This window comes from Paroedura picta, chromosome 6 (assembly GCF_049243985.1).
Source record: "Paroedura picta isolate Pp20150507F chromosome 6, Ppicta_v3.0, whole genome shotgun sequence".
Lineage (NCBI taxonomy): Eukaryota > Metazoa > Chordata > Lepidosauria > Squamata > Gekkonidae > Paroedura > Paroedura picta.
Genome location: NC_135374.1, coordinates 36,258,077 through 36,402,255, shown reverse-complemented (window position 1 = coordinate 36,402,255; position 144,179 = coordinate 36,258,077). Strand labels below are relative to the sequence as shown.

The window sequence follows — 144,179 nt, the reverse complement described above, 5'->3', positions numbered from 1 at the left end:
CCAATACCAGCCTCCCACTCTGTGACTTACGGGGAATTTGATCCATCTCAGAGGGAAAGCTTGCAGCCATCCTTTTGAAATAGGAGGTTTGTCTAAATTGCAGGCACTGGAAGGTAAATGCCACCCCCTCCCCTCCCCGGGTTTGCAATAATGTCCATAAAAAAAGAAAATGAAAGCCAGCTAGCCAGCAGCTTCTCAGAGAAGAGGCAAATCCAGAGGGAAACAAATTCCAGAGGGAAACAAAGAGAAACAATACATCTTGGGAGGAAAGTTTCGTAACCGGAAGCATTTGAATGGACTCCCTTACCAATTGGAGGCTTGGCAGCTTTTAGTTCGGGGAAATGCAAACAGCTGCACGTTTTAGGAATGCGATTTTTAATTTATCCAGGGTTAAAAGCACTCCAGGAAATCGAGAAGAAAAGGTAGGGTCACTCCAGATCAATCATGTCCGTTGCAGAGGGAGTATTTAAATCGTCCCAATTCAAAATGGAAATCGCATTCTGTGTAGACGGCAGGGACTGAATCGGCCTGGAATTGCAATAAAAGCTCCGTGCAGCTTACACCAATCTTGCCTTAAAGGAGAAGCCCCTAATTTCTCTCAACTTCTGTCGGTCCTGGATTTTTTCTTCCTTCTCTGCCTTTTTCGATCCTCTTCCCCCCCCCCACTCCAAGAAAAGCTGCTTATTACAGAAAGTGTCTTTAAAATGTTTTTCATTAATGTCTGGACCAACATTTTCCTTTCAGTGGAAATTTGCATAAGTGTAACTCATTATTGTTTTAAGCAAAGACAAGCTTAGAGATCTATTAGCGGCCAGCAGATAACAGATGGAGTGTCATGAGGTTTATCTGTCTCCAAGTGTTTGTACTAGAACTTAATTTCTTCTGTTGCTTATTCCTGACGTTGGGGAAAGTGGTCTTTTTATGCATCTTAAAAAAAAAAACCTAATATGTATAATAAAATGAATCTTACTTTGAATCCTTGGAAGATAAATTTAGATGGAATTATTTAATGTAATTATACCAGTTTGCTGGATAAGGTTGCGTACAGCCCAATGCTGCTGTGAAGCCAGAGCCAAATTTGCAAGGGACATATTGCAACCAGAAGAACTTCCAAGGCTTGTCTCCCAGCTCAGACCACAAATTCAGCCCCTTGTTAAATATAAAGGCCTAGTCAGCTTTGCACTGATTAGTTGATGCACACAAGCTCAAGGTCCATGGAACAACTAATGCTCTTAAAAACCTTTCAGTCAGAACAGAAATTTCACTTCTACTTTGTGTTAGAAAATGTGGTCACTAAGGAGAACATCTGCTACACTCCAAACTTCCATGGAAGAGTAAAAGAAAAGCAGGAAGAGGCACCCAAATCAATGCCAATTATTGATTCTTTCTCCTGGCTCCCCTGGACTTTGGCAACCCAGCTGGCTGCACATGGCAGAAGCATCAAATCTAGCTCTTGAGATTAGAGTCTGCCACTCTTTAACCACTACACCATACTGAATCTTGAGTGGGAAGCAGGGGGAGGAGGATGTCAAAACGATGATGTATGCTTTTACCATGTGGCCAACACCCTTGAAAGCCACAATCCAGGCTTGCCAGTGCTTTCCTGGGTGCACTGTTCTCTGCCTCTAGTGAATTAAAAAAGACAGGTGACATCTCAATTCAGCTACAGTTACTGGCATGGAAGCAATTTTCCCCAGATTTAACTGAATTTGCATTTAAACCTGTTTCCACATTTTAGAGTGTATTTCATTTTAAAAATAGAATAAATGTATTATTGCAGCTTCAGTCTTTTTTGCTGTATTAGAAGATCATAGCTACTTTTCTGGAATGTATTCCTGTTTCTTGAGGTTTTAATTTGTTGAGGAGTTCTAGCCAGGTGCCATGTCATCACTGGTATAAAGATGAAGTATGAAACAAGGCTAGCTTGGAACAGCTTCCACTTGATCCCCAGCCATTTCTTCAAAGCAATGGAACAATTTTATAACAGTAATCTGTTAGGTTGAATATGTTAGTCAATCCAGAGTTATGATGTACTAAAAATGGTTTTGTCATGTCACTCAAATAACCGAATTGGTGGTAGTAAAACCATCTATGATCTAAAAGATTGAGGAATGCTGGTAGAAAACAAATCACCAGATAAACTTGATTGATATTATTATTGACTTAATTATTTCATGACCATTAAGTGAATCTGAATTAGAACATATCTCAATGCATTAAACTGGTTTCATAGTTATTACCTCTTCTGAAGGAATCCTGGAAACTATAGCTGTTGAGGCTAGGTGTCTGAGCATTTCATCTTGGAGCAATAAAATCAGAGTCCAGTAGCATCTTTAAGACCATCAAAGATTTATTCAAGGTGTGAGCTTTCAAGTGCAAGCACTCTTCCTCAGACTTAAATAAACCTGAACCTGGGACACCTGAGTAGAAATTACTTTTCAGTCATGAAACTCATTGGGTGAACTTGGACCAGACTAAATTGGCAGTTTCAATTGACCAGACTAAATTGGCAGTTTCAATTGATTTTCCCTCCCTGCTTCAGTTCCTCATCATGTCCTCCTATTGCCCATTGGGCTTAAGTGAAATGGCAGTGGCAGAAATGTTCTTTTGTCCTACAGGAAAATTTTAGCCTGTCTCTATTACAGCTATCTCACAATATTGTTGTGAGAATAAAGAAGAGAAGGGAAGAATAGAGAAAGCTTTCTCATGTGTACCTGAAATTTGGGGTGGTTGATCCCTTAGTTGCACTGATCTCTGAACACTAAGTGTTAAAAGTCCAACATTAAGGAGCACAGTTTATAAAATGATGGATTTCCTGAATCTAACACTGCTACTTGCTCAACTCTTCCATTCCCAGTTGTAAACAGTAGTTACCATCCAATGCCATCCCAAGAAGACAAATAGTGCCGTGAGATTCGGAGACTTACTGGTAGAATCTTCTGTTGATTTATTCAAGTCTTTTTCGGGTTTGTTTTTTTTATTGCACTTCTTAAATCTTCTTAGGAGACACCTTCAATCCTTTGTTGCAACCAAAATAGCAAGCAGGCAGTATGAATGAACCACACAAATAGGTTCTGATTAACAGCATGCCAGAATGAGGAATATTGAAACACTCGCCTTCAAAAACATATTTTTCTACCCAATAGAAAGCATATTTTACAAGCTAAAAGCTGTACAAACGGTACATATGTCAGTATGATAACCAACCCAGATACCAAATGCTACGCTTTAGAAACCATCAACATTCTGTATATGCTGCAGTATTTTAGATGAAGTATCCAAGAAAGAAAACTGGTATTGTGGCAGACAAATGGCATCAGCCCCAACTTCATTCTTCAGCTCAGACTAAATCCACTATAACTGAACTAGGATTCAGCAATAATGAGGAGGAAGGGGCCAGCATAGCTGGATGAGAGGCAGCAGAAGCCAACAAACAAGAGGAGGAGGTACAAGCATGCCAAGACTTACAGCCAAGAGTTTGCACAAAGTCACCTTTACCCTCCCAGCTTTGGTCTAGTGATGAAAGCCAGCTGCTTGTTTCCAGCCCTCCTACATAACCTGTACCATTACACAGGTGAAGCCACGGGCTTAGAACTGAGCTACAGGCTGAAAGGAGAAACTCACCTCATGGCTAGCTACTTGCTGATAGCAATGCTGAGTTATTGCAGGCTTAAGCCTCAACAGCTGCCGGGTCCCTCCGCTGGGGCGGAATGCCCCACTGCTTCCCACATACGTGCGGGGGAGGGAATCCCCTGGCATATGCAGACTACACTGGCGTACCGCAGGCGTAGGCACAATGCTGGGCCTGGAAATCCCGGTGCACTACCCAATGGCCCCCACTGCACAATGGTGGGGAGCTGCATGCTGCTCTCCCACCAAGGTGGGGGTGGGGGAATGCCCTGGCCAGCTCTGCAGCTTCACAACGCTGACGGGGCATGTGGTGTCTATACAGGGGCACTGTAGCTTGGGGAAGAAGCCAGGTCCAAAGGCCCGGCTCTTCCAATTATGCACAGCACTGGCCCGATCTAGCCCCTGATGGCACCTGTAGCATCTCAGGGGACACAGAAGACTCCGTATTCCCTTACCGTGGGCTAGGGATGGTCAATGTCCAGGATGGTGGTGATATCAAGTATAATCGGGGATTAGCCCTGCACCCCTGTTGCCACCAGCCCGGGCATTCTGCCCCATGCATAACGCCCATGCAGTGAGGGATAACCATAAGCCTTGATCAACCTGCCTGCCTCTGTGTCCAGACAGCAGTAGCCAGTAGATTTTGAGCTGAGTTGGGGATCTGAATGCAAAACAGGGAGTGCACTAGCTCCTCTTAAACCGCTTCCGCAAGAGGGATTTGGCTGGCCTCACCGCCTGTTTGTGTGTGGAGCTAATTCCTGCTTTCTCATGGAATCAGACATGGTCTGGGATGGTCCCAGAGCTGCCCACAACTCAAACATTTATCCGCCGCAAGGGAACTCAGATTTAAAAAAAAATTATTTTTGCTTGCTGCTGCAGGCTAAAATGGGGCATGTGTCAAGCCTGGATAATCTGGAAGTGAAAAATCTAGACCGTTGGCTGTCAGAGCATTGTCCCCCCCCCCCCACACACACACACACACTAAGTGTCACTTCCATCCTTAAATTTGCTCACAACCTCCCACAACTTTCTTTTTTAAAGGCAGAAATCAAGTGACAATGCAATTTCAGGATAATCCCCAGTCTTCTTTCCCCATGACCTTAGGCTGCACAATGCCAGCCTCAGTGCCATGAGCCTCCATTCGCCAACCTGAGGCACAGCTATGGGTTGGTGAAGGAAGGTCCATGGTGCTGGGTTCTGTGCTGTGCAACCTCAGATCAACAATGAGTGGCACCAGGGCTGGCTCACCTGCGCAGCATTCACAAACTGTGCAGTCTCAGGTCAGTGAAGGAAGGTGTGTGGTGCTGGGGTCCAAGCTATGTAACCTCAGGTCAGTGAGGAGGCATGTGGCTCCAGGGCGGCTTCACTTTCTCAACCCCCCTCACTCAGAAGAGCTCAGTTCTCCCTTTGCTTGTACCAAGCCAGAAACCGGAGTCAGATTTTGTGGCTTTGAAAAGGTCAGGCTCTTCACTCCCATAAAATGGTGGCCATTAGAATTCTGTCATAGCCTTTGCTTTGCGGAGGAAAGGGGACTGGGGGAATTCCATTATCCTGTGAATGTGTTGTAATACAATTCCAACCTTTAAAAAAGCTAGATTGATTTCAGCCTTGGCAGAGGGAGGGGTGCTCAAATGCAACAAAATGCCACTGGCAGCTGATTGGTGGCTTTTACCACGTGACAATGATTGATGAATAAAACAAATGGGAAGTTTTTACTTCATGCCCCTCGGCTCTCTTGGGTGAACTCTACTCCTGGGGAGGGGGGAGGGGGAGGGGAGAGTGGGGCAAGGGCTTCTCATGAGAGAGTGGAAAGAAGCAGGGCAACTAGGCTTCCACCTCTATCCAGGGGCCAGTGCAGCATAACGTCCTCCATGCAGTAATGGTCCCAGTAACAGCAAGCATATCCAAAAGATGTAGGAGAAAGGAATGATCCATTTAGCCTCATTTATTTATTTTTAAATGATATATATATTTTAATTATAGTTTAATTTCTTTCCTGCCACCCTTGATGACCGGCTCGTGTCAGCTAACAAATTACAAAGTATACCTACATTAAAACCTCACCCTTTTGCCCTCATAAGGGCCACCAATGCAGCTAAGAATTAAAAGATACATAACAAAAACTGCTAGAAAACAAGAAATTCATAATTAAAATAATTAATGCCAGTTTGGTGTAGTGGTTAGGAGTGTGGACTTCTAATCTGGCATGACAGGTTTGATTCTGCACTCCCCCACATGCAGCTAGCTGGGTGACCCTGGGCTTGCCACGGCACTGATAAAACTATTCTGACCGAGCAGTGATATCAGGGCTCTCTCAGCCTCACCCACCCCACAGGGTGTCTGTTGTGGGAAGAGGAATGCAAAGGCCTCTTTGAGCCTCCTTCGGGTAGGGAAAAGTGGCATATAAGAACCAACTCTTCTTCTTCTTCTTCTAAATCTCACTCTAAAATTCTTTTATTTACTTAAAACTGCCAACTGACATATCCCCATCTCGCTTAACTGTTAGAAGAAGGCAATACAACTATGATATTGACTTTGGAAGAGTCTTTTATGATAACAACAAGAATCGCCTTCAAAACATTATTTAATAACATAAAAATGCAAAAGCATATAACTTGTTGGCTCCTTTTTTCTCCCGATGATGGAGGTGACAGACTTTCCAGCTTTCATGCCATGCACAAGCAGTTTTGTCATAATCTGCCTTATTAGAGATTTCTGTAGAAACAGAAAACAATTACAAAATCCATGTAAGTGTAGTACGCATTATGTAACTGACTGATGCAGTAAGAAAAAGGATACTGTGCTTAAGAAGTATGTGATGACAAAAGATATAAGACTTCAGTTATAGAAACTGTTCCATTAAAAGGCATTTGAACTAACATTCATCTAAGACTAAAACTTCCAAACTTTAAAATAGATGTGGGATGATAAAGCATATCAAACATCTTTGTAGGTTTCACTGTTTCTGTATATATTTCTAAAATGCAGTGATGAAACTCATTCATTTAACTAATCCTGGAATTGTATACAGAATGATTTACCGGAGACACTGCTTTTAAAGACTCAGCCACAACACACTTGATGGAATGACTTTGCAGTCTCAACAAGAACATTTCCCCCCTCTGTTTGCAATCAAAGGTACATATTTGATTTGCCAAACAATATACAGTGTTCATGTTTATTACATGAAGTAGGAAGATTTATGCAGTGATATGATAAAGGAACATTGTTGGGTTTTTTTGTTTGCATCAGTCCCAAGACGATTAGAGCAGGCTGTCAAAAAAATAAAAATGACTTGGTCTTGTCATCTGAGAATCTTAATTGCCTTGGAAATTAAGCAGGAAGGCTTTTTCAGAGGACCTTGATCACTATTATTGCATTGAAGCTGAGAGAAGCAGGATGAACTTTTCCAAGCCATTTAGCACCAGAGTGAGACCTCATCTATATACTCCTATTAAAGCACATCACTTGTAATGTCTAGATAAGTGTACAAGTATACAAGCACGTGAATTCTAGGGTAGTCAGCCACCAGGTAATTACAATTGATCTTTAGACTACAGAGATCATTTTCCACTGGAGAGAATGGTTGCTTTGGAGAACAGGCTGTATGACATGATGCCTCTTTAAGTCCTTCCTCTCCCCTTGGCTCCACATCCACATCTCCAGAGCTGGCAATCCTGAATCACTGCTGCAAATTCTACTACAATATTAACTAATACACTAATCAGGACTGCTTCCACACAGATGTTCTGCTCCACTTTGACCTTGTTAACATAGTTGTGATATTGGGGAACATCCACATGATGGCCTCTTTCACCTTGCTTCTCCCAGTTTGTTACCTTTCCTGTACCTGGTTTAGTACACTGTTTTGAGAAAGACAGCAACAAAACACTTTTGAATGATGTATGGATGGGAAGGTGCATATTTTCGGCTGCAGTCCACATTGTCAGCATATTTCTTGTCTCAGTACCCCATGAGTGCCACCCTCTCCCAAACACACACACAACCAAAATATTTTTTTTGTAAAGTGACATGTCACTATAGCATCAGTGTGCACGCTTGTTCATTAAAATACTAATAATTATAATTAAAATACTAGAGTGATGCATTAATTGGTTTTTTAGAAGCCTGACAGTGGTATGGGGGTAAATGGCTTGCACAGGAGGCTGAGTAAAATAAAATATAGGGGAAGCAACTGTGTTGGTGCTCCCTTTCCAAACCAAATGCAGCAATTAAAGGAACATGAAAACGTAGTGCCATGTGAAAACCGATGCTTTCCGTCACAATTACTTCAACAAAAAATTGCATTATATTAATGTTACATAATATGATCCCACCCATCCCCGACTTGCACGGGGTGCTGGATAACCAGAGTTCCTTCAAATGAGAATGTAATAATTGTTTTGTAATTACAAAGGTGGTATAATCAAAAGGTAAAAGGTAAAGGTATCCCCTGTGCAAGCACTGAGTCATATCTGACCCTTGGGGTGACGCCCTCCAGCGTTTTCATGGCAGACTCAATATGGGGTGGTTTGCCAGTGCCTTCCCCAGGCATTACCGTTTAGCCCCCAGCAAGCTGGGTACTCATTTTGCCGACCTCGGAGGGATGGAAGGCTGAGTCAATCTCATGGGCAGAGCTTTCAGACTGCATGTCTGCTGCGCCACAAGAGGCTCTTGGTATAATTAGAGGAGACCAAATATTTCCAGCTCAGGTATTATTCAGTTTTTTTAAATTATTAGTACTGGCCAACTGTCAGCCTACATTATAATAATAATTGCTTGACCAAGATTTTACCAAATTAGTCCATCTGAGCTTTTTTAAATCATATGTTCACATGTGATCATCAGTGTCTTGACCACTTCTGACTGTCTAATCAGTTAGGATGCGTTCTGATTTCAGGAAATCTGTGAAATTATGTTCTCAAAAGTGGTTAAAGACCATCTCTTGAAGATCAAATTGCTAAATAGGCATATAGGTTCAAATAATTGGTTATATTTTTTTTTAAATCAGTGAAGCACAGCAAATTAGTGCTTTAAGGTACTATTTTCAGAAGAAGGTCCAGAAGGTACGAGATCAGACATTTCTCAGGTCCAAGTCCATTGCTCTTGTAGTGTTAACAGTCTTGTTTTTCATGGAATATTCAATAATTCTCAATTTGCCAGTCTTATGTTTTCCAGGTTGTGGCACCAAGAGAGGCTACCTAGGCCAATTGTGCCCCCAAATCCAGGAATGAACCTTGTTGTAATTTATAGCAGTATTGCCAACAGCTCAGCAATCAAAGCAACCTGGTTTAATGTTCATTGGTTCATTGTTATATATTTAGAACCATAATTGATCAGTATATATAGTCAATGAATTGTCCAAAGATATAAGTGCCTGCAGAATTATAGTATGAGATTCGAGGGTGGGGGAGAGAAATTATCTAAATAGCACTCCCCAAAACAAAGGAGTATTTATTGATAACTAAGCCATTTAACTGAGAGCTGAATTTTGACATTATGTCCTTTACTAGGGGCAAAGCCCGTTGTCTCCAAGAATACAACGGGCGCTAGAGCTTAGCAGTGGGAAGAGGAAGGGGAGGAGTTGTCCAGTCTGTAAGGGCATGGGGTTGTCATGTGTGTTGTGTGGGAGGTTGTGGTGGCATGGTGGCAAATGAGGCCATGGGTGTAGAGATATGGGTGTCAAGAACCTGTGGTGTGGAATGTTCATTGATTGTGGGAGAGGACTGACCTTTGGGAATTGTGGCATAGTGGTTACAGATGAGCTTTCCAGAGCCATGTCCTCAGATATGTGAAGGGAAAATCAGACTGGAGACTCTTCTTAGGGGAAGATTACATGGCAACCAATTCCCCCAGTTCTGCGTCATTTCCCTTCTTGTGTGAATTAGACCACATTCACCAAAATGCCCCTCTGCCCTAATACACATAGGGTAGTCACAGTACACAGGTGTCCACCCTGTTCCTTCTGTCTCCCATATTTTCACTGTTGGTAAAATGTTATGTGCCCACATGCTTCTTTCATGGTCACTCCTTAGAAGAACGGATTTTTGTACCCTATTGCTTACTACCCAAAGGAGTCTCAAAGCGGTTTACAAACACCTTTTCCATTTGTCTCTCCACAATAGTCAACCTGTGAGGTATGTAGGGTTGTGAGAGATCTGAGAGAACTGGGAATGGGCCGCAGTGACCCAGCAAGCCTCAGGTGTCTCAAAGCATTTTCCAATCGTCTTCCCCTTCTCTCCCCATAGCAGACTCCCCATGAGGGAGGTGGGGTAGCGAGCCTCACAGGGAAGCTGGCAACCCTAAGAGGAAGACTGTCTGTGCACAGCAGTCCCGACCTTAGTAAGGTTTTTAATACTGTTTTTTTATTTGCTAGGTCAAGGTTATTTGCCAGTTACTATTTCAGTTACGATGTGTATCCAGACATTTACTTGTTCCCTATTTAGTTTCAGGCTGTAAATATTTATTTAGATCTTCCTGCACTTTCCAGACTCACAGGATTGATGTTGGTCTGCCTGTCTGCGCCCCAGAATACAAACAGTTGCTGATAAGGGCTGGCCATAACCCATAGGCCAGGAGGGACACCCTGCACCACTCCCTACCAACTGCAGGCAAAAATGGCTCATTTGAAGGCTGGACTCTGAGGCATTGTACGATTTTGAAGTCCCACCTCCAAACCTCCAGGAATATTTCCAACCCAGGGGTAGCCAACCTACAGGTGTGGCCTGGAGAGCTCCTGAAATTGCAGCTCACCTGCAGAGTATAAAGATCAGCTCCCCAGGCAGAAAGGGCTACTTTGGACAGGGCTGTGGTAGAGAAGAAACATTTAAGGCTTCTCACACAGGTTGTTGTTGAATTGAAAGACTTGAGGCCTACTGCATAGGGTTGTTGTGCAGATGAAACAGGAGACAAAAGAACCAGCTTCCTCTGCAGAATAACGCTGTGCAGTGGCCTCAAATCTGCAGAGAGTTGCAAAGAAGAAAGACGCATGGCTTGGCTGTGTCTAACCCCCAGCCAGAGCTGTATTTTAAGTGAGAAGGGGCTTTTCTGTGGCCTCCCTGTCAAGCAACTGTTTGGCAGAAGGGGAAAGTCCCCCCCCCCTCAGAAGGAAGGCCCTGAGGCTCCCCTGTGTTGCTCTTGGAAAGGCCACCCTCCCCTCAGTCAGGGCCTGTCAGAGGCTCCTTCGCAGCAGGCCTGAAGGGCGGAGGGGGAGCACTTTTCAGCCTCCTGCCAGCTCTGTTAGGGCTCTGAGGCAATTCACAGTTGGACTTGACAGTTAGGACAGCCTTGGGGCGAAAAGGGCTGGTGCAGCCTGTCCAAGCCTCTGTTCTCATCCCGCTTGGCAGCCCTGCTGACCTCCTCTCCCTTTGGTGGTCAGGAGCAGACTGGCAGCCAGACTGTGCTGGGTGAATGGAATGTTGGTCTGTCCTGGTGAGGGGCCAATAGGAAGGCACTTTGCGCGCCTCCCCATTGGCTACTTGGCCCTGGATGGACACTCGGAGGGCCCAATCAGGAGCCGCTTTGTGGCTCCTGATTGGGCCCTCTGAGTTTTTATCCTGGACAGAGCCCGCCCTAACTCCTCCCCAGGTGCCCTTACTCTTTTATTTAATAGGACCCTGTCCTATTTAAAGATTGGCCCCCAAAGCATTACAGGTGGTTACATGGTGGGGGAAAAAACATTTACATGTTTTTATTCTCTTGCCATATGTTTCCAGATTTCTGGCTGAGGGGAATTTTGGATTCATGATAAATACAGTAGCTCTGACAGTAAAAAAGCAAACCAGTCCCCCCCACCCTCCCTGCCAGAGTGGGTTTTATTTCATTTTATTTTGCTTTGTTTTATGTGACTGGTGTGTACATAGCAAAATGAGATTCTGACCTATTAAAACTTCAAAAGTCTTAAGTTGAAAAGAATGGTTAGTATTTTCATTTGGTGAAACAAAAGAAACAGACAACAGTTCCTTGCACAGCTGTGATAGATTAAGTATTCAGTGAAATCTAAACCGTTAGTACAAATAGAACAAATAAATTATTAATGAAAATAGAACAAGGATTGTTTCTCTTTGGTCCTATATTCTACAACTTGTCTTTTCATCACCAATGATCAGCCTTTCTAGTAGTTCTCAATACATGTTCCCCCCCCCCCCTGGGAACTAGGAGGAAATCAGCATTCAGATGAGGGGGACACAAGGAGAGTCCTCACTGGCCACTGGAACCAAAGACCAGATGGTTTTCAGATTAGAATTGCCACCATGGGACTCATTTACTACAATGGCCTGAGGTAGCTGCAAAATAATAAAAGCTCTGCTAGACAACTCTGATGCTATGGAATTGTGAGGATGTTACACTATATTTGATGAGGAGGTAATCTTTTTTTCTTTGAACAGTTGGCCCTGTGCCAGAAGTGGAAGTGGCACTTGAAGTGGCAATTTTGTAGTGGCAAAATTGAATGAATAGGTTATTCTTCATCTTTAAAATGTTTTGCTTGTTTTTATTTATTACTAACTGTTGGTTCTAATTGGAATCACATTTTCAGATGATTGCAGTTCTCTCCCAATGGGTTTCAAGCAGATAAAAACTCTTCCTTGCACAGTGAGAACAGGCAATGAGTTGGTCTTTCTTCTCACACACTCCATTTTTGTTTTAAAATATTCCCCACAAGCTTTCTTTACACTTGAACTGATATCTTTTTCCTTTATAGGGGTTAATAGCAAAGAAGGCATGGCAAACTCTGCCAGCGGATGAAAAAAGCACAGCCTCTATTCTTCTCCCCAACCCATTTGCAGACCCTCTCGACTTCCTTCCTGCAGAGACAAGATTTTCCCTCCATTTTTCTTTCCCTGTCTGACTGAGCCACCCTAGTATTGTGTTTTCTTCCCAAACTTCCTTACCAGCTTTCCCCCCAAGTCTCCTCAGCATTCATCTCCCAAGTCTTTCTCTGCTTTGCTCATGCTAACCAATCAGATTACTTGGAGCAACCTGTCAATACAGAGGTCAGTTTCCCTGGAGAAAATGGATGCTTTGGAGGGTGGACTCTATGGCATTGTACTCCCCTGAGGTCCGTGCCTCCACAGGTTCCATCCCCAAATCTCCAGAGGTTTCCAACTTGGATCTGCAATCCTACCTCCTATTCTCTGACAGTGGGGACCTGGTAACTCTGCCTGCCTTCATGTCAAATTTCAGTGATCTGCCTCACAAGGCTCAACCCTGGAGCTTGGCAAACCCAGTTCTCTGGGATTTCCGTTCCCACCACGGCTGTGACAAAAGCATCCCACCTCTCCAACTCAGTCCAGAATAAGCCATTTTCTGTGCTTGTTCAGTGTCTATGATTCTCTGGAACAGATGTCATCTCTCTGACTGGGCTGTGCCTTGCCAGGCCTTCTCAGAGTTCCATAATGAATGACCCAGATCCCTGAAAAACTACCGGGGCCCCTCCTCTACAATGGGAAACTGGATATTGTCAACCTAAAAAGAACTTTCATTATTTCCAGCAGCAGATTGGTTAAACCAATATATCATGAAAAATACCCTCAATATTTCTCAGCTCCACTATTTAACTCCCAATAAACATCAGAAACATGCTGAATTGAGCAAGAGGCCTTTCTGTTGGACTGCAGTAGATTCCTGAGGCCAGATCTACCAACAGTTGAGATAGCGACCCTAAAAGGTTTAAAGGCAGGATGTACTGTAGATCACCTGGGGTGTGCTTCCTCTCCCTCCCCTCTTCTGCTATTTGCAAGTACTTCAAAAGTTGTAGTTTAATTATGATTTGTAATATTGGAAAAGGCAACATTATCATTTGCATGTATTTGGGGGGTAGTGAGATTTCCCCAAAATTACATGGATTCTTTTTCCTGGAACAACTTCCCAAATAATAGCAATACTTTCAAAATATAATGAACATGATAATCGTGCCTTTTACAACTTTCGAACATGGAATTAAATAGTCAGCTCAAATGTTATCAGGCATACAACTTTACCCTTATGCAGTCTGTTTTGCGTGTATGTGTTTTTTTTTTTCCATCTGGGCTCACTTCCAGTATTGATGGAAAAATGAGGTCAGGGACAGTCTATAGAAGACAAGCCACAGGCAGTTGTTCACCTTTTGCTGAAAAAGCCATCACTGGACCCGTGGGACCTGGTCAGCTACTGCCCGGTTTTGCATCTTGCATTCCTGGAAAGGTAGTTAAAAGGGCTGTGGTGGACCAGCTCCTGGCCTACTTGGAAGAAATTTCAGCCTTCGATCTATACCAGTCTGGCTTACATCCTGGCCATGGGATGAAGACGGTGTTGATCGCCTTGGTGGATGATCTCTGACACCAGTGGATCAGGGTGATTCGGCCATCCTTGTGATGCTCAATCTGTCAGTTGTGTGACATAGTTGACCATGAGTTGTTGGCCTACCGCCTCACCGGGGCCTGAATTCAAGGGACAGCCCTTCAGTGGCTGTGCTCCTTGCTCCAAAGGGTGACAGTGGGAGAGGAAGTATCATGTCCCTTTCATATCCTTTGTGGGGTCCAGCAGTCCTTTCCCCCATGTTGTTTAACATCTTTATGTGCCCTCTGGAACAGCTGGTCCAGAGCTATGAACTGTCACCAATATGCAGATGACACCCAGCTCTATCTCCTCATGGACAGCCACCCAGACTCCTCCGCAGATACATTTGCCAGATGTTTGAAAGCTGTGGCTGGATTAGAGCAGAGTCACCTGAAATTCAACCCCTCCAAGATGGAGGTCCCATGGCTGGGCGGGAAGATGGCAGGACAGGAAGAGCACCTACCTACCTTAGCTGGGGTTCAGCTTAACATCTTGTCCTCAGCAGAAATTTGGGTGTGATTCCAGACTTCTTGCTGTCTATGGAGGCCCAAGTCATTGGGGTAGCTCATACGGCATTTTAGCATCTACACCAGGCTTAGCTACTCCTGCCCCACCTGTCCCCAGACTGCTTGGCCACAGTGATGCATGCAATGGTCACCTCTAGATTGGATATCTATAACTCACTCTATGCTGGCCTGCCCTTTGTCCTTGACCAGAAACTCCAGCTAGTACAGAACACAGCTGCTAGGGTCCTCACTAGGACACTGTGGAGGGCCCATATCCAGCCGGTGCTGAGGCAGCTGCATTGATTGCCAGTTCTGGCCTGGATCAGTTTCAAGGTACTGGTATTGACCTTTAAGGCTATTCATGGCTTGGGCCGAACCTATCTGAGTTACTGCTTGTCTTCTTATGCCCCCCGCAGATCTCTTTGCACTGTGGGCACTAATCTGTTGGTGGTTCCTGGCCCTAAGGAAGCATGCCTGGCAACCAGGGCCAATGTTTTTTTGATCCTTGTCTCAATCTGGTGGAACGAGCTCCTGGGAGAGCTGAGGGCCTTGATGGAGCTATCACAGTTCTGCAGGGACTGCAAAATAGAGCTCTTCCGCCAGGTCCTGGATTGAAGCTAGAGCTAAGTTCAGTGTGGTCCATCCTCAGGCTGGGCATTTACATCTTTGCACACCACACTAGGTTAGTCTGCTCAGGAGGTTAGCAGGTATTTTGGCAGCCAATCTTCAAGGGTTTGTTAGGAGGTTTATTGATTTATGAAGTTTTTATTAATATAAACTGCCACAAGTCTCTGGAGAGTGGGGGGATATAAATCCATAGATAGATAGATAGATAGATAGATAGATAGATAGATAGATAGATAGATAGATAGATAGATAGATAGATAGATAGATAGATAGATAGATAGATAGATAGATAGATAGATAGATAGATAGATAGATAGATAGATAGATAGATAGATAGATAGATAGATAGATAGATAGATAGATAGATAGATAGATAGATAGATAGATAGATAGATAGATAGATAGATAGATAGATAGATAGATAGTTTCTCGTCCCTCACCCACATACTTATTGTGTCTAACTTGGAACTTCAGCCCCCATTTTCAATGTGATTCAGGCAGACACACAGGTCTTCTTCCATCACAGTGACTCTGTTCCTCAGTCTCCACTTTCCTCAGCAGTATTTTTAAACATGTTTTTCTGTTTAGTAATGGATGTTCCTTCCAATAATTCTGGCACCTAAAGAACATACAAGTGGCTTAGCTTCCTCTGCTGAAGTATTTACGGCCTTCGAAAGTGGCAGCCCAGGGAAGAACACTAGGAACAGAATGTTTCTCAGATGGGAAAATTACCAGCCCATTTGTATTGTGGGGTGGTAAAAACAGTGTTGACTGAACTATATTTGCATGGTTCACCTAAACAAAAAATGGCAAGTATCACAGTCCTTAAAATGAGCATTACATTGCTTTCATTTAAGTGTTCGCACTGAGAAAATGAACCCAAAATGCGCATTTTGGAAGTTCATTGTGTTTAGGAGTGTGGAAGCAAGCACAGCAAACAGTACAGTGGAGCTAATTTTGGAAAAATTACTAGCAGAAATAGATAGTAGCATCTCCAGGACAGTTTTTAAGGCAATAAACTGGCTTTTATAGTAGGAGTCACATAATAAAACTTGTCCCAGCTTGTACATTTGCTGTACTTTGTTATTGCCTACAAATCCTTTCTGTCATTATAGCTTCCTGACATGTGTGAAACTCTGCAGCTCTATTCTAAGTATCAGACTGGGCCACTGGGGGTTTCCACAGCAGAGTGGGGATTTGACCTTCAGTATCCCTGAGTCTAATCTAGAACTCAGATAACTATACTACACTCACTTTTGTGAGATGCCTATTGTTGAACAGTAGCAAGCAGCTGGGTCTGGTGAGTCATGCAAGTAACGTGGTTGTCATTTGCCTGCTGGTTGCTGTTGGGTCTGGCAACAATGAATCCTCCCTCAAAGGCCAAAACAGCTGGGGAAAGGCTTTGCCCTCTTCCCACCATTTACATCAAAAGCCAAGGACTGGCAAATCTGATGTGCTTGCCTAGCAATGGCCACCAAAGATGTCTATTTCTTAAAGCTACAGGTATATTTTATCATTTTGATGGTATTTAACCCCCCTCCTGATGACAGTGATGATGACAGTCATATATTTGACTGGTAGATGATGTTCTGCAATTTAAGATCTAGCCAAGAACTTGAGAACTGCAGGTGTATTTTTGCAGAATTCTTGCCATTTCAAGCAACACTGTCCTCTGGAGCTAAGCTGGTATTATCCATTCAATATCCAGAATGTCCAAGTGATTATTGAGGCACTGCTCCAAGAGCTCCAATGACAGTAATAACCTTCTTCTCCAAGAGGTGCTCTAACTCTGTTTCACAGTTATTGCCCTTCAAACATATTTTAAAGCCATAGAAAAGCAAATTTCCTTGAGTAGAGGGTACACTAAATGTTTCTTATTTTGAAAAAAAAATGGAATTCCTTTTTTGTGATAATGGTAAAGGAGAATGGATGACACTTGAGTTCACCTACTTGGTCTTAGTTCCTACTGGAAAAAGGCTGGAGAGGTGGACATGTAGACTTCCAGTGGAAAAGTTTTCCAGAAATGGAGGGTTGGTAGTTGAGCAAGCAACCACTGAGAAAGTTTTTTCTCTAATGGCAATTGCCCTCACCTCACTTATAGTGTGGCAGTAATGTTTATATATCATTTTCTGCAAATTTCCCAAGCATTTTACATGCATTATCTCAATAATCATCACAACAATGTAGCCCAGTATTATTATTCCCATATTAGAGGTTTGGTCACCAATGAATGGTGTATGGTATAAATTATGGAACAGAAATGTGTTAGTCATTTTCTTCCTTCCTTAAATGAAGAGAGCCAGCTTGGTGTAGTGGTTAAGAGTGGTGGTCTCTAATCTGAAGAACTGGGTTTTATTCTCTACTCCTCCATATTCAGCGAGCTGGGTGATGTTGGGCTAGTCACAGCTGGCTGATGAGGGACTTATCTGGAGAAAGAAAAATACCTAGATCTAGCTGTCGGCATCACATAGGAAATGACATCATCATACCAGTACTGTCCAAGCGATGCTGTGGTATTTGGACAAAAACTCTATGGTACAAGCTGGTTTTGCCATGGGGGCTTTGCCATAATATCAAAGCATCACAGTGATGTCACAGCATGATGATGTCACTTCCTATGTGATGCTGACAATAAGGCCTGGGCATTCTCCAGGTAAGTCCCCCCATCCCTTTCCTGTCGCCAGAAGGGACCTGGTAACCCTACTGTGGAGTTTCCTTCTCTTGTGCAATAATGAAGAAAGATATGCCATGTTAAGCTCATCAAACGGAGTATAGTGTCCAGATCATGGGAGGTGATGGTACCGCTTTACTCTGCTCTGGTTCAGCCTCACTTGGAGTACTGTGCTCAGTTTTGGGCACCCTAGTTGAAGAGGGATGTAGACAAACCAGAGCATGTCCAGAGGAGGGCAACAAAGATGGTGAGGGGTTTGGAGACCAAGACAAATGAGGAAAGGTTGGGGGAGCTTCCTCACTGGAACTCCTGGAGGGCCCATATTCAGCCGGTGCTATGCCATCTGCACTGGTTACCAGTCTGCTTCTGGATCAAGTTTAAAATTTTGGGTTTAACCTTTAAGGTTATACGCGGCCTGGGTCCGGCTTATCTGTGGGACTACTTATCTGCTTATGCCCCCCACAGGGCTCTTCGCTCTGTGGGTATAAATTTACTGGTGGTCCCAGGTCCCCGGGACATATGCCTGGCCTTGACCAGGGCCAGGGCTTTTTCAGCCCTGGTCCCAGTCTGGTGGAATGAGATTCTGGAAGAGTTACGGGCCCCACGGGATTTGTCAGCTTTCCACAGGGCCTGTAAGACAGAGGTCTTCTGCCAAGCATATGGTTGAGGCCTGGACAACTCCCAGCGCTGTCAGCTGTAGATCTGTAGCTGAAACCAACTAAGTCCCTCGCTCCCAGATAGAGAGTAATAGACCTTTGCTGGAAGGGGGGAAGGGAGTGGGTTATATATTTATTATCTGCCATCATAATATTGTGTTTTAATTATATTTTTATGGTTTTTTATGGAATTTTATTGTTCTTATGAATTTCTGTAAACCGCCGCAAGACATTTGAGAGCGGCGGTATATAAATATAAAAATAAATACATAAATAAACAAGCAAGCTTCAACCTTCTTCATCCCCAGGTTCCATGAACGATGCATAGGACTTCTTCCCTGTCTTGTAATTGTGTTTTCACTGTAAAAGTACATAATATTGTGACTTGTACAAGCATACTCTTCTAGTTAAGTGACATTCAAACAGGACAATCCTGTAGTATCTTAGAAGATTTAAATCCTTCACACTTACCTTGATGAGCCTATCTGCAGAGGTCCTAGCAATGAACCTTTCAGTTGTAAAAGGCATCTATTTTTACATTTCAAATATTATAAAAAGATGAAACAGGAATTTAGTGTCAAGGCTAATCTGTTATTAGCAACTCCCACTCCACATTAAAGTGGATATATTTCTGGAAAGTTATAATGTCTGTTTATTCTTGCCTTTTTACAAAAGGAGGGAGCTTAGTATTCAGCATTGTGTGTTTACTTTAGACAGTCCAAGGGCGGTTAAGCTTTTGATTACAGCTTTAGGTTCCAGTGAATTGCCTCAGGCAGGACACGTATAAGATGGCAAAGAGCGCCTCTTCAAAAACATTTGGAAATTATTCTGATATATCTTGCTTGACTGGACAGTTTGATTTCAGCTCATTGCCAGTGGCAATTTCTGTTTTGGATCTTGCCTTGTATACTATTTTACTCGTTTGGAAGTCAGGTGCTAGGAAATGAAGAGGTCAAGCTTCCAAAACATACATCTGCCTAGGAATGGAATAATAGAAAATCAAGCAGGGATGCAGAATGAGCCTCAACATCTGTAATTCTTTCTTCTCCATGCAATATTTGAAACCACCACTTTGCATGTGGGAAGTGTGCATTCCATGATGCTCAATCAAAAGGTGCCCTAGGAGTCATCTGGTCCTTACCTTGCTTCACATGGGGCGTAAGAAGTCAGAAAACCAACTTTCCTTACTTCAGTGAAAATCTGTGACTAATGATTTCAATTTCTGCCCTCCAAGACCTCAAGGTCACAGGACGTGTCAGCTGAGCTAATGCACAAACAAAGCAAAGTAGCACAACCTTCACAACATAGAGTCCAGTTTCTAGGTTATACACAGAATCAGCAACTTTGCAACAAGAGCAGGTTCAGGGCAAATCCAAAAGGTCAGATTCTAGATACAGTCTGAAGGGTCAGAATCACGAAACAGCAGCAGTAGCGCTGAGGTCAGGAGTCATTTGACACATTGCTTCCAGAGCCAATCTCACCCTCTCTCTACCCTTTATAGCAGATATGCTCTTCTTGCAGTTGGATTGCATTATGCACACTGTTCCTCACTATCTAGATCCAAGCTCTCTGGGCTGCTAATTGTGCACTCCATCTTCTTTCCAGCATCTAATGATGGTCCCTTTTCATCAACATTACAACCAATGCTTCTGGAGATGGGCGGGCAAGGGGGATGCTGCCTGCTTCTGAGGGGATGAACAACTGAGTTGCTGTTATCAGACTGTGGATCATTACTGGGCAGGGCAGAAGTAGCAGGCTGTCTATAACTGACTGCAAACTGGAACCTCCTTTTCCTGCCTATTCATCTTCTGCAGAGTCTTCTGCCTTTTCAGGATTGACAAAGCCTGGTTGATTCAGAACAGTCACTTTCACCAGTGGACTGGATTACTGGTTGGGGGAAGTTTGGCAATTTAACTACTAGCCAACTTGTTGATTGTTGAATTTTGAAAAGGGGGCTATGGAGTGCAATTTTCAGAAAAGGGAAAGAAGGCATGGTGGGAATGGGGAATACTTTGCATCTATGAGACTGCCTTTTCTGTGGTGTTGAAATGAAGTGATCAAAACTTGTGCAGGATCCATAGCCCCAAACTGGTAAAACTGGCCTTGACCAGGGCCAGGTTTTGACCCTGGCCCCAGCCTGGTGTAACACTGCCTAATGAGATCAGGGACCTGTGGGACTTTAAACAGTTCTGCAGAGCATATAAGCTGGAGTAGTTCTGCCACATATACAGTTGATACTAGGAAATAACATCAAGAAGATCCTGGCCTCCCTGTTTGAAATCCCATCCCGCCACTAGATCACAAGAGTGTTTGCACATTTTAGAAATCATGAATCATGACCCCCAGATGAGTGGCAGAATTCAACCTACTGAGTTGTTGTTGTTAGTTGCGAATTCGTGTTCAACCCATCGTGACTCCACGGACAATGATCCTCCAGGCCTTCCTGTCCTCTACCATTCCCCGGAGTCCATTTAATCTCACACCGATTGCTTCAATGACTCCATCCAGCCACCTCATTCCCTGTTGTCCCCTTCCTCTTTTGCCCTCAATCGCTCCTGGCATTAGGCTCTTCTCCAGGGAGTCCTTCCTTCTCATGAGGTGGCCAAAGTGTTTGAGTTTCATCTTCAGGATCTGGCCTTCTAAAGAGCAGTCAGGGCTGATCTCCTCTAGGACTGATGGGTTTGTTCGCCCTGCAGTCCAAGGGACTCGCAAGAGTCTTCTCCAGCATCTACTGAGTTACAAAGCTATAGTTACATTTCCTGCATATGCATAGAGAGGAGTGCCATGTCTCCTACCTTCACCACTAAGGAGATAGCATGTCCCTTTTAATATTGGTTGCTATGATCTAGCATCTCTCTTTTTTGTTATCTCCCTGCTTATCTCACTATGACCCATGTTCCCCACGCTCTTCTTCACCATTGCTCTGAAACAGCTCCTGTTTCTTGCCTTGAAGCCTCCCTCTCCCCTCTCCCTCTCCTTAAAGCCCCTCTCTAAATTCCCCGCCAACACCACTCCAATTTTCAATGTCTCTTGCATAACTCTCCCTCTTAGAGAGGGTAGTGGTGTAGTGGTTAGGAGTGTGGACTTCTAATCCAGCAAGACAGGTCTTATTCCGCGCTCCCCCACATGCAACTAGCTGTGTGACCTTGGGCTCCCCACAGGACTGATAAAGCTGTTCTGACTGAGCAGCGATATCAGGGATCCCTAAGCCTCACCTACCTCATAGAGTGTCTGTTGTGGGGAGAGGAAAGGGAGGGCAAATGTAAGTCACTTTGAGACTCCTTTGGGTAGACAAAAGTGGCATATAAGAACCAACTCTTTTTCTTCTTCTTCTAGATTCCCCAGGCCTCCTCCCTGCATTATCTTTCATATTGTTTTCTTCTCTCCTTTGGTCATTTCCACCATGTTCTTCAGAGATTCAATATAATTCTACCGTGGACAAGCCATACGTGAGACATAATCAAGCATCTTAATTATAGGACTTGGCAGAGTAAATATTTTTTGATATTTGAAGTAATTATTAGGACTTGGCAGAGTAGATATTTGAAGTATTTTATTCTGGCTTGCCAACTATTTTGTTGACCACAGCTTTTACCATTTCCTTTCTGTATTTAGTTAACATAAGTTAATCTTTTATAGTGGAAATGCCATATAAGTTTAACAATTTGTGTCTACAAAAACTCAGGTCTCAAAGGGTCCAGGGTTTGAAGTGCATGTGTGAATGGCCAACTAGGGTATACTTCTCCCAGGGTAATATGTAGTAACAAATGTTGTTAATCTTTTCAATAGGAAACTAACACACTAGGAGGTCACTAACATACCTAAAACTAAGGTGAAAGGTACTTGTCTCAAGTTACTCAGCAAACTCATGGCTGAATGTGAACTGAAATCCAAAGCAAAGCTCTACCCACTGTCTTATCTATTGATATTGATAATCAGCTTGAGGCAGTTTATAAACACTATAAAATTGTTAACAATTAATAAACTATTAAAATCCTAGCATTAAATACCCAGGGAGATCATAAAGACTGAATAAATGACATTGACTCAAATATTAGGAATGTTATATGGATATCCAAGGCAACATTCAATATGAATAGGTTAAAAATGTAAAGGATATTTTATTGTGCTTCATTTCCTAAAGAACCTTCTTCTCATCATATGAAATTCAGCGAAAGAGTAATAGTAACCTTTAATGCCCATCCATGTTCCTTACTACCCACTTCTCCAAACTGTCAAGAGAGAATAAAATGAGAGCAAAAATTTATGTGCTGACCTTCTAAAACAATCACTTCTAAAACAGAAGTTAAAAGTCTCTCTTTTCACATTTGGGTGGGTATTTAAGTTTGCCCTTGATTTTTATACAAGCTCAACCATCTGTACCAAGGTCTAGATACATTTTCTAGCTTTAAAGCCCATCTGGGGAGATAGGGCAGAAAAAGAAGAGAAATACTATAATAATGCTTTAAAAATCCCTTCTGAATACATGATAGCTCCTGGAGAGAAGCAATTTTTAAAATTTTAAAGCTTCTCTGGGAATTGGGTGGGAAAACAGAATTACTAGATTAAAAAAATCTTATCTGATTAGCAGATTGCTCCCAGGATTATTTTAACAGGAGACTCATATCAAATGTATTCCAATAACCTAGTCTTTTACCATGTTTTGGAAGGTGACCTCTCTAGCATAATATCCAGCTGAAGCCTTCCTCAGACTCTACCACAAAATCTCTAGGATTTTCGCAGCATGGAGCTGGCAACACTAAACAGGCTTGTTCCTAATTAGTAGGGTTGCTAACCTTCAGCTGGTGGCTGGAAATCTTATAGAATCATAGAATCATCATAGAATAATAGAGATGGAAGGGACCTCATCTAGTCCAACCCCCTGCACTATGCAGGACACTCACATCCCAATCGCTCATCTACTGTAACCTGCCACCCCTTTGCCTTCACAGAATCAGACTCTCCGTCAGATGGCTATCCAGCCTCTGTTTAAAAATTTCCAAAGATGGAGAACCCACCACCTCCCGAGGAAGCCTGTACCACTGAGAATCTCCTAAGACTACAACTGATTTCGGGGTGGTAGAGATCAATTCACCTGGAGAAAACAGCCATTTTAGAAGGCTAATGCTATGGCATTATACCTATTGAAGTCCATCCCCTTCCTAAACCCTGCCCTCCTCAGGCGCTACCCCCCAAAAAACAAAAACAAAACCCAGAGCTAGCAACCCTACAAATGAGTCCTCCATCAAAGGCCAAAATAGGACCCTGGAAAGTGCCCTGCCCACACCTTCTGCTTTTTACTGACAAAAGGAACCCTGGAATTCTGTGATTGCATAACAACAGGTTTATAGAGTGCAGGAAGGCCTGTATTGCACATGCAGAGCTCCAGTCACTACAGTTAAGTATCCAAAGATTTGGCCAACTTCATTATTAGTATATAGATACATGTTACACTACTTATTAGTGTATACTACTTATTATCATAGACACCGATGTAAGTATAGAAGCTGAACCTCTGGCAAATGTTCTATTACATTATTATTGTTGATGGTTATAATAACCACTTTCTTCAAACCAGACATCATTATCAGCATGGTAATTAGTGATAACAAGTTGGCAGATTCTGTGGTTTGATTGAGTTCTCTCATGTACACTTGAAACAGCATTTCACGTTTGATTTGTAGCTGTAACTTCATTAGCTCAGTTACTGGTCATTACACTGACAGCTCTGGAAATACAAGGCAGGAAAAGGATGTGCAAGTTTATTGACCTTCTGCTCGTATTGCTTGTTTAGCATTTCTGAAGCTTGGCTCACACCTCTTCTGTGTGAAATACATACATGCTAGATGTGTACATTCAAGCAGATTTCTCACAAAAATGCCACGAGTCTCATAAATTGTTTGTAGATGATAAACAGCAACAGCCAATACCTGTCAGAGGAGGAGTCCCAGGACCATACTAACAAACTAGGGAAAGAGTGAGAGAAGCATCGCTACCAGCTGCAACATTGTGTCGCAGATTTGGTTTTCCCTTTCTGTTTCAGGAAGCCAATGGCTTTTTAGCCAAGAGGAAGTAGTGGGAGGGAGGAACATCTATACCAGCTGTAACATCTCACTCAAAAATTTTCTTTCCCAAAGAAGTCACGGCTTACAATCAAGAAAGAAAAGCCAGGTACAAATACTTAAATAAAATTAATGAACATTTCACAGGAAAACTGAAGGCAGGTGATGAGATGAATGAAAATCAGGTAGGTACATGGATGCTGATAAAATCAGCCTGTATCCAAGCAGTTTGTAGCCAGCTGTTAGCTGTACACTTGTATGATGTTGATCTGGCTGCCTTCTGTTTCCAATGCTGCCATGTAGTGTACCTCTAATAAGGGTGGGGAATTCCCCCATCTTGCAGCTGTATATTTTTACCTACTGCTGCCAAGCTTGACAATGGAAAACACTGCAAAACTTTCAACTGTTTATGAAATGGGAGAGAGACAGAAAGGGGAAGAAAAAATTGTTGAATGATTACATTCAAAGTACCCATGGAATTTAATTTCCGTGAGCATATTGCATAGGTCAAAAAAAAAGAGAAAGATTGTAATGAATAAACACATAATTTGATTGTGTAAATTGAACTATGATTAACTGAAAGTGTTTTATTTAAGCATACAAAATAGCGCAACAACTCAGTGGAAGAAGAAAATTTGCCTCCATTTTTTAAAAAGAAACAAACATAAAAAAAATTCATATGCACCCAAAGAAGAAATATGGATTCCTAAATTGGCCTGTATATTTTCGTGTCTCTGGGTATTTCTACTGTACTTGCTTCCTGTTGCTTTGTTATAAAAGCCTTTCCCCTTCTGTCTCTGCTCCTTTAATGAAAGCAACCAAATAAACAAATGACATTTCATCCTGCTTTCCAGCCTCCCACTGACAACCCTACTTCACTCTGATGTGGGATGCTGTGTTTAGCTGAACTGGCCATCTATGATGTGGTATGTATGCCAGGGTCTCATAACTGTTGTTTCACTGAAATATGTTTCCAACTGCTTAAGAAAAAAAAATCAGTGAGCAAACTGCATTTTAATATACAAAGATGTGCAAATATAAACAAACTCCCCCAAACTACTTTTAAAATGTAATTTATATTTTGCTCAGGATCATCTGTGTAGTTGAGTGTTTAAAAAGAAAAGTTACATTTTTTTGCATCCAGAAGCTAATCTCAAAATTTTATAAAATGAATGGAGGGGTTTGTTCAAATTGACATTGTAATAATATTAGTTTCTGAATTAGCACTGCAAACTCTACTCCTGAGTGCCCGTGAGAACAGCAGGTGGTAGGAGAAGATTTTCATTAGCAAAAACACCCTTTCATCAGGACTTGCAGGGAGGAGGACTACATTTATTGAAATCATTCCCAATTTGACAGTTATTATTATTATTCATTCAATTTGTATGACTGCTGCTCTTGGAAACTGGCTAGAGGCGGTTTACAATATTTCAAATACAAATCAATGCTGCCACCAAATATGTAAAAACATACGGGTGCTAACCTCCCCCCTCCCTGACCTGGGCAGGCCTGCCAAGGCCTGGTGAGGGTGTAGTAGGACACCTTGGGGGTGAGTGCTGGCAGTGGCTTCCTCTCCCCCCACAGGCAGCACTGCTGCGGCCTGGTGAGACTATGGCTGGGGCTGCTTAGGGCAGGGGGAGTGCTGGACTCCCTCCCTCCCCTCTGACCCAGGCAGCCATATTGAAGCCTGGCGAGGCCACAGGCAGGGCTGCTTGGAGTGGGAGGAGTGCGGGCAGGTGTGGCTGCTCAGGGCAGGGGAAGCACTGGCAGGGAGCACTGCCTCCCCCCAACCCAGACAGAACTCCTGAGTTCTGGAGAGGCCATGTCCAAGGCCGCTCAGGGTGGGGAAAACACTGATGGGGGTGGCCTCCCACCCCTAACCAGGGCCCACAGTCCCAGGCCCTCTCCCCTCCCTCCCTCCCATCTCCCACTCACTGCCGGGCTTACTGTGGGCTGACACTTCTTCCACATGGAACAAATTGGAGGGGGATGCTGCCAGGGGCAAGACAGCCTACCTGGTTGGCCATTCATTGGATGGACAGCCAGTCAGGTAGGCGATGAGTCCCAACTCCTCCCACCACCCATCAAATTTTATTTATGTTACAAATAACAGAGGCACCAACATGCATCCTTGTTTCACCCTCATGCATGTTGGACTTTTTTGAGTAAGTGAGCCTGATATGCCTGCCCTGCCTTGGCCAAATGTATCTGTGTACAAACTGTGTTTTAAAAGTAGTAGCTGCTTATCAATATTTTTCTTGGCTAATTTTAGCCAGAAGCGGTTCCTGTCAATGGAATTGAATACAGTGGTCAAATAAACAAATACCATTCATATTAATATAAGCCAACTGATGTAGAGTCTTCTCTTGAAACACACTTCTTAAGTTTTTCACTGACTATTAAGTCACTGAGTACTATTAATCAGCCCTGCCTGCTCTTTAGAAGGCCAGATCCTGAAGATGAAACTCAAATATTTTGGCCACATCATGAGAAGGAAGGACTCCCTGGAGAAGAGCCTAATGCTGGGAGCGATTGAGGGCAAAAGAAGTTGACGACAGAGAATGAGGTGGCAGGATGGAGTCACTGAAGCAGTTGGTGCAAATTTAAATGGACTCCGGGGAATGGTAGAAGACAGGAAGGCCTGGAGGATTATTGTCCATGGGCTCGCGATGGGTTGGACATGACTTCGCACCTAACAACAATTAAGTCTCTAAATGCAGTTTCTAAACACACCAGAGCAGGTATATCTGCACTCTTCAGATCTAATTCGCTGTTTGACTGGTAGGGAAATTCTCCTCTCACTAGAAGATCTATCACCTTTTGTGTGACTCTCTGACCTTGCAACCAGACCTCAAGGCTCTGGAATGCAGCCACTGACCATTTCAACCCTGAAGGGCACCCCTTTATTCCCAACAAAGCTGATTGGATGTCTCCGTTTCTAGGAACAAGCTTGTTCTACAATTCATTGACTCAATTAATTCTCTCTCTAGTAAACACTGATTCAAAGTAATCTTCATGAATGCATCCAAGTGTGTTCAAGGGAAAGTGACAATAATAGCTAAAGAGGGGAATACTTTAAAAGGCCCCTTCCTGCTGACAAGGCTCCTGAAATGCAGAGAGAGCCCTACCTCCCTTTTTATCAGTGGGCTTTTTCCCTAATTGCTCCCAGCTGCCTCAAGCTGACCTTGAGATGCCTTTATATTACATTTGGGGGAGCTCTGTTCTCTCTTTTTCAAAAGATTATGTACAGCAGATGATCCATTACTAATAAAAAACAAATATAGTTGACACGGCATACTTCCACACATAAGCCCATGAAGAAGGCAAGTGGTTATTTACCACTACACCTTTCTTCATGGTGTGAGTGTGTGTATGGATATATGGCCTAACAATGATATTCCATACACCTCTCTTTGGCCCAAATGAGAGTCTTCGCCTAACTTACTAAATTTTCTTGCCAACTTTCCCCCAATACTCTGTCAGTGTAAAACTGTTCTCAGTTGCTGAATCTGAAATTGTCAATACTAGGCTCTTCTCAGTTAGGACTGAAATCAACTTCAATATCTAAATAAGTAAACTCATGGAATTAAAAGTTTTTTTATTAAGAAAATGCAAGCATCTACTTGGAAGGCATAGAACTGGTTCACAAAGCATAGGTTGAACAATATAGGGGCTCTTCCCCCTCCCTTGGGAACTTGAACCAGTTCAAAGGAGTCAAAACATAGAGATAACTATTTGGGCTTCAAGGAATAGGATCTGACAGATCATTTGTAATTATTTCCATCGGGTGTGCATCAGTGAATACTTGATACCTTCTACTTGTTTTTGTTATTTGTATGGGCCTGGTCTAAGATAAAATTACAATTGTTGTTGTTAGATGCGAAGTCGTGTCTGACCCATCGCGACCCCATGGACAATGATCCTCCAGGCCTTCCTGTCCTCTACCATTCCCCATTCCTCAAAATTACAATAGATGCCAATATAGCTGTGCTTCTATGTCAGTTATTTACCCACACATCCAGCTTCTGTGTTTAATTTGGATGAATTGTTTATCTTAAACTTTTCATACTTGATACAGAATTCTCTCTGAAAGATTGACTTTTTGAATTTTATTAAAAATAGCAAGCTAGATTTAGTTGCCGTGGATGGTTTTTTGCTATATACCAATATCCCACAGAGACAGATAATGATGGTTATTGAAGAAACACTGAATAAACAAGAAGATATATCTGCTCACTCCCACTGTGTTTATATGCATGTTGACAAAATTAGCTCTTAAGGAGAATTATTTTCAATTTTCTGAACGTTTTTGAGGCAGATACCAGGTAATGTTCTAGAACATCGCTAAAATTTCCATTGCTTATTTTAAAGAGACATGAGGATTCCAAGATAATAATCCATTTAAAATAAATTGGATATTTGGATGCTAGCTTTTCTACTCTGGCTCTCCCAATTCACTTCCTCACTGTAGCCCCCAGCCTACATGGATTTTATATATGTATGCCCCCCACATAGACTTCTTGATGATTTAAAGAAATTGCTGCTGCTTCCACCAGCAGAAAATGTAGCAGAATCAAAGCCCATATTTATGGTTTCAAAAGACGTGGAAAGCACAGTGGAAAAATTGGGGCTGAAAATCAGTTCTCAGCCTAATGATATAAAATTTGGTACTTGATATATTTTGCATGTTGAAATAAAAAGTGAGAAGCTGAGTATCAGTGTATATAGAAACAATGGGCATCCACTCTTCCAGTTTGGTGTAGTGGTTAGGAATGCTGACTTCTAATCTGGCATGCCGGTTTTGATTCTGCACTCCCCCACATGCAGCCAGCTGGGTGACCTTGGGCTCGTCATGGCACTGATAAAACTGTTCGAGCAGTGATAGGGCTCTCTCAGGCTCACCCACCTCACAGGTTGTCTGTTGTGGGGAGAGGAAAGGGAAGGTGACTGTGGGCTGCTTTGAGCCCCCTTCGGGTAGAGAAAAGCAGCATATAAGAACCAACTCTTCTTCTTCTTCTGGTTCTTCTTCTTCAGTTTTACAATATAACTAACATCAAAAAAGGAATTGCAAACATTAAAGTGTAAAGGAATCACAATCTGGATAATTTATTAAGACAAACTGGTAAAGCAGCATTTTCAGAGTATAAAATACCTTATTAGAACAAGCACTCTGTAATGTAAAAAAGGACAAAATAATTCTCTATTAAAACCTAAAGCAGTATTAATGCATTTAACAAAATAATCCTCTATTACATGATGTAAGGATACCAGAACCCCTTGACCATTAGTGTGTGTGTGCATAAACACTCAGTGGCAGCCCAACACATGGGTCGTGGTGCAGAAAAGGTCTGAGGAAATTAAAATTAGGGTATTACAAGTATAGCAGAATACTTGGCAATTTCTCTAATGGAAGAGTGCTTTCTGTTGGCAGAAGGTTGCTTTTGCAAATGGAAAACCTCCACGGTTAGCTGAAAACAATAATAAGTTCATCTGTAGACTTGGAGAAAAATATCTTGTCTCTTTAATAGCAGTTCAGTGTGGTAAAATAGGCAGATTTTTGTGGCATGGAAGTAAATAACATCACCTGATAAGGAGCACACTCATTAAGGCTCTATTAAAGGGACAAGGTTTATTTTCCCTCCTGGTAGTTACCATTTAGCTGTAATGGCTGTACATTAAGTTGTCTTCTGTGCATTTGGGCCACATTCTCTCTGGCCAACAGAGAGAATTTCTAGCTTCTAAGGGCCATTTCGCACGGCTTCAAAATAGCACAATGGTTGCTAATTGGAAACGCTGCTTATTTGCCATAACCCACGACGTCGTAGACAATCTGCAACAATCCTGAAACCGACCCGCAAAAAGCGCTTCGTTGTAGCGCTTTCAGGGGAATCCAGAAAAGTGGATTCACCCTCCGGATAGCGATACACTCCTGCAACCAATCTGCAACAATAGCGCTAAAGACCTGTGCGTTACCATTGTTGCGGGTTCTTCAAAGTCCCTCCCCCTGGCTCTCTCCTCCAAACTTCCGGCGAAGCGATCGCCATTTTTTTTTCTCCGAGCGAGCGGGGATAAACGCACCAGCGAGCCTCTTTCTGTTTAGAGGCTTCCCTGGCTTCAGTCCTTCACCTTTAGTCACTAAGCACAAACCACATAAAAGCCCGTTTGCTGAAATAAAGTCCCTTTATTTTTTACACATTAATTCAGCCGAAAATCGGGCCCGTGAGGGGGGGAGATTTTTTTTTTTATCACTCGAGGCAGCGTGCCAACGATCATACAATCAAACGACAGCTCACATTAGGCAGCTGGATGGGTCTCTCCGTTGCAACGAATCTACCTAGATTCGTTGCTATGGGTCTGTTTTTTTTTTTTAAACCTTTCTTAAAGGGAAAGGGGCTGTTTGGGAGCATGCTAACGGCTGCCCATTGGCTGCTTGACGGCCAGGGGCGGGATGAGCTCGGCAATAGCGCTTCCTTTCTAGCGATTTCTGCCGAGACCGGAAGCCTGTGGGAAACGCTAAAAAACGCAACTGATTCCACTACAAAGGCAGGTATGCATAACGACGAATTCCACTATTTTAAATGGCGATTTTTCATTCCGCAAACAATTTGCAACAAAGATCCCCGTGCGAAAAGGCCCTAAGAGTTGAGAGGGCATCCCTTCCCTCAGCACATGCCCAGAGTGTTCCCACTGAGGGCAAGGAGTACTATTTCCCCTCACTCCTTCCACACTTATGAGCCCTCCTGTAGTGAAGCCAGACACAGTAAGAGCTTAGTGGGGTGGGAGGGAGGGAATGTGTGCCTGCACAGAACACAACAGATAGCAGTTACAGGCAAGAGCCATCTTTCTTGCCCCAGAGGGACAGACCAGAACGAATAGGATGAAATTAATTCAAAAGAAATTCCATCCGGAAGAAGTTCCTGACAGTTAGAGTGGTTTCTCAGTGGAACAGGCTTCCTTGGGAGGTGTTGGGTTCTCCATCTTTGGAAATTTTTAAACAGAGGCTAGATAGCAATCTGACGGAGAGGCTGATTCTGTGAAGACAAAGGGGTGGCAGGTTACAGTAGAGCGATTGGGATGTGAGTGTCCTGCATAGTGCAGGGGGTTGGACTAGATGACCCATGAGGTCCCTTCCAACTCTATTATTCTATGATTATATGATTCTTTAATCTTTGGGGCCATTCCGCACGAGTTCAAAGTAGCAGAAGGCTTACAAATGGTAAATGCTACTAATTTGCCGTTCCGCATGACGTCGCACACAATCTGCAACAGTCCTGCAACACTAGCGCTGAAATCGCTTCGTTGTAGCGATTTCCGGTGAATCCAGAAAAGTGTATTCACCCGCAGAAAATCGCTACACTCCTGCCAACAACCTGCAACACTTGCGAAAAAGACATGTGCGTTCTCAATGTAGCGGCTGCAACAAAGTCCCTCCCCCTGGCTCTCTCCTCCAAACTTCCGGTGAAGCGATCGCCATTTTTTTTCCTCGGAGTGAGCAGGGAAAGCAACGAAGCCAGCGAGGCTTCTCTGGCTACAGTCCCTCCACAGAAGTGCTTTAAAGCTCCCCTAAGTCCCCAAGCATAACACAGCCCCGTTAGCAAGTTCCCTTTATTTACGGCCGAAAATTGCACCTGTGCGGGGGGGGGGATTTTTTTTCCACTTGGGGGAGCGTGGTAACGTTGACTTGCCAGCTCACACGCCAGCTAGATGGGTCTCTACGTTAGGAAGAATCAAGGCATATTCGTTGCAACATGTGTGTGTGGTTTTTTTAATCTGTGCTTAAAGGGAAAGGGGCTTTTCTGGAGCATGATAACAACCGCCCATTGGCTGTTCATTTGATTGATGGCCACGGGCGGGAACAAGCACAGAAAAAATAGCTTCCTTTCTAGCAATTTTTGCGAGACCGGAAACCTGTGGGGAATGAATGAAATGCTACTGGATTCCACTACAAATGCAGGTATGCAGAACGCCGAGATTCCACTATTTAAAATAGCGTTTCCGCTTTGTGAAACCAATTGGCAACATTGGTCCTTGTGCGGAAAGGCCCTTGGTATTCTCCAGATATTCATTGTGGAGTAAGTCTGAAAAAGAGGAAAGAGCATAGTGAACAGTCCTTAGTTCCAAGAAATTAAGGTGCATAGAGGATTCAAAGGGAGACCCCCACCACCTGCACAGTAAGGCCATCACAATGTGTGCCCCAACCCAGGATAGTGATATTTGTAATGACTGTATACATAGAACAACACTCCAAAGGGGGTTCTCACTAAAAGTTAGCATCCTAAGTCCATTATTTAAGTGACCTGGGTACTAAAAACAAAGTGGATTGTACCGGGACAGAGGAATCAAACTTTCTCATAAACAAATTTTGAAAGGGTCTTAAATGCAATCTGGTAAATGGAAACACTATTGTCATGGAGGCCATGAAACCTAAAAATTTCTGCCTGCTCATTGTAAGCCACTCCAGCTGTCCCTTTCACTTGCCGTTGCTGGCCTTTTAAAAGTAACAGCTGGCCAGCAGATCAATCACGTTACTAGTTTTAATTGGCTGTAAGCCATTTCAGGGACGTGTTATGCTCTTTCCGCCCCCCCAAAAGGAGGGAATTGACAAGGATTGCTGATATGGCTGCATTTTATTGTATTATATTGTATTGTATGTGTAATCTGTTTTTAATTATTTGAATTCTGGTTCTTTTGCATTAATGTTCTTAAGTTGTATTTTATTATATATGTTTTTTAAATCTGTTAGCTACCTTGTTGCCATATGCGAGAACAGAAAGGCAAGTTATATTTTTGTAAATAAATAAATATTCAGGATTGAAAAACTATGTGTGACCATGGCAACATTGAGTTTAATCACAGCATAGCATGATTTCTGAGTGCAGTCAGCAAGTACCACAATCACAGAGAAAGAGAAGATGTAAGGAAACATTGAAATATATAAATTTTAAAAATAAAATTTTAAAGTGTGTATGTGTGTGTTAACACACATGAGATGTGTAATTATGCTATTAGACCAGTTAATTTAACTGAAACTAACTCCCAATTAAGGAATTTGGTACCTATGAACTTAAGGCTAAGTTTTCCCAATTTAGAATGGTTTAAGAAGTTGCTGCTCTGCTTCCATGTTAAATGATCAGAATTTGTGGTACTTTGCCACCCACATACAGAATAACATGGTCTGGTGTTAGTCACCAGCCTTAACGGAGTTCAGTGAACCAGAACTGTAGAGTCACTGCACTGTACTGTATGATTAAGTGGAATATTCTGCTTTGAATTTACAACACATGAATAATTTAAAAAGTGAGGCAAAGGAAGTGAGAAAATGAGAACCACCCTAAATTGCAAGGCTGCTTTACCGATGTTACTGAATGTCTATTCTAGCCAGAGAACAAGTATGTTTAAATCATATATACCCCCATTTTACAAATGTGACATTTTCAGGACGTTTTGTTTCTGAAGGTAGGATAATTTGATCTATTAATAGTTTCAGGAAGTCTTTTGCTCCATGAATAGACATAAGGAAGAAACAGGTTCAAAAATAAGAAAAGAAAGAGCTCAATTTGTCACATACCACGTGATTCTGAGAACACTTTCCTGTGAGTAAATCCTATTGAATAGACCCCTGTAGACTTTTGAGTAGACCTGTTTAGAAATTAAACTGATATTAGAAAATAAGGTGATAAAGCTTTATTGGCTTTAGAAAGACAGCCAGCCCAAACATAATCCATTTTAATGTAAATACTGAGAATATCTGTTACAATTTGAACATAAGAAGAGCACTGAATTATATCCGTGGTCCATCTAATTTAGCATCCTGTCTCACACGCCAGTTCCTCTAGATCAGCGGTCCCCAATCCTCGGGTCGGGGACCGGTACTGGTCCATAGATCAGTTAGTACTGGGCCACGGCTCCTCCTTGTCCTCCTCCCCAGCTGCTGCCTCAGGGGCTGTCCTGCTATTCTTCTGCTGGCTAACCTTTGGTGCTCTCCAGCGGCCGCCATGGCTGTGGCTCCCCCCCAGCAGGTGGCAGGAAGTCAGGGGCGCCAGCGGGGAAAACAAGTTGAACAGGGGCTCAGGAGGCAGTGGCAACGTCCCTCTGCAGAAGACTGCCCCCCCTGCACCTCAGTAAAATTGTCAAGCGCTGACCGGTCCCCAGAGATAAAAAGGTTGGGGACCATTGCTCTAGATGACCAACAACAAAGCATAGAGGCCAAGGTCTTTCCCTGATTTTGCCTTTTGCCTTGGTTGCCTTCCCCAGCACTTTTTCCAGGTCTGCAATATCATTTGTTGAGATATGGGGGCCAGAACTGTGTACAGTATTCCAATGGGACTACATTATATATCTATACAGGGGCATTACAATATTGGTTGTTTTATTCTCAATCCATTTCCTAATAATCCCTAATCCCTAATATAGAAGCCTTTTGAAAGTCCAGGTATAGTATGTCTACCAGATCACCATTGTCTACAGGCTTTATCAGATGGATACATTTATTTGTATATAGCGTTTACAAAATATAAAATACAAATTTACAAACAGTAAAAAAAACTGTGTAAAAATATAAAATTTAAGACCAAAAACCTGAAACAGCATACATAACTACAAAGTGCAAGAGTGTTAAGAGGCTGCCTTAGCGGTTGTAACGTTGGCTCTTATTTTCCTTGCAGCCAAGGCAAATAGAGCGGTGTTATATGTTACTTTATCAACCTGGTCAGATAAAAGATAGATTGTCTTTTCAGCTATGGAGGGAAGGTTAGAACCCCGCAAGATCTCATTGAGGAATTTGGCCCTGGGTTGAGCATAAAGTAAGCAGTCTAAGATGTAGTGGGGTAAATCCTCCAGAGCTTGTGCACCACAAATACAAAAGTGCTGTTTTTTTGGCGTACAGCTATAACGGCATGCTATCCTTCAGTCAGATAATGATACAGGCTTTATCAAAGAACTCCAAAAAGTTGGTGTGGTAGGACTTTTCTTTGCTGAAACCATGCTGGGTTTTGGTCCTAACTCTGCCTAACTAAGCTATCTTTGATTACAGTTTCTACTAATTTGTCTGGTTTACTGGCCTATCATTTCCTGGCTCCCCTCTGGCTCCCCTTTTAAAATTGGTGACATATTTGCTACTTTCCAGACTTGTGGTAGTAGTAGGTTATATATATGGGTTAGTAGATCAACAATTTCAGATATGAGTTCCTTAAGAACTCTTGGGTATAGGCCATCAGGAGCTGGAGGCTTACTGGTTTTAACGTTCCCAGGAGGTCTAGAATTTCATCTCTGATCACCAAAATTTGGTTCAGTTCTTCAGAGTCCCTACCTAAAAATAGGGCTGTGAACACAAAAGTAAAAAAGTAGTTATTGAACTTCTCAGCCATCTCTCCATTTCTTTTTCCCTTTGTCATCCAAAGGCCCTACTCCTTTTCTAGGTGGGTTGCTGGTCCAGATATATAATTGTGATTATATGTTGAGATGAAAAGTTTGCTTCAGTGTTCTGACCATCTTGTTGCTCAATGGATGGTGCTTCAACTGTGAATTTGTCTCCATGTTTACTGGACTCAAAGGATCAGTGGGAATCTCTTCAAAGTGCATAATTGTGTCCTCTCTTGTGAGTGAGGACTGGCCACCTCACCATAATAGAGGCAGCTACAAGCAAGTTCCCTTTGGGTAGTAGTGCAAGGTGGGGCAGTCCCATGAAAACATTCCCACCCCACCTGACAATTTGGTGGAAAAGGTCACTTCACCTAACACATTCACTTCTGCTGTACTGAATTTTGAACTAGGTGGTTAGAAACCAAAATCACTTCTCAATACATTCTACATAATTAGTTGTTAAATATCATTTAATTCAATGGAGTATGTCTTAATTTGTTGGCCCAAATCAGGTCAGTAATGCAGATTATTTGAAGAAGTGCTAGAATTTTAATACATGAGACCTGTGAACTCCTGCCCTCCAATTACTGAGTATGGTATAATAAAATAAGAGTCCAGTAACACCTTTAAGACCAACAAAGATTTATTCAAGGTGTGAGCTTTCGAGTGCAAACACTCTTCCTCAGACTTCCACTTGAAAGCTCACGCCTTGCATAAATCTTTGTTGGTCTTAAAAGGTGCTACTGGACTCTGATTTTATTGTGCTACTTCAGACCAACACGGCTGCCCATTTGAATCTATGTGTATGGTGTAGACTGTTTATTATATTCAGAGGTTTTTACAAAATACTACAAATATAATGAAGTTCCTATTTTATTGGAAGTCTGTTTTCAGAGCTGGGGAGTCTGTTTTCAGAGCAGAGGGAGTCAATACAATTTAAGCCTCTGAATTACTGTGAAACGCTTCTAGTCATCTGGCAATAATGTGCCAATATTTTTACAGTAGACTGAATAACATTCCGCAGAAGGACTTGTTGCTCCACAGAAAGCACTGCTGCCCTTATAAGGCTAGTGGAAGTGCTACGTGAATCTAGGGCTTTTTCTGAAGTCTCAGATTCCCAACTAATGGAAAGCTATCATGTTTCTGAGTGACGTAGTTATACATGTGGTTGGCAGTTCTGTCTGAGAAGGGGGAAAGTCAGGGACCAGATTAGTAACATCAGCAGCGCTTCCTTTTCCTGGAAATACTGAGGGAGGAAAATATGCACATTAACAAGAAAGCATGAGAATATGTACCACATGAGACTGAATTACAGAACATTTTCATTTAGTTGGAAAGGGCAACCCTTATGCAATTCCTTACGTCAAAGCAGTTGTATTTGTTATAATTTCTTTTAAAATCCCCTGGATCATAAGAAAAACAAAAACAGAAAAGAAAGGGTATTAAAACACCAGAAAATAAACAAATCATTATCATGAACAGTAAAGCTAAATCTATTAATAAATAAATCACTTTATTTGGCTGATTATGTCCAAAAACATTATAGATTCCTTTCTTTCCAAATATATAAAATTTTGCCCAGTATTTACTATTTCTATCAATATACCAGAAAATAATGTTTGAACACTAGGACATGTCTCTCATTATGATTTGGTTATGTGTTGAGATGCTGAAAGTGAGGGATATTTAAATTGAGTGCTATTATACTCTTAAGGGGGTATAACAAAGTATATGGAAATACGCAAGCATTTTGAGAATGTCTGAAGTGGCTTTTCACATCAGCACACAGCTGGATAAGAATCCTAGAGTTCTTAGATGGCAAGACAAGCACATGTGACATTTTTAAACATATCATTAAGATTGCAATTATACTAATAAGCAGAATACACATTTGGCTATAGTCCTTCATTTTATAATAAGCTTCCTGAGGTGCCCTTACAGCTGAAGAGTTTACTTATCCCAGTGATTGAAAGAAACTTCCTAGGCCATCCTCTGTAACGAAGCTGTCTTTAGATGAGGACGGCCATTTACCCCTGCCGTGAGGCTGCTGAAAAAGTCATGGACAGTCATGTCATTAATGTCCCGTTCTTGAGCATGACATCTTTGCTTCTCATTTCGAATACATAGGAAGTAAACAGCTGTTTGGCAAAAAGCACAGTTTGTAGCCTTTGTAAATTTCTACCACACTGAATTTTTATTTTTATTTTTATTATTATTATTATTATTATTATTATTATTATTATTATAGATTTTTAAAATATATCATTATTTGTTTATTTGAGGAGTGGGCATCTAGTCAAGTTTTGTTCTAGGTATCAGGCTTCAGAAAGACATCTGCCTGCGACACTGCTACTAAGAGAATACAGAACTGAGTTTCTTGACAATTTGCTGCATGAGAACTGGGTTTGCAGCTTTTTACCCAAACCTTCCCACTGAGGTATGATACCTTGCTATCTAAGTTATAGTGACAGTTCTAATCTTCCCGTATGGCACCTGCAGGCCAAATTAGTTTCATTGTTCAGACATTCCTGTGTCCCTTGAAAGACATGACACCAATTTCAAGTTATACCAAATGCCTGTTGTTACCCACTCTGAGTCAACTTGGAAGGGCAAGTTATAAAGTTGTTGTTGTTGATTTTTGGTCAGACTAGACAGGACAAAAGATGGTGTGGCAGCTTAAAGACAGATCCAGTCTAGATGCATACATGTCCTCCCTTATAAAAAATAAGTAAATGCAAAGGAACAGGGATGATTTCAGATATCCAGTTTGGAAGACTCTGATGTTAGAGCTCCATAAAGGATTGTACAAAATGTCCACTTAAATGTCCACTCAGGTCTCTAATTGGTTTAGCACTTCACTTGTGTAACTCTTTACAGGAGAGCTAAAGATGTGATTGAAAATTCTGTTTCTCTGCAATGTGATGTAGTGCCATTTGATAAAAATAGATTACAGTGGTAGTAGCTTCAACACAACTGTACAAAGTTTACCTATCTATGTTAAGTAGACCTCTAAGTGTCAAAGAATTAAAAGATGTACCCTTCTGCTGCAAGCCTAAGAATAACACCACATTGTAAATGAAACTGAAGCATGTATTTCCTTTGATGATAGATTCCTATGTCTCTTTTTACTTTGCAGCCTTAACAGCCCCAAAGATTCATGCCACATCTGAATCTAAACATATAAATAAGATGGTAAGAGAGTGCTGGGAGGAGTTGGAACTCATCACGTACCAATAAGGTTGGCTGTCCTGGCTGTCCATCCAACAAATGGCCAATCAGAAGTGATGTCCTGCCCATCCCCTTCCAATTTCTTCCATCAGTTCAGTTTATGCAGAACTTGTTTGTAAGTCTCCCAGAAAGGACCACAGCATGGCCATAAAGAATATGCCTTTTCTGGGTTCACTCCCTAGCATGGGAAAGATCTCTGTCACAAAAACTTAGAGTACATGAACACATGAAACTGCATTATACTGAATCAGGCTCTTGATTTATCAATATTGTCTAATCAGACAACAGTTCCCAAGCTCTCAGGCAAAGGTCTTTCACATCACCTTCTGCTGTTGTTACTGTTGCTAGGTGCGAAGTCGTGTCTGACCCAGCGCGACCCCATGGACAATGATCCTCCAGGCCTTCCTGTCCTCTACCATTCCCCGGAGTCTATTTAAGTTTGCACCTACTGCTTCAGTGACTCCATCCAGCCACCTCATTCTCTGTCGTCCTCTTCTTCTTTTGCTATCGATCGCTCCCAGCATTAGGCTCTTCTCCAGGGAGTCCTTCCTTCTCATGAGGTAGCCAAAGTATTTGAGTTTCATCTTCAGGATCTGGCCTTCTAAGGAGCAGGATCTGGCCTTCTAAGGAGCAGTCAGGGCTGATCTCCTCTAGGACTGACCGGTTTGTTCGCCTTGCAGTCCAAGGGACTCGCAAGAATCTTCTCCAGCACCAGAGTTCAAAAGCCTCAATTCTTTGACGCTCGACCTTCCTTATGGTCCAACTTTCGGAGCCATACATTGCAACTGGGAAGACCATAGCCTTGACTAAACGCACTTTTTTTGGCAGGGTGATGTCTCTGCTTTTTAGGATGCTGTCTAGATTTGCCATAGCTTTCCTCCCCAGGAGCAAGCGTCTTTTAATTTCTTTCCTGCAGTCCCCATCTGCAGGAAAATAAAATCTGTCACTATCTCTATTTCTTCCCCATCTATTTGCCAGGAATTGAGAGGGCCGGATGCCATGATTGTTGTTTTCTTGATGTTGAGTTTCAAGCCAACTTTTGCACTCTTCTCCTTCACCCGCATCAACAGGCATATCTGAGGTTGTTGATATTTCTCCCTGCAATCTTGATCCCAATTTGTGACTCCTCTAATCCCGCCTTTCTCATGCTGTGCTCCACATACAAGTTAAATAGGCAAGGCGACAGTATACAGCCTTGCCGAACTATTTTCTCAATTTTGAACCAATCAGTGATTCCATGTTCAGTTCTCACTGTTGGTTCTTGACTTGCATATAAGTTTCTCAAGAGACAAATAAGATGCTCTGGTATTCCCATCTCTTTAAGAACTTGCCACAATTTGTTGTGCTCCACACAATCAAAGGCTTTAGCATAGTCAATGAAGCAGAAGTAGATGTTCTTCTGGAATGCCCTAGCTTCTTCCATGATCCAGCGTATGTTGGCAATTTGATCTCTAGTTCCTCTGCCTCTTCGAAATCCTGCCTGTACTTTTGGACACCTTCTGCTAGATTTTTTAAATTGGAGATACTGGATTCTTCTGGAACCTTCTGCATGGCAAGTGGATCCTCTGCCACTGAGCCACATCCCTTCAAAAAAACAAACACCCTCCAGCCTTTCAGAGTAGACAAGACTCCATTAGAAAGACCATTAGTCAGTTTTATTTCATCTTTAAATGTTCTAACTCTAACCACCACAAGGAAAGTTGCTGTGCTTTCAGTTTTATGTTCTCTATCTTCTCACATTAGATTTAGTTGGATTTCATGCTGACTGTTTATTAGTGGGACAAAGCTTGAGTCCAGTGGCAACTTTAAGATCAATGAAGTTTTATTCAAAATACTAGGGGCAAAGTGCATTGCATTCAGGAATAAAACAGGTGCTAGATTGGTGGGGTGGCATGGAAGAACTCTGCGGATGGCCTCCCCCTCCCCCCAGGACCTGTAAAGGCAGCAGGCAGCTGTTCTCCGGACGGCCTCTCCCTCACCCCAAGACCTGGAAAGGCTGCAGGCAGCTGTTAGGGAGGCATGTCCCCATCTGTGGCTGGATGGCTTGGTTGTCTAAGCTTAAGGTGCCTTTCTAGCAGCCCAAAGGCCCAGAGGCTTGAGGCCCCCAGGCAGGGAACTCACCAGCAGGAGCAGCTCTCACGTGGCAGGGATCTGCAGCCTCTGAGCCTCAGAGGGAAGTGGAAGGAGGAGGAAGTAGTCAGGGTTGGGGGAATGGAAGGTGGCTGGACAGACAGGAAAGCCAAATGGAGGAGTAGAAGGCACTCAGGGGCTGGACAGCTGCCCTGAGTGTGTGAGAAATGCTGAGTGGCACTTAAGCCATGAGACCACACACCTCCTCCAAGCCCTTACCAGAAATATTAAGTGGAACAGATGAGCTTTCATGTGCATGCAGACTCTGTCAGCTTATACCTTGAAAAAAACTTTGTTGGTCTTAAAGGTGCCACTGGACTCAAACTTTTTCGGTCTGGCTACCAGCATGGCTACCGATCTGTTTATTGGTGGGCAATCAACAAAAATATACTGATTGACTTTGTGTGATATTATGGATGACTCTGAGCTCAGCTTTATGGCAAATGAAAAACAAATGTGGTAGCAATGCCAGAGAAGCAACCATCTCTGAAAGCGCTATATTTTTCAGGTTTCATATTTGCAGCTTTTAGAAACAAGCCCCTTGACAGCTGCACAGGCACACTGCCTGTGGTTAAAGCTATCACTTCCTTTGACATTAACAAAACTAATTCAAAGGAAGGAGGGAAATCCCCTGTGGCAAGAACATTGTGGACAACATTTACTGTTAATCATTTAACTTTAACCACTTACCGTTCAATCCTACAAGTGTATGAAATGCAGACACAATTTAATAATAAACATGACTGAAGTGTTGAGATCTTAACACCAGTTCAAATATACTTGCAGGCATTTATTTATTTATCTTTCAATTTATACCCTCTCCTTCCCAGCATGCTGGCTCAAGCAGCTTCCAATATCTAGTTTATTAAAACATATATAATAAATACAAAATTTAAAACTATACAATCTTAAAAGCAGTCATACCAGTTGTTCATTAGGACCATTCAGTTATTTGAATAGAGTTGCCAGCAATCTGGAGGCAAAAAGTCCCGTTCCTTTAGCAGAGGTTTAATTGGGATGTTATTTACCAGGTGCAGTTATTTACCTCAATGCCATGAAAAGCTTCGGCTGTATATTTCCACATATTACGCCCCTATTACAAGGGAAAGAGATTTTTCTTCAGGCTTGTTAGCAATTCTACTCCTCCAAATCTCATTTGTGATTCTCCCCTCCCATTTTAATCTGATGTGCTTTCCTCAAAGTATTATGATAAAGGAGATGATTAAAGCAATATTTCAGATGTTCCCAAATGAACATTCATATTTGCATCATTCAGGAAACACCTTAAAGGCATAATATTTAGATGGCAGATGCATGTCATTTCTGAGAAGTAGCTCTGCTCTTTACATATTTCCCTGGCCTCCCCCATATGTCAGATCTGCTTCAGTTTGCAAGTCTGTAGAAAGTGTCTACTTTTTTGTTCTGTGCATGACAGCTAGCTGCTGCAGACACAAATACATAAAAATTCAGCATGCAAAATGCCAATATTTATCTATTTTATGCTTGGATTTATATGTTATGATGATATTTTTCATATCTTCTTAACCATATTGATCTCAATGTGGCCTATTCACCATTGTCAAAGGCAACATTACATGTGCTCAAACCATTTCAAGGTGAATGGCTACTAGAGATAGGGCCTTCTTTGTCATCTCACCATGGGTGTGAAACACTGAGTTTTCAGGTCTCAATAAAGGCTACCTGTTTATAAAGCCTTTTTTAAAAAAAACTGTGCTGTTTTAATGAGCTCCTCCACTCCACATGATCTTATGTTTTAACATTCCTTTGAGCTCTGAATTGATATTTTGTAAGGTCTCATTTACATTAGATTTTAAGATCATTTTATTTTTGTTTTATTAAGATGTTTTTGGTTTCTTATTTTAATACCACTAAATACTGGTCTAATGCTAATCTTTAAACCGCTCAGAGAGTGGTATAAATAACTGGTTAAGGGCTGAGTGGGCGGAGAGTGGGTGGGCCCAGTCCAGGTGAGGGCCCAATTGGAAGGCGCAAAGTGCCTTCCAATTGAGCCCTCACCAGGACAGAGTTCCAGCCAGGTGTGACAGCGTGATTACAGAGGGAAGCCTTCCCCCCGGGCCCAGATGCACACCCGGGGCCTCAAAAAGGCCCTGCATGTGCTTCTGGGCCTGGTGGGAAGGCCGCGCCACAGCCAAGGGGGCTGGGGGAAAGGCTGCGCCGCTGCTACGGTTGGGTGGGGGCAAGGAGTCCTATCAAACCCTTATCTTTCTCTTTCTTTTGTGCCCTCACTCCTCTCCATGAGCCGACAGTGTAGAGTATAAATTAAAAAAAACAAAAAAAACCATTAAGGTACTGTACAATCTTCTAATAAAACAGAAAAGATACTCTGTCATTTTTAGTTGAGGTCTTGCTTTCATTTCAGGGTTGCCAGATCCCTCACCTAGCCACTGGTGGGGACTTGTGGGGGGATCATGTTTCCACAAACTTACTGTTATTAGTGGAGCTTTGAACAGAAAAAAGGGCTTTCAAAGAAATACAGAACAAATAAAAAGTAATTTTAAAAATGAGTCACTGTGATCCACTGTTAGAACTAAGAGTCCTCCACCCTGTTGGACATTTAAATTATTAGTCATCCAGATCAGATAAGTTCCTTTCTTAGCACTGTGCAGGTCTCTGCAACAAGAGAATATGCTCTCTTACAATGCAAAAAATGGGCAGCTCAGTACGTATTCAGTCACTGAGTACTGTCCATCTTGAAGGAAACTGAAGTTATTATTTGGAAGATGTTTATCAGTACTTAGGGAAAAGAGGGTTATGCCTAAAACATAAAAGACTGCAAGAAGAAAAAATACCCTATATGTCACATCTCTATCCCACTGTTCCTCTTCATGTAGTGATGTACTGGTTAACAGCTGTTCTCACAAAGCAATTTTGTTGGAGCTTTCTCAGCCCCACCTACTTCCCAGGGTGTTTATTTTGGAGAGGGGAAGGGAAGGTGATTGTAAGCCATTTGATACTCCTTCCGGTAGTAAAAAGCAGAGTACAAAAAAACAGCTCTTCTTCTTGTTATACTGCAGAGGTGGAGAAGTCCTCTTTCTAATTGCAATTCAGCTACAGACTCAATAGAAAGTCTTACATAAAACACTATTCTCCCAGTTTTTCTCTCTCATTTACAGTACCACTGGCCTACTTTACAAGGCTGTTGTGTAAGGATTAATGACATTTTACATAAAAACAGGATCACTGTGTAAAAACACTACTTTTGCATAGTACATACAACTCAGATGTATTCCATGTGTTTACACACTGATCCTTTTACTCAAAAGTTACAGTGAAATCAGAATGGTGAACAACCATGGAAACAAAATCACATTCAGGGTATTTTCATGACTAGTTATGTGATATAAAATTATGTCTAAGATTGCAACATCCTTGATTTTGTCGAGCGATATTTTAAAATGTTATTTTTTTAAAACAAGAGAAAAAGGCAGGGTAATGGAGCAGGAATAGAACCTTTTAGGATAGAGGAATTTAAAGGGATTGAACAATTGCATAATGAAATGTATCAAAGGACCACTTTTTTCCTTTTTTAAGAAAATAAACAAAAACCAGTGAAGCCTTATAAGATGTTATGGAGTAGGCGAAATTCTACCTTCCCCTTTTGTCATCTCATATATTGTCTTACTCCCTCTTTTGCTTGTTCCCCCTTTCCCTCTGCTTGTCACCACTTTCTCCCTCAGCTACTGCATGCTTTGATGCCCATTTCCTCCCCTTTCTATTACTTAATCCAGTTCCTGCTTCTGTACCTCTCTTCCTGCCATCCTTCAGGATCCAACTCTCCTTCTCTTCCATCATGGCAAACAGGCAATATCCAAACATAACCTCTTCCCACATCCAAAGCCTGGCTTGCTTGGAAAAATGATGCACCGATTAAGGGGAGAATAACATGTGACACAGTGATCTTTACCTGGCTAGCAAGGAAGCTCAAATTGTAACTAATAGGTTACTGATAAGGAACTAGAAAATAACCAAATTGACTCAAACTTCCTTCCCCCTGAGCCCTGAAATTAATTTTTTAAGTGCACTTCTGCATTGCTATGGGGAAATGCCACAACACCAAAACATTTTTTAAAAATAAACTAACATTTCTGTGTTGCTGCAGGGTCACACCACAACAATGAAACATTCCTCCTTAGATCTTTTTTGGGATTCTCATAATAGTCTCTCTTTATTTTTGGATACATTTTTGATAGGCTGGCCATGGTAACTGAACCCTGATTGTGTGTTCACCGTAACATTAAAAAAACACACAGCTTGGACGCCAAACGAATAGGGAGCGGGCAGCTTCATCACACAACCCCTGCATTTCCCCATTCATATCCCACCGCCAGAAACACACACAGGAATGTGTTTTGGCTGCCCGATCACAAAATTACCGAGCACAATCAGGAGAACATTTTATTTTTATGGAGGGCATGTAGTTTTGCGATCCCTCAGCAATGTGGACTGCACCAAGTGGAGAGAGGAAGGTGGGTGCAAGGGCAGGCAAAATGCTGTCACACATTTCTCCCTCCACACAGGTTTGCCCCTGTTTGCTTCCTGGACTGCAACATGGCAAGTAGTGGCAGATCGTGATTTTGCGATTCCCCTCATCTTAAAGCAAATCTGGGAAAAACTCACACCAGCCAACGTCCTGTGGAAACAGCAATAACCTGCAGGCAACGAGAGGCTGTCTAGGGGCAAATTCCTCATGCAGAATCGGTCACAGGTAGGGATTATAATTTAATTTTGTGATTATCACTCATATGGCACTTTCTGACTTTTGACTATGCCTTTTTCCATAGAACACTCAGTACTGAGTAAGTTAACTTAATGGCACAAAGCCTGCCAAGCTGAAACATTATATGAAGAGTCTGTGCCACTGAAGCAATAAAGAGGAGGGAGAGAGAAGCTGTATTCTGGTAAGTGTGTAGTGGACTACATTTTTCTCCCACAATTCCCCAAACACTGCAGGTGAGGCAATGCAAGAAAGGAAACATCTTTTTATCAGAGGAAGTGGAACAGACACAACTTACTTTTGGTCTGTGAAGTTCCTCTTTATTGAGTTGAAATTTGGCTATACTTTGTAGCTGGTGAAGCATAACTACGTAGCATCCTGGCACCAACTGCTGCTTCTTGTATAGACCATATAAAAGAAAAAACTTGCCAGATAATGTGCATTTCAGGCATGACTTTCTGTAACTTCAAGGCAGTGCGAGATGGCCAAGATAGCTGGTTTGGGAATAGCAAATTTCAGGTACTGTCCAGAATCTAGGCAGGAAAAAAAAAAAGGAACAAACAGGACTCAGGGAGAATAAGGCAAAAAAAAAAATCAAGAATAAGTAAGACAATTCAAGGCATAGCCAAGGAGTGTTAAAAAAAAAACTGGAAAAAAAACCTTCCAATAGGCTCTTCCTGTAGATAAAATTGAAAGGGTACGGAGGAGAGCGACGAAGATGATCTGGGGACAAGGGACCAAGCCCTATGAAGATAGGTTGAGGGACTTGGGAATGTTCAGCCTGGAGAAAAGGAGATTGAGAGGGGACATGATAGCCCTCTTTAAGTATTTGAAAGGTTGTCACTTGGAGGAGGGCAGGATGCTGTTTCTGCTGGCTGCAGAGGAGAGGACACGCAGTAATGGGTTTAAACTTCAAGTACAACGATATAGGCTAGATATCAGGAAAAAGTTTTTCACAGTCAGAGTAGTTCAGCAGTGGAATAGGCTGCCTAAGGAGGTGGTGAGCTCCCCCTCACTGGTAGTCTTCAAGCAAAGGTTGGATACACACTTTTCTTGGATGCTTTAGGATGCTTAGGGCTAATCCTGCGTTGAGCAGGGGGTTGGACTAGATGGCCTGTATGGCCCCTTCCAGCTCTATGATTCTATGATTCTGTGCCCTTTTAAAAAGATTGTCAAAAAAAGAAGGGGCCTATGATGGCCCTATTCACTTCCCTCCCAAACAGAGTTCCCTTCTGTTTCTATTTGCCATCTGTGACTGAGCTGCCCTAGTATTGTGTTTTCTTCTTTGCTGAAAATGTCTGGCTGTCCCGCCCTGCCACAGCATGATATTTTTGGCTGTTGGCTCAGCCAAGAGCCTGTTGACTCAGCTTACAAACCTGAGGGAAGGTTCAGGAGCCCACTTTAGCTTAAATAGCACATAATTCAAAAGTGAAAAATAACATAGAGTGGAAAGATCAGGTGTAATCAGGGGGTGACATTTTTGAAGTAAAACCAGTACAAGCATAGAGCTAGCTCATAAGCTATTCACAGTGACTTAAATCTTTATATTGAAAGGCTTTTTGTCCCAGTGTTTTCCCTAAACACTTCCATTCATTTTCTTTGAGTATTCTCCATCTCTTGGTTTCTAGAAGGCTGGTACACTCCCCATTAGTACACTTGAGTTTTTAAACTGACTCCTAAGGTCTCTAAAGGCAGTTTCTAATCACACCAGACTAGGGATCTCTGTACACTTCAGAGCTATCGCCGTTTGATTCAGCAGGGTATTTTCTTCTGTCTCTCTAGAAGTTCTATCCCCTTCCCTTGGCCGGGAATCTGTCTACTTTTCCAAACTTCGTTGCCAACTTTGCCCCAGTTCTCTGTCGGTGTTAACCAGCACTCAGCGAAGGTTGCAATCAGACTCTCTTCAGTCAAGGCAGAGATCTGACTGACCAATCAGATTGCTCAAAACAACTTGGCACTCAAGGCTCTCTGTTTCTGTGATGAATTAACCCTTTATAAACCCTTACTGTTTCTACAGCATTGCTTAGCATTTTAAAAGTGTAGTCTTACTTGGTTCAGGAGCCAAAATGTCCAGCCCTATGTACTAGGCAGAAGGCAACATTTTCCTTCTACAAAAGAATTCCACTGGAGTGATATGTATGAAGAGTTACAAGAAAACAAAACGTAGATCTTATGGTCCAAGTATATTTCTTCGTATTTTTAAACCAGTATTTACCACCCTTGTTTCTTTGGAAATAAAATGGGGGTGGGGTACACTGAGGAACAACTTTATACTTTATTGTCCTCTAAACCTTCCTGCTGCAGTTCATAGGGAAAGACATTTCAAGAACTGTGAAGTTTCCCTGTATTGATTATTCATAGTACATAATGTCATTCTGCAGTATTAGTAAATGTGCCTGGGGACCTGCATAGAACCCCAGGAATATTATATTGTTCTAATAAACACAACACTTGGAAATTTCTCGTTGACTCATAAATACAGTTGGCATGACAGATGCATTGTTTTTTGTTGGAAAGTTTTGACTGACAGCTAATTTTATCCTCTGGCTTTTTGGGTCTTCCTTAAAGTAGATTGCGCTGTGATAAAGGGGAATATTTCATTTACATATAAAGAAAAAGAGTTTTATGCTCCGCTTTTCACTCCCTGGAGTCTCAAAGTGGCTTACAATTGCCCTCCTCTCCCCACAACAGGCACCCTGTGAGGTAGGTGGAGCTGGGAGAGCCCTGATTTACTGCTCTGTGACAAGGCCAGGGTCACCCAGCTGGCTGCATGTGGAGGAGTGGGGAATCAAACCTGGTTCATCATATTAGAAGCTGCTGCTCTTAACCACTACATCAAACTATATGACAGTTTTTTTCAGTAATGGCCATAACACCATCTCCTTCAGCCCCTCAGGGAATTCTCTTGTTGTGAGAGATTGATTATCTCCTAGAGGGGGGACCAAAGAATGTCAAACAAAACACAAAACTCTTCCTCCACTGGCAGAAAGTGGTAACAAGAGGGAACAGATAAATATCTCTGGGGAGAGAGTTCCAGAACTTTGGTGTTGTGATCAAGAAGGCCATCTCCCAAGTTGCTACTCACCTATTTCAGAAGCAGAGCCTCTGCAGTTGCCTGTAGTGGCTGGGCAGGGAGTGAGAATTTTTTCAGATATCTTGGTCCCAACCATACAGAGCTTTGAAGGTCAAGGCCAGCACCCTTAATTGTGTCCAAAAATAATATTGAGAGTCAGTGTAGTTAAGGCAAGACAGGAGTGATATGGTCACTACTACACATTCCAGTCAACATAATGGCTATATAATACTGTACAACTGAAGTTTTCTAGCACTTCCTAGGGGCAGCAGAAACACATCCTCTACAGACATGTGTATAAGATTCACAGAACTGAGCCTTTCCAACAGGAGTTAACTGTACAATATGCTCCCTGGGGACCTATTTTTATGAGTCTACTTGCTCCTAGGAGGGTCTGCTTATATACTTGAACATAAAACAAGTAAAAAGACACTGTAACTCTCCATTACTCTCATTCAAAGGGAACTAAGCCCTGAAGCAATGTGAATAGAATTTCTCAGGAGCACTTAAAGGGTCATATGGAGAAAAAGAGAAAGAATAATCAATAACAGGGGCAGAGGAAAGCATGTAAAGCATAAGATGAGACCATAAAGGGGAATTGAAATAGCATGTTATAGGGCACTCATAGCTAAGAATAAACAAAATGGCAAGCAACAGGATGCTGTTTGTAAGCACCAAATGCTTCAAGTTAAAACCACTTTCATCTACACAAGAGGTCTCCAGCTTCTGACCTGTGGCAGCCAGCAAGAAGACACAGGGTTTTCTCAGTGGTGGCATCCAATTTGTGGAATTCTTTCCATCATATCTATCTACATCAATATATATGAGATATAGATATGTCAACTAAAGAGAGATTTCACACAAGTGATGAGGATCTTTAGCCACAACCTTGGCAAATCATCTTTGAGTCTAGGAGCAAGCCCAAAGATTTAAGAGCCAGACTCATTCTTCAGCCTTCAGGGTAACCAAATTTTCTAGTTATTACTACCACAAAACCTAATCCTAAACATTTTCACACTTAAAGGGGGGGGGGAAACTTCAGTAAAATTGTAGTATATAAATAAATAAATTGGTTACCCTGGCTGTCATCTTCAGGGGAAAAAAACTAACCTCTAACTCTAGCCTACCTTCTCTGCAATTTCTCATATTAACATGACTGCTTTCAAAAGCTCCATTCAATTGGATATTGTGGCCATTATAGAAAGCAACTGGTTAAGAAGTGGAATAGTATAATGTTTACATAGAAACAAACAAAGAATTTCATGTGCATTTATTTTATGTCACACAACAAAATGTTTTGTGTTGGACCCAGCTTGTTTCTCCCTCTTGCCCCCCTCCCCCCCCCAAAAAAAATCTTGGCTAATTTCTCTCTTTATTATAGTACACTTTGCATACAGCTTTTGCCCATGCAAGTCTCATGATTCCAAGCACAGCCTTTTTTCTGGTCAAATCAGACCCTTTCCTCCCCTCTTTACCAGTAGAAAAACTTGGAAAAACATTTTGTACTTCCTCTGAGAATTGCTGAAAATATAAGCCTAAGGAGTCTCAGAGTGGCTTACAATCAGGGCCATTTCGCACGGCTTCAAAGTAGCAGAATGGTTGCTATTTGGAAACGCTACTAATTTGCCATAACCCACGACGTCGTAGACAATCTGCAACAATCCTGAAACCAATCAGCAAAAAGCGCTTCGTTGTGGCGCTTTCAGGGGAATCCAGAAAAGTGGATTCACCCTCCGGATAGCGATACACTCCTGCAACCAATCTGCAACAGTAGCGCTAAAGACCTGTGCGTTACCATTGTTGCTGGTTCTTCAAAGTCCCTCCCCCTGGCTCTCTCCTCCAAACTTCCGGCGAAGCGATCGCCATTTTTTTTTCTCCGAGCGAGCGGGGATAAACGCACCGGCGAGCCTCTTTCTGTTTAGAGGCTTCCCTGGCTTCAGTCCTTCACCTTTAGTCACTAAGCACAAACCACTGAAAAGCCCGTTTGCTGAAATAAAGTCCCTTTATTTTTTACAAATAAATTCAGCCGAAAATCGGGCCCGTGAGAGGGGGGGGGATTTTTTTTTTATCACTCGAGGCAGCGTGCAAACGATCATACAATCAAACGACAGCTCACATTAGGCAGCTGGATGGGTCTCTCCGTAGCAACGAATCTACCTAGATTCGTTGCTATGGGTCGTTTTTTTTTTTAAAAAACCTTTCTTAAAGGGAAAGGGGCTGTTTGGGAGCATGCTAACGGCTGCCCATTGGCTGCTTGACGGCCAGGGGCGGGACGAGCTTGGCAATAGCGCTTCCTTTCTAGCGATTTCTGCCGAGACCGGAAGCCTGTGGGAAACGCTAAAAAACGCAACTGATTCCACTACAAAGGCAGGTATGCATAACGACGAATTCCACTATTTTAAATGGCGATTTTTCATTCCGCAAACAATTTGCAACAAAGATCCCTGTGCGAAAAGGCCCTCACTTTCCCTTCCTCTCCCCAAAATAGGCACATTGGGAGGCTGAGAAAATTGTGACTGACCCGAGGACACCCAGCAGGCTTCAGGCTGAGTAGCAAGGAACCAAACCTGGCTCTTGAGATTAGAGTCCATAGTCCCATGTGTCTGTCACTCTTAACCACTACAGCACGCTGGCTCTAAGAACATTCCTAGTAACGTGGCAACTTGGAACCTGTCAAGCTTTGCTTGTAGTCTATATAAATATAAACCACAATACATATTTCAATCCTAAAGGTGTTACTCCTTTATGGAACAAAGCTGAGGCTACTGTGCCTCATTTCTTAGCAAAGAATTAGGATGGGGTGTTTTTTTTAAGCAGTAGCTAACCAGTGAATGTGCAGTAAAACAGAATGCTCCCAAAACTGCAACAATTTTCTGCCAAGTTGATTGTAATTCTAGCTGTGAACCTTTAGCCATGTCCCGGGGTCCATAGTTTGGTTTGAAAGCACATAAAACAGGAAATTCTCTGAAGCTGAGCACATTTTCAGTTTGTAAGTGTCAAGATAGAATACTGTATGGGAATACTGATAGAATAATGGCACTCTGATGGAATGCCATGTCATAAAAAAGTGTGAAATGTTTTAGCCTGTGCAATTCCATGGCTCATGTACGGGAGCTCATGGTCACCAAAATTTTCTGGTTTTGTGCCTGTCAAATGATGTTTTTCTTCTTTATATACAGGAAGTTCTATCTTAGTCTTCCTTATGAAAATAGTTCATCATAAAAATCATGGCAATGGTATTCTCAGACTGTCATGGCCCTGTCTCCAGAGGGTGCCTCTGCACCACTGCCTGAGCTCATTCTGCCAGCTCCCTCAGAGGAAGAAGTGGAGGAGCTGGAGCAAAGCAGCAGGGTGCTGCTTAGACCGTTTATGCACTGGGAACTTCACTGCCCCAGCTTCCATGCAAGAACACAAATTGGGGGCAGATGAGGTTCACCGGGCCAAATGCTCCCCCATGTGGGTGCAGGAAGAGGTGGGGCAACCTGCCATGACTAAAACTCCAGCCTGCAGCCCAGCATGAAACCTCCAGTGCATAAACGGTCTTAGAGAGGCAAGTCCCGATAGGGAGCCACAACCAGGTCCCAGCCAGACAAGCACCATGCCCTCTGCACCAGCATTACCTCAGCCTGCAGCAACACCCGTGAACAGCCCAGACTCATCTCCAGAGCGCAGGAGGGAATGCAGGAGGACAATGTTTGTAACATGCAGGCAAAGTGCTTGGCTTAGACTACAGCAACAGGCTAGGTTGGGCTCAGGTGGGGCTCATTCAACGGAGGAAGGCTGAGTACAAGGTGCAGCCACTTGGTGTGACAGCTCAGCTTGTTCTTAAGCACAGCAGAAGTGCTTCCCAGTGTGGCTGCAATCTTGTGCACATGTCCACCTGTTGCCTTGACTGGTTTCCTGCTCCCGACGCTTCGGCAAAACTCTGTTTGACTGATTCCCAGCTTGACCTTGGTAAAGATAAACGACAACTCTTTTGGTTCTCCTTTGGACTTCGTCAGCTAACAATTCCTGATAAGACCCAGACTGGACTTTTGACTACTCTCTGGTACGTGCTTTGAACTTGCTTGACTCGGTAACCGTGCTTGCCCTTGCACTAACCCTGTGTGTGCCCAGCTAGGGCAGCACACAGACATTAATATGGGGATATCCAAACAGTTCTTCCCATCACAACAGCTGCATGAAAGATGGATGGCACTGACTCACTCAACATTCTATAAGAGAGTTTTCTTGAAAATCTGAGTCAACTTAGACAAACCAAAGATCCACACAAGTTTTATAAATTTTTAATCAAAGCCTCAGATCTCAGAAGCTAAGCAGGATATGCTCAGGATTGCACATGGATGGGAGGCCATCAAGAAATTCTAGGGTCACTATGCAGAGAATAGCACATCTCTTCCAATAAAAACCCTTTGAGTTTGCCGTAATTCAGCTGTGACTTGACAGAAAAAAGAACAAATTAACTATGAGAAAATATTAAAAGATTACCAATTTGTGAGGATATGCTTGTTATTTTCTTCAGAATTCAAGAAACTGCATTGTGCTCTTCTAAGCAAGTTACTTGGTTTTAAGTCTATCGGAGCTAATACACTTAGAATGATTAATCACTACTAAATATACATACATACATACATACATACATACATACATACATACATACATACATACATACAGGTAAAGGTAATTAGATGACCTGCGGGTTCCAAAAGTGCTGAAATTGAAATAATTTAAACAGGAAAGGGGAGACTATCTGCACTGAAACAAATGGATTTTAAAAATGTCTTAACTTTGGCAGTACTGTGCTTGACACTCTTGACACTTGGGGGCTTTACGCACCGGGATCTTTGTTGCAAATTGGTCACTGAATGAAAAATCGCCATTTAAAATAGTGGAATTCGTTGTTATGCATACCTGCCTTTGTAGTGGAATCCAGTTGCGTTTTGTAGCGTTTCCCACAGCTTCCGGTCTCGGCAGAAAAGGAAGCGCTATTGCCAAGCTTGTCCCGCCCCTGGCCGTCAAGCAGCCAATGGGCAGCCGTTAGCATGCTCCCAAACAGCCCCTTTCCCTTTAAGAAAGGTTTAAAAAAAAAAAAAACACACCCATTGTAACGAATCTGTGTAGATTCGTTACAATGGAGAGACCCATCCAGTTGCCTAATGTGAGCTGTCGTTTGATCGTATGATCGTTGCCACGCTGCCTCGAGTGATAAAAAAAAATCCCCCCCCCTCTCATGGGCCCGATTTTACAATTAATGTGTAAAAAATAAAGGGACTTTATTTCAGCAAACGGGCTTTTATGTGGTTTGTGCTTAGTGACTAAAGGTGAAGGACTGAAGCCAGGGAAGCCTCTAAACAGAAAGAGGCTCGCTGGTGCGTTTATCCCCGCTCGCTCGGAGAAAAAAAAATGGCGATCGCTTTGCCGGAAGTTTGGAGGACAGGCTCAGGAGGAGGGACTTTGAAGAAACCGCAACAATGTTAACGCACAGGTCTTTTTCGCTAGTGTTGCAGATTGGTTGCAAGAGTGTAGCGCTTTCCGGAGGGTGAATCCACTTTTTGGGATTCCCCTGAAAGGGCTACAAGGAAGCGCTTTTGGAAGATTGGTTTCAGGTGTGTGGCAGATTGTCTACGACGTCGTGCGTTATGGCAAATCAATAGCGTTTCCAATTGGCAACCATTGTGCGATTTTGAAGCCGTGCAAAAAGCCCCCAAGGGGGACTTTCTCCCACATCTGCATCAATTGTGTCCCTGTAGATGCCCATGTGCAGAAACCAGAGCCAAGAAATGTTTGTTTTAAGGAAATGCCATACATACAGAACAGGTATTTAGAGGTTGACTGGACAAACCTCCCAGCACAATCAGCTTATTTTTAGCTCTGATACAAAGAACTAATTTCATGGAAGACTTAACCTCTATACCAGAACCAAAGAAAACAGTGGCCTTGGCCTGACAGGTTATTTGATGCTGTGAGGAATAAGTATACTGTTAAGACTCTTAAACTGGGAGTGACATGACTGGGTGTAGAGAAATGCTTGGAGGTATAATAGTAAAAGCCAGTAAAATGTAGTCATATAAAAATAAAGAAGAAATCCAACTTTTATACTGTTGCTTACAAAGCTAGGGACCTGCTCTGTCGGCTATAAATAAATATTGTGACCTGCACTAAAGATGGGGGGGAAAGGCAAAGAACTACATTAATGAAAACAAAATCCATATCTTGGCTCTTGGCCTCCAATACATATGGTTTTAAAGTCATCACATTCCACTTAAATCAATTTACAAAATATCCACTGAATTAAATGTTCTTTGATGGCAACATTACAAATCCCATTCGTTCAGCTGCCTAATTTGCGAATATTTGATTCATTCTTGAATGCAATAGATGCTTTGTGATCTTAATAATCACAGATGCTTTGAGATAGTTTGGTCTCACTGGACAAACCATTCACCCAAGCCATCTAATATTATTTTAATTTCTACTCATGAGTAGAGACTTCCCCATTAAAGCTCAACAGTTTAGCTACTAGAGTACAATGGATTACTGAATGCCTTGCTGATACTATTTTTTTAAAAACATATTTGTAGATTCAGCAGTTGGTAAACATTTAAAATTAATCTTAAAAAATCCCATAAGCCCTATACCATTGCTGATACATTTGGCAATTTGTGATGTAGTGGTGTTACACTAGGAACTAAAAGACACAGGTTAGAATCTCTATTCTGCCATGAAAGTTAACTAGATTACTTTGGACCAGTCACTGTCTCAGCTGTTTATATGGTAATACTTTAGGTCTCCATTGGAGAGAAAGATGGAATATATAATGAAGAAGAAGAAGAGTTCTTATATGCCACTTTTCCCTACCCGAAGGAGGCTCAAAGCGGCTTACAGTTGCCTTCCCATTCCTCTCCCCACAACAGACACCCTGTGGGGTGGGTGAGGCTGAGAGAGCCCTGATATCACTGCCCGGTCAGAACAGTTTTATCAGTGCCGTGGCGAGCCCAAGGTCACCCAGCTGGCTGCACGTGGGGGAGTGCAGAATCGAACCCGGCATGCCAGATTAGAAGTCCGCACTCCTAACCACTACACCAAACTGGCTCTCAACAAATGGCTAAACAAATGGCTAAGGTCTAGACAAATGATCAACAAGATCACTTAGTAAATAAAACAAAGCTTGAGACCAATAATACCCTTAACACCAACTTTCATGCACTTGCACATTTCTTCCTATTCAATGATATGGAGATTGCCAGTCCACACATATTATGGGTAGAGGGTGAGCAGTAAATTAGCATAATGGAGATATTTAAGAGATTCAAGGGCTGCCCCCCCTCCAAGAATAACAAACTTAGTTTATATGGTTACCATTTGTTTTGGTTTAATTCTGGGGGAACACATAATGAAGGAAATAAATATGTTACAATTGGAGATGTATCCTTAAATGTGGAGAGTAATTAACTGAGATGCTGCCATTATGTTCAACAGTGGAAAAGATGCCTAAGGAGGTGGTGAGCTCCCCCTCACTGGCATTCTTCAAAGGTTGGATACACACTTTTCTTGGATGCTTTAGGAAGCTTTGGGCTGATCCTGCGTTGAGCAGGGGGTTGGACTAGATGTCCTGTATGGTCCCTTCCAACTCTATGATTCTACGATTCTGTGCTCCATTCAGCTCCTCTCAAGCATGAAGTGGAACATTTTGCTGTGTAGAGTTATCTTCCGTCCCCTGACCAGAGATTTCATTTACTGTCTGTTTTATATTCCTAAGGCAATCATAAGTATTTAAAAAACAAAACAAAAAAAAACAAAGTACAGTCCACAGCATGTTACTGTCCCCTTAATCAATGTAAATCTTTACCCTGTAGAACAGAAATCATCAAATTACAAACAGGAGCATCCCACCCAATATGAAAAGTCATTAATATAGAACGTACATTCACTGCTAGAGGTTGTCAAAAGGCAAATTATACAGACCACAAAATCACCAAATGTGAAGAAATGTAGTATAATTCTAATTTCAGATAAAATGCAGTGTTGCAATCAACTGAACCAGCAGTACTTTCAGGTAACACATTTCATTCCCTGTGGATGTTAACTATTAAGTTAGCTGTCATTTGTTTGATAATTTGTCTAAAAACCACTATGCTGTTATTAGACAAACTATCAATTGTTGTTCATTTTGTTTAGTGCTTGACAGAACACACAATTGAGCAACATTGCATGAGGATTAGTTTCTTAATGGGACATCACCTTGGCAGTCTCATGTAAGCTGTTTCAAGTTCTATGGTGGGGGAAAAAACAGGGGATCTAATGTAATAAAATATATGCTAAAAATCAAAATGATAAAACTTGTAAAAATTTGAATAACTCTTTTTTTATAGACATCAAACTTAAGCATTTCATTATGGCACAATTTTAACATTACATATTTAATTTAGGGAACGGATTTCAGTTCAGTAACATGAAAGAAAAGGTGACCGTTAAAATCAAATAAATGTAGCAGAGTTTGAGACATTTTAAAATTACAACGGATGGATGTTTCTGTGGTGCTGCATGGCCGATCTGAACAGGAGCCGGAAAGGCATTAGAATGCTAGGCTACCACTTGGTTAAAGCCTACAGCAGATGGAAGTCTTCAAACAAACAACAGAGCAATGAATTTAAAATTACTCCCTTGGGGCAAGCCTGTTTCGAAATTAAGTTGACACATTTTTATAATGCGATGCGATAAATTAAAAGGGAGTTGCTCTTAAGGAACCTGTGCTTTATGGCCTGGATGTAACCAAACTGCTCTTAACAGCATATTTTGTTCAGCACAAGGGGGAAAAAACCTTTGCCCTCAAGATACAGATGTCATCTAAGACAGAACATGATCCAACCATTGTTAATTGCTTCATGTTTGTGTATGACAATGAAAGGTGAAGACAAAGGGAGAGGTTCATTCCAGTCGAAGCATCCCTTCCACCAGTGTTTGTACATGCATGAGTGTACTAATATAGGCAAGTAGAGAGGTGCAAAGAGACTTATTTTCCCTGCCACATCACTTTCATCATTTATGTGTGCTTTGTGTAATACATATAAATTTAAATATACATGTGCACATGCACACAGGTATGTGCACTTACCATGGAATGCTTGCCTGTATGATTGCATATTTGGGCACATGGGCCACAGTGGACAGAGAAGGGCAGGCACACCCCCATTCCTTCACATGTTCTTCCACAAAACTACCTTCCTCTTCCATGTTAAATATATTAACTATTTGGTATCTGATATTATGTTGGTCTGTGCAAACTAATTTAAAAACAGGATGCCCCAGTTCTAGGGTTAGGGAAAGCCTATCATGTGCTATATCATCATTGTTACTCCAGTTCAAGGGAGAAGACCCTGCACAGCACAAGAGACTTGGGAGGGGGACAGTGTATGCTCGAAAGCTGGTGATTTTGTGCTACCTCTTCAAGGCTGCTTAACATTTGAATGTTCACACTGGAATGCTAAATGACATCAGCCTGGGGGTGGGGTGCAAAGAACAGTGGAGATTGGAAATTTGGAAATCCCACCCCATCCCCAAATATTTGGAAATCCCACCCCATCCCCAAATATCTCCTCTTGCAAGATTTTACAGACTCATAAAGGCTTGTACTCACAACTTGATCTTAAGGCCCTGGCCCTGCTGCATACCCTGAATTTCAACCACCCACTCCTTGTGTGATTGTTTCCTGGGGACTCTTTTCTGGATCTCTTTGATTTTTACCTGTATTTGCTTCACATCCCTGCTTAGCCATGGTTGGTACCTTTCCCAGAAACCCAATGCTCCTTGTTTATGTAGGTCTTAAGAGGTATGAGCTGCATAGGTTGCTCAAGGCTGCCAGCTTCCCCAGATGGCTTTCCCGCGCAGAATCATAGAAATAGAGGCAATACATTCTGCTTTCCCTATTACCTTCTTTCTTTCCTCACTGAGCATCTCCTGTGAGCATTTTTATATTTGGTGCTATGCTTGATATTCCGACTGCACCACCCAGTATTTACCTGCTCCGACTGGTTCCCTCATTTAAACACATAATAACTTAAACGCCTAAAACATTTACAAAGTTAAAATTACACCAAATCTGCATCAGCTAAAATTTTTTATTTCTGTATATCCCCACAAGGAGTGGGTTGTTCTTAGATAACAAGTCATAGATAACAGGAAAAAAAATTCTCTTCAGTATTTGGATATCCTGTACAACTCTCAATATGGTTTGAAAATTAGGCTTACTCACAGGATATACATGTACCACAAATGTATAATTCACATCTTATATTTGCTTCATTTATATCACACCTTTCTGAGGCAGTTCTGAGGCAGATGCTCTAATTACCGGTTGCCTTCCGGATCAGGTTCAAGGTTTTGGTTTTTACCTTCAAGGCCATCCGTGGTTTAGGCCCAGCATATATGAGGGACTGCCTCTCGCCCTATATCCCCCGCAGGGCTTTACGCTCTGCGGGGGCTAACCTTTTGGTCGTTCCCGGCCCCAAGGAAGCCCGCCTGGCCTCGACCAGGGCCCCAACCTGGTGGAATGAGCTCCCAGAAGAGCTGAGGGCCCTGCGGGAATTACCAGCATTCCGCAGGGCCTGTAAGACGGAGCTCTTCCGCCAGGCTTACAGTTGAGGCTGGGTGGTAAGAAGATCAGCCCCCCCTCACAAACTGGCGGTAGAGAGTGTCACCCCCCCTCCCGTAGTTGAGGATGCGGAGACTAAATGAGTAAGACTAAGCCATCATTGTTGCCACTGTGACCAATTGGTTACCAACTATTGTAAATTTATTGGAACTTATTGTTATTTTATGGTTTTTAGGGGATGCGGTTATGTAAGCCGCCTCGAGCCTTCGGCGGGAGGCGGGGTATAAATACAATAATAATAAATAATAATAATAATTTCTTCCCATTGGGGATCCAAAGTGGCTTACATCATTCTTCTTTTTAAGAGCCCTCAGGGTATGTGACTGACCAAGCTGGCCTATCAAGTTTCCATGGCAGAGTGGGGATTTGACCCTGAGACTCCTGGATGCTAGTGTGACACACATACTCTTGATAACCTCATGAAGCTGCAACAAACATTTTAGGTAAAACTAAATTCAGGGCCGATAATACCCTAAAGGCCAACAAGATTTTCAGTGTATGAGCTTTCTAGAGCTAAATCTCCCTTCATCAGAAATTCTTTTAGGCACATTTTTTTGGTGTCCAGATTTACTTTTTTTTAAAGATTCATGTTGTAGTGTGGCAGAACAAAGAGGAGGGGATGAATTTCTATGATGTCCTGTCTCTGAGTGGCCTAATAGCTAGAACCCACTGGTATACTAGATATACTTGGATTATAGCACACAACACAGTGAAAAATACATCCTAAAGAATAACACAGGAATATTCCCTAAATCAAACACTTTATGCAGTCCAAAACAGTTTTGAGTCATCCAAGACAGAACAAGTTGTCCCCTCCGCCCCCGGAAACAAGCTGAAGGTTGGAAATAGTTACCTCTAAGCAGTAAATGAGAGTTTCATCAAAGCACTGAAAACCTTTTTTTCACCCTAGGGTGTGCACACAGGAAATGAACACATTTTGGCATGAACACCGACAGTGTTCATATTTAGATGCTCTTCTCTGTATTGCCATCCATGTACGAAACTTATGTTTAAAGCAAAGTTTCATTTCTGTGAAGCACTGAAGGGACGATGTTCTTTCTAAAGGCCATTTTCACTTGCTGCTTGTTTACGTTGTCAGGTAGGAATCCTGTCACAATGAAATGTGGGAATCAAGTGTTTCCATTGATGCACTCAAGAGAAATAGTAACAAAATGTACAGATTCAAACTCACAATCATTAACATGCTTCAAGGCTTTACTTTTGTTACCCACAGGTTTGATAGTTCTGAGCCTTATGTGAATGGTTTGCAAAGACAGTTTTCACTGCTCCCTAGATGTTCCTGTATACTGGCACCTGAATGTTCTCCAGAACATTGTGACATGTGGCATTAGGGGAAAACGGCGCAGGAAGGACAGCCTGAAATCCTCCCCTCCCCAGATAAAGTTCTGGCAAGTCAGTCAGAATCATGCTAGTACAAGTGTGTGTGTGTGGGGAGGGGATTGATTTTTCTTCTGCAGACCTTTCTCCCAACCATGTGGCAGAGTCATGTAACCTTAACGCAATTATTCTCAACCAGGGTTACTAGTAACTCCAGTTGGGGGGGGGGGGGATTTAAAAAATATTTAATGTTTTAACTAACATGGGGAGGAGTCAGGAGGACAGAATGGCTTTCTGAACATCTGTCTCGTCTGTGGTGGCCTTATTGAATTCATACACAAAGGAAAAGGAATGGGAAGGAAGAGCTGAATCTACTGTACCCCACATTACCAATTGAATCATCCTGTTTTCCTCAGAATTTCTCTCGGAGCCCTGCCAGAAAATAGCTGGAGGAAGGCTGTTGTAAGCAAAGGGATTCAGATATTCAAGGCAGGAGAAGACTGTGTCCAATGCCACAAAGGCTACCCTCTAAAACAGTCATTTTCTTCAGAGAAATCTCTGTAGTCTGGAGATGAGCTGTAATTCCAGGAGATCTCCAGGTCCCACTTGGAGGCTGGCATCTTCAGCCAGGAACTATTATACCAGGTTCTAGTGCAAAGACTATGCACAGTCTGCACAAGGATTCCTTTCTTCCCAGGTTTCCCCTTTCTCTGGTAGCCATTTCCAGACTTAGGAAAATATACTTTCAGGTCTTGTTAGGATTGCCAACCTCCTGATGGTACATAGAGATCTCCAAATCACACAAGAATTTCCCCTGAGAATTGCTGCTTTGCATGATGGGCTTTATGACAGCTGAGATTAATGCTTCCTTGTTTACTTCAGTCAAGGTATTTCACACACAAAAATGAAACTAACTTCTTATTTAACAAGCATTTTATTTTATTAGTGATATCATACACACTGTAAACATTTTACTTCCTGGTGAATGGCAGGGAGACGTGGCCAGCTGACATCACGTCTAGGGTTACTTGAAGTCTGAAGAATATTTCAGGGGTTACACCATGGTCAATAGGTTGAAAAAGATGGCCTTATTGGAAGAACTCCACAGACTTTGCAGAAGCTTAGGATAGAATTCTGTAGTATTGTCGTTATGCTGTTGTATTAAATACCATGGGACTAAGTAACACACAATAGAATCAACATTGTTAGGAAACTAACATATCACCATGTAAACTGAAACTGGCATACGATTATTACAATATAGGACATTTATCTCTCTTCATGACACCAGGAACATTGTATACCTGAAGATTGTGTAGTCACTTCAACACTAACTGTACAGTTGGTCCAAAACACAAGATGATCAGAAAAGTGAAAACAGTGTATTTATATACTAACGTAATAGGCAGAAGATATAAAATATACACATATATAAAACTGGCCTAGAGCCTCTTGTGGCGCAGAGTGGTAAGCGGCAGAAATGCTGTCTGAAGCTGTCTGTCCATGAGGCTGGGAGTTCAATCCCAGCAGCCGGCTGAAGGCTGACTCAACCTTCCATTCCCCTGAGGTCGGTAAAATGAGTACCCAGCTTGCTGGGGGGTAAAACGGTAACGACTGGGGAAGGCACTGGCAAACCACCCCGTATTGAGTCTGCCATGAAAACGCTGGAGGGCATCACCCCAAGGGTCAGACATGACTCAGTGCTTGCACAGGAGATACCTTTACCTTTAAAACTGGCCTAAACTGAATGAGACTACTGGCCCTGTGGAGCTGCATTCGACTACAGCTAATGTCACTCTAAGTGACATTCTTCCAAGTGAAATTCTTCCAAGTGAATTAACCCATTTAATGGAGATACCAACGGCTGAATCAGGAATCCTCTCTATACCAACTTGCATATTTCTCCATATACATCCCCTAAAGGAGCTCTTTGTTCTGCAAATACCAACACATTGGTTGTCCCAGCCCCAGAGTAGCTCTGCCCTCCACCAGAGCCCTTTTTCGGCCCTACCTCCAGCCTGGTGGAATGAGCTGCCGACAGAGATCTGGGCCTTTATGGAGCTCCTAAAGTTGCCAAGTGCCAAGACGGCACTCTTCCACCAGGCATTAGGTTGAGTACATGGCTGCACTCTTGCCATCTGAAAGGCAACCCCCCTCCCCCCGCCCAGGCTTCTGCCCATTCCCCTGCCATCAAAGCCAGGCCAATTATTTGATATCTTGAATAGCTTTAACACTAGGCCTAGGGAGATAGTTTAAAATAAATGAGGTCACTGAGCAGTCCTTCCAAATTTAGCTTGTAACCAAGACCTAACACTTATTATGCAATTATGAGTTTAATCCCATCTGCAAGGCATTTGCAGCACTACCCCTTATCCTCACTAATGTCTTAAATTTTATAGTAACCATATCAGGAAATGCTGATTGTCTAATTTATGTTATTTGTTATGTTATAAAGTGGTATTTTGGTTCACACCCTTCTCAGATTAGATGACATTCACATATGACATTGCAGCCATAGCATTTGTTCCATAGATAGACAATAAAAAGAGTGTCAGTCAAACTTTATTACAGTCATTCAGGCCAAGTTATATATAAACAGAAACATAAGAGAACAAAACAGTATGGTCATTAAACATAATACGATTAAATCTTAAAGACTATATTACTCTGAAGCATCGACTTTTTGTGGTGACAAGGCAAAGCTTAACGAACTGAATTGTCACTGGGGGAGGGGAGGGGCCTCTTTGCTTAGTAGCCCCTTTGCTCCATCTGCGTCCTGATGTTCTTAAAACCTTTTTAGTGGTTCAATCAAATTACCACGGAAACCAATAAAAGGGTGTTCTAAGTACAAGTACTGAAGAATTTGAGCTCAATTGTAACGACTTAATTCTGAAACATTCATGCGTAGGATCAGATGGGATTCATATACTATGGATCTGTCCTGTTCTCTGAACAGAAGTCTACAAACCTAAAACATGCAGCGATTGAACTTCTAGTTAAAGCTGTACTTCGACATAAACTGATTGGTATTTTTTTTTTGGGGGGGGGGAGAAGAATCCCACTGAATTCAGAGGGCCTTAGATAGGCGCAAGAGTTTCCTGGTCACTCTGCTAAATAATCTTGCAAGGAATTAACTCCCTCTGAGGTTGCTCCCGAGCAAACCCTCCCAGAACGGCGTTGCCGAACGTAAGGCCTTGTACGGCGCAGCGCCTGTTCTTCTTATTCCTTCCCACTCCGTCTTCATTCTCCTGTCCAGCCCGGCTCCACACGGCCGCCGCCTGCCCGCATCGTCCCCCTTTACCTCGCTCTGACCGACTCATGAATCACAGTCCGGGGAGGAGAAAAGCGCTCAGCCGGAAGTCCTGCTCTTATTGGCCCGTATCCTTATCAGTCAGAAACTGGAGGACCAACAAACTCCCCCCTCCCCTCCTCGAATGCGAAAGTTCGGGGCGGGCGGGGGAACGGCCCTGGAGCCCCAGTTTGCCCTTTCGCCGCGATAGCTGCCGCTGGTCTGCTCCGGCCCGCGTCACGTGTCCTCGCAACAGCCTTGCCCCGTCCCTCGTGCGCCGACGTTTGAGATTGAACCTAGTACCGTTAGAGGGGGCGGGGAGGACCGCGAGCTTTGTTCTGCGGGGCGCGCAGCCGCCGTGCCGAGCATCCGAGTCTCGTCGGGCGGCTCAGGGCAGCGGGGAGAGCGAGCGCGGAGGGGGCAGGGCTTGGCTGCGGCGGCCTGGGCCCCGCCCTCAGGGCCACCCCTACCCGCCCCTCGCCTTCGCGCAGCGGAGCGGGCGCGGGGAAGCCGGAGCGGCGAGAGGGGCCCCGGCGGCGGATTGGCTCCCCATGTTTCCTTGTGCGGCACCAGCGGCGGCAACGACACAGGGGAGCGGCGTCCCGTCGGGGCTGGCTTGGCCGTCCTGGGCCCTGGGGCTGGCGGGGGGGAAGGGAGCGCGCCGGGCGGGTGGCGGAGGCTGCCGATGCGGGGGACGGAGAGCGCCTCGGGAGCAACCGGAACCAGGAAAACTGCTGGGATTTAACGCGGGCGCTGCCGAGGAATGTGGCGTCCCTGAAGGAGGAAGGGCGAGCAGAGCGAGAGGGGAGATTCGGCTGGGCTGCTCGCGAGGGGAGACCAGCCGCCGGCTCTTCCGAAACTGGTCGGAGAAAGAAGGAAGACCTGCTGCCTAAAGGCGCCGGGGAGACTTGGATCTACCTACAACTTTTTTTTTCTTTTTTCTTTTTTTTTGCGCCTGCATTTTGGATCTCGTTGCCTTCACATATTAGTTTACACACGCGTTACAAATACCCGCAACAAGTCTCGCACACAGTGGCTAATTTGTACGTATTTTAAATGTGTCTATCCAATATGCAACTGGCATAACATGTTAATTCTCTGTGTGTATTTTCCAGGTGGGGAATTTGTTTAGTAAACTGCTAGCTTGTACCTCATTTTTTTTATTTTGTGGGGAGATATTTGCCCCTTGTGAACGTGTGTGGGCCACGTTTTATGTGTAAGTGCTTAAATATGGGAGTGCCTGAAAACTAGGATAGGGAGTGTAATGACCATCACTATGCATAATGACTACTGGTGGCTTTAATTTTTTTTGAGGAAGTTAAGGGGATGGATGGATGAAAAAAAGACTATATCTTTCCACAGCTGTGTTAAATTACTGTGTTCAGGGATGTTGATTCAAGATTACTTGCTTCTGACTAAAGTTTACCATGATTGTTTTTTTGTGGTTTATCCTCAAGAGTTAATATGGTTTTCCACTGTGTTGGGAGTCTTGCCTTTTTTGGTTAGTAGGTTAAGTCTGTACTTCTTTGTACTGTATCTTGGTGTGTGTATGTTTGAATGCTAGTACAGCCCTATTTTGTAATGTTACACATTACTCTTTCTCTTATTAATCTTATGAAATTAAGATCCCAGATGGCCAATTCCCTCAACGGCCGGAACCCAGGTGGCCGAGGAGGAAATCCCCGCAAAGGACGTATTCTGGGTTTCATTGATGCTATTCAGGATGCAGTTGGCCCTCCCAAGCAAGCAGCTGCTGATCGCAGGACTGTAGAAAAAACCTGGAAGCTAATGGATAAAGTGGTGAGTGTGTAGTCCCTATGCGGAAAAAGTTTAAAAGTGTTTATAACTGGACAAAGAAATCTGTGTTGCAGTTGGAATGTTGTGCCTTACTTTGGAAAGAACACATGCTTTCAGGTTCATTTCAGATCTACATATCTATTATTTACCCTTGGGCTGTTTTCTTTGTAGTGCTGAAGAAAAATACACTTTTGTCTTACATGTTGTACTTATTAGCTAACAAAGTTCTTCAAATAATGTATCTGTGGCGTCAACAACCAGCTTAATTTCTGTGTACCTAGTATTCATTTGGTTCCACACTGGGTAACATCATAGTTCTTTTTCTCTCTTTTTACACAAGAAACTTCAGTGAAGGTTATCAAGCTGTGAAGTGCTCTTACATTAATCATATGCCTGTGGTTCAGTCTGCAAGTTGTGGAATGGAAAAATGCCTGATTCTTTTAAATGAATTAACAAAAGTTATGTCCCATGCTTTCATTCTTAAAATACATTTTGTAACTTCTTGGTAAGCAGTTCTTGAAATGTTACATATCCTGCAGTTAAAAGATGCCATGTAGTGTTTCAGAAGATCTTTCAGGATAACTTTATCAAAATCCCAGGGTAATCTTATACTAGTTTACCTATTTTCCCACTGCAGAAAACTGTTGTTCATTGTTAGGAGAGTATGAGAGCATTGCAGGGTTTTTTTCAACTAGACAATGTTCATATAGTCATTGCTTAATAACTCTTTTACAAATCTTTATTTATTTTTCAATATATATATATATCGCCACTCCCCAGTTGGTCTTGTGGCGGTTCACATAGTAAAACATTAAAATACAAAAAAACCCCAATAAAATTTCCCCAAATTACAACAACAACCGCAAGGTAGCAGTGGTAACATCCACTCTAACCAATCCTATACCACCCTGTTCAGCCAGAACCAATAATTTTTACTTTCATTACATTTTTAAGCATCTTGTAAATATTCATAAAATGATAAGTACTTTTCACCTAAACAGTGAAGGATGTGTTTTAATCTGAGACATCATGTGACAAATCCTAGGTACCAGGTCACCACAGTGCTATTTCCAGTGTAACACTTAGTATTTTCAGCCAAGTTTTTATCATCACCTTGGTGTGCCATGTTTGTAGCACTTCAGCGGTGGAGGATCCAATATTCAGTTAAAAATTGAGTGTTCTGAAACAAAAATAGAATTATGGAAGAAACTGGAAGCCTTAACTTCAGAAATGGAGCCTAAAGTATTGTCAGTTATGAAAGTTCTCCATTTCATGCCTTGCATGGTAGTTGGCGAGCATCTCTTTAATTGAGGCCCTAAGTGTTTTTGCAGCACTTTAGTGGATTTGGACAAACAGTTATTAATGGCATTGTTGGTGTTATCACAGCAACACAGTCTAACCCCTGAACTTATATCTATTTATCCATAAATATGATTAATTCTGTTATTGATGATACCATGTTTTTCTTATAGTTGTAGGACAGATAGGGTAAAAACATAAAATGTGTAAACTGAGATCTGAAAAAATAGAACTTTTTAATTTTGACGATTACTGTGAGATCACCAGGGAATGGTAGAGGACAGGAAGGCCTGGAGGATCATTGTCCATGGGGTCGCAATGGGTCGGACATGACTTCGCAGCAACAACAACAACAAATGAGATCACCTAGGAGGGCCTTTGGTGTTATAATAAATAAAAATAAACTTTAATGAGATACATGGTGGATTTACTTGAAGCCAAAGATTAGATCCCAATGCTTGTGATCATGTATCTAGTGAATCTACAGTAGCATCAAGACCATGAGATAGCGTTATTCCATGTTTATAATTTTTATAATTGTTGCTTTCAAAAAGGCAGATATTTTCCCTATAACTCATTTTTAATCAAATTTTAAAATTTGCTTAAAATTGCCATCCTTATTAGGGTCTTCTGTTGAGTTTAAAGACATAATATTAGCCCTTTAATTCTTTCTAGTAAATTCAGGTTTCATGTTTAAACTGGGCTAATAAATTGTATTGATTTAAATTATTAAAATTTGTATTAAAATAATTTAAAGACCCAGGTTTTTTAAATTCTCATTTTATTTAGTTAGCTTTTATTAACCGCCACTCCCAGATGTTGTCGTCTGAACCTGAAAATACATTTACAAACAATACAGATACTGGCAGCAAAGACCCATTTACATCCTCACCACCACCACTCCATGCCTGGCATCCAGCTGCATTTTAAGTCTCTCCTATAAAAAGTGATAATTTTTAACTTTATCCATTGTAAATTTTTCTTTGTTCTGCTCCATAATGTAGTACTTTCTCTCTACAGGTTTATTGTTTCAGTCTTGGTAACAAATCAGGGTTGCCAGGTTCCTCCTGGCAGCCGGTGGGGGATGGGGAGTGGTCTTAACTTGGATCAGGCAATTTCAGTGATGTGCCCATGTGACTTCCAGTGTGACCCAGAAGTGACGTAGGCATGTCACAGTGATGCATAGAATTTTGGACAAAAACCTGAGCATCACACCGATGTACCTTTGTTACCTTTAGGTTGCATTGATGTCACATAGGCTTGTTAATAAAACATTGGGCATTATTCCCCCCCTTTTTTTTGCAGCAGGTTTCCTATCCAGCGAAGGTAAATGGCAGCAGAGAGTTAGGGCCTAGGAGCAAGGGACACCTTCCTCAACCAGGGGATTCTGGCATCCCTATAACAAATCAATTCTAATTATGCTTAGTTGATTTCAACAAAATTATTTCCAAGTAAGTTTTGCTAGGATTGCATCCATTATATTCAAAGCTGTAGATTATGTCTGCCAATCTGTGAATATTTAATTCTGGAAATTGTACCCATGAACAACAACTGAGAAAGCCCTTTCTACAAAATCTGCATAGCTGTTGTCTCCCCCCCCCCCCCCGTGCAAGAAATACCTGTACCTTTAGCTCAGTGGACATTGTGGAAGTCTCAAGGAAACCAAATCATTGCTTTCTTTAAGGCAGGGCTTTTTTCAGGGCTGTTTTGACTTTTGAGGGTGGATTCAACTAGGCCACGCACGGCAGAAACTGTGGGCCATCCACGATCTGGGCCCCACATATCTGCGGGGCCATCTATCTCCTTATGCCTCATGCAGGGCTTTTTACTCAGCAGGTGCGAATCTGTTGTAGATCCCTGGCCTGAAAGCGGTTCACCTGGCCTCGACCAGGTCCAGGGCCTTTTCAGTCCTAACCCCAACCTGGTGGAATGAGCTCCTGGGAGAGTTGAGGGTCCCGTTGGAGCTGTTACATGTCCACAGGGCCTGTAAAATGGAGTTCTTCCACCAAGTCTATGGTTAAGGTCCATGCATTTAAGATCTAGTGCCCCTCGCCATCAGGAATACAGTCTGAGAGCAAGGTTGAGCGGGTAATTTTATGTCGTCAAAGGGGATGGCTATTATAATTCTATGGTTTGGGGGGGGGGGTTTATATTGTTTCCAACCACGGCCACTTGGAGTGGTAGGATATAAATTTAATAATAATAATAATAACTTCCTTCCATGTGACATGCATGATTGATTGCTACTGTTCAGTAGCAGCCACCCCACAAATATCAGTTGTAGTGTAGTGGTTAGAGTTTCAGACTAGTATCTGGAAGCCCCAAGCTTGAGTCATTGCTCTGCTGTGGAAGTTCATTCAGTGACCTTGGGCCAGTCACTTATTGTCAGCCTTAATTTACTTCACCTGGCGGTTGTGGAGATAAAGTGGAGGAGAGGAAAATGATGTAAGTTTCTTTCAGATCTTCATTGGCAGAAACAGAGGTATAAAGGAATATTAAGTGAATAATAAATAATAGCAGAAGATGTGGGGCCAAGAAACAGAATGTTGTTTTATTGGTACGTGGGGACGGAGGGAGAAGCTGGGGAAAAGGATATGAGGGCTGCTAAGAGGAGGAAAAGAAGAAATATTGGTGAAAGGATGCAGGGGACATCACCGTTGCCTTGCAGGTTCCCCACAGTGTAACTGGGCTTGGCCTGCCAGATCTGCGCAACTGGAACTGACCTGGTGGTTGGCACTGTATCATGGGCAGACTTTTCTCAGGGAAAGGCTGCCAGAGGGAGGGAAAAAAGGAGAGAATGGGGTAGGTAAAAGGAGAGAGGATCTTGTGGTTTTCAAGAAAAGGAAAGAAAAAACAATGGAGATAAGAAAATGAGAAGTCTCCTGCAAATTCCTTGAGGGCCCTTTGTAAAATCAATTGTAATGATGCCCTGAGGTAGCAGTTTTTGTCCTTTTCCAATGTCTGATTTATTGGCACAATTTATTTAATTGATTGATTTTTATACCGCTCTCCCAGCAAGCCAGCTCAGGGCAATATACAGCATTACACTTAACAAATACAACTTGTTAAAACGGTATTTAAAAATGTAAACGTTAAAGTTCAGATAAAACAAATTAAATGGCATTCTAGATTGATGGTCATCATCAACATCAAAATTGTTATTGAATAATAAAAAAAGACTTATTTAGGGAATGAAAGGAGGACCTTATAACCAAGAATGAATATAAACAAATACCCAATGCTTGTAGGGAGAGTGTTAGAAATGCTAAAGCTCAGTATGACTTAGGCTAGCAAGAAATACTGAAAACATTTGGAGAGGAGTGACAAGTGGAGTGCCTCAGGGATCTGTCCTGAACCTTGTGTTGTTCAACATATGAATGACTTGAATGAAGGAATAGAGGAGGTGCTTATTTAATTTGCAGATGACACTAAACTGGGGGGGGGGGGGTTGCAGCAAACGCACCAGAAGACAGAATCAGGCTACAAGATGAGCTTGACAGACTGGAAAATGAGGCTAAAATGAATAAAATGAATTTTAATAGTGAAAAATATAAACAACTGCATGTAGGTAGGAAAAATCAAATGTATCATAGGGTGAATGAGACTTGTTTTGACAGTAGTACGTGTGAAAAGGGGGCCTTAGTAGACCATACACTGAACATGAATCAGCAGTGTAACTCAATAGCTTAAATAGCAAATGGGATTTATTTATTTCGATTTCTATACCGCCGTTCCCTATTGGCGGTTTACATTGAATCCAGTGGAATGCTTACATGGAATATTATGATGCAATAGCAGTCATAACATAAGGTGGTATAACATAGTGGTAACAAAACATAACAGCCCAAACAGTATTATTAACAGAACAACAATGACAATCCCTTGGTAGGTCACATTGATTAGTCATAGAAGGGTGTCTGGGGGGGGGGGGGGGCAGCAGCAGATGTTTGAGTTGGTTGACCTCATGCAAATGCCTGGTGGAGAAGCTCCCTTTTGCAGGCCCTGTGGAACTGTGGAAGTTCCGGCAGGACCCTGATCTCTTCAGGGGGCTCGTTCCACCAGGTGGGGGCTTGGACCAAGAAGGCTCTGGCCCTTGTTGTCGTCCGGCATGCTTCTTTGGGGCCAGGAGGTGGCGGAGTGTAAGGCTCTTTTGGGGGTATAAGCAGGGAGGCAGTCTCTCGGATACCCTGGGCCCAGACCACTAATGGCCTTGAAGGTGATTACTAAAACCTTACGCTTAATCCGGAATTCAACTGGGAACCAGCTGAATTGTTGGATTGCCGGCCGGGTGTGAGATCTCCATGATGTCTGAATGAGAATCCTGACCGCAGCATTTTTCACCAATTGTAGTTTCTGGATCAAGGATAAGGGCAGGCCTGCGTAGAGTAAGCTTCAGAAGTCCAGTCTAGAGGTGACTATCGTGTGGCTAGGTGTTTTGGGGCCAGGTAGGTGCTAGTAGCTTGGCTTGGAGGAGGGAAGAAAGAAGGTAATGATTCTGTATGGGAAAGCCATGTGGGCTGTATAAAAAGAAGTATAGTGTCCAGCTCACGTGAAATGATGTTACTATTTTGGTCTGGTTAGACCTCACTTGGAGTACAGTTTTGGGGCCCCCAACTGAAGAAAAATGTAGAGAAACTGGAGAGTGTCCAGAGAAGGGCTACAAAGATGGTGAGGGGTTTGAAGATGAAGTTGCATGAGAAAAGGTTTTGGGAGCTTGGTCTGTTTAGCCTAGATAGAATGACTAAGAGGTGATATGATAATGTCAATTATAACCATCTTCAAATACTGGAGGGTCTATCATATAGAAGATGGAGCAGAGTTGTTTTCTGTTGCCCCAGAGGTTTGGATCAGAACCAGTAGGTTTAAATTAAATCAAAAGAATTTTTGGCTAAACAACCAGCATTTCCTGACAAAGTGGTTCCTCAGTGGAACAAGATTCCTTGGGAGGTGAATCCTTTGGAAGTTTTAAGCAGAGGCTAGATAGTCATGTCACAGAAATGTTGACTTTATGAATTTAGGCAGATTATGAGTGGGTGAACAGGAAGGGATATGCCAGTGCTTGTCCCTTGTGGTCCTTCCTTGCATACCCAGGGATTTGCTAATTGCTGCTATGGGATGGTAGGTGAATTTCTTACAGGCCAGGCTGGATTCTGGTGATTTTTGATGGAGGAATCACTTGGGCATGAAATTGGTGTCGCTGTGGTTGGGCAGGTAGTTATGAGTTCCTGCATTGTGTGTGTGTGTGTGTGGGGGGTTGACTAGATGACCTTGGATGTCCCTTCCAACTCTGAATCTAACAGCCCCAATTCTAATGGCGTTTGATCTCCCTGTGCCAGACCACAGTTTGAGGGTGACTTACAGTAGGTGAGGGCCAATAGTCATGTCAGTAACCCGAACGAAAACCCAGCAGAAAAGCTCTACCTTGCACGCTCTGTGGAACAGTGCCATCTCCAACAGGGTCTGGATCTGTTCTGGGAGCATATTCCGCCATGTGGGGGCCAGGACAGAAAGTGGTGGGCCAGGCACCACCAGCTGGTTGGTGTTTGCAGAATGGAGCACTCTTTGGGGGTTATGGATAGAAAGGTGGCCTCTCAGGTACACACAACCCAGACCGCAAATGGGTGAGCACCAATACCTTAAAGGTGATCGAAATTCAGCTGGAAGCCAGTTCAGTTGTTGAAACAGGATGAATATGCACCCTCCATGGTGTTCCAGTGAGGACCCTGGACCAGTTGTAGTTTCCAGAGCAAGCCCACATAGATTGAGTCACAGAAATCCAGTCTAGGCGTGTCTGTTGCATGGGTAACTGTGGCTAGATGTTCAGGGGCCGAGTACGATGCTAGTAGTTTGATATGATGAAGCTAGAAAAACTCCAGCCATTCTCTTGAGACATGTGTCTCCATGGATAAGGAGGCATTGAAGATCATGCCCAGATTTCTGGCTGAGTTAGACCCCATCCAGATAGGGAAATTCACTTCTTCACTTGGTTCTTTTCTGCCTAGGCACAGAATCTCTGTCTTTGTAGGGTTTTGTTTCAAGTAACTCTGCTTAAGCCATTCCATCACTGCTTCTAGGCATCTGGCAAAGTTATCTGGGGGTGAAGCCAGATGGCTGTCTTATCAGGAAGTAGAGCTCCCAAGCCCAAACCTCCAGACCCAGCTTGGGCAAGAGGGCGCATTAAGACATTAAACAAAGCTGGGGAATGAATTGTACATGGTGGCACCCCACAGTGGAGGTGATATTGGCATAGCTGCATCTCCCCAACTGTTATCCACTTTTCGCAGCCCTGGATAAAGGAGATTAGCCATTATTGGGCTGTCCCCCGTAGTCTGATGCTGGTAGAGCGGAGAGTCAAAAGCTGGTGGTTGTATGTCAAATGCTGCTGTGATATATACAGTAGCAGAAGCACTGCTTAACCTGCCCTGATTCATCAGGGGTGACCAGCACTGTTTCCATTCCATGGCCAGAATGGAATGGATTCTAGACTGAAGTTTCATCTAGGTATGCCAGCAGTTGGTCCAAGTTGGCCCTTTCAATCACTTTCCCCTGAAACACCACATGTGAGATGGTGCAGGAAATCTTGGGTAGCCATTTTCAGAAGTAAATTGAATTTTGTTTTGTTGATTATACTCCTATGATGATAGTGTTCTTAGGATTGCAGTCCTAATATGTGTCACTTTAATATATTTAATATGTGCTGACTTTAATATGTTGAGCAGTGATGTTTCAATCAGCTCCAACTTAGCTGTGTAGAAAGGGTGTGTGTTGCTTCATCTCCTATCTGTATAGTATGAAATGGACAAGTGAACTGCTTGATTTATCTTGAGCACCATAATGGCCCATTATGCACGGCCGCTGAAACGGCGATTTTGGGTCACATGGAAAACGCGGACGGGAAAGAAGCGAGGCAACCCGCTTATGCACGGGACAGGACGCAACGGCGGCAAAACCCAGAGTAACCGATTATGCACGTGGCGACCCCGGTGCCGCTTCTGGTTGCGCCCTGGTCACCCGGAAGCTGCGCTTTCATCCACGTTTCGCTAACACAGCTTTTTCGGCAGCACGCACCGAATCTGCGGCCGGTTGCGTTATCAGTGATTTTAGTCACCGCCATTCCACCCCGAATGTGCGTTATTCCCCCCTTGCATAATGGGTCAATGATAGTAGAAAAGAAGTATTTAAAACTATTCAAACCGGAACCCCACAAGTTGACATGTGGGCATTCTCAGTGGGTGTTTTTATAATGTTTGTGTGTATTTGGCCCATTATGCACGGAGTGGAAAGTCTGCATTCGGGGTGGAATGGTGGCGGCTAAAATCACCAATTATGCACGCTGCAGGCGGCAACGTATGCCGCTGAAAAAGCCATATTAGCGAGATGCGGAAGAAAGTGGAGCTTCCTGGGACCAGGGCGAAACCAGAAGCGACTCCGGAGTATCTGCGTGCATAATTGGATACTCTGGGTTTTGCCGCCGTTGTGTTCCGCCCCGTGCATAATCGGTTTGCTTCGCTTCTTCCTCCTCCTCGTTCTCCATGCCACCGTTTCAGCGGCCGTGCATAATAGGCCTATATGTCTAGCTAAAATAAATATGTAGATTTCTAAATGCTTCTATAAATCTTAAATGTGTGTTCATTTAAATCTGCTGTAGGATTTGGATCCTTTGCTTTAGGCAGCCAGATTTGCAAAAGAAATTTATGAAAAACAGTGTCAGGGATGACTTTTCTGGATGATTAGGGCAATACTTTAGGGACTTAATTATAAATGGGTGTGAGAGAGTATTTTAGGAAGCCACCATAGTTACCAATTATGTAACAGCTAAATTGGGAAATTCAAAGGAAACAAACTGTTATTGAAGACTTTGAAGTTACTCAGCATCAGAACAGAAGAAAGATGTCTTCCACATGGTTGTTGTGTAGATCTTCATTAAGGGCTCATTTTTGCATTGCTGCTCTTCAGGAAGACGTTGACCCATTTTAGAAGCTTAATTCTTCATGGCACAAGTGAAATGACTTAAGAGGTAAGAGTAAGAGCAAGAAAGCTTTTTGCTGTGTCTAGTTATGAAGGCTGAGTTTCTGTACAAGTCCATACAGGGAGATAAGGTTACCTTTATTCGTAAAATATAGCTGTACTTGGTCTAGTTATAGTACTTACATTTAACCATGCAGTAGAATTAAGCATTCAATCCTAGGGAAATATGAGATGAAAAGTTTAAAGCTTTCCATTCTATAACCATACTCTTCAAAATAAATTATTTGAATTGTGCCTTTTCTTTGCATCAAAGTTAATGTTCTGTGGAGTGTGCTGTTATAATACTAAAATCTTTTTGTATGCCTTATGATTAGCCTCAAAGAGTAGAAGAAAGTTACGGTTTAGTTCATCTTTCCTTGGAAACAGTGCTGGTATTGACACTTGAAGACGGTGGACAGATGCATGCTTTCATTACTGGTCTTATACCAACATTGCAGTATTTCTGTGTTGCAGGATTTTTATAATATGAAGAGTCTTTTGGAACTTATTCTAGAACCTGTGTTTACTATTGATGCTAAACAGAGCAAAGCAGTATTATGGGTGTGAGCATGTTCAGGGTCATCTTTGATTGTGGGTGTTCTTCTTCTGAAGTGAACAGAATCTGTTAAATGCTCTGGGCTAGCTGTAATTATTAGTTGCTGTTTCACACCATATTGGCTCTAAGGTAACTTACTTAAACCAACAGCAGTCTGTTTTCTTTGTTATTTCCTAGAGATCCAGATGGATAAGAACAGCATGACTGCAGGATGCCTAACTTGCACAGTCATAGCAAGTATTCTCTGAGAGTACATTTCCTATGAAATCTGTCAAAATTGCTGTTCATTTCCTAGTAGGTAAAATGGGCACTTCTGTCCATGCATATTTTTGAGCTAATGACTGATGTTTTCAGTCAAATTAAGTTAGTGCTTTTTAGAATATAGGGTTTGAGTCTGATGGTTATCTGGGTCAAATATCTTGTTACTAGGTATAATAATATACAGTTGCATCTCTGGTATAAAACTGCTGTAGGTCATGGCTGCTCAGATGCACATAGAATTAAAGAACATATTACTTGTCCTCAAAACCACATCATATTATAGCTTAATAACTACTGCTTTGGTGTCCTTTGCCTTGGTACCATGCTAAAGATTTTTTTCCTTATGTTGTTGTAATCTGAAATACATTTTTCATTAGTTTCATAGGAGTAAGTTAGCTTTATAGACAATGTGATTGGCCAACACTTCAGCAGGAATTTAGCACTCATATTTAAGAATACATTCATTTATCTGTTGCAAAAATCATAATGAAATCAGTTTTCATAGCTCTGCTACTCATTTTAGACCTTTTAAAATTGGTATCAGTATGCTTTGCAATAATTCTGGCATAATAAACCATGGTAACCACAGAATAGTTCTGTGACCACTTTATGACTATGTTGGCCTACAAATATTGTTCGAAAAGCCTCTAAAAGAGGAACTGAATTCTGTGCTTTCATGCCATATTCAATTCTATCCATAAAGAACCTTCAACAAATTTCGGCCTCTCATGTAATTTTAATAGTGCTAGGTAAGGCTTGACTAGTGGAGGGTCTATGGCTGTCTTCTCTGGATGGTATCCAAATTGCTCCAGTTGAGGATTTGCCCAGATATCTTGCTTACCCTGGACAAACAAGTGTATTTGGTGCTGAAAAAGGCTTTTTTTCTCTGTCAGGCCCATCAGCTGTCCTCATCACTGACTTTACCACATGGGCAGATATTTGGGCAGTGAGGCATTAACTCCCAATTCAGGATAAACTGGAAGGAGAATTCTTCTAAGGAGAGGAGGATCCCTGCCCAATTAGAAAGGGGAAGTCTGGTGTGTGTATTTCCTCAAAGTCATTTGTATGTGAGAAAGTGCTCCAGATTCCTCAGTAGGCAGTGAGATATTCATTCTTCCAGGAAGGAAAAGTGGAGGTTCTAGGAAAGAGTGCTCACTTTCTAGGAAGAAGGAGAGTTCAGGAGAACTCAGTAAATAAAAGGATAAAAGAAAAAAAAACAGATGTGTTTTGTGAATAAACACCCTAATGAAACCCTTCAGTTTAAAAGAAATTATAATATCTGACAGAAAATCCTATGAACATTTCAAATGTATGTAACTAAGACCTTCTAACTACGTATCTTTTATATGTAAAACCTTGATTCATTGTTTCAACTACCCTATTTGTCTTTGTAAAATAAAATCTTCTATTTGTTTATGGTTAGTGCCTTTCTCATAAAGGGTTATAAGAATATGAGCTTTAAACCTTCCCCAAAGTTCCTGTACTGAATAAAGCCAAAAGAACCTATCAGTGACAGGATGGGGTAGTGTGCTTTCTTCCTATTATAATAAAAAAACCATGCTACAAGGGTCAATCTGTGAGGGAACAATATTTTTATTTTCAAGTGAAAATTTTATCTTAGTGTGGGGTCATATGTAGAAGTGACTATCATAATTGCCTGTGAAGGTGGCTCAGAAACTTCAAGATGTTTAGAATGCGGCGGCTAGGCTTGCACACAACCAGTCCTTTTTGAGGCAACTGCACAGGCTTCCAGTTGGTTTCTGAGTCAAATTCAAGATGCTGGAATTGGCCATTAAAGCTCCAAACTGTCTGGACAGTCATACCTAACTTATGCATTGTCTTTGTTATGCTACACACGGGTTATTTGTAGTGTGTGGCTCTTGATTTGCCTGTATGAGTGTTTTCCATCGTTGCTCTGACGAGCAGGAATGTTTTTTCTGAGGAGGCTCAAGCCCAGTAGAAATCTGTCTGCATTCTACAGGGCACATAAGACAGTTGGTTACTATGTACCTCTCCTCAGGGAGGACCCCCCCCCCCCCCGATAAAAACATCATCTCTGAAGAGCAATTGAAGATTGGGAGAGGCTGACTGGGAAGATTTGGCTGTGATGGTTAGGGATGGGATTGGGGGGTTCTGTGTTTTTACTGTTTTTATTGTATCTTTTATTGTTGGCTGCCATGAGCTGGCAGTCTGAGAGGGGTGGCCTAAAATATAACAAATAAATTAAATAATAAATAAAATGTCAAAAGCATGACTTTCCTCTGCTGAGTTTTTAAATTGGATTTTATTGAAATTATGGGTTTTTTGTTGTATTATTATAAAGAGGGCTATCATGTCCGCTCTCAACCTCCTGTTTTCTGTTTTTACGTTTTGCTACTTAACTACTTAAATGACGTTTGGCATTTCTTTTCTCGTACCTGCCAATCTGTAGTGCTAAAGTCCTTGTTCTAGCTGCTGACAGTTAAAACAAAAGACTTTCATGTAATGTGATAATAACTTTGACAAATCAGTGGCCTAATATGACTAATAACTAAAGAAGCTGATGTGTAAGTATATTGCAGTTAGGGCTGACTCGTGATTATTTTTTTCCTTTTTGGATGTCCCATCATTTTGAAGAAGGATGCATTTTTTCTTTTCTCCCACACAAAAGTGAGTAATTGAAATAAGAAGCAGACTTTTAAAACTCTTACATTCTTTTAGCTTTGCAAATTTTTTTGCTGATCTGATCTCAGAGGTTGCATCTAATGCATTTAAATGTTTATAATTTAATGGATTTAAATGCAGCTAGCTTTTAGAAAACAATTTCTGATATTCAAAAGTTGTTTATATTATATTCTCATTCTGTATCATAAATCTGTACAGATACTTCATGTCCAACTATTTTGTTTTATTAGGAATGGCTTTGCTGGGGATGTAGCTGCACAATACTTTTATGGCACAGATGTGTGATTCACCTGCAATCCTTTTGGTATGCAGTACAGCTTCATCTTATGTGATTTTTTTATGCAAATGGTTCTTTGCTTTTAGGTAAGACTTTGTCAGAACCCTAAACTTCAGTTGAAAAACAGCCCACCTTACATACTTGATATTTTGCCGGACACCTATCAACATTTGCGACTTATATTGAACAAGTATGATGACAACCAGAAACTTGCACAGCTCAGTGAAAATGAGTATTTTAAAATCTACATTGACAGTCTGATGAAAAAATCAAAACGAGCTATAAGACTCTTTAAAGAGGGGAAAGAGCGGATGTATGAGGAACAGTCACAGGACAGGTAAAAGAATATCTTAATATTTGATCAATTCAGTAACAGCTTTGTTTTGTACTGTATTTTGCTAAAAAGAAATATTTAAAAAGCTATGCATTATTATTTTTATTAGTACACATCAAAGTAGCACAGACCAGTGTGCTAACTCTTTAGTTCTGAAAGAACTCATTATCAGGCTGGATATTGGGTGAGGGGGAATCATAAACAACATTAACCCTGTTCTTCCTCTGGCAGGTATTCTCAATATTTTTCCTTTTGAGAACCCCCTGAAATATTCTTGAAGCTTCAAGAAAACCCCCGGAAGTGGAATATCTTGCAGAATGTGGCTAGGAAGCACAGCTGTGTACCTGCCCATCTGAGGACCCTCAACTTATCACCACTTTCAGGCCCATCATTGGCCATTTTATTTGGGGGGGGGGGGAGAGGTCAGCATAACCATATATGGTCATATCACCTGATAAATGTTTAAAAAACAAACAAAAGTTGACTTCCACTTATTCTGGAAACCCTCCCAGGGCCTTCAGATTTCTCCAGGGTTTCATGAAACCTGGGTTGAGAAAGCTTGCTCTAAGGTACACATTTTTGTCCCACCTCAATTTTATCTTCTCAGTAGCTATATGCGGTAGGTTAGACTGAAAGAGTATGTCTGATCCAAGCCTCATTGGGGTGTGGAGATTTAAATTCAGATGTCTCTAATCCTAGTCCAGCTCTCTACTAAATTTTACTGACTCTTATATATGTTATAAGTATATTTGGATATTTGAACTTTTTAGAGATATGTATTCCTAATGTACAGTGACCCACAGGTCAATGAGTAATTGGACTTGTAAGTGTATTAGTCAGTTATTTTGAAGCAATTCTTTCCTAAAGCATCAATTAACCTGTAGGTGGTATTTGAATTACTTCTGTTAGAGGCTTGCTTGCCACACCTTCCTATTTACTGGCATTTACAAATGTGCTTAAGTGAAACAAATGTTTCATTCAACATTATGTAAAATAGTCAGGAGATTGTATGGGCAGGGTGTAGAATTAGTGAATGCTTTCTAGAATATCAAAACAGGAATTGCTGAAAAGCTTTTAAGTCTGCTTTTTCCATGACTTGACTGTCATGGGGAAAAAGAACAGTTCACACTAATTTTTTGTTTGACAGGGAGAAGGAAACTTTGGGGAAAAATTGAAATTTACGTAATACTTGCTTTCCTGTCAAAGAAGCCTATTTAATTGCTTTGACATTAAAGTTATGATTTAGCTTTCATGTAAAATTATAGTACGTGGCATAATTATAGAATTCAGAAGTGTAAATGTCTTAGCTTTCTACAAGTAAAATTGGAAATACTCCTTAGAGGCTCCTGCACCCCATTCAACCTTAGGAAATGTGTCTTCATTTCTGTCACCTAAGGAGTACATTTGGCTTGTTGAGGTGCTAAGTTTTTAAACAGTTGATTGAAGTGAGAGCTCATTTTTACCAGCAGTTTAAACCATTTCTCTAGATTTTTTAAAATTAGCACATGCTGAGCTCATCAGTGGAAGCCAAAAAGTAACTTTGTACCTAGCATTTTTGTTAACCTGATGGGTGATGAAATTGTTTTCCAAAGTTTTGTTAATCTGTATGAGGTGATTAATAACTAGAAGAAAATAATTATTAAAGTTGTTTCTTTGCAGTGGTAACATACAAGGGTGAACAGAACCTTTTTTTAAAAAAAAGAAGGGAAGTGGGAAGGTGTGGGTGGAAGTTGAAAGTAGAAATTAATGCTTCTGAAACTTTGCTTGATAATTTCTGACTAAAAAGCTTACATGGATCACAAAACATTTGTTGGTAACATTGGAATAAGGTTGTTGTGCCACGGCCAATATTTTATGCCTCCCATCAGAAATGTAAAAAAAAAAGTTGGGGGGGGGGTTAGCTGCAGGAGAAAAAGTTGTCTACATAGCATAGGCTGCTACATTCACAGACACTTGTGACACCTATTCCACTCCCATATGCAAGGCAGAACTGCCTAAAAGTTCTCCCAGTTCCTTGACTAAAGATAAGTATAGGTTGGTTGTCAATGCAAAGACAGGTGCCTTGTAAAGTAAGAATTCCTGGCACATGCAGGGATTAAAGGAATGTTGCTCCAATCTTAGTACTTGGCTAACTTTGTAGTGCTGGTGTTCAAGTTCTACAGTGGGGACAGTTCCTGTGAGATACCAAGGCAAGCAGGAATGGGCAAGCAAATGCTAATGTGAGATAACTGGTAGGTCAGCAAAGAGGCAGACTGTTAGAAGAATTAATAAAGTGCAAGTCTGTCTCTAGTGAATTAATAATAAGGTCTATACGAGAAGCCTTTTTTTTTAAGAGGGGTCTGGCTTGGCAATATTTGAGGCAGAAATTAAGGTCTCAGTAAGAATGGAATTTAGCTTTATATGCAGAGTTGTATACCTAACCATATAGCAATGGACCAAATGAGAGAAATTAATGATGAGTCCTTTAATAATCTCTTGGGGTATGGGAGGCACTATTTCCTCCTTACATAGCCACCCATAATGCCATGGTAGGCAAGATTCATTTCCTGGACCAGGTCTTTTAGGCGTTATTTATTTATTTATTTATTTATTTATTTATTTATTTATTTATTTATTTATATGATTGAAGAGAGGAAGAGGTACTTATAACTATGGCAAAAGAGTGATGTGATGGTGTCACTGAGATGGCATCTCCCCCCTCCCCTGTATTTGGGTTGGTCACTCATACCATTCCATCATTTCTGTGCTTTTGTTTGATTGTTGACTTTGGCATCAGTGATGGAGAGTGTTCTGAAAGACAAAAAGGCAGAGATTGGTTATTTTTTGTTTTTGTAGAGTTCCTGTTCTTCTAAAAATGATTTGGTAAATTTGCTCATGCAGAATTCTCATTAGCCTTATGCCAGGGAATACTGCACTTTGTTAGGACAAGATGGTGGAATGGTCATTGCAGAGACCTCATGTACAGTTTGCAGTGCATATTAGGGGATATTCCTACTTCTACAACTGTTAGAAGTCTCCCTCTAAAGAGCTGAAATGAGAGAACAAGAAAATAACATCGGGTAGCATGAATGAATGAATTTATTAGAAAGTGGTATGTACCTCATCACTTCACTTATGCGTATATTTCAAGATTAACTATTGGAGGAAAATGGCAGGAAAATTGGCAGCTCTTTCCTATCTTGTCGTCACTTACAATGGAACTGTATCTGCAATTTCTGTTTATACTGTTTCGTGTAGTTAGGCTCCTGCTGGCAGCGCCCCCCCCCCCCAGCAAGTGGTGGGAAATCAGGGGCACCGGCGGGAAAGCAAGCAGAGCAGGGGCTGATGCAGTGGTGACGTCCCTTGGCAAAAGACTACCCCCCCCAGTAAAATTGTCAAGCATTGACCGGTCCCTGGTGATAAAAAGGTTGGGGACCACTGGTCTAGGGGATACAGCTAGTAGTTGTTAGTGGGGTTTTTTTTTACAACGGACAATTTAAAAAATTGTAGGAAACATGATCAGCATACCAGTCCTTCAATTATCTGTTTGAGGTACTTTTTTTCTTGTATCTCCAGCAAGAGGAGTGGGATAGTGTTTGTGTCTGAAGTAAAAGACTTTATAGTACTTCACAGCAGACAAAGGTTAGCAGTTTATTCTACCAGTATACGTTGCCATGAAAATTTTGTACAAAAGACCTTTTCCTTGGTGCTCTTTTCAGCAAAATCCCTATTTCTGAGTTCTTGCAACATGTGGCCAGTGTGATGTAGCCCTATGCAGTGCACCTTATAATCTGAATTATGGTTATCTTGCCAGGTGTGTATATACTGCTGTTGTATGTCATGATCATTTGAATCCTCTGTTCTGTTGTGGCTGTGTGAGTGGTGGTCCTTCTGTTGGCTTCAGTGAGCTGAAGTCAGCCTTTGCTCTGTGCAGTGAGCCTTTGCTCTGTGGGGAATACAGGATCAGTTTACCCCTGCTTCTCTTTTGGTATGCCACGACCGCTCCCAACTGATGTAACTGATTTATAATGTCATAAGAATTTAGCTGCTATGTTATCCTAACCTAGCAGAGGGTAGAATTGAATATGTGCATAGAATTCAATTTTTGCCCTCTGTTAGAAAGCAGCTTTACATTTTCTAAATATTTTGTTCTTGTTATATATCTGGTTATAATGAAAATATTCCAGCAGGAGATAAGTTGCAATTGGCAATGTATTGGACAGAACTGGTAGATAATGCCTGTTAAAAGGTTCAAAGGGATGATGATGCATTTAATAAACATCATAGCTGTGACTGTGTTCTAATCAGATTTTACTTTGAGACCAGACTTGCAAGATGTGAGCCTATGAAACAGAGGTTTTAGAAATCCGTCAGTGTTACTATGTGTACTGAAAGACACATGTGTGCATGACCCACTTTGCAGTTTGCCTAAAATTCACACTAGATTACCCTGAGTTTAAGGAAGACTCACTTTCTGCCACCCCTAAGTCTTCTGCTAAAGAAAGACCCCTATCTGGACAGTGAAATAACTAATGGCAAATGGGATCTGTTGACATAACTTGCCTATGAGCCTCAAAAAGAATACCCAGACCAAATTGAGAAATAGTTTCTATTTTGTGTGATTCTGTATGTCTTATCTGTTTTCTGTAGTAGCATTTGGATAATTGGGTCACACAACATATAACTGTGTGCTACTGATGAACCCCACATGGATAACTCCCTGCCAAACCCGCCAATCATATCTAGATTGGCCAAACCAGCCAATCATATCATATAGAGGGGTTTGATTGGCTGGTTTGGCAGGCACTGGCTACCAGTTGATACCAGATCACGTTTAGGATACTGGTACTTACCTTCAAGGCCATATGTGGTACCTGAAGGACTGTCTGCTTCTTCACACCTTCCACACAACATATAACTGTACCATGAAAGTGGTATGCTGCATTAACTCCAACAGATTAGTGATCCCTGCTGCCAAAGAAGTCTGTCTGGCCTTGAGAAGATCCAGGGCCTTTTTGACCATGGCTCCTACCTGGTGGAACAAGCTCCGCAGTGAGATCAGGGACCTAATGAAACTTAAGCGGTTTCATAGGGCTTGCAAAACGAAGGTCTTCTGCCAGGTTTTCAACTGAAAACCAGTGATATAAAGCACTTTCTACAGCCTAGATTCATCCCTGTCAGGCAACCCCACTGCCTAAGCACATGGACTCTTCATTTGTCAATTGGTGCAGTTGCTCATGCTTCTAAGTCAAGTTATGTTACTGTTGCCTATAAATTGAAATACTTTTTATGTTCCATTCTCAATTGTTAGATTGTTATAATGTATGTTTTATTCTGTTTTATTAGTTCCATGTACGCTGCCCTGACACATCACAATGAGGGGTGGTATATAAGCTAAATAAATAAATAATGCAAAACTAACAAAACAGACTACAAAAAGAATGCCAGAAGTTCTGTAGAATAAAATGGATTTTCGTTGTCCCCTAAAAAAAGCCATTAAGAAGGAGCTGGTCTTCCAGTACATTCCAGAATATTATAGCCTACAAAAGGCACCACTGTCTGGACCTGCATATGTTAAAAGGTTTATGGCATGGGTGTCAAACATATGTCCTGTGAACTGGAACCAGTATTTATGTGGCTTTTATCTGAGCCACAAGCAAATTTATGCCAGATAATGCTGGACATTATCCCAGTATTCTGGGGATTCCCAACCAGGTGTCATTTCCCCTCCTGTTTTAATGGACTCAGCCACAAGCTAGAAAATGAGACGCTTCCATTGCTCCCCCTTTCCCCTCCCAAACATAAACTCTTTTGTAGTTTCCACCCCTGGGAGGAGGCAGAACCTGCATGCCTACTCCCACATTAAACCACAATCTGTCTCGTCCCCCCGCTCCCATCCTCCTTGAACCCAACTTTTAACAGAGACAGTGAGGTCACTTCCAGTGACATGCAACTTCTGGGGGGCATGGCAGGGAGGTGTGCCCAGCCGACATAACTTCTGGGTTCCTAGAAGCCTGAAAAATTATTTCAGGGATTTGTGTATACTGTTGCAATGCCTAATGAATAATAGGTAGTGGAAGTGAGAGGGTGGGCATCAGGGAGACAGTTTGAGGAAGTATTGTAAGAGAATGTTTAAAGCTTGTTTGTGTATTGAGTAAAATATAATACTGTGTTCAGACTTGCCTCTGTCCTGTATAAAGTTTAGATCTCCTGTACTTGACAATACAGTTTGTGGCATTCATGACCGAGCCTGACAATATGACGTTCATGTTGGATTCAACCTTATAACAAATTAGTACAACCAGAGGGCTTATGGGACTCCACCTATCAGCTCTGTAAACAGTCTTCTCTTAAAATATTTTTCCTAGTAGCTGCTAGGATCCATGGCCACAGGCGATTCCTAACACAACCTCTTTCCAAATTCTTTATTCCTCCATATGTGCACAAACATGGTTCAAATTAGTAAATAAAAATCTGTACCAGTAATGATCTGGCCTATTAGATTTTATCAAGGGGTTACAGAATGTTTTAATATATTTCCAGGTCTTTCAACATTGCTGCAGTTCACTTAGTTTGAAAACGTGAATGCTGCTTTCATAATGCGGTTGCTCAGTGTTTAGAGCCTTTAGCTTTTCTAAGCTGGCGAAAAGGCTTGCTTGACATTACTCAGTCTGATGGCTAAGCCTTAATGCATATTGTGCTTTCTTCAATGCACATTTTAATACTTTTAAAAAATACTAATGCAGTCACTGGTGCTGTCTTTTCAAAACAAAAGATGGTTGGGATCTCAAGTAGAGATAGGCATGAACTGGTCATGAGCCAAAATGCAACATAAAGTTAGCTTAGCTTGTGCCTTCCCTGAACATTTTCCAGACTTGTGTTGGGGCCATTTAAACCTAACAGCTGAGTAGTGCAGATCTTTTCATCAGATGTTAGGTTTAAATGGCTGCAAGCCCTTTAACCCATCTGTTTTACTTCCCTTCACTTTTAAGCAGGGGGAGCAAAATGGCTCACAGTCATTTCAGCTTTATAACTTTTTTTCTGGTTCTCAAATGTTGAAAAACTGTGTGATATATCCCACATAACAAAGAAAATACTAGAACCTGAATTTCTTTGCCAACATTTCTTAGCACTCAGAGAAATTAACTGTGTCCACATTAGGGATGGGCATCAGCATAAGAATTCTATTGCGGTTCAGGGTGGTCCCCAAACCAAAACTGGAATAGAACTAAGCTAGAATTTCCTGAGGCGACCAGGTGACATCCCCCCAAGTTGTACCCAGGAGAAAGGGGGGAGAATCACTCAGGAAGCATTAAATGGCTAGCAGCCATTTAACCATCTATTTTGATGCCCCATGCTTTGAAGTGGGTGGGAGCAAATCAGATGAGTTTAATGGCTTGCAGCCATTCCACCCTAACAGAGAAGCGGGTGCACCTGACAGCTGTTAAGCTGAAATAAACTGTGAGCCATTTCACTGGGTTAAATAGATGGGTTAGAAGAAGAAGAAGACTTGGTTCTTATATGCTGCTTTTCTCTACCCAAAGGAGTCTCAAAGCAGTTTACTTTTGCCTTCCCTTTCCTCTCCTCACAGCAGACACCCTGTGAGGTAGCTGAGGCTGAGAGAGCCCTGATATTATTGCTCAGTAAGAATAGCTTTATCAGTGCTCTGGCCAGCCCAAGGTCACCCAGCTGGTGGCATGTGGAGGAGTGCGGAATCAAACCCAGCTTGCCAGATTAGAAGTCCACACTCCTAACCACTACATCAAGTTGGCTTGAAGCTCAGCAGATAAATTTAAATAATCTGATGACATACTCAGTGAAGGAGACCAAGACATTGGACTTACCTGGAGGTTTCTTCAAAGTGTTGAAATCATCCATTCTCCTTCAGTGGGGGAAGTCCTCCACACTGGTTAGGTCACGCCTCCAACTGCTCCTTGCAGGGTAATGCAAATTAGCAAGCCTTCTGGGATCATGGTAGGCTGACCCCTCCAGTCCTGTTGCCCTGCAAGCTCCGAGCAGGATCTTAGAAGCTGAGCTCCTTGATCTGCAAAACAAAAAGCAAACAGAATATGCAAAATACCTCCGCTAAGAGGAAAACAGCCTTGGGGGCAGAATCTAGAAGGAAGGAAAGGTCAAATCAATTGGAGGTGAAAGAGGCTGCAAAAGCCCAGAAACGGTCGGCTATGCTGAATTCAGGGAAGCAGCTTTCATCTTCTCCAGCTCCGTCTGCATGCTTGCAGCCGGAGAATTCCCTCACCCCCGTTCTGGCTGAGCGGGGAGGGGAAGAAATGGCCCGGTCGGAGGCGACCGCATCTCCTCTGCCTGAGAGACGCGACGCCCCCGGGCAGAATACAGCCGCACCCGGGACAAGCACTGAGAGATTACAAGAGCAGGCTGGTAATGTGTTTGTAACAGGAACTGTGGCTGGGCTGGGAGGTGGGGCAGTGGGCCCCCTCTTTCTACAAACCTCCCTTGCTAGAGCAGAAAATGTGATGGCTGCAGATAACACCAGCACACCGGTTTTCCCCGCCTTTTTAGCACCCTCACTGGCAGAGTGGGGGGGGGGGGAAATGGCAGACTTTGTGGATTCCACAGTCATTAGCTGCTCCTCCACAAGCCCAGACTACAGCCAGGGTGCAAGAAAAGTCCCTCCCACCCTCCCAAAATAGACGGAGGGAGTCCAGTTCCTCCCCATGCCCAAGTGAAGATACGGATTCCTCATCCACTAGAGGGAGCAGGGGATCCAGAAAGAGAAAAAGATCCTCTTTAAGATCTAGGAGCCTCTTCCTCTAGCAGGAGACCAAAGAGACTTCACACAAGGGACAGACATACCTTTCAACATTCAGAGGCAGAAAGGGAGGATCTTCAGTCAGCAGCTACATCAGTTACAGTGGCTTCAGACAAAGAGGATGGGGAATGGTCAGGGACAGATTCTGACTGCAAAGAAGTCTCCTCCAGACTTTTTCAAGCAGAACATTTTCAAAGACTTTTAAAAAAGGTCACTAAAAGTCTCAATTATGAGGAGGAGACTGTGACCAGTTCTGCTTCAGGAAAAACCAGGAGATCAGCTAACTTGGATGCAAGAGGTTTCAAGAAACCCCCCAATAAGCTGACAGTATGCCCATTTGCTGATGACTTTGAAGATGTCATGAGAGCTGAATGGGCAATTCCTGGTAGTGGGATGTCCTTGCATTCTGTAGCCAAAAGATTTTATATGCTTCCAGATGAAACCATGCAGGATCTAAAAATACCACTGGTCGATGCTCCTGTAGTGGCTATGTTATCAGGAGCAGTACTAACCAAAGATGGAGATAACGTCCTAAGGGATCCGGTAGACAGAAAAAATGAGACTGTGTTAAAGAAAGCTCATGAAGCCAACTCCTTAGCTATCAGGGCAGATGCAGTTCTTTCTAATTTCGCCAGAGCGGCAGTAGTCTGGACTGATGACTTGTTGCAAGATCCAGAGCCAGACCCCCTAAGGTTGAGAAGGGCTCTTTTAAAGATCAAAAGAGCCTGCCAGTTTGCTGCAGATGCCTCACAAGATGCATTGCAGTTCTCTGCCAGGGCACAGGGGGCCAATATAGTAGCCAGGCGTAATCTCTGGCTTAAACACTGGAAAGTGGATACCCTATCAAAATCTAATCTGGCAACGGAAAATTTTTCAGGCAGACTTCTTTTTGGGGAAGGTGCGCTAGACAAAGTCTTAGTAGAGACCAAAGAGAAGAAAAAAGCTATGCCATCAACTTCTCAGAAGGACAAGGAATTCAAAAAGAAATCCTTTCAGTCCTTTCGTTCGTACAAGTCTCAAAGTTCCCAGAGAGATAGTTTCAGAGGAAGACGTTCCTTTCCATACCAGTCTAGATACCAGAGGCCCCAGTATCAACCCAACAAACAAAGGGATGGAAATACAGCATCCAAAAAATCTTCAGCATGACGCCAGAATAGGAGGCCGGCTTCAGAATTTTCTTCCTGCATGGCAGCAGTCCACTTCAGACAAGTGGGTCCTGTCAGTTGTGGAGCACGGCTACAAGATACAGTTTGTTCAGACACCTCCCCACAAATTTGTGTCGTCCCCTTTACCGAAAGAGGAAGTGAAAGCTTCTTTAGTACAGGAAGCTATTCAACATTTACTGGACATTGGGGCGATAGAGGAAGTTCCAACATCTCAGAGGGGCAAGGGCGTATATTCTATACTGTTCATTGTGCCCAAGAAGTCAGGAGAATGGAGGGCAATTCTGAACTTAAAGGAACTGAACCTATTTGTCAGAAAACAGAAGTTCAGAATGGAGTCCCTTCGTTCCATTCTACAGGCACTTCAGGTCAACGACTTCATGGCTTCTTTAGACTTGAAAGAAGCCTACCTACACATTCCAATACATCAAACTTCCAGACAATTCCTCAGATTTGCCTTCAGGAACAAGCATTACCAATACAAGGCATTACCCTTTGGCCTCTCCTCCTCTCCAAGAGTTTTTACCAAGGTGATGGTGACTTTGGTTGCAGTTCTTCGACAAAGAGCTGTTCACATTTATCCGTATTTGGACGACGTTTTGCTGAGAGGGGAGAGCCTCAGGGAAACCCAGAAGAGTGTAGAGGTTACAGTACGCACACTTCAAGAACATGGGTTCTTGATCAACTTTCAGAAAAGCAATCTGACACCATCCAGAGAGCTGATTCACTTAGGCACTCTGATCAACACCAAACAAGCCAGAGTATTCCTGACTCCAGACAGGGTGAGGAAGGTGAAGGATATGGTATCAAAGGTTTGCAAGACAAAAAAAGTGGACTTGATGCTCTTGGCACAACTGCTAGGCCTCTTGATAGCAACCATAGAAACAGTTCCCTGGGCAAGGTTACACCTCAGACCACTACAATGGACATTACTGACTTTTCAACGTCAGATCATCAAGAAAAGACACAAAGTGATCTTCATCTCAGAGAGACTGAAAAAGGATTTAAACTGGTGGCGCTCAAAGGCAAACCTGATCAAGGGAGTGAAATATATTCAGCCAGTGCCAATCATTGTGACCACAGATGCGAGTCTCAGAGGTTGGGGAGCGCACTGCAGAAACTGGATGGTCCAGGGAAAGTGGACAAAAACAGAGTCCACCTACAGCATAAATCTGTTGGAGTTAAGGGCCATCAGATTGGCGCTGGTAGCTTTTCAGGATCTACTCCAGGACCAGTATGTCCTAATCAAAACAGACAATGTGACAGCCAAGGCACATGTGAACCGACAAGGGGGCACAAGAGCGTTGATGCTACACAAGGAGGCAGTGATGGTATGCCAGTGGGCAGAAAGCCATGTCCAAGGAGTGAAGGCTCAGCATCTTCAAGGCACCTAGAATGTGATGGCGGATTGGCTGAGCCGCAAGGATGTGGATCCGACAGAGTGGTCAATCAACAATCAAGTGTTCCAGCAGATCATCCTTCGCTTTGGAAATCCAATAATGGATCTGTTTGCCACAGCAAAAAACAAGAAAGTGAACAGATTCATGTCCAGGTTTCCGGAAAAAGGGTCAGAAGGCATAGACGCTCTTCTCCAGAACTGGCCGAAGGGGCTTCTCTATGTGTTTCCCCCAACTCATCTATTGAACAAAGTGTTGAACAAAATCAGAGAGGATCAGGCAACTGTAATACTATTGGCACCCTGGTGGCCAAGGAGACCATGGTTCTCGGACTTAATACAACTATCAGTAGAGAAACCATGGACCTTGCCAGTGACTCCAGATCTGTTAAGCCAGGGGCCACTTTGGCACCCAGATCCTCAGTGGTTAAAAATGACGGCATGGAAATTGGTAGGGAAGCGCTAGTAGAGTCTGGCATTCCCAAAGAGATTGTGGATGTAATGTTTCATGCTAGGCGTCCAGCAACCAGGAGAATATATAATTATACCTGGCTGGCTTTTAAAAAATGGGCACGGAACCGCAATTTGGACCCTATGAAGCCATCTTACAAAGATATCTTGGCATTCTTACATGAGGGTAGAAGTAAAGGGTTAAGGCCTAATACGCTGCGACGTCAGGTGTCAGCCTTAGCAGCGGTGTTGGAGTTCAAAGGTCTAAAAGGCCTTGCAAACAATAAACTGATCAGAAAATATCTCAAAGGGGCGGCCCAATTAGCAACACCTGTCCAACATAGGTTTCCGACATGGAACCTCTCAAGGGTGCTTCAGGTGCTTACGAGACGTCCATTTGAACCCCTAAAGTCGATAGAATTAAAGTACTTGTCTTGGAAAGTGGCCCTTTTGATTGCGATTACAACAGCAAGAAGGGTGTCTGAACTGGGTGCCCTATCAATTGCCAAAGATCTATGTATATTCCGTAAACGGTCTGTTTTGTTACGTACAGATCCTTCCTTTGTGCCAAAAGTCAATTCAGGGTTTCATTTGAACCAACAAATAGTGATTCCATCATTTTTTCCAAACCCTTCAGGGGAAACGGAAAAGAACTGGCACAAATTAGATGTCAGAAGGGCACTGAGATGTTATATCAAAAGGACTCAGGCCTTTAGATTAACAGAGGCCTTATTTGTGGCTTACGGCACAACAAACATAGGTAATAAGGTATCAAAGTCTACAGTGAGCAATTGGATAAGACTGTGTATCAAGCAGGCTTATGATTCACAAGGGTTGAGTTGTCCAAAGAATATCACGGCGCACTCAACCAGAGCTGCAGCCACCTCGGCAGCCTTTAGAACCAGAGCCTTGATTGAGGAGATTTGTAGGACAGCTACATGGTCCTCCTTTACTACTTTTGTGAGGCATTACAAAATTGAGGCTCAGGAGGAGGAATTGGTAACCTTTGGCAGACGAGTCTTGAAACAGGTGGCAGGTTGAATCTGTAAGACGTATATACATAAGCCCACCCTATTTAGCTTGGTTACATAACCAGTGTGGAGGACTTCCCCCACTGAAGGAGAACGAAACATTGGCCTACCTGAAGGTTTCTTCTCTTCAGTGGGGCGAAGTCCTCCAATATATTTACCCTCCTCAATGGGTTGTGTTACAAAACTGGTGAAAAGCAGATATGTTATGAAAAGTTGGTTTTCATGTTAATATTGCTGTTCATGTTTAAGTTCAATAATTAAAGAAGTTAAATGATTCATAAAGTTGGTTGGATAAGAACATTATTGGTGGGAGCTTGGCTATTCCAGGCCTGGAGGGGTCAGCCTACCATGATCCCAGAAGGCTTGCTAATTTGCATTACCCTGCAAGGAGCAGTTGGAGGCGTGACCTAACCAGTGTGGAGGACTTCGCCCCACTGAAGAGAAGAAACCTTCAGGTAGGCCAATGTTTCGTTTCCCACCACAAAGAGTGGGAAATCAAGGTCGAAATCCATTACAGAGCTGAGTTATACAGTGATTTGAAGGGTCAGCCTTTATGTGATCAAGAAGAATCGTATGTAAATTTGCTTAGCCCTGCCTGAAACAAGAGGAAACATGGCCTAAACAGTTTGGATGATGTTGCCCACTGAACAGAAGAGACCCTCAGATAAGCTCAGCATCTTGCTCCCCAAAATAAAAGCCAGAATCAAGAAAACAATCCATGTAATATTTGTTATTAATATCGGTCCACTGAAATGTTGTAGTGGACAAATTTGAGTTCACCAGGAATCTTTTATTCAAAAGTAGTTTTGGGGAAGAAGAATGCCTTAGAGTTTCTCTTGGGGGGAGGAGGGGATATCTAGCCTAAAGAGTTCTGGTGAACTTGAGATCTTGCACACTGTTGTATCATTCGGTTTAGTTCTAACTAACATGTATTGCATGAATTGTGATCATATTAGTCTCCCATTATGAAGTCTTATATGCAGCTTTTGGTATTGTTTGCAAGAAATAGGAGGAGGCTTATGGAAGGCTTATTGTATGTAAACATTTACCATGGATGGGCATTGCACAGTTGCTGAAATCTCCAATGAAATAACCCATATGTCAGTAGCTTGTTTATTTTTGCTCTGATTCTTTATATAAGAGCAGTATGTTGTTTAAACAGGATGCAGCCTAATTGATGAGATATTTCCTGTCCCTTTTTTGTGGTTTGTTGAGAATGGGTGGGGAAACTGATCAGAGATAATGGTGAACTGGCTAGTTCACCTGTTTTAAGGTGTGCATAGGGAGGGGGGAAATCTGTAAATATTCTATTATTGGAGCCTTAATATTATTGTTGGCCTATGACTTAAGATATGAGTGTTGTGAGAAATTGAACTGGGGATAGTATATATTTGTAATAATGTTCAAAATGATGAGCAAGGAGGTCCAGAAATTAAAGTGGGTGTTGGTCTTGAAATGATATGACCAAATATGTTATTTTACAAGCAATACAGTGGACCCAAGGGATATCCATGCTGATCCCAGACTTGATCCAGAGACTTGAGTCTGTGTATACACAATCCAATCTTGGGATAATATCTGTCTGATGAAATTATAATGGAGGATACTGAGCTAAATTTGATCATTATTGAACCCATGAACAGAAGGAAGAAAATGGGGATGCAGGCCAGATTAAGTAATGTAATAAAATTAAATCAATATTTGAGGAATCTAGTTAGATCTGAGAAATCATACAAATACAAACTGGGAAATGAGCAAATTGGGCAGTTCTCAGTGCAAACTATTTTTCTTAGGCTAGAAGGATCTACCTGTGGCTAGTCTAAACGGAGCCTTCCTGTGATGGGGCGTCTGCAAGAAGGAAGATCTAGGATAGGTATTTGAGGTTCTGCTAAGCAGGACTGGAAGGCAGAGCTATGTCAAGGAAAGATGGGACAGGAAATAGAAAGGTAATGAATATTAGTGAAAGGGAAGAGGGAGAGGAAAAGATGCATATGTTGAATTCAGAGTGAAGAAATTTGTATGTTGCTTGATGTCGCATGAACATGTTCTTGGAGTGGTACGGAAATAATTCAGGTAAAATGGGAAATGCTCCTGTTGTGGTGGTCGAGGGATAACTTTGGATTGTGACTGGACCTCACTTGTCAATCTTGGGGGTCTGTATTGTGGACCTTTCTGATGTGTCCTGGATAATGCTGATTTGTCACATGGGGGTCAGGAAGCAATTTTCTTCCAGGCCAGATTCTCTATTAATCTATGACAATTGAATAAGTGCTGAATTGTGATGAGAAATTTGTTTAGGTTGAAATTGAACATAGAGAGCTGAGGGGGCGGGAATATTAATCAACAAATATTCCCTAAATCATTACTGAATAAATGCCCTATGTGTACATACTACTAAGTTTTGTTATACTTTTTGACTACTGGGGTTTTAAATTTCAGGTCCCAATCTCCTTTAATAAACATATTTCTTTTGGCACACCTTGAGTATTGTTTCATTTTTATTTATAGGCGAAATCTCACCAAGCTGTCCCTCATCTTTAGTCACATGCTTGCCGAAATCAAGGCAGTCTTCCCTAATGGCCAGTTCCAGGGTGACAACTTTCGTATTACAAAAGCTGATGCTGCAGAATTCTGGAAGAAATTCTTTGGAGATAAGTAAGTATCATTTTGCTGTTATGGAGTCTATCAATAGAAATTGGACAAAGTTGTGAGCCAGTGATGAGGTGGATTGCTTTCAGCTTCAAAGTTTTCATAAATGTCTGACAATATTTCATTATTAAAATACTATAGCAACCAGACATTTGAGGACAGGGCCATGAGAAATTAGGGATGGCCCCAGACTAAAAAAAATCAGTTCAGAGTGGCCTCTGAATTGAGCCAAAAATGCCCTGAACTGAATCAGCCAGCTTGCAGTCCCCTTTCTCCTGGCGTTGACTTTCCGTGGCTGGGAGAAAGATGAAGGGGGGGGGGGAGTAGTGGTCCAGGAAGGGACTGGTGCACCCATCAGTGGTAAGGCTGAAATGTGGTAAGGCTGAAATGGCTGGCAGACATTTCACCAGTCCATTTCACTTCCCCCAGCTTGGAAGCTGGGGAAAGAAGCCAACCAGAAAAATGGCTCGCAGCCATTTAACCCTAACAGCAGAGTAGGTGTGTCTGTCAGCTGTTAGGATGAAATTACTAACTCCCATTTCACTTCTCCATTTTACTTTGAAGTGTGTGTGTGTGTGTGTGTGGGGGGGGTGAAATTGACTGGTTAAATTACTCATAACTATTTAAGTATCACAGTTCAGCCACAAACCTACACTTATCACTGTTTGGTTTAAATGGCTCAAACAGCTAAATGTTCAGGGAAGGCTTCTTGTTCAGGGAATCACATCACAACCAAGTTCATGCTGAATTTTGGCTTGTGAACTAGCTTGTGCCCATACCTATGAGAAATGAGTGTTGCTTCAGTAAAAAGCCATAGCCTGGATAGTCAGTAATACATAATCACAAACTTTTCTGTTCGCTCCTTCAATTAACAGAGTTAAATTTCTAAAATCATTATTATTGACAACATCTTTGGTTAGAATCGTAGAATCATAGAGTTGGAAGGGGCCATTCAGACCATCTATTCCAACCCGCTGTTCAATTCAGGATCAGCCTAAAGCACCTGGGATAAGTATCTATCCAACCTCTGCTTGCAGACTGCCAGGGAGGGAGAGCTCACCACCTCCTTAGGCAGCTGACTCCAGTGCTGAACTACTCTGACTGTGAAAAAAAAAATTCTGGTATTTAGCCAATATCTTTGCACATGTAGTTTAAATAAACCCATTACTGTGGGTCCTATTCTCTGCTACCAACAGGAAACTTTCCCTGTCCTCCTCTAAGTGGCAACCTTTCAAATACTTAAAGCCAACAATCATGTCCCCTCTCAACCTCCTGTCTTCAAGCTGATAGTTTTAGATATTGTCAAATCAGAAAAGTAATTTGGCTTTCCTGAACTTAATTCTATTTAGAAATAAAATGTTGTAGGTAGATCCAGCTGAACCCTGGGAACAGGATTCCACAGTGTCCTTTTTATCCCTTTCTTATCCCAATTTGAATGTATATCATGGGTACAAGCAACACAACAGGGCATTATAAGAATGGGTGGGTCTGTACATACATCATGCTTTCCATATTTACATCTAGTCCTGCATTGGTGTACCATGCAAGTTAAGCCTTCTCTACACATGTGGGTACTACTTCAGAATTCAGCTAGGAAGAGACACCTTTTTGACATTTACTAAAACTAACATTTATTCCATTATAATTTTTGTGAGTCAGCACTCACTTCATTAAAAAATGTTATGCAGATGAAAAATTAGTGTATCCTAGACCTAGCCCAGCCCTTCACGTTGGGTAAGTTTTTTGCCAGTCAGTCAGTCAGACGTTTTTTGCTTATAAGGAATCGTATAACAACTAAGGTCAAGTAAGAAATTACATTTTTTTTAATTTCCCCACATTCTTAATTCCTTATAAGTTTTTTGCTTATAAGGAATTAAGAATGTGGGGAAATTTGAAAAAAAATGTAATTTCTTACTTGACCTTAGTGGTGAAACAATCGTCTACTTTAGTTTTTACATACATTTTGTTGTATCTGTAATCCAAGTGAGTAGCATGGTTTTCTTAAACTTTGTGGGACTGCTCGTACTGAACTGAACTTTACATCTGTAAATGAATAGAAGTGATTTTGGTTTCACAAAGTATTACAGTGATTATTGTCATTAGCACAGCTAAAGGAACCAGAAAAATATGGAGAGGACAGATATTCGTTACCTTTAATCTTAACAGCTGGTTTCTGAGGCATTGTAACTTTCATCTGGGAAACAAACAGGGATGATTATTATCATTGTGCTTTCTTAAAATTTATTTGAGGCATCGTGACTTGCTTGTAATTGAAGATGGTAGATTGATACTAGTCTCTAGCAAGCGAATGTCACCAATCTTTGCAAGTTATCACTGGAAAAAAAGATGTAATTGTCTTCAGGAAACTATTAGATATGTAGTAGCATTTACAAAATATTAGGGAGCCGAAGTTCATGCACTAGAATATAATTTTCTAGTTAACGAAATGTCTGAAACCAATTTATATAAATTGCCATTTAATCTCCTGAGTTTATACTTGGCAACATGCCTTGGGTCATGTCTTTTCAATCAGTGCTTTTTATGACAAATTAACCTATAAATGGTTCTGTGTATTCCATTTTGTAACGAATAAACAATAGTAATAGTGTCTGGTCTTATCAAAATTAACTCTTGAGTTAAGGCCCTTCATGGTCTGGGACCGACATATCTGTGGGACTGCCTGTTGCCCTATCCCCCCCCCCCCCGGAAGGCCTTGCACTCTGCAGGTACCAACTTGCTGGTCATTCCCAGAGAAGCTCTCCTAGTCTCATCCAGGTCCAGGGCCTTTTCGGTCCTGGCCCCCACCTGTGGAATGAGCTCCCAGAGGAGCTATGGGCTCTGCAGGAGATTTCAGTGTTCCACATGGCCTGTATGACGGAGCTCTTCTGCCAGCTCTATGGCTGAGACCAGGGCAGGGAGTAATTGATGGGCTCCCCATAATGAAGATCTACCACCATTCTTTTGGAACAGCTTTAATAGTCGCCAGCTGTTTCATGATTGATCCCTTTGGGCAGGCGTATCAGTATGGGATGAGTTTTTATTTAACACCACATAATATTATATTTTGATGTGTTTTAATGGGGGCTTTTAATTGGGATTTTATGTATGGGAATTGTTCATAACCTACCATGAGCTGGCTTGCTGGGTGTGGAGGGTAATAAATCCAAATAATAATAATTCATCTTGCTGTGCAGGCCCACATTGGGACAGTGCACATGCAGGCCTGCTGTGGAAATAAGTTTTCCAGCTAAGTTTCTTGACACAGGAGAAAAATAAGCAAATGAGGAGCTCGCAGTCCAGTCTAGTACATCCAAAATATATTGATAGATTATAGTTCTTAGCATATTTCGCAATGAATATACTGGTATCCAAATAGAATGTTTTTATTAAAATACAACTTTGTTCCATAAAAATGCATTGGAAACATTTATGACTTGATATACATGTGTTCTATGAAATATAATAGCTTCCGTATTTTGTGTGAGAACCATGTTACAAAGAATTGTGTGCTTAAACAAAGTATCTCCAAAACTAGCTGGTCAATGAATGAAGGAGAGAGAAACATAAAAAAACCCCTTTATTCTCTTCCACGGCTCTTTTGAATGCTATAAAAGAGAAAGCTTTGATTTTGGTTTTAAGTATGTTATGCCAATAAAGGTGTCCTCCACTGTCCTACGCGAGCAAATCGGCTGCCGAAGCAGAGCCGCCGTGCATGTGCGTTTGCGCCCCCAATGGGAGTGCAAACACGCATCTGAGGCAGCCGCACGCATGCGTGAAACTGCCGTGCGTGTGCGTTTGCACCCCCGCCAGGCGCAAGCATGCATGCACGGCAGGTCCACGCATGCACATTTGCGCAGGGCTGCCACACGTGTGCGGGGCCCTGGGTCGCCCTCTCCCCCCACCCCTTGACAATGGGCCACAACCTGAAAAAGGTTGCGGACCACTGCTCTACCCCATTCATCTCCATCAAGATGAGGAACGGTGCTGCTGCTTTAATTTCAGCATGCAGTTTTTGTTTGAAATGGCTGGTGACACAGTGAGTGAACTTTTGAGCATACCACCCTGTATGTCACCCAATATTACACTCCTATCAGGGTTCTGTGTAGGTGTTTTAGTGCAGGTGAATTGAGAATGGCAGTTGGGAAATTTGTTGGGGCATTTCTATGCCAATCCAATGGGTTAATGGCCCTTCTTATTTCTGTTTCAGTGTTGCAAAGTTAAGAATTTCAGCTTAGTTTGGAATACGTCTCTATATTTATTCCTTTCACCTTTTGCTCTACTAGTTTCTATTAAGTAGTTCTTGAAGAAGGAATGGAATTTTGATGTTTTCTTCCTTCCCAAATTAGACTAGAATAAGGTACACAAAACACCTAGAGTCATGGATGTTTAACTGTTGAAACTTTTATACATATCAGACTCCAGAGATCTCAAGAAAATGAGATGAAGGTTGCACAATGTATTTTTAATATGGAACCAGATGTCAGAAGGTTGAAAACAATTCTTTTATCAACTTCATTTCATGAGAACAAACCAATCTTGAAAGCTTTGGAAACAATAGTGTGATCCGTTAATTTATTTTCTTACCACAGAACCATAGTGCCTTGGAAAGTGTTCCGGCAATGTTTGCATGAAGTTCATCAGATTAGTTCTGGTTTGGAAGCAATGGCTTTGAAATCTACTATTGATTTAACTTGCAATGACTACATTTCAATTTTTGAATTTGACATCTTTACAAGATTATTTCAGGTAAAGTATTCAGATTAATTCAATACTGAATGAGGTCTTTCTATGATTTTACTACAGTTATATTTTCTAAAAACATACTGTAGTGTTGTAAAGTGATTTTAACTAGAATATCTTATAATATAAAAAATTAAATTTTAATGATTACTGTTAAGTTCAAGTTTTGCTTAAGGCTTTTTTGTATATAATAATTCATTTTTATATCCTGCCCATCCCAAGTTGGCTCAGCCCGGGTAATATCAGAGTTCAAAAAAATTCCAATATGAATACAATTGATAATAAAACATTAGCAATTTAATTTGGTTTAAATTCTTAAAATTATATTAAAAGCTGCTTCCTCATAATTAAGCCCTGGCACTGGTTTTCCCTCTTTAGGGCCGGGGACCCTGAGCAGATTTTGATTGCTCTATCATAATGCTTTCTTTGGGATGTAACGGAAGAGGCTGTTGCTCTGTGCATATCTTGTTTTCCTGGGGATGTAAGGAATGTGAGGGGAAGATCTACAAACCATGGACAAACAGATGGTTGGACTCAGTCTAGTCAGTTTGAATCCTAAAGATTCCTTTGTTTTTTTGTAATCTTATACCAATAAATAATAGCAGAAGGGCAAGCATGAGAAAGGTGAATTTCTCCAGAACAGAATTTCTCCAATTCTGTTGGATTTCCAAGTACATTTTTAAACAAAGCACATTGAGCTGGAAATGAGTATATGAGTTCTTCAATATTTTAACTGCAATCATAATTTTGAGATATTTGATATTACTGATTAATGTGATACTTGGTAAAGATGTTAAAAATACTTTTTCTGATACCATCTTAACTCAACAACCCTACCACCCTCCATTGTCAGACAGATTCAGATAGATCAGGCAATCTTAGACTGCCACTCTCATCTGTAATAGTTGAAGAGCCTGATCCTTTTCCAAACCCTGACTTTTTTCTTCTCTACTCTTTCCACCAGATAGAGTAGCTCAGTTCCCTTTATTGTCCGCCTCTCACCCAGCTACCAGTCTATTGGAGTCAGGGAACCTGATATGTATTTGTTTTATTCTCTGTTACCATGTGGCTAAATTCAATGGATGCGGCAGTCAAAGTCAGTGTGTGTGTGTGTGTGTGTGTGGGGGGGGGGGGTGTTTTCCTTGGAACACTGGACAGAAAACCAGAGTCAATTTTTATTTGCAGTTTCAACAACATGGGGTGACTCAAACACAGCAGTACATTATTACTAATTTTTGAATTTATGATCCCAGATTAATTAGTTACTAAGATTCAGTTCTCAGAGGTCAGCTTTAACTCAGCCTGCTTCCTTTACAAACTCAGAATCTTCCTTTTTTCAGATGGGGAGAAGGGGGGAGAGCAGGCCAACATTCCAGCACCTCATATTGTCTGTTTGTCACACTGTTGTATTGTAAAGCAGAAAAAGTATTACTTAGAATTTTGTATATTTTTAATTTAAAAAATATTGTTATGCAGCCAGAAAACAGCAAACTTGTTATAGGTGGCTAATTGTTGTTTTCTTTCTTCACCTTGCTGATAATCCAGAAGTCTTTATTCCTTTTCCTCCATTTGTTGTGCTGCTCTTCACACTGCCAAAATTTGATGTAATTGCTTTGAGGAATAGACTTGAACTTTTCATGTTTTTTGTATACTGAGTGCAAAACATATATATATAGATGTTTTGTGTTTGATAGCTAATGTGGACAGGATAGCTATTGTAGACAGGGAAAATCTGAGTTCAAATTTCCACTCAGCCATGAAACTCACACAGAGTCATTGGCTTTAATTCTAAGAAAACTAGGGGAAATTATGGAATAAAGTAGGAATTATTTCTGAGTTGACTTTAGGATGGCTCCATTGAGTAAGGGTGGAAAAAAATGTACTTTATTTATTTTGCACTTTGAATTTAGCCTTGGGGCTCAATATTAAGGAACTGGAACTTCTTAGCTGTGACACATCCTGGGTATATGGCATTTCTGACTTATGATGAAGTTAAAGCAAGATTACAGAAATACAGCACCAAACCAGGAAGGTAATTCATTTTAGCTGTTCTTTATTACAATAGCCCATCTGTTGTGTGTGCTTTTAATTTCATGCTTTCATTCAAGATCCTGTATACATTGGGTAGGAAACTGAAGTATGATAAATTGAATATTTTATAATATTTTTTCTCTAGTTTACTGTTTCTTTTGTTCAGTAAAACATGTTCCATACTGAAGGCAATATTGGAAGTTTGTAATGTGCCAAATGACTAGGTACTTCTGATGAATTACATATTACCTGGTACATTTTTGTGACTCATGATTGAGGAACTGTGTCCATGATATTATTCCTAGTAAATCTGAGACACACTTGTAATGAGATGGTAAATATGGATCTGCCACCAACAGATTTTCAAGCCCTCTTGAAGAACCTTCAGTGTTAAACAACATGAATGACTTTTAAAGTATCTGTGATCCTTGTATGTTCAGTAGGTGTTAGGTATGCTATAATGTAAAACAACTGAATTTACTTTTATTCAGTAGCCTTTTATTTCTATAAAAAAACAGGAAGATAAAATACATCCTTGCCTGACACCTTTGTTGATGGAAACCATTCTGTTTTCACATCCTGTCCTAAATGTGGCCCTTTATCACATCAAAAGCATCAGATATTTTGGCACATCAGTTTATTAATATGGTAATTGACCAGTAAAATTTCCAACACAACAGGGTAGAAATAGGTAAATTCAAATATTAACAATTGGGAATGACATAACAATCCTTCTAAACATATTCTATGCAAATTTTAAATTAATTCAGACAAAAAATGACCATTAAAAATTACATCTCATAAATGAAGTATGAAATACCAAACCACATATGTAAAGGAACTACATCATAGTTATAAAAACAGTTATAATATAGCCGGCACAACATAAATATAAAAACTAACTCATAACTGTAAGAGCTACATCATTATCTACTGCTCAGGCTATTTAGAAGTAATTTTCATTTGTAGGCCACTGTAGCATTGTGGCACATCCATTTCCTTTAAAACCAACCATAGCTTTTCATGACCTGTATAGTTAAAAGCTTTGCTGTAATCTGTGCAACACAAGCTGATTTCCCCCCCCCCTTGAAATTCTCTTGTATGCTCCAGTAACTGACAAAATAGGACCATTATGTATATAGTAATATTTCTGTAGGGCACATCTTTAAAGAGGGCAATTCCTCTTTTTAATAGTTTTTATATATTGCATGGCCCATCTTGTGTGAAAAGATTCTTCAGATAAACTTGTTTAAAACTCTGTTAGTGGGGGTGGTTTTTATTGTGGGAATGAAACTAAGCTGCTGACTGCATCTTCCCTCCCTACTCAAGCACTCTGTTCCCTTACCCTCCAGAAGAGCATTTTGGGAGAGAGTTGTCACAGGATGCTGAAGAGGGACAGGTCCATTCCATTCACAGTTCATAGAATTTAACCTGATATATATATATTTTATTCTGGCCGAAGACAAAGTGAAACAGTAATAGCTTTTATCAGTAGGAATTGCTACTCCTCCCAAAATAGAAAGAAATTTTTATCATGGATGAATCTCACTACTTTGGATTACAAGTGTTGTTTACTCAATAAAATAGTCATACATCGTTGTTTCAGTGACATATCCTTGTGATCGTTTACTTTTTGCTCTATGCAGTAATTTCATACATGATGCATTTTTAGTAACAAGGAATTTCAAAGCTTTTATTTGCTCACCTTCTTTGTCTGAGTCTTAGAACATTAGTTATTACTACATATATAAAACAGTTACATTTGAGTCTAGTGGCACTTTAGAGACCAATAAGATTATTTGGATATAAGCCATGATTCCATGGACACAGTTCCTCCTACATGGCTAGAAAACTCACAGAAATGTATCAGGTAAAACACGATACTCAATATGTACATAGTCATTGGCCATTTTGCACATTGCACTTTAGCAGATTACATTTTTGGATATATGCTTTTGAAAGCCAAAACTCCCTTCATCATATACTAACTATGTATAGTTAAATATTAACTACATATATATATAAAATAAATTCTTAAACATTTGTAAGAAATCTTTGAAGACAATAAGTGGATAGTATTTAAATGTATCATTTTCATTATGAATATGAGCAATAAGGAAATTTATTTAGCCCAAAACATGTATACAAGTAATTTTAGATATCTTTTGTATGTTGGGGGAAAATGTTTTGGATCCAACAATCCATCAGTGCCATGCTACTTGTAGAATGCAACATTCCTGTGTCCCTCCTCCTGTAGCCTAGCATACCAACTGAAATGCTGCCTTTGTGTTAATCCAGGAGGACCATAGGAATAGTGTTGGGTGTGGTTTAAGAATCTGGTGTATGAGATGTCAAGATTCAGATACCTTTATTGGCATAAGATTTGATATATATAAAACAAAATTTAAAACAGAAACAAATTCTAGACGTAGACATATGGACAACAGTAATAAGGCCTTATGCCGTATAGCCAGTCTGCAGCAGAGATAGATTAGTTCTCGAGATAGTTGATTTTTGCAAGGTCCACTATCTGACAAGGCTCCTTTACACTCAGCAACATCTTCACTAGATGTTTCTCATCGATGCACAGATACTTCAGTTTTCCCATTAAAAGGCCCTTTTAAGAGAATAGTCATCTAACACTTGAAGATATAGGAGCATTGATTTATAAGACCAGGGGATGTCCCAAAAGCCTGGTGAACAGATCCTGTGGGTTGATGTGCCTATTATCTGAATATCCTGGTCTTCTAGTCTTTTAGTGATCAGCTTCAGGACTGTGTTCTCATCATAATTAACTAGATAAATCTAATCCTAAGCAACAAAGTTTATGAAAAATTACTTCGTTAAAGCCCTTAATAAAATAGGGATCTCCTAAAGTGTTAGAAAGTAGAGATAGTGGAAAAGAATGGAAGTGGATTTTTAACCAGTATTTGAATGTACAAAGCCAGGCACTGGTTTCTAGGGTCTATTGACCAAGCTCCGCTAAGAGTGTATGGTTTGCGACACAATTTGGTGCATCCAACAATTGCCTAAGAATGGTAGATTAACATTTTTCAACTTTGTTGCTGAATGCACCAATCCAAATTGGGCTTCCAAAAAGCAGTTGGGGGGTTATTTTAGCTGCATAGATTTTCATTGCGGCCAAGAAATTCCTATTACCCTTCTGGTGGAAAAATTTTGCCAGTAAAGCCAGTTGCCTCTTAGAGGATTTGACAACCTTCTCTATATGGTAGGTCCACTTATTGTTATAGTTAAAATTCATACCACGATATTTGAAGTGATATACTTGCTCAATTTGATTTCATCTCACCTTCCACTGGTATTTATGTCTTGCTTTGGCAAAGACTAAGATTAGTTTTCTCATAATTAATTGTGAGATGGTTTTCGGTACAGTAATCTATAAAAGTTCAAAGATATCTTGTTAGGTCTATTTGGGTTCTTGAAAGGATGATTGGGTCATCCACATACAGTAACAGAGGTGAAGATCTATTACCTACCGAAGGGGGGTTAACCATTGGTTCTCCCCAAAAGAACAGGGAGATCGCTAAGAAAAAGATTAAATAAATGAGGACCAAGAATGCATCCCTGCTTCACTCCCATATTAATGGGTATTTTATCAGTTTTATTACAATGTAGTTTAATAAAAGTAATATGTGGTCCTCAATGTTTAAATCCACCAATTTCTGCTACAATTTTTCTCTCGGGATCAAATCAAAGGCTGACTTAAGGTCAATAAATGCTATAAGCAATTTCCCTCTCTTGGGACTTAAGTATTTCTCAATTAGAGTGGATAAGACAGCGCATTGGTCAAGTGTGGTGCTGCCTTTCCTAAATCCTATTAGTTCTGGCCCTAGTATGTTATTGTATGAGATGTCAAACACAAACACAAACTCTTATTGTGGTGGCAGAAAACTGAAAGATCTAATCCATTTGCACATTTCTGCATATAGTCCTCTAATATGTGTCCCCCCACCCTTTATTAAATGACCTTTAACTTCATTTCTGTCAATCAGTTACATTTTCAGATTAAGTTGCACACGACTGGGACAGTGGGCCATTGGATATGTCACTGGTGATGGAAATATTTTACAGACCATACCTCACAACAAACCTTTGTTTCAAGCTTTGATTGATGGCAGCCGGGAAGGATTGTAAGTATAAACACAAGCTTGATTTTCACGACAACACATTAGTTGTGTCTAAAAGCAGTATTTTATCCTTTATCTGTATCCTAGCAATATACCATCTAAAAATATAGCTGCAATTAATGGCTATTTCATTTATCATTATGGAAATCATGGACTTCCTCTTTTCTAGTGTCTAAAATTGGGCAAATGGGAATCAGTGTGATTTTCTTGATTAGTCAGTTATCCCACATGAGATGTATTTACTCAATAAAGGAGGCCATGGCTCTCAGTTTATAAGACCTTAGTGAGTCTGTTAATGATAGGTTGTTTTGGAGGTAATTAATTCATAGAGTTGCCATTCATAGGGTTGCCATAAGTTGGAGGCAACTTGACAACACCCAACATACATGAATGCAAAATGTCCCACACTAATCAAATAAAAAACTCTGTCAAATTATGAGTAGAGGTGCAAGCTGACCTCTGATCCCAGCTCATTGAAGCTTATCAAAAAGCTTGATGTAAATCCATGCTGTTAGAGTTTTCAACAGCGTTGTGTACGTATTTAATTTTTTCTGGGTTTGTATCCTGCCACTTCTCCAGAGACTCGTGGTGGTTTACAAAATAAAACTTCATATAAACCTCAATAAAAGCCTCTAACTAACCCTCCAAGAATGGCAGCCAGAAAATACCCTCTATTTCCTGAGTAGACTAACCTAGGGGTGGGATGCAAAGATGTAAATGCTAAGCCTGAGGAGGGACCACATTTGATCTTTCCGCTGGCCTCAACCCAGGAATTGGCGGAAGAGCTCTGTTTTACAAGTCCTGTGGAACTGTGATAGCTCCATCAGGGCCCTCAGCTCTCTTGGGAGCTCGTTCCACTAGGTCAGGGTCAGGACTGAAAAAGTCCTGGCCCTCATTGAGGCCAGGTGTAATTCCTTGGGGCCAGGAACCATCGACAGATTAGTACCTGTAGAGTGAAGAGCTCTGCAGGGAGCATAAGGATACAAGAGGTCCCTCAGACAGGTTGAGCCCAAGCTGTGAATGATCTTAAAGGTAAGAACAGCAAAATTAACCCATAATAGAGCTTAAACAGGTATGATGGTAAAAGACGAACCAAAATGAAGTGCATTTCAGTAGTACATATTTTTTAAAAACAGTTTAAATATTAGCCTTGCATTGAACTTGAGTACATAAAGAATTGGAATTGGAGAGAATTTATTAGAAAAAGCAACCTTGATATTGAGAACGTAGGAGAGCCATCTCATTTTGAAAATATTATGACACATGATGTGTGTTGTTCACTGCTTTGTGGACATTTTATCATCTTTCGGTCACATGCTGTGTTAGTTTCCAAAAGGCTTAGGTTTTTGTACAGTTGCTGCCACTGCGTACATTGATATTTATATATTAACTTCAGCATTAAGGTACACTAAAATTGCAAACCTTGTTTATTTGCAATCTAGCTATTTGTACCCAGATGGACGAAGCTATAATCCTGATCTGACAGGGCTATGTGAACCCACGCCACATGATCACATAAAAGTTACACAGGTATGCTGTATATTGCCAGTTCATTTTGACTAGAAATCATGCTAAATTTTCTTTAAGATATTTGGGTAACCCATCTGCTTTTAGAGGAGAGGATTATGAGTTCTTAAGAAAGACAAAATGCTATGTTGGTGCACTGTATAGCTGTGCTCTGAAAATCTTGATTTATGAATTTTATTATACTGCACAACTCTCTGGACACATGAGGCTTGGGATGTCTTGCAAGACAAAATTAAAACCAATAAGAATAATTAATATATAGTACATTTTAGAATTAACTATATAAATGTGCTATTTTAAGCATAACTGTGTTTGACAACGTAACAGTAAAATGAGCTAGTGGATGTTATAGATACGAATGTATTAAACCTTTAACAATAATTCAGCATTCTCTGATTTAAAGTAAGCATTAATTGCTAAGTGATGGAATTTCTTGACCACACCACCTAAATGTCTGCCTACATGAAAAGATGATAAGGTAACATTGGTAGTAATCCTTCATTTTAAGGTTTGGAATGGTACCCCACCATGAGCCAATTTCTGGGATTGATGATAATAATAATATTAATAATATTATTAATAATAATTTCATGATATTTGGGAATATATGCTCCTGCCTGGGAAATATGTTGTGCCTTCTCATTTGTCTGTGTTTACCCATTTTTGGTATGGCTTTTGTACAGTCCTTCCAGAGCTTCTGTTCTTTACCATGGGGGTTACTAATGCATGCATGTCATCTGGTTTAAAAAAGCAAACAATGGCTTTGTATTCTTGTTAGGCAGCACAAAGTAATTAAAATGTCCTTGAAATGGAGGACACAAGTAACTCTTTAAAGTCACTTCATGCAATGTACTTTTATTGCTCTTAAGAAAGAGTTGATATTTTATCAACCACGTGAGCACTCTGCCCAAGAAGCTTAGGGCAGTATACAGTATTATCTTATTTTTAAAATAGAATTGGAGTCTAGTTAGTCTGAGAACTTGTGATTGGCACATGTTTACCCAGTAAACTGTAGTGATTCAGCAAGGATTTAAATCTAAATTCTATGCTCACTCTAACTACCACGCTGTACTACCCATTTATTTGTTTATGGAGATGCAAACTGTTTTACAACATTTTTGTATGTGTGTGCTGTTTCAGGATCATAAGAAAGGTAGGTTAGCAACTGTCCAAAGTTCATCCAGCAGGCTTCTGTGGCAGAGCAGAGATTTGAACCTTAGGTCTTCCAGGTCCAAATACTGCACTATGGTATCTCTTTTAGAATAAAGAAATTCTGTGGATGATACTGTCCTCAAAATGTCTTCCTCCTCCAGTTTGTTTTTGATTTTTATCTCTTTTGAAATATTACTTTGATGTGCAAACGAGTAACAATCCGTTCAGTTTTGTTAAGATATTCAGTTGAAATCGCTTCTGTCACTACTGTTAACAGCTTCTACAGTGGTTCCAGAGTCTAGGCAGGGGGGAAAAAAGAGTCAGGACTTTGTATGCAAGATGCTACTGATCTTTTTAATAGCAATTATGTTCATCTTACAGCTCTGAGATTTACATTCATTTGATTTAAAACTTATTCTGTGCTTTTATTGTACTAAATAGTATTTTAAAATTGCTATATGTTTAACATAATTTAAACATATGATTGTTGGATTACTATGATTTGCTGGTCTTTGACTGCATAATAAATTCTGTACTGTCCATTCATCAGTAGATTACAAAAACGATCTTTACTCTAAATACATCCTCTCTTTCCTTCTACTGTTTTCCAGGATACATTTTTAAAATTAGTACCTTAATTTAAATAGTGGCAATTTCCAAAATATTTAAAACGCTGATGTTCTTTACATGGAAAATTTAATGCATATAGTGAGTTTGTGTTGTATCTCATACAAATGTATATTTTGCAGTTCTGAAAGAATATATAAGTGCAGTAATTAAATTTTATCTCATAAATGTTTTCAAAAATGTGCTTCATAGTACATAGAAAAGCAAGTCAGGTATTCTGAATGCATTCCAAATTAACTAAACATCTTGTGGAACCACATATTGCGTTCTCTTGTTTCAGGAACAGTATGAACTGTATTGTGAAATGGGTTCTACATTCCAACTTTGTAAAATTTGTGCAGAGAATGACAAAGATGTGAAGATTGAACCTTGTGGACATCTGATGTGCACATCCTGCCTTACAGCATGGCAGGTAGGTTGCCTGTCTTCTAGCTTTTCACCACTGTCAGTTAATCAGTTTATTCTCTTACCTACTATGACAATCATTTTATTGATTTAAAAAAAATTCCTGGTGTTCTGTCATAATATCTAGGAATGTACTTTGAAAGGTGTAAGCTTCCTGTTGTTCATATTGTCATATGATATTCATAATGGAAAATCAAGGTCCAGTCCCTTTTAATCATATACCTCAATGCTTCAAGCAGGGTCTCAAATAAGCTGTTGTCTGTTACAACAGTGGTCCCCAACCTTTCTGAGGCTGGGGACCGGCAGGGCATCGGGTAATCTTCCAGCAGATTAGCACCCACAGAGCAAAGAGCCCTATGGGGGCATAAGGAGATAAATGATCCCTCAGATAGGTAGGGCTGCAAATGGCCTTAAAGGTTAAAACCAAAACCTTAAACGTGATCCAGGCCACTACTGGCAGCCAATGCAGCTGCCTCAGAACTGGCTGGATATGGGCTCTCCATGATGTATCTGTGAGGACCCTAGCAGCTGCATTGTGCACCAAGTGCAGTTTCCTTGTATAGGCCCACAAAGCAAATTACAGAAATCTAATCTAGAGATGCATAGATCACTTTTACCAAGCAATTTGAAGACAGGTCGTGTGCTAATAGCCTTGCCTGATGAAGATAGAAAAATGCCGTGCGGACTACTCCTGTGACCTGGGCCTCCATTAACAGGGTGGCATCCAGGATCACCCCCAGATTACTGGCCAAGGACAAGATGTTAAGCTGTACCCCAGCCAAGATGGGTAGGCGCGCTTCTTGACCTACCACCTTTCTGTCTACCTACAAGACCTCCACCCTGGAGGGTTTGAGTTTCAGGTGGCTCTGCTCTAATCATTCAGAGATGGCTTACAAACATCTGGTGAATGTATTTGGCAAATGTATTAGCAGCCACTTCCTATTTAATCAAAATTCATTGCAAATTTAACTTCTGTATAATTAATGAATTGGTGAAGGGATCATTCTGTAGCAGTGTCAGTTGTTACAGACTTGCCAGTCGTGTTTAATTGCTGTCATAATGGCTCATTAGATATGCCTAAGGAGAGATTACATGTGCTCTTTTTCTCACAGAGAAACATCTGTGTTGTTAAATAAAAAAAGCTACTTCATTTGTAGTGAATACAAAGCTCATTATTTTATATTATATAGATATTTTATATAGAAGGTCAACTTGTTCTGAATACGTTTCTTTATTGTGTGATTAGGTAGAAGGATTTCAGAGGTTCCTCTTTTTTAAACATACCTCCGTATAAACATAATAATAGTGTTCGATTTTGGTAGTAGTTTTTTGATGCATATATACACAGTAAATGACATTCTACCGTGTTTTGCACATTGAATAATATTTCTTGTTTTTAACGTTTACAGAATTATATGCCTTTAAAACTGGAAGCAGGGGCCACAAATAAATTAAAGTTGAAAGGAGCAATCATGACTTCATTTAATTAGTGACTGCCTCAAAATGAGTAACTAATGTTGGGGTTGCTTGTTTCCCTGATCTGGCCTCTAAGTAGTTACATGTGCTTAAAGAACACGGTGAAAAATCAGGGATGAGCACCTCTACCAAAGAGAAAATTTGTGCCAGTCACATATTTGGCTAGCGGTCAAGACTCATCAGTTTTCTTAGAATTCTTGGTCAATTCACTTGTTTCTCCTTTGATGCTTTTCTTATAAATGAGTCAGGTTCCTTCTGACCATCTATACCATCTACCTGATATAGCCCTGATAAGTAACATTTTAGATAATAATATCAGTAATGTATTAAATGTAAGATCTTAAAAATTTATAATTGAAACAATCATAAAAAAATGGTCATGTGTGCCCCATAGAAGCAGACATACCACGATTAAAGGCAGCCCTCTACACTCTGCTTCATAGTAGGGCTATATTGAAAAGGAACTTGTTTGCAATACAGATAAATTGATGGATGCATTCAGTTTGCATTTGTTTGGTTCTGCTGAATCAAGTTGGTTAAAAACCATAATGCAGATTGGGAGATAAATTCTGATATTCCCTGAACAACTTTTGTAATGAATTCCCATTGATGTATATCTACAAGGTAAACAACTATGACCTTTGGAAACCTATTAGGTTTTGTGCTTCTGATTGCTTAGAGATGCTAGTGGAAATCCATTGATATGAAAAGCTCTTGGACTAATTTCCTGGAATTCTACCCAACAGAAAAGACTCTCATTAGTGTGAAACATCAATGGCAATCTTGAACAGCAAGCGTAGAAGACAGAATGGTATTATATAAGGCAATATTTTTATAATGTAACTTTTCAGTTGACTTTGTTTAGACTCTGTTTTGTGTGAATTTCCTTTTGCTCTTATGATGAATCATCAGATTGAAATTGAAGATACACTTTAAAATTCTATTATCTTTTTTACCTCCTGTTGCCTCCAAATACACATTTTAAAAATCATGGATGGTGTTTTTCATTCCCATATAGGAATCTGATGGTCAAGGATGTCCTTTTTGCCGCTGTGAAATAAAAGGAACTGAGCCTATCATTGTGGATCCCTTTGACCCCAGGGATGAAAACACCAGATGCTGCAGCATTATGGATAGCTTTAGTATACCCATGCTTGACTTGGATGATGATGATGACAGAGAAGAATCTTTAATGATGAATCGACTAGCTTCTGTGCGAAAGGTACATATTTCTCTCAAACATTAGAATGTCTTGCATTTAGAAGTGAAATAATACTTTCATGGTACAATAAATTAAGTTTTTCCATTGTTGCCTCTTTGACTGGTGTTCAGTCAAAATGGAGGCTAAAATGGAGGCTCAGTTAAAGCATGATGACTAATAAATATTGATAGCAGTACAGAATAAATGTTCCCCTTGAACTAAATATAGGATATTCATAAATGATCTCCATAGATTGTTTTTTTGTATTTGATAGAAAAGCATTAGCTATGTCATCTATGCTCCCTCTTCCCACTCCTTCTATATACAGATTTTTTGGGGGGTTAGTGGGGTTGAGGACTGCCATGGTTTTTTAGGAGTCTGCTTTTACTGTATGTATATGTGTGTCCACAATTCTTTTAATGGAGTTTTGCTGGGTTTTTATATGGACAGATTGTGACCCGCCACAAGCCAGTTTCGGAGTGGTGGATAATAAGTTTAAATAATAAATAAATATTTATGGACAATTTCAAATATTTGTGCCATTCTTGATAAGAGACAATGAACCAATGTTTAATCTTTTTTTACTGTGATATTCTTTCTATCATTGTGTCTAACCTATTTCTCTGGGCCTGTTGACAAACTTTAAACACCTTCCACCTCTTCAGATACCAATTTGCTTGGTGTAATAGTCAGAATTATTATTATGATGAACAAGCTAATATTATTTAGTTGTATATACACATTATTATGACAGAATTAATTAACAAAGCAACATCAAAAGGTAGAAATGATCCAACTTATTTTACAAAGCTTATGGTGTTACAAACTTTTGATTGGTTGAAAAGAGAATTATAACTTTTTAAAAAGTATTGCTTTACAAAACTAAGAGGGAAATAGTAGCCCTATTAGAACCTTTCCTGTGCAGAGCGTAATAGCTCCTAATTATGTTTTATAGCCATACTTTCTGCAACTAAACTATGTGAAAAGCTGCTTTGTCTTGGGAGCTCTTCAGTCCTCTGTTTAATGGTTTCCTCTCACTGGGCCAGAAACTGACTTTAATTCACACTGTTGTCTTCAAAACAGTTATGAGAAGTCAGCCAGCCTGAAAGCAGATATTTATCACAAGAAACATCTTTAGAGAGGATGAGTAAGTGTGTGTTTAATGAATCATGACCAAATGACCTTATATATAAAGGATTCTTTTTTTCCTTCTCCAGTTCCCTTGAATTGCTGGCAAACTTATATGAGCTTTATTTGTTCATTCGTAATGGTTGTGATATTTTCTCTTGAGAGGCTATATTGCTAGCCTACTGCAATCAAAGATAGCTATTGTGAAACATAGGTTCAAATATTTATCCAAGTTGTTTTCTATAAACTTTCCCTAACTCATTCTGACTTTAATGATGCATCTTTGTGTCAACTAATTATTGTTGGCTATGTGTTCTGTACAGTAGAAATATGGAATATTTTCAAAGGATGTCTTTAATTCCACAGGTGGTAAAATAATGTCTCGCAAATAGAAAAATGGCAGCTATTACAAGAAAAGCACTTTAGACTTTACATATAGCACTGCATTTGGAGCTTTGCATTCAGGTGCATACCACGGAAAAAGTTGTGATCCCCAACTTCACCATATCATGTTTAATGCCTTTTCTATGTGAAACAAAAAGCAACAAGCAAAAATCACATTTTTGCAAAATAAATTAGAAAGATAGGCTAAATGCTGCTTCTGGGGGGATGGAGCCCCCCCCCCCAGTGACATAAAGAGGTCTTCAGTGCAACTTGGAATTGGCAGAATTGCTGCCTGCTTCCATTGGAAAATGCTCTACAGAATCAAATGTATTGAAGTATTGATATTTTACTTATTTAATTACCATCTAAAATACACTTCCCCCGCTTCTCTGGACCTTTATGTTTGCTTATGTGGAAATTACTTCATTGAAATCTGGTATTCTTGAAAGATTTTCATCACAACTAAAGCTGGTAATGGCAGTCAAACTTGAGACATTGTTGAATCCAGATATGACTAAAAGGACACGCAGTAATGGGTTTAAACTACAAGTACAACGATATAGGCTAGATAGCAGGAAAAAAATTTCCACAGTCAGAGTAGTTCAGCACTGGAATAGGCTGCCTAAGGTGGTGGTGAGCTCCCCCTCACTGGCAGTCTTCAAGCAAAGGTTGGATACACACTTTTCTTGGATGCTTTAGGATGCTTTGGGCTGATCCTGCGTTGAGCAGGGGGTTGGACTAGATGGCCTGTATGGCCCCTTCCAACTCTGATTCTATGATTCTAAAAGCTTTTCAGTTTACTAAAGCTAAAGAAAAAAAGAGGACGATCTGGTGCCCCCCACCCCTCTAGGGTTAAAGGCAGCAGTACACTAGGGGCATCTATTAGTGTTGGGTCATGGCCCCCTCTCACCACTTCCTACTTTTGGGATGTTCATGGGGGGATGGATAGTTGATTACACTGCCATGGTTCTCCTTATGTTGTAATTTTTATGTCCTATTCTTAATTTGAACGGGGTTTTATTGGGGTTTTTAATGGACTGTTGTAATCCACCGCGAGCCGGCTCCGGGAGTGGCGGGGAATAAAAACCTAAATAAACAAATAATAAATATTTTTCCCCAAGGGGACTTGTGAAAAGTGATTTTGACACCTGTTCTGGATTACTCTGGTCATGCCTGATTGATCAATTGATTGATAAATCACATTTGCATATGGCCTTCTGTGATACTGTGATAGCCCTAGGCATCTTGTTAGCTTTCTTAAATCAGATAATTCAACTCCTGGCTAGAGGTAGGTCTCCATAATGCCCTAGGTTCAGTCTAGGTACAGTACACAAATTAATACTATTAGAGATTCCTTGCTTCCATTTTAAGTTTTCATTAGATAATGAAAGAACAGTAATAGTGTGAGTATATGAAACTATTTAGCACCAAAGATAAACAAGTCACAAGCAAGGAGTCCTTTCTGAGAAGAAGCTCTTGATAAGTTCAACCTATAAATTGTTAGCATTATCTCCTAATAATAGCTAACTGTCCTTGATAAGAACATACATTCTTGGGTAACTAGTTATTTTATCATTCCAAACATCATACAAGGCTACATATACTTGATACATTGGTCCTCAAGTATACCCCATTGTTGAACTATACCTTTACTTCTGTGAAGTTGGACACTCTTGCCACTTTCAGATACTTCAGCACATGGGTTTCAACCAATAAAACCTATTTAGGCAGCTTCTATTGTACTCAAAGCTATATAATTGTATTATGTATTTTTTCATGCTCCTTCTCCAAGGCTGTTCTTGGTCTCTGAACTCTTTTTTCGGCATATTTAACTGAGACACATGGTTAATTCTGTTACTATATACAGAAACATATTCTTTGATCTTTTTGATCTGTTTCCTGCATTGCTGGTTGTATCCATGACATTCTGCAGCGTTGATATATGTTCAGTGTAATCTTAAATCAAAATGCATCAAATACTGTGTTCCTGAGAAGGGAGGGGACCATCTCTTGTCAGTGAGAGGAGTCCTAATGTTCTCCAAGATGAAAGGGCAGATGATTATCCATACTTTCATTTAACAGAATTAATTTAGGTTGCCTTCATCATTCACTGCCAGCACATTGCTGATGAATAGAAGGGAACCAGTACTACTGGGAAACCACTGGCACCACAATATGAGTCCTGCTTGGTTAAACTATAGGTAGTCAGACATTACTATTTCCCAACTGACAATCTGACAAGAGCAAGAAAGCAGTGTTCTTTCCCTGTTGTTGCCCTCCAGCAGCCAACATTCAGGGTCATTCTGCCTCCATTTAGCCATCATGGATCACAGCCATTGATAAACCTATTCTACATGAACATGCCTATTATCTACTATCTTGTTAAATCCATCTGGACTATTAGACTCCACCTAATGCAACTAGTAGCCAGAATTGAGATTTTTTAAAAATCAACTATTGTACGGCACAGATAATTCAAGTCTCAGAGAGACGGGTTGTATCTCAGGAGTGCATTTTTAAACAAAATTATATGTTCGTGTTCTAGTTTGGTAATAGACTACTCCAATGGCTTTGCCGTTTTAAATTTGTTTTTAGGGAAGTTTCATATAAATCACTATAGTTTGGGAGAAATCTGGCATTACTTTTCTTTGATATTGCAAAAGTAAACTTCTATCTTATATTCTGGTTTTATGAGCCTAGTAGCAGATGTTCTAGATTCAGTCATCCTTGGCTCAAGGATTAAGTTTCCCCTCTTGTTCACATCCACTGGGCAGAATTTGTTCCCCTTCTCATCCTCAGTGTTGTGCCTCAATCCACATGGCTATAAGTTGAGTGGATCCCATGAACCCTGGAATCATCTTTTCATGATTGGAAAGAATGGCTGAGAGGGTGGGAGGGCATGAGTAAAATCTGAATCTGTCAGTGCCCTCCACTGAAAAGATAACTGGATGCAGCAATGATGAATGGAATTGTGAAATATGTAATAAAATGCAAGGTATTGTTCAAATATCTATGCAGTGAAACTTATGCTTATTAATTTATAAATGAATAATAGTAAGATATCCTTCTTTTCATAGTGTAATGAAAGGCAGAATTCCCCTGTGACATCCCCAGGATCCTCTCCACTTGCACAGAGAAGAAAACCTCTTCCCGATCCTCTGCAAGGGCCCCATCTCAACCTTCCACCAGTGCCTCCTCGACTTGATCTCATTCAGAAAGGAGTTGCTCGATCTCCTTGTGCCAGCCCTACCAGTTCACCAAAGGTAAGATTTATATTGCCATGCTATTTATTATTCAAGTTTATAGCCATCTCCAAATAACACAGGTGAGATACAAAACATTCACTGGGGACTTCTCAAGATTCTCCCTTCAGCCAACATTCCAAACTTTTACCTTAAAAAGAATGGGATGTAGTGCAAGAAAGAAGTATTAATGGTGAGAACATTTATGCGTGTATCCATATAGAATAGAATGCCATCTTTTATTGTAATAATGGGGTTTTTATGGGATTTTATGGGATTTTACTTTGATTTTATATTTTATTGTGAACCGCCGTGAGACCTTTTGGCGAATGGCAGTATATAAATCCAATTATAAAATAAATAAATAAATAAATATCCTCATATCTCATCGTCAGCCAGGAATCCGGGGGTTATTCTGGATACCTTCTTCTTTATGGAGGCCCAAGGTCACAAGGGTAGCCCATACCTTTGCCAGGTGAGGCTATTAGCAACTTATCTTCCCCCGGATTGTCGAGCCACAGTCACCTCTAGGCTGGATTTTTGTAACTTGCTCTAGGCAGGCCTACCCTTGTCCTTGACCTGGAAACTCCAGTTGGTGCAGAATGCAGCTGCTAGGGTCCTTACTGGAACACCTAGTAGGGCCTTTATGAAACCTGTGCTGAGGCAGCTGCATTGGTTGCCTGTTTCAGGAATTTCTCAATGATAAAACAGTTGAGAAAGACTGGACTAGAATACGGAAGACGTGGGTTCAACTGCCTACATGCCATGAGTCAGTTGCACACAGTCAGCCTAGCATACCTCACAGGGTTGTTGTGAGGTTAAAATGAAGGAGGAGGAGATGCCCTAAGCTGCTATGAGTCTCCATTGGGGAGAATGATGGGATATCAGTGAAGTTAATAATATTCTTTGCAATACTAAGGGGCTATTTAGTTGTATTTGGGTACACAAAATAAAATTAGATTTTTAATTGAAAATTGTATATGTGTATGTACCTAGTGATAAACACAGTTTATTTTATCATCATTTTGCATTCAGGCCTGACAGTTCTATTTACAAATTAAATTTAATTCTAGTTGCCCAATACTTAAACAACTGAAGTACATAAAATGTGTCCTCAGAGCAATCATATTTTTAATTAACTCTGTCATTTAAACTGGCAAGTGAAGAGTCTGTGTTGCTAGTCCTAATAGTGAGTACAGACATTAATTTAAAATGAGGAAATTATACAATATAAAAGGAGATGGTAATACTGCAGCTTCTCTTGGAAATTCATAATGTATTCTTTATATTCCACATTGTTTATTTTATGTTTTTAATATATTAAAATATTATTTAGGTAAATAATCTTTCAGATTTAATTGCTTATACTCAAATTCTGGTAATTCTTTTTGGCTAAAATATAGTGATACGATGAAAATAAATATGTATATTGGCTTAAAATTGTCTTAAAATTAATGTCTCCCTCTGGCCATAAATATTACTGATGAAGATCATTCCTTGAAACATTCATCTGACCTAGCAGTTCAAAAAAAAAATTTCCCCCTGTTTCTCAACCATTGATGAATATTAAATGTCAGTTTTTACTAAGTGAAATTAGATAACTTCTGAATTTGAAAAATGCTGTTAACATTTTTGTAACTGGATAGATGTTTTTCCCCCAGTGCAATCCCTTCAAAAATGTGTAGTAGGGAAAAAATCATGTAGTTATTGTTTGCTTATTTGTGAGATATGTTTTACAATTCTAGTCTTCTCCATGTATGGTGAGGAAACAAGACAAGCCACTTCCTGCACCACCACCACCTGTGCGTGATCCTCCCCCACCTCCTCCAGAAAGGCCTCCGCCTATTCCACCAGATAACAGATTAAGTAGACACTTGCATCATCCTGAAAGCGTGCCTTGCAGAGACCAGCCTATGCCACTTGAAGCCTGGTGCCCTAGAGATGCCTGTGGAACAAATCAGATGGTTGGATGTCGAATAGTAGGAGGTGATGCTTCACCAAAACCTGGACTCACTGCAAACTCAAATATGAATGGAAGGCACTGTCGAATGGGTTCTGACCCAGGATTTCTGCGAAAACACAGACGCCATGATATGCCTGTAGAAGGTGCCAAGGTAAACAACCTGGGGTGTGATGCGTGAAGTTTAATTATGTATCACAATTTTTCATTAGCTGAAGTACCATACTTTTTTTGTCTTTGCTCTTTACCCTTAATGATAATGTTTCCGATCTAATGTTGCATCCTGGTGTGTAGTAACTTTCTTCATTTGGTACACCTGAATTAAATAATTCTTACTTAATCACAGTTGCTTTAGTATCACAGCCCTGCAGGGCATAGGGACATAGCAACTTTGTGTCCAAAATGTTCCCTTTGTGGTTCCTGTTGTTGTTGACTTGCACCTATAGCAGGCAAAGCAGGGTGCAAGCACATGAACGCTTATAACTTAAATAAAGCTTTGTTGGTCTGATTGGATTCAAACTTTGTTTTGCTGCTTCAGACCAACACAGTTACCTACCTGAATCTGAGCAAATTTTGGTTAGAGTTTGTCATCCACTTAATTAACAAGGCCAGTTCAGCAATTCCCAGGTTAATCTAAGTACACAGTTCAGTTTTTTGTGAAATTCCTGAGGATTAGAAGAGGAACACCATTTGTATAAAATTATAGTTAGAATCATAGAGTTGTAGGGGATCTCATGAGTCATCTAGTCCAACCCCCTGCACTATGCAAGACATTCACATCCCTATCACTCATCCACTGTCACCTGCCACCACCTTGAGCCTTCACAGAATCAGCCTCTCCGTCAGATGGCTATCTAGCCTCTGTTTAAAAACTTCCAAAGCTGGAACAGGCTTCCACCGCCAGAGGAAGCCTGTTCCACTGAGAAACCGCTCTAACTTTCAGTAACTTCTTCCTGATGTTTAGACAGAATTTCTTTTGAATTCATTTCATCTCATTGGTTCTTGTTCGTCCCTCTGGGGCAAGAGAGAACAACTTTGCTCCATCCTCTATATTAGCGATCCCCAACCTGTGGGCCACGTGCCACATGTGGTCCTTTGACTAATTGGAGGTGGGCCCCGAAGGACGCCTTCTCTCCCCCCCCCCCAGCCCTTTACAACACACTTCGGGTGTCATTGTCTCCCATCACTCTCCCATCTCATTGCAGAGAAACAAGCTCAGGGTTCCCATTGATTTGTCATTGTCATGAGTTAAAATTTCCATGAAAATAAAATGTTCCTTATGTTCATTGTTGTGGCATATGTGTATCTCATTTTGAAGGGATGTTTAAACATTACCATAGCGATCAGAGAGCATTAGGGCAATGGTTGAGAGTAGAGGAATAAACTATCCCCCCACCGGGCCTCAGTAAAATTATCAAGCATTGAGTGGTCCCCGGCGATAAAAAGGTTGGGGACCACTGCTCTATATGGTAGCCTTTTAAATACTTGAAGATGGTTATTAGATCCCCTCTCAGTCATCTCCTCTCCAGGCTAAACAGACCAAGCTCCCCCATCCTTTCCTCATACGTCTTGGTCTCCGAACCACTCACCATCTTTGTTGCCCTCCTCTGGACATGCTCTATAACTATAGTTCCATAGTTATATGGAATTATATTGAGGGCATATATTTTCAGGTTGTCAGCAGGTGAGGTGTGGGAAATTTGAAAGGTACAAGTGTCTTTAGGGAATTCCCTAAAGAGGAATTTTCACTTTATATTTGGGAGTTGAGCTAGTTATAATACTGCATAATTAAAGTTATGCATATCTTGCAGGTATTTTCGAATGGCCATCTAGGAAATGAAGAATATGATGTACCCCCTCGGCTCTCACCCCCTCCCCCGATGGGTGCTGTTCTGCCTAATATGAAGTAAGTTTAAAATCAAAAACATTGATCATACCATAACTTATGAGGAAACCAGGTTTATTGTAGCGAATTCTACAACCCTTTAATCATTTGAGGAAAAAATTTGCATTGGTTGGAAAAAAATTAAACTTAATACACAATTCAATAATTGTAGATAAATGTTTTGCTCTTTGAAATTGTATTGCAACTTCTAGATATAATTATATAGGAACATCATTCTTCACTTATAAAGAAACATATGTTGGGTAATGTAGTATGGCATAAAATCCAAAGTAATGTGTGATGAAAAGGTGCATTTTGTGTGTCTGGTATGCTCTTTCCCAAACCAAAATACATGGTAGAACTACAGGATAGAAAGAAGTGACCAAATTAACAACTGCTGCTTTATAATAGCAGAAATGGCTCCCAAGGAAAGCAACTTCAACGAGAGAAAGAAAATCCCACTTATGCCCCACTGGATTGGGTCCCAAGGTTAGCTTTTCATATTTGAAAAAGGCCCTGTACAGTGTTCCTTGATTTCATAGCAAAGACTCAGCCTATCCTGTCAGCTATTAGCCAAAGGCAAAAGGGAACTTTGGGAAAATGCATACTAATGAGTCTAGGAAAACACTTCATTATTATGCATTTGAAAGAAGTGTTTTCTTAGGCTCATTAGTATGCTTTCTCTATCTTCCACTGATCACAGTTTTATTTTAGTTTCTCTCTGGCCTTAATGTGGTCTGTGCTTTTTGTTTTCCCATCTTTTTTGAATTAACTACAATTTGAAGTCAACTTTTCATATGAGGTAAACTTTCTGTAGGAGTAAGCTATTTCTTGAAGGAGTCAGTCATCTTACTACATTCACATAAGATTTTAAAAACTGTAGTGATTCCCCTTTTTTGTTTTAAACTTTCTTTAATGGCTTAGTGAGCTTCCATTGCATGATGAGCCTTCTCATATAATGCAGATGTAAAACAAAATAATGTTGTAATTATGTAATAACTGTCAGCATACTGAGTTTTTCTGTAAATGCTTTAAAATTGACTATCAGTAGATCTGACGTTTTGTAAAACCTATTATGTTAGAAGCAGTATTTGTTACACTGTTTTAGCACAGCAGATCACATTAGTGTCGGCAAAGAAACTAACTCAGTTTAATCGTTCCATTGGTTAGTCTTCATTATAAAGATTAAAGGAATGGGAACGTTGGCTTTTGCTAATGGCAAAATGGTGAAAAACTATCATTTTTTGTCAAATCATTTGTAGAACTACAAATATGAATGTGCAGCAAATTAATATAAGTCTGCTGAGTTCAGGGGAAATGTATCAAGATATAAATGTAAATATATAAAAGTTAGTTGCCTGCCACAGTATTTTCTGGATGAAATGAAAAAAATCAGTGTTTTTATTCAAAAGCTGGGAATGGGAGATACTGCATATGTTTGTACACTTGTAATAACTCAACATGGGATTATAATCGGGTTCCCCTTTGAAAGCTATGGCAAGACATATATGAAACACCTGACATCTCATAGTATTGGGTGGCTTGATACCATCCAACCTACATGACTTAACTAGGCCTGGCTGCTTTCTACTGTTGAATAGCAGCCACCCTATGAAAGCCAGTGTGGTACAGAGATAGAGTTTCAGAGCATAGGGTCCGGAAAGATCCCTCTCTTGCTGCAGAAGCTCACTGAGTAATTTGGGATCAGTCATATGCTTTTCAGCCTAACCTGAATTTGCTGTTCAGTGACTGCAGCAAAACTTGTGAAAAGAAGTCCCCTGTGTTCCAAGAAGGTATGAATGTTATGTTACTCTTATCTGCATGTGTGGACTTTGCAGTTCCACCTAATGAATAACAAGATTGTACTTGCTTGTGTGTGAGGAGTGCTAAGTGGATTAATTGGTGAACTGGCCCCCTGGGGTTCAGAATTCTCAACAGTTTAAGTCTGTCAGGCAACGCCTGGGCTTGTCAGAAGACTAAGATCAGAGTTCCAAAAGGCTAACATCAAACCCAAAGAGACTCATGTTGCATTCATGTTTAACCTGAGAAGATTATTGGGCTCATGAGTACAAGCTGTGCAAGTGAATACATATGCCTGGCTATGTGACCTTTTGATTTGCAAGCAGTTTTTCCAGACCTTGCTACATGTCTTGGACAATGTGGTGTTATTTGCAGACCAGCTGACAGCTCAGCCTAGAGGCAACCCGAATGGGCCAAAACTGTGGACGCTGGTGGTGGGAAGGAAGGTAGCATAGCAAGAGATGTGGAAGTGGGCAACCACGTGAACTTTGCTAGTCATCCAGGCAAACAGAGTTTCACGTCCTCCAAGCCAGCAAGCTGGGAGCACCATCTACCCTGAGGGTATAATGTTATCACTGCCATGAAAGAGAAGTTATCCCTGAAAGGGAAAAGAATCTGTTCCCCTAAATTGAAGTATGTGACAGAAGAAACTCCAGAGAACTGGAATTGGATGATACAGAGATTTCTTTAGTTGCCATAGTAAAGAAGAAAAAACAACCAAGAGAGCAATATCCCAGAGCTGAGCTGGTGCAGCATTGAAGAGCAGAGAGAGCAGCAGAAGATAAAGTGAACATTGATGCTCCCAAGGAAGAGGAGATTGTGGGGAGTTGAATGACGAAGGTGCCGCCATACAAATTGGTGGTTTCTCTGTATTCAGGGAAATGGCTTGATAATTTACACAGTGCATTATTGTTATTAGGGGTGATTGAGCTTCCAGGGTTTATATTCCCTGAAGGAGCCCATCAAGTAAGCAGATAATGTTTTCCTATACACCTGTGTCTCTCAAATCTTTATCAGTCTATGGCTTATGTCCAGGGGTAGTTTAGCTCCTGGGAAGGGTTGATCCTGGTACTGATGAATTCTTGAAGCTGACTTTAAGTTCCTAATTGGTGAGGATCTACTGTATAAACATGGCACACAAGTGATGACTCATCACTATGCAAGAGCTGCTCAAGTAGCTTCAACTTAACTGCCCATGATGGTGGAGCCCCCCCTCCCTTGTGCTGTCTTAGACAGCAACAGCAGAGGAGTCCATGATGGCAGAACCGGTCTGGGTTGGCATTCTCCTAATGAATTGACTTTTAGAAGAAGGATCGCCAAGTCCTTATAACACCACCTAGGAAGAGAGTCAGCCTTTGGAGTTCCCCTCAGGTGTCTCTACTTGGAGAAGTACTCTGGAGCAAGTCAGGAAGGTGGCTGGGGATTTCTTTAAACAGACCATCAATAGACGTAGTATGATTGAAAGGCTAAACCCAAAGACTTTGACTATCAGAGGTAAGGTCCTATTGTTAAAACTGAACATGTGACTAAGTTGGAGGTTGACGGTGGTTTGGACTGGCCCATACAAAAGCTGGAGAAGGATTCTTATCTATTTCAAAGGCTACACTCTCATAAAAAGGCTCAACTCACTCATGCTAAGGTTAAAATGGTTTAGAGAGAAGAAAGGCCATATGTTGCCTCTGATGGTTAATAGAGGAGGGAGGCACTGGGCCTGTATAAATTGTTAAATGAGAATAAGGGAACTGAAGGATTGGAACAGATACAGGTTGGACTCCTTGACAGTACACTTTGTATACACTGAACTGTTCAGTTTTATCACAAAGTACACTTTTTTGGCTGTGCTTTTGTATGAGTTTTGTGATCAGTACATTTAATGTAGCTATATTAAAATCTAATAGTACTGATTAGTATAAATAGTATTGGTAGTTGTATGTTGGACATGGAATAGGAAACTATGGATATTAATTGCTGCTTATGAGCCCAGTAAGTAGTGCCCCCCTCCCTTGTTATTCGATCTTTCAGGACTAAGGATAAAGTGGGCCCCGAACTCTTTTGAGAAACGGTGGAATATAAATATGAGAATAAAAAGCTAACAATATGTAGTTGTGCTGTTTGAAAGTGTAGTTCACAAGGTGCTGCTTTAGCTGATCGTATGTGATACCTGTTATCTCAGTATTGAATGGCTGGAGAAACAACTGTAGACCTGGTTTGTCACCGGCACTGAAAGTTACAACATGAACTTCTACATCAAGATTTGCATATAAACCTTTAATTTTATCTACCATATTTGCTGGTGTATAAGACGACTGGACGTATAAGACGACCCCCCAACATTTCAACTCAAAATATAGAGTTTGTTACATTACATTACAGTACTTGTCATTGTCATCATTGTATGGCCGCAGTGCGACCGCAGCACCTCCGGCTTGCCCCTGCATCTCCCTGTGACCGGCACTAGTGCGCAAGTGCACATGTGCGCCGTGCTGGATACTGCGCGATACGGGACGGTATGTAGAATGAGTTGAGTGGGCATCGGGAGGCCACTATGGGCACCGGGAGGCCACTATGGGCAGCTATGTCTAAACCAACTGGTGCACCCGGTGTATAGGATGAGCCCCCCACTTGGAGACATGTTTTTCAGGGGGGGGGGAAGTAGTCTTATATGCCAGCAAATACGGTATTTGGCAGTAGAAACAGGGAGAAAATGAATTGTTGATTCTGTCTTGGTGTCATTATCATCATGCCCTACCTGATTGTTTCTAGAGGAATTTGGTTACTCATAACACCCATATTATTATTCAACCAATCACATATAAAGAAGGGCAGGATTTCAACTACTTTAAAAATAAAGATAGCTAAGAGGAGCCTTGTTTGAAGTTAATAAAGTTACAACTAGGGATCTGTGATATGAGGGGGGGGGATCATTATACTTGCAGGGGACAATCCCTTTCCCCATTGTTGGTGGTTCACCTTACAGCTCAGGAGGGGGGAGACTTGTGTGGGGGGGATCATGGTGTTGCCCCTGGGCCCATTATTCACTGCCTCTGGCTACCGAGCATCCTTTGCTACTATGAGGTAGGGAAGGAATCCCATATTCCACCCAGTGCCAAGTCTGGCGTTGTACCTGAGTCCAGCAGACCACTTCTCTGCTGCTGGGCTCTGTGCAGCTCCCCTGCCTGTTGCACCTGTGATGCCAGGCCCAGTGCATCTCCTTGGCTACTGTGCCACTGTAGTTATTTTTTATTTCAGCAGGAATTTAAGCCTCCCCCCCCAGTGTATTTTCAAACATTTTCTGTAACACTAGAACTTAAGGGGACACAATGATGAGCAGTAGACAAAAGTAAGTCACATTGAGCCAAAGAAAAAGGTGGGATACAAATACTTGAATAAACTTGAATTCATAAAATGAAGCAGCATTGCACACCTTGCATACGTATAGAATGAACTGCCACAAGATTTAGTGGTGGCTAGGTAGTTTAGGAGTGTACTACACAGTTGATGATGACTAGGTGAGTTATGTATATCCAGAAACGGTATGCAGGTTGCTGTGGTCAAACAGCAGGAAGAAACTACTGCATTCGTCACTTGCTTGTAAACTTTCCAGAAATATCTGGTTGATTGGTCATTTTTATAACTGTTGGTTTAATCCAGGAAGGCTTTCTTATGTGGTACCTAAACAAATCATAGCTAATAAATCAAGTTATAATTCTAACTAGTTCAGACCTGTTGAACCCTAGATATTTTTAGTTTTGAAATATTTTCTTAACTTAGTGTAATGTAAAAGAAATATATGGGGGGAAATATTTTCATGCTTACTGAAGGCATCCCGTTACATTGTCGTTTCTCCTGAATCCACAGATGGTATTTCACTGTACTGTGCCCTGGCAACCCATAATCAAATTAATTTGATGTGTTTTAATAAAATGGGATTGCATGATCCAGATTTATTAACTTCCCAGGTCTGAGAACCAATCCTCTTTCATCTGTAGTTCTCAGACTGGGTTTACAGCCATAATTTTTCAGGATTTAGCATTCAACATGTTTAAAACCAATTAAGCCAGGATTCAGGGTTATATTTAACCAGGTATAAACATGTTTCAGGGACTCCACAGAATTAGAAATCAGTCTTCAGATGAGATTCTAGTTTCTTGAATTAGGACCACTCCATTTAAAATATTTTATTTTTAATTGGGGTACATGCAAGAGGCATTCAGAGCTTTTAGTTCAAATATATGATGTCCTTTGGCTCCCTCTACAGAAGGTGGTTAAATATTACATTGCAGTCAAGATTCTAATTCAGTTTCATAGCTCTTGCCTGGAGATTTGTCTTTAATCATTCTGTCAGTAAAGTGTGACTTCTGATTCACATTTGTTTTTAGTTATCATATATTTTATGAAAGGAATGAATATGAATATATTACTGTCTGCTTAAGAAAGTATAGTCTTCAGATCCCCAAACTGCTTTTCATAGATGTAGGTTTTACACCTTAGTGTGTTTGCATGCCTATAACTTTCCCATGTTAGTTAGTGTTACCTGAATAAATTCACAGTAATTACTGGAAGTCTAGAATATTATGTGCAGGATGCCACGGGCCTCAGTTCCAGAAGCTGTTTTAATACTTGACTGTTTAATACGCGACTGTAATTCAAAACTTGGGGATTGTGTGTAATTAATATGCTGCTGATTTCCTTCACCAAGCCTCTAGAAGCTTGGTAAGAACCAACATGGCATAGTGGTTAAGAGCGGTGGCCTCTAATCTGGAGAACTGGTCCTAATTTCCCACTCTTCGAGTGCACTGGAGGTTTCATGCAGGCTGGAGTTTTAGTTGTGGCAGGTTGCAACACCGCTTCCTGTACCCATGCGGGGGAGCATTTGTCCCAGTGCACCCTATCCGCACCCAATTTGTGCTCCTGCACAGGAGCTGGGGCAGTGAAGTTCCCAGTGCATAAACGATCTTCCATGTGCAGGCAGCTGGGTAGCCTTAGGCTAGCCACTGTTCTAACATCAGTTCTCTTAGAGCTTGCTCAGCTCCAGCTACTTTACAAGGGTGTCTTTTGAGGGAAGAGGAAGGGAAGGTGATTGTAAGCCACTTTGAGACTCCTTTGGGTATTAAAAAGTGGGGTATAAAACCCAAATCTCTTCTTCTTCTTTGGTCTGTCCTAGATTGATGTCAGGATACCATGGTCAAGTGTATCACAGGAAGCAACTAAATCTGAATCTAGGCAAGATGTAAAGCAGTACTGATAGGGAAGTCTGATATTCTAGGCAGGAGACACTTGGAAGTGTGACATCATCTTTAGTAGCAATAATCTAGTATTGTTTTACTAAGAACAAAATTGGGTATAACAAGTTTCAAGGTTGACTAAAGCAGTGGTCCCCAACCTGCGGGCCGCGGCCCGGCAACGGGCCGCGAAGGCCATGGCACCGGGCCGCGGCTCCCTCTCCCCGCCCCCGCAGTAAAAAACTTCCCAGGCCGCAACCTTGCGGCCTGGGAAGCTTCTTACTGCGGGAGGGCGGGGAGAGGGAATCAGGGCCGGGCCGCGCCTGCGGGTGCGGCCCGATGCGCGGGCGCGGCCCGATGCCTTGCCGGTCCCCAGCCACAGACTGGACTAAAGCATGGTCTGGACTAGACATACAGTAGATTGGACAGGGATAAAATGGAGGCGAGGATGATTATGTGAGCTGCTCTGGGTCACTATTGGAGAGAAAGGTATGGGTATAAAGAAAATAAATTAAAACTATATATTTTTAAAACTCCCCACACATTAATGTATTAGAGCTAGCTGAAACCAAGTAAAAGAGAGATCATGGCATCATATCAGATAATGAAACTGTTAGAGAGCCAGTTTGGTGTAGTGGTTAGGAGTGCGGACTTCTAATCTGGCATGCCAGGTTCGATTCTGTGCTCCCCCACATGCAACCAGCTGGGTGACCCTGGGTTCGCCATGGCACTGATAAAACTGTTCTGACTGGGTCATGATATCAGGGCTCCCTCAGCCTCATCCACCCCACAGGGTGTCTGTTGTGGGGAGAGGAATGGGAAGGTGACTGTAAGCCACTTTGAGCCTCCTTCCGGTAGGGAAAAGCGGCATATAAGAACCAACTCTTCTTCTTCTTCTTCTTCTAAGTGTATGGTGGCAATGAAAAAGGTAAACTCTATACTGGGGATTATTAAGAAAGGAGTTGACAATGGCAAATAAGCACTTTGGAGTGTGTGTTCTCTGAGAGGCATGTTTAGCCACTGCTTGCACTAACTCCTTTTACTGCTGTGGAATGAGGTCTTCTGGAAATCCATAAAATCCCACATAGTTGGTATTTAGAGAGGCAATTAAGACTTTCTTTTCTCTGTGCATATACAGGCTGCTATTTGTAATGTGGAGTTTATGTAAGATGGTTTAATGATGTGATATTCGTTTCTTTGGGCTTTGAGGGTAGAAATTAGGATTAAACTACATTAAAATAAATAATAAGGTTGTGAGTTCAGGGAATATTTTTTGTAGTTCTTTGGATCCTGATCTGTACTTCTTATAGTAATCATGATGAGATGGTGAGATTTAGACTGAAGTGTAATTTTTCTTACGTCTTATAACTTTGCTAAAAAATTTTATGTAGAGTGTAAGATTGATATTGAATTACTGTCATGCTGTCTGCTTTTCAGTGCAGATTCTTTGAGGAATATAATCTAATATAAATTTCTGAAATTTGTATGTTGTACCTTTCATAGCTATGCTGTATCTGCTGGAAAGAAAATGACTTCTTAAACAATAAGCATTTATTGCTTGCAATAATGTCTAATTGAACAAGCAGCAAAATTTTACTTCGTCTAAATGGCTGCTATTTTTGCTAAAATTGTGTATAAGTAATCTTAAATCAGTGGTGTTGGGTGAGGAACCAGTAGCTCTTGCAACCTAATTTGAGTTACAGGGCTGTTATAATAAAAGGATACATTTTTCTCTTGAGGTGTCCTGTTCCTGTTGTAAGTTCCCTCTCTGAGAAACCAAAGGAACATGTGGAAGATGATGAGTATAAGATTCCTTCATCTCATCCTGTACCTTTGACATCACAGTCACCTCATTGTCATAATATAAAGCCTCACATCCGGTAAGGCAGTTTAAATAATATAGAACAGCAGTTCAGCATGATTTTGTATCCTTAGTTGTCTTTGAACGATCTAATAAATCTTAAATTAATCTTTCATTAGTTATTTTCTCAAAGTTTGCAATTTTTTGATGCAAGATTGAAACCCTTAGTTTGTTTGCTGTGGATGCATAAGTTTAGAACCAGGATTTTTGTGTGTGTTTGTGAAAGCTTTGTTAACTGACACTTATTGGGGGGCTGGGGCTGCCAGTTAAAGATTGAATGTCTGGCACATTTGATTATGCTCTTCCCTGCCCTCTGTGCATAGTAATGTGCAGCAGCCAAGCCCCACTCCACTAGGAATGTCATGGCAACATCCCCCTCCATGCCTGTCAAGCCCATTCCCCCTGAGCCATTGAGCAGGCCAGCTGCTTGGGACTCCTCTGGCAGAGCTGGCTTCCGGTAGTTCAAGAGATGCAGGAAGATGACTCCCAGGGATAATATTAGCTGGCAGCTCTGGCTGTCAAAAGCAGCAACAGCTGGAGGCATCAAGCTGGTTAATGGCTGAGGGGAATGAAGTGCTGGTGCTGGTGAACTGAGCATTCTGGATTATCAAGTGCCCGCTGATAAAGCTTTTACTGTACATTGTTCATAGGGCTAAGAGAGCATTTTTTTTTCTGTCGCTGATCTTTTTTCATCTATCTTCTAAGTATAATAAGTGGGTTAGTTTGTTTACGCATTTTACATAATGGTGATTTTTTTTTGAACTTTGATGGCCTTGATAAGAATTTAAAATTCAGTAAACAAGCTAGCAGCTACTGGCAGAAGGGAAGCTGCTTTGTTCATTCACTCATCAAAATGAAAATCATATTGTAAAGGTGCTCTTATACCATAGCCAAAAGAACTAATCAGCTATTTCGTTATGTCTGTCTATAATGCTAATTTAAAATGCCCTTTTAAAACTGTATTCAGTAATGCCTTACATACAAGAGGCATAGTTAATATTTGGTCAAGGTGAAACAAAATTCAGTTCTGTAGCACAGGGGTTACATAAATGAATGAGAGCTATAAAAACAAATTTCTTACTTAGGCTTCTACAACTCTTTTAAAGCTTCATGATGATCTTCTTAAAGGCATCTGAATGTTGTAGGACGGACATGGGGACTTTTCCAATTCTTCTCATTGCAGACTCATTAATACTCCAAGATTATCCAGTCTCTAGGAATTGGTTTCTCAAGTGGATAGGAAGGGGAAAAGGCACCCTAAGAAATCCCTCGTTGCCGCTTATGAAATCACACAATAGAAATCAGAAGCAGTCAGATCTTCACCTGCTTATCTTCATTCACTCAGCTTAATTTCCTCTTTTACCAATATAAATCCAAAAATATAAACTCTCCAATACATTGTTGTGATCATTTTAACTGGAATGTACAAATCCTACTTTATTTTATCTGTTATAAATTTGCATTTTTATCAGACTGCAAATATTTATGAACACAAGCAGTAATATATATTTTGCCATGATTCAAAACATTTAAATCCCCATTTTACATCCTACCCAATAATAAGTAGTACATAGACTGTTACCGTGTATACTTGCATATAAGCAGACCTGCATATAAGCCGAGGCACCTAATTTCACCACAAAATGCTGGAAAACCTTATTGACTCGCATATAAGCCAAGGCTGGTGTTTGGATAGTGGCTTTCCCCCCTCGCTTCCCCTTCCCTTTTGGGCAGGATCTTTTATCCTTTTCTTCCCATACTCCTCCTCCCTCTTTCCCCTCCTCCTCCCTCTTGCCTTTTTATATCCAATCCTCCTTCTTATCCAATTCCCTTCTTCTTAGCCGGGTGGTTCTGTTCCTCTAGGGACATTTCCTCCTTCTGCTCTCCTTCTGAGACAGAGGCTTCAGAGCTTCCTGCAGCAGCAGCACGTGCTAGCCTTGTGCTAGGCTTGTTAAGGCAGTGAGGGGGGAGGCAGAGACTGATCTTCTCTCCCCCTCCCACTGTCCCTCCCGTGCTTGCTGCGTCTCTACTTCTTTCTGCATCTGCTTCTTCAGTTAAGTATACTTGTCTCCCACCCCCGCCCTCTTTTCTTGTCTGGCAGTTTTTTTTTATACCCGCATATAAGCTGAGGGAGATTTTTTCAGCTTTAAAAAAGGGTTGGAAAATTATGCTTATATGTGAGTATATACAGTACATTGGTATTGGCAGAATATATGAATACTTAATTGATTTGTAAGGATAAGATAATAATTGATACTGTCTTATTGTGGTCCTGTCTGCTTTTTGAGTTGATTCAATACTGATATAGCTATATTCTAATGTGGCATAGTGGTTAGACTGTAGGGCTAGGATTTGGGATGACAGTTCAGATCTGCTCAGCCACAGGAGGACTGCTAATGACTTTGGGTGAATTGCAATCTCTCAGCCTAGCCTACTCTCATAAAGTTTTTTTTTTGTGTGTGTGTGAGGATTAGGTGGAATAAGGGGAGAAAATGTGAAAAGCCACTTTGGCTATGAGTGTGCTTATTTTTTAATTTTTATCAGTTTGGTTTATATTTCTTGTCTCTTCCACTTTTTTAAAAGCTGCATCAGAAAATCAGGTCACTCATTGATATAGAGAGAGGTGCAGCAGGAGATGTATGAGTGCTTGCTCTGTTAACCCAGCATTGTTATAGAACAGTGGTCCCCAACCCCCAGTCCAGGGACCGGTCCCGGTCCATAGATCAGTCGGTAATGGGCCGCGGCTCCTCCTTGTCCTCCTCCCCGGCTGCTGCCTTGGGAGCTTCTCTGCCACTCTGCTGCCGGCTCACCTTTGGTGCTCTCCAGCAGTTGCCATGGCTGGGGCTCCCCCTTGGTGTGGCACTGCACAGCTGCTGCTGGCAGCACCCCCCAGCGGGCAGTGGGAAGTCAGGGGCACCGGCGGGAAAGCAAATGGAGCAGGGGCTCAAATGGCGGTGACACCCCTTGGCAAAAGACTACCCCCCCCCCGGGCCTCAGTAAAATTGTCAAGCATTGATCGGTCCCTGGTGATAAAAAGGTTTGGGACCACTGTTATAGAAGAGTAATTTCTGTTGATTTTCCTTAATCTACCTTGTATTCAGGGTTGTTTTTTAAAATTTTTGCATCAAACTCATTATACTCTGAATTAATTAGTAATATTTCTACTGAATCTGCCTTTTTATTTCTGTGTGAAAGTTTGATATTGTTATTGGTCCAAGATATTTCTTCCTGTTTAGGAGGAAATCAGATTACTACTAAAGCTTACCAAAAATAAAACAAAAACTTTGTACTCAGTGAAACCTAAGATTACATTCTTTAAATCTGAATAGTCATTCTGAATAGCTAATTTTTAACAACAATATAACTAACCACATTCAGTAGTCTTCATTGCTAGGTTGTCTTTTTTTCCTTCATGCGACCAGGTGGTTTTCATTTTGTATATTTGCATCTCTACTTTCAGTGTATGTGAGAATGGTCAGTGCTCTGGAACAATTGAAATGCACAGTGTGGCTTCTGAAATGAAAAGATTGAAACATCCAGAAATAGGTATGTCATCTCACTGTTGTTTCTTTCCATGTCTAGGAGAGAATTACTCCAAGATTCTGCTTTTGAAGGTACAATTCAAAAAACCTTGCTGCTTTGTTGTTTAGGAGATGCCTTTGATCCCACAGTTCCAGTACCTCTACCACCTGCACGGCCTCCTATCAGGGACAACTTGAAACATGGCTCAGTACAAAATAGGACACCTTCTGATTATGACCTGCTGGTACATCCTCTAGGTTGTATATTCTTTTAAATCTACTAATAGCTGCTTGCTTTTGTGTTAATTATGGGAAGCAAACTAACTCTTTTTTTGTAGTTTGTGTTATTTAAGGAAATTACATTGTGTGAGATCATATTAATTGTAAGTAAAACATACCGATGACTCTCCCCCGTCTTCCCCTTCTCTCAGAAAAGCCCTCTTTAACCCTCCCTCAAGCCAGTGGTTGCAGTGAGGAGAGGGATTCATGTAAAGTTGCCTCACCTCCCTCTGCCATCAGAGTCTCATGTTACTGGAATTTTCATCTGTAAGAATATTGATAGGGGTGATTTTGCCAGATTCCTGTTCCTAAATGCAATTCCCATGCCCTAAGGTATGTTGTCCATTAAGCATATCCAACCATCCCACCCACTGCATCAGGTTTTGGGTATCTATCGGAGCTACTCTGGCAGGAGGAAATGCTCTCATAGTTGATAGATAAATAAATAAAAATAAAGATATTAGGGTTAGCTAGTGACACTGGATGTCTAGTTATGATGGCTCTAATCCTATTAGTACCAGTGGTGGGAATGCAGAACTTTGTCATGGAACCTCCTCCCTTAGTAGCCCCTTTTGAACTCCAGAACCTAGATTAATAGTTGAACTGGATCAATAGCCATGTAGGTGAGGAAGTTGCAATGCAGAAAAGCTTGCAAAATCACCCTTCCTCTTTTCATCTTCAGTTGGTGCTTATGAAGCTTCTAGCCTGTTGAACTGAAGTAAATTAACTATATACATATGTAATTAAAAAAAATCTAAGTAGGATGTTTGATTATACAGTTTTTCATTAGAATGGCCAGGAGAAATGCATAATAAAAGATAAGAATACTGATACATGTAAGAATCAGTAGGTTGGATCTTACAAACTTTCTAGGGTAGGTGGTGCTTTCATCAATTTGTTTTGTTTTTACAGCAGCCCCTGTGCTGTTTTTACCTACTAAGCTCTCCTGATCATCAACTAAAGATATTTGGATATGACATGGAGCTGCTAGGGGAAATGATAGACTGGGAACTTCTGCCTTCCATGAGACAAAGCTCATGGAATCAACCCAGTATGTTTCAAGTAATTTAAATCACACTTTAAAAATGAAGACGTTTGAGAACATGACAATATAAAAAAGCCATATTTCACAAATTTCTCTTGGCAGTGTGTATTTGGGGTTCTTTGGGGTCTCTGTGGGTTTTTTGTTTTGTTTGTTCTCACATCTGATTCCCATTTTCGAGTCTTCTCCCCAAGCCCTCTTTGGGAAAACACATTATTATGTGATGTTGGCTGCTGCTCCTGCAACAGAAGGCTAAGGCTCTCTTACATAAATAACTTACTAAAGTGTCCTTTGTATCCTAGCTTATAACTTTATCTGTGTGTCTATATGAGAGAGATAATAAAACTTCAAAGAGCAAAGATAGAAAAGTACTGTAAAAGTCTTAAAATTGATGTAGGAATTGTAAGACAGAATAGGTTTTAACCTGTATTGATATTTAATAGTAAACCTTCTGCTTTCTTTACTTTATAATGAAGAAATTGATGTGCCTGTTCTGTTGTGCATATACATTTGAAAGACGCAAAAATAAAAATTAAGAAGTTACAATTTAGAAAATTGTAAACCATTTACATTCTTACTCACTTTTATCTTGGTCAAATTGGAACAAAATTCTCTGGTTTGGTGATAGCTCCCTAATAATAAAACGTATTGGAAATTAATGGCAGATATGATTTACTAAAATGCTATTTATCTAAACCTGCTAATGGCTTTACCTAGATAAAAGCTTCTAGAAAGAAACAGGTGGCATATAGTGAAAGAACACTCAAGACCTTTTTTATTTATTTTATTTTGTAATTAAATTTGTATACCGCTGCTTCCAGCAAGCTGGCTCATGATGGTTTACAATAAAATATTGCATAAATATACAATATAATCAAAACATCATAAAATACAACTCCCCCACCACCATTTTTAAATATTGGTTTGTACCAAATAAAGTTGCCTTTTTCGAACTTTTGACTGTGGAAGCACCCCTGAAAAAACTTTGCAAAGTTTAAGGCAGTGGTCCCCAACCTTTTTATCACCGGGGACCACTCAACGCCTTTTACTGAGGCCCGGTGGGGGGGGTAGTTTACTCCTCTACTCTCAACCACTGCCCTAACGCTCTCTGATCGCTATGGTAATGTTTAAACATCCCTTCAAAATAAGATACAGACACGCCACAACAATGAACATAAGGAACATTTTATTTTCATGTAAATTTTAACTCATGACAATGACAAATCAATGGGAACCCTGAGCTTGTTTCTCTGCAACGAGATAGTCCCATCTGGGAGTGATGGGAGACAATGACACCCGAAGTGTGTTGTAAAGGTCCGGGGGGGATGAAGTAAAGGGCTGGGGGGGGGGGGAGAAGGCGTCTTTCGGGGCCCACCTCCAATTAGTCGAAGGACCACATGTGGTCCGCAGCCCACAGGTTGGGGATCACTAGTTTAAGGTACTCCAGAAATGATGTCAGCTGGCCATGCTCCCAGAAGTGCCACGCCTCCCTGCCAGGTTCTTTTGCAACCCCTCCACCCCACCCTGGAGCTTGCCAAGGGCCTGACTCAGCCTTGTTCCGGGCCCTGGCCAGGTGCTAGACTGTGAAAGGCCCGTCTCCTAAGCCCCGGAGCTTGCCAAGGGCCTTCCATGGCTGCAACCCCTATGCCTGCCTGAGTTAAAACAGAAACACCTCACATATGCTGCCACCCACACAAGTTGCCTCTTAAAGCCAGCAAATATTTGGATAGCCAGGACCCCTTCCATTCCAGGCCCATTATCGCCCACTTTGGGAGGGGGAAAATCTTAAAATGTTTTACATGTAAAAATAATTAAAAAATAAATCCCACAATGCGACATCACACCTTGTGGCATACCAGTGTGTCACAACACACCAGTTCAGAATCACTGAAATAGAGGTATATAGTTTCATTACTGGAGTTGCTAAACTAAGAAGAAAAGGCCTCTCTCTGTGGCCAGTAAAACCAATTTTATGCTTCATTTTTTAATTATATCATTAATGAATATTTACTTATATAATGATTTTTCTATCCTTGCAGGAGATGATGTGGCTGACAACCTGCCACCCTCACTTCCTCCTCCACCACCCCCTGCACGTCATAGCCTCATTGAGCAAACAAAGCCATTCAGTGCAGGCAGCAGACCTTTGTCAGGACATGAACTTTACCTGCCTCCTGCAGGTAATCTAAAGCAATCAAAACTGTAATATTGTAGTAGGACATTAAGAAAGATAATATTGTATCCAACTATTAGTGAGCTTTGTGAATATTTCCCAACTATAAATTTGCTGAGTTAGACCTAAAGAAATATTATAGAAAGGCCTGATTTCTTCCATTTTCTGCCTTGCCTTGACTTGGGCCAGGTTTTTTCAGTCCTGGCCCCAACCTGGTAGAATGAGCTCCTGGAAGAGCTGAGGGCCCTGATGGAGCTATCTCAGTTTCACAGGGCCTGCAAAATGGACTTTTTCCACCAGATGTTTGGTTGAGGCCGGGACAAGGAACAACTGAGGCCCCTCCTCCAGCCAGCGCTATGCCATCTTGCAAATTCACCTCCCTGTGATGATTGACTGTAAACAGGGGAATAATGGGATTATGCTGCTTCTTGCGCTTTACGTTATTAGGGGATTTTGATTGGTTTTATTGGGGTTTTTATTCTGTTTTATATGACCCACCACGAGTCCATGGAGAGTGGCAGGATATAAATTGAAACAATAAAATTTCATATTCAGTAAGACAGTGCTTGCGCTGTACATGTATGCAGTAGGAATTATTGTGAAATTTAGTTAGAATAGATTATGTACTCATTGGATCTAACCCCATTCCAGTAAAAACTATGACAAAATCTGATGTTTGTTGCTAAGGCTTTGAGACTCAATTCAAGCATTTCTGCAGTCTTAACTGCTTGATTTGGGATTTTTGCCTGTTTATCCAAAGTTACCAAAGAGACTGGGAAGAATGGGATGAAAGTGGGGTAGAGAAGTAAAGATTACATAGATTCCTTTACCCTGATTTCATAAATCTAAAAAGAAATAAAATTAGGCATATCAATAATGCATACATATTAACCCAAATTATAGTAAATACCAACAGGAAGCTATTGCCAGAACGCTGCTTACGTGTCAAGAATCCTCCCTCCTTTGTTGAACAGTGGCTCAGGATGAACACAAGCATATACATGTTTTAGTTGAATGATTATACAATGAAAAGGCAGAGCAAACTTCCTGTGCAAGAAGGGTGTTCCGTAACTTCTGTTCCCTTGCAGGCATTACTGTGTCCCATCTAAGAACTCATTGTACTCAGACTGTGAGTTAAGGATAAAAAATAAATAGAACACCTCTTTCTTACTTTTTTAGAACTTCTCTTTGACCCAGTAAACGGCTTAGTTCCTTTGCCTCCAGTTCGAAGAGTAACCGGTGAAAATATGAAAATCCACAGAACATCCCAGGAATATGACCAGCTTCCATCTTGTTCAGGTAAACAGAATACCATATACAATAACAAAAGATGTCGGTTCTACAGAGCAAATCAGAAGTCCCATAGCACCTTCAAAACTAGCCACATTTATTCCTGCACAAACTTTTGTGAGTCAGAGTTTACTTCAGGTACAATGAAATAAAATAGGTTTTTTTTCATATTTATCTGGAAAATTACAGAAAGGAAGGGGAAAATATGAGAAGTTAGGCAAAGAGAAGTCTGACCTTTAAAGCCCTATATGGCTTTTTAGCCAGCATATCTGAAGGAAAGCCCTCTGATATAAACTTACCCATCCCTTCCAATCGTTTTCAGAAGCCCTTCAAGTGCTCCCACCATCCACTGCTGGCATTCTGAGAAAGGCCTTTGGCTCTCTCTCCCCACGAAGATTAATCCGTCTCCCTCTATCATTGTATTTTGCCAGCTCGTGAAGACTTGTTTTGTAACTTTTGACAATTCATATTTGCCTTCCTGGCTGTGTGTTATTTTCTTGTGTTTAATTTTAATATAGTTTACTTAGTTGGTAAGTTAGCTGTACGGTCTTAGACCAGAATACAAAAACATAAAGAATAAAATCAAAATGAGTATATTTTACTAAATTGTTTTAAATAATACATACATTTTACATACACACATACACACACACTATTTTAAATGCTTGAATTTTTTTAGTTTTAAATATTTGCCACTTTGGGGACCTGAATATTTTGGAAAAGCATCATAGAAATGTTTAAAATAAAATTAACTAAGGAATGATGTATTTAAGGGTTTTTTGCCCCCTTTATACAAGTTATTCTTAAAAGTGGCTTATGTGAAGGCACACATGGGGATTGCACAGCCACAGGCCAGCCATGGAAAACAGCTTCCAAGTTTTAAGATTTCAGAACCTAAAAGTGCTATCCCTTCCCCTCCAAGGGATCATGCCACAAAGAATCATTGAATAATAGTGTTGGAAGGTACCTCCTGGGTCATCTAGTCCCGTGGTCCCCAACCCCCAGTCCGGGGACCGGTCCCAGTCCGTAGATCAGTCGGTAACGGGCTGCGGCTCCTCCTTGTCCTCCCCCCCAGCTGCTGCCTTGGGGGCTTCTCTGCCACTCTGCTGCTGGCTCACCTTTGGTGCTCTCCAGCAGTTGCCATGGCTGGGGCTCCCCCTTGGTGTGGCACTGCACAGCTGCTGCTGGCAGCACCCCCCAGCGGGCAGTGGGAAGTCAGGGGCACCGGCGGGAAAGCAAATGGAGCAGGGGCTCAAATGGTGGTGACACCCCTTGGCAAAAGACTACCCCCCCCCCCCCCGGGCCTCAGTAAAATTGTCAAGCATTGACCGGTCCCTGGTGATAAAAAGGTTGGGGACCACTGATCTAGTCCAATGCCCTGTATTATGCAGGACACTCACAACTAGGATTGGGTGCTTCGATGTCTGAAGCGGCCATTCGTGCCTAAAGCAGCCAGCACTGCGACATGGGGGGAGGGGAGGCGCAGGCGTCTGTTCCTGTTAACTAAGCTTCCCCATACCTTTGAACTAAAGGCCAATACATATTGTTAAAATTTAAGTGGAGAATAATAGAATATAGAATTAGTGAAGGACTAGATCCTCAGCACGTACTAGTTGGAAACAACCACTGCTGAAAATGCTACATTGAAAATGGTACAAATCTGGAGCCCATTTTGGTTGTTTGATTATTATTAAAAGAAGAGATAAGATAAACTGCATTTCCACCTTTATTCATTGTTAAATTGTTTCATTGTTATAGCCTAGGGCTTTCTTCTGCAGTTATATTCATTTTGAACCATCCTTTTTTCGTGGTGTACTCTCAATTTGATGAGAGAATTTCAGCTGTACTTTTGGACTCATTCAACATTGGTGAAGGACTATCCCTACCTGGGATTTGAACCATGGCCTTGATTCCTGTTACATGTTTATTCAAAGCCCTTTCCCACTCTTACTGTGGTTCTCCTTGAAGGAGATGTGTCTGTATTCCCCTCCCTTATAGTGCTATGTATGCAGGCCAAGTGGGGTGAAGTTGGGTGTGTGGACGTATTAGCTGCACTAGTTAATTGCTTCCATATCTTTCAGTGAGTCATAGTGAGATGTACTGATGACTAGTGAAGGTCGGGGGGGGGGGTTACTATGGAGATTGGTGCAGTTGTTATGCAACCAGCACCTTGCTACAACTTCTCCTTTGCATTTTGCTAAATTTAGAAAGTAATGCATTCAGGAAATATTTTATTAATAGTAAATAAAATATTGTGTAAGCAGATTTATTACAAATCTTTCTCTGGCATTGTAACAACTTTAGCTCTTACCAGTTCTGTAAAGCTTGGCTTTGATTTTTTTTGGGAGGAGGATATCTGTTGCCTTCATATTTATTGTGATAGTCATATTCTGTTCTTTCATTTGTATGCAGATGGTTCACAGGCACCAGCCAGACCTCCAAAACCACTTCCTCGCAGGACTGCTCCAGAAATACATCATAGAAAGGCACATAATTCTGACACCTCTTCAGAAAATGTTGACGCAAAAATTGCAAAACTTATGGGAGAAGGCTATTCCTTTGAAGAAGTGAAGCGGGCCCTTGAAATAGCTGAGAACAACCTTGATGTAGCACGGAGCATCCTAAGAGCATTTGCCTGCTTTCCTCCACCTACTTCTCCACGCCTCAATCTATAGCAGTATGAAAAACTTTGTGGCCAGTTCTCCATGTGCATGAGTGAGATCATGAAATCATGTGTGATGTGGGATTCAAGAGACACTCCTCTAGCCATCCTCACAGTGTCAAGGGCCAGCAGTTTTGTTTTTTAAATAACTGCTGAGTTCAAGACACAAGTGGATTGAAATGTCTGTATTTTTGCTAGCCATACTTTTTTGAATCAGGGTTGAACTGACAAATAATTTAAAGAAGTTTACTTCCCATGAACTTTTAATCTGTGAAATGCATTTTTTTTTCATGTTTACAAAGTTGTGAATGACCATTTTCAGGCCTCCTGTGTTCATATTTTCTATTCTTGTGTGGTATTTCCACATATTTTTGTACTACCAGGGTCATCTAAGTGATTTACTTTTTCCTAAGTGCTCTCTTTATTTTTCCCCCTTTTTCCAGAAAGCTTTAATGGTTTTTTGCATTTCAGTATCAAGCAAATGCAGGAAAAAATGTGGCCTTCAACTACTGATATTTTTTCTGGTATACTTTTGCTATAGTGTGTGAGAAAAATGAATGTGTAATGCATTGTTTTGTCTTTAGACTGCTTTCTTAAAGGCATTTTGACCACAACTATGGGCAGCTTTCTTCGATATGTGGCCAGCGAGCCTATATGGTTACAGTAATAAGATACAAATTCACATTAAATTGCACAATGCAATGTTTCTCCAGAATATACAAAATAATGTTAATCATTTCTGACACAGATTCTGCAAATCCAAATATATATGTTACAATTCTTCAGTTTCATGATGAGGTTGATATTATTCATGCCCATGTTATTCATGCCTCAAATATCTTCAGGCATACCCCACAGAGCCATCACTCAATTATATTAGTAGTAGCCTCTGGAAAATGGAATACAATTAATTTCCTGTGTGAATGATTAGCTTCCAATTCATCACAGGTTGAGGTACAAATTCATGTAATCATGAGAACTTTAAATCTTTGCACTGTTGAGTCCTAATGCTAGTAGCACTAGTTTTGCAAAGCATTTAATTAAGTCATACTGTTACCTTAAAAGTATTTCATGCCCAGTTCAGCTGGTTCTACCATATCTTCATTCTTGGAGATGAGGGTGAAATTTTCTATCCTGAGTGTCACAGCAGTACCTTGGACCCTTCATTTGGAATCATTTTTAGAAATCATATCTTTTGCCATCATTCCAACAAAAACCAACAGCATTTATAATAGGCTAATAATACCATATCCATTTAAACCACAATTACATACCAATTTCGTTCCTAGAGGTCTTGAGACTAGAATAAGATTTCATATCATTCTAAGTAAGAGAAAATAACTTTGAAAAAATTTAAGACCTATTTAAATAACAGAATTGTAACAAGTGAACAGACTGATTCTCATGCAGCCGTTTCTCCAACCATAATAGATTTTGTCTGACTCTTAAATGAGAAGTTTAGAGGAAATTGTAAATGATTCTCCCCTTGTGTGACAATTTAATCTTTACTTTTTAAAAACCATTATAAATTATTGAGAATGGGGCTTCTGTGAAATAATTTTACTTATTTTTGAGGGGAAATGCTAATTTAACTTTCCTAAACTGCACCAAAAGATAAGAGATTTTGGAATGGTTACCATGGATGCAGACATTTGGAAACATACTGGAATTTGCCATCTGTACAGCAGGTTTGTGAATAATTTTATGATCTGGATGTAACAGAAGCCCCAGATCCAACAAACAGGATCATTCTTAAGCAACTTGCAAGAGCAGGATCTCCCAATGCAATAACTATTCTGAAAATTGTCCTGTAGATTAGAATGGTACTGCGAAGCAGCTCTTAGGTTGCTGGTGGTAATCACTTATGATAGATGGGTGTTGACTGTACACAAGTTAGCAACCTTAAAAATAAAATGGTCAAGGATCTCAGTCTCTAAAAGGTGTTTATATTTCTCAAGAGGAGGGCTTGTTCATACAAGTACATGTTTTATCAAAACACACAACACTGTGTCTGGTAACATCTATTCCAAATGAGTCTCAGTATTTAAAACAGTTGCTAGATTAGAACAGAGGACCTAAACCAGTTATTTGTTTGAGAATTTTAATAGATCATTTGTATCACCCTTTCCAGTTCTTGTTTATCATTTCATTACATAGGGTTAAACTATGCTGAATCAAATGGCACATCAATAAAACTAACATTTTCCAACAATAGTTAATTCAAACATGCCCTTAGTGTTCTGTTAAAATGTCCATTTTAGTGACGATAAAAGTCACCAGTAAAATGTTATTTTTGCTAAATCCCAAGTAAAATTTCATGAGAATAATGTAAATTTAATTTGTACTATATGCATCTTCCCACCACCATCATATTGAAGCTTTACTTTGCACTGACCTGGTAAATGTTTGAATTTTTGTCTTAAAGCTTGACAAATTTGGAAGCAAAGCAGTATATTTTAAATCAGGTACTGCCTGTTGACCTGGAACATATTGTTTCTAGGACTGGGTTCTTGAAAGGACTGCAATAGTTTTCATTTTTGAAGGTTTATCTTATAAATAACTATTTTATCTGAAAATGCCTTTTATAAACTTGTCTAACATGTGGCAAGCATAGTGATGTGATCAATTTATATTTTATTCAGTGTTCTTTTTTCCAATTCTGAATATTATGTAATCTCAAGTTCCTTTATCTGTTCTTGTAAGGTATTTTATAAAAATTAATGTTAACAGAATGCTGAGTATATCTTTTGGTGTTTTAATTAACTTATTTCCTTAAACTTTTGTATACTGTGAGTTGTAAATCTGATTAAGCTTTTACAATGGATAGATTAGACATTATTTTCACGGATTGCTGATGTTGGCTTTGACCATCATAAAATGCAGTTATGCTCCAATTGGTTGATCAAGGGCAGTTGTTATATTTCTTGGTTGGTATATTAATTGGTATTTCTTCTTATGCAATGTTTTGTACACCATTTAATTCAGTTTTTTCCTCCCTCCTTAAACAGTAGATGCCAGCAACATACCACAAACTGCTTCTGAAAGTAGCTTGCATGTGGCATGGAGATCTATTTTTTCTTTTCAGAGATGTAGAACGTACAATAATTGGGGGAGGGGGTAGCAAAAGTATTATTCCATAGAATATCCTGAGTCCCAAAAGCTAGCTCAAAACTACCTGAAAGGATTTTGAGCATGGGGATTTTTCTTAGCTGTGGTTATTTTTGAACATTTCTAAATACTACCCCAAAACCTCCACTCATGGAAAAGAGATCCATTGGCGGATTAGGACAACACCTTTGCAGCACAAATCTTTTCAAAATGTTGTTCGTAGGTGCTAGGGACCATATGAGGGTGGTATCAGTCAGCAGCAGGAGAGGGAAATCAGCAGAAAGTGGATCAAACTCATAATCCTGGTAGCCTAATTAGTGACCTCTGGTATTCTGCCTGCAAGAAAAAAAAAGTGCTGTTGTGATACAG

At 41.1% G+C, this 144,179-nt stretch overlaps 2 protein-coding genes across 12 annotated transcripts; one reads left to right on the top strand and one right to left on the bottom strand.

Annotated features, from left to right (window-relative positions):
• Positions 1-32,158: 32,158 nt before the first annotated feature.
• LOC143839726 (uncharacterized) lies at positions 32,159-64,798 on the bottom strand. 7 transcript variants are annotated; one of them, XR_013231834.1, is made up of 9 exons: positions 64,308-64,798; positions 60,522-60,776; positions 49,030-49,143; positions 46,243-46,477; positions 44,974-45,072; positions 42,113-42,281; positions 37,126-37,233; positions 34,038-34,108; positions 32,159-32,547 (listed from the first exon to the last, which is right to left on the bottom strand). XR_013231834.1 is itself a non-coding variant. In XM_077342139.1 (8 exons), exons 4-8 carry the CDS (start codon positions 46,306-46,308, stop codon positions 32,447-32,449), a joined length of 447 nt encoding a protein of 148 aa, XP_077198254.1. In that variant the 5' UTR covers positions 46,309-46,477; positions 49,030-49,143; positions 60,522-60,776; positions 64,308-64,798; the 3' UTR covers positions 32,159-32,446. The 7 variants fall into 7 exon arrangements, 1 of the variants encoding a protein (XP_077198254.1); XR_013231832.1 differs by having other exon boundaries at positions 44,974-46,477; XR_013231833.1 differs by having other exon boundaries at positions 37,193-37,233; positions 44,974-46,477.
• On the top strand, positions 64,643-143,434 carry CBLB (Cbl proto-oncogene B). 5 transcript variants are annotated; one of them, XM_077342131.1, is made up of 19 exons: positions 64,644-65,338; positions 65,921-66,095; positions 79,243-79,493; positions 94,806-94,952; positions 99,536-99,692; positions 101,597-101,718; positions 105,731-105,868; positions 107,308-107,395; positions 109,452-109,583; positions 112,071-112,274; positions 116,843-117,028; positions 118,753-119,121; positions 120,779-120,873; positions 129,614-129,754; positions 133,196-133,281; positions 133,386-133,514; positions 136,617-136,757; positions 137,930-138,049; positions 140,453-143,434. In XM_077342131.1, exons 2-19 carry the CDS (start codon positions 65,928-65,930, stop codon positions 140,713-140,715), a joined length of 2,937 nt encoding a protein of 978 aa, XP_077198246.1. In that variant the 5' UTR covers positions 64,644-65,338; positions 65,921-65,927; the 3' UTR covers positions 140,716-143,434. The 5 variants fall into 5 exon arrangements, with proteins under 5 accessions (XP_077198247.1, XP_077198246.1, XP_077198248.1 ...); XM_077342132.1 differs by lacking the exon at positions 133,196-133,281 and having other exon boundaries at positions 64,643-65,338; positions 133,318-133,514; XM_077342133.1 differs by lacking the exon at positions 129,614-129,754.
• Positions 143,435-144,179: the final 745 nt, after the last annotated feature.

Bases quoted from the DNA above. Each gene is read 5' to 3' on its own strand.
- CBLB (XM_077342131.1), top strand. From the start codon at position 65,928: ATGGCCAATTCCCTCAACGGCCGGAACCCAGGTGGCCGAGGAGGAAAT. The intron at 105,869-107,307 runs GTAAGTATAAAC...TTTGCAATCTAG, and splicing joins GATGGCAGCCGGGAAGGATT to CTATTTGTACCCAGATGGAC. The intron at 120,874-129,613 runs GTAAGTTTAAAA...TTTTCTCTTGAG, and splicing joins GCTGTTCTGCCTAATATGAA to GTGTCCTGTTCCTGTTGTAA.
- LOC143839726 (XM_077342139.1), bottom strand. From the start codon at position 46,308: ATGCTTCACCAGCTACAAAGTATAGCCAAATTTCAACTCAATAAAGAG. The intron at 42,282-44,973 runs GTACAGAAGCAG...CCCTTGTAATAG, and splicing joins GAAGGATGGCAGGAAGAGAG to GGGCGTAATATGTGGAAATA. The intron at 34,109-42,233 runs GTAAATAACTGC...ATTTCTAAACAG, and splicing joins AAGCTTTTCATGGCATTGAG to GTCTACTCAAAAGTCTACAG.